This window comes from Furipterus horrens, unplaced genomic scaffold (assembly GCF_987537825.1).
Source record: "Furipterus horrens unplaced genomic scaffold, mFurHor1.1.pri manual_scaffold_3, whole genome shotgun sequence".
NCBI classification, from domain to species: domain Eukaryota; kingdom Metazoa; phylum Chordata; class Mammalia; order Chiroptera; family Furipteridae; genus Furipterus; species Furipterus horrens.
In genome coordinates this window covers 20,120,831-20,256,660 of record NW_028327173.1, presented here as the reverse complement: position 1 = coordinate 20,256,660, position 135,830 = coordinate 20,120,831, and the positions used below count along the sequence as shown (strand labels likewise).

Below are 135,830 nucleotides of genomic sequence, written 5' to 3'. Positions count from 1 at the left end.
CAGTAGGTGGGTGTGGTGGCCCTTGGATGATGGGACCTGGGGTCACGGTGCCACCAGATGTTCAATCCCTTTTTGCTGCTCTGTCAGCTCCATTGTTTTAGGCAAGCTTCCTCACCCCCTTCCACCCACCAGGCTTTCATCTCCCAGCTCTCACCACTCAACTTTACCCCCAGAGGGAAAGAAACTTTCTCTTGAGTTCCAGACAGAAAAACCCCAAGGAAGGGCTCGGATTGGCACCAGGCAGGGGTGGGGCACTGTCATTGGCAGCCCCCCTGGGAACCTCAGGTTCCCAGAAGTCAGCGATAGACTCACACAATCAAAGCCTCTGTCTCTGACCTGACAGCAGGCCCTACCCTTTTATCTGAGCCACCACCTAGCGCCTTCTGGGTACCTGTGCTCTTGTGCCCTTCCTTCCCAACCTCGGGCTCCACTGGCCACCATCAGGATCTCTCTGGGGTTGAGCTGCAAAGTGCATTTCTCCTCTTGTAGTTTCTTGCTTTGCCTCTGGTTTGAGAAGGAAGTTTGGCAGGTCCCATGTTGATTCTGCTCCGACAGCAGCCACAGCTGCAGCAGAGGCTCCTCGCGGCTCTGAGACTCTGCCGCCATGGTCAGCGGCAGAGCCTTCCTGTATTGAGGGCTGGGCTCCTCCCTGCCCCTTGGTACCCATCCCCCCAGGTGCTGACTTTCCATGTCTCCTCAGGCAAGTCACTGAACCCTTTCTGACTCAGGTTTCCTTATCTGTAGGCCAGATAGCCCTTCCATTTGGGCTAATATCTAACAACCTGTCATTTCTTTCCTGTACTTTAACTTCTCACCTCATTGTCCTTGTTCTTTCTGCCTCCAGTATCCAGTCCTTTGTCCACCTAGCCCAGGTGTGAGCTTTCCAAAGTGAAGATCTGGCCAGGCAACTGCCCTCCTTTAGAAGCTTTTCAAGGATCCTAGAATTAGCCTAGAATGCAAGGCCCTCCCTTGCCTACCTCTCCTGGTCCATCTCTCACCTCCATATCTACGCACATGCCATTTCCTCTGCCTGGAACTCCCTCCCACTTACACTGGCAAAGTCCCCTTCATTCTTCCAGATCCAGCTTGAGTGACCCCTCTATGAAGCCGTCCTGAACTCCCTGCCCCAGCAGCCAGCACTCTGGCACCCACTTTCACTATTATACTGCTCATGCATAATTGTTACATTTATAGTTTGGGTTTGTATGCTCAGCCAAGGGCTCTACAGGATGCAGGCGTCAGCTGATCTTTACTGAGTGAACAGATGGAATTCACAAATCTCCCCAAATATTAGTTACCTCATCTACAAAGTGGGGATAATGCTAACTCATACCCAGCCTTCCTTACTGGGTATCTGGAGCATGACATGAGCTTATTCATGAGAAACATTTTGCAGGTGGTATCTACCCCTCCCCTGGTTATTTCTTCCTGGACCTGGGTGCTATCCTAGGACCCCAAGTGGGAAGCCAGCTCTAGGTGCTGTCCAGGGTGCTGAAAGACACCCACTGCTCTCCCCAAAGATAAGCTTGAGAGGCTCACCCAAGCTCAGCTGCAGCCTTTCCTTGCTTTCCAGACTGTGGTAGGGTCATGGGTGAACAAACAGCCTGACCTCCATAAGCCCAGACCCAGGGAATGTCCAATAAAAATGCAAACTATGTCTGCAACATTTTCTAGTAGTCCTTTTTAAAAAGCTTAGAAAATGTAGAATTCATTTTAATAATATATGTAATGCAATATATCAAAAAATATCATTTTGACACATAAAAAATTACCAGTGAGATACTCAACATTTTTTCTTCATACAACATCTTTGAAATCTAGTGTGTGTTTTACATGTACAGCACATCTGAACTCGGTCTGGCCACTATAGCTAGTGGCTACCATATTGGACATCACAGCTCCAGGCAGAAAAAAGGCAGTGATCTTGGACAAGTCAATGCTGTGTCCTCTTCAAAAAGGAGCTACGAGTCCTACCTTGCATCACTGAGTCAAGGAGGTGAGGTAGGGAAGGTTCCCCAGCCCAGTGCCAGCACGAAGTAGGCCCTAAGCCAGTGTTCCTGGGATCTAGGGATTACGGGATATGGGGTGGGCAGGGAGGGGAAGCAGAAGAAGGTCCTGAGACCTGTGGGGCTGCACCCCCTCCCCAACCCCTACAACCACCCCTAGAACCTATCTTCCCTTCTCCCACCTGCAGCCCCAGACTCTGGGAGAAGAGGGGTAGGTTGGGACTGGCATTTGAAAAGACACATTAAAACTCACTTGGGTTTAATTTACTTCCATTAGGCACCAATTAAAGAGAAATTAGGTGGCGTAGGTGGCCAGGTGGCCCGAGGGAAAACCTGGTTGCAGCATACTGCCAACTCCTGCTTCTCTGGATTCATTCCCCTTGAGGCTTTCTCTTGCCCAACATGGCAGCACTTGGGGTTCACATTTGGGGTTTTTTTAGGGCCATTTCCCCAGTACTTCTACAAAGCTACCAATCACAGGAAGACCCTTACCCTCTCAGGTCCTAAGGCATGCTAAGTGCGCAGGGCAGGAGAGACTCCAATAAGGGACTTCAGGCTAGTGGGATGTCAGGAAGAGTGCTGAGCAGGGACTGGCATGACCAGATTTATATATTAACAGGATTGCTCTGAGTGGATGGGAAATTGATTCATGCTGGGGGGTGTAGAGTGAGGTAGATGTGGAGAGACCAGTGAGAAGACCATTCAAATGAAGGAGACTTAACTAGTAGGGGTGCCATGCAGGGGGCATAGTCAATGTGGATGGTATGGGAAGGAGCCAAGGATGACTTGTGGGCTTATGTCTTACACACCTGCATGGATGACCTTGCCATTGGATTTGGGGTACAGGTAGAGGACCAGCTTTGGCCTTGGGTGTGTTAACCTTGAAATACCTTGGAGATGGTCAAGGGAAAATTTCAAGTGGAAAGTTGGTCGTTAGACAGGACTGGAACTCAGAAGGGTTGGGCTAGAATCTCTGGCATGGCAGGAAGTGGTACTGGAGCTGGCCATAGAGTGAGTGGGAGGAAATGAAGACAGTGTAGACAATTCTTGAAGCGGGGCTATGAAAAGCTGGAGGAAAAGCTCAGGACCCACTGTAGGCTCTGAAGGTGAATTAGCTGGAGAGGATGATGGAATGTTTCCAGGAATGGAGAGGCCCTTACCCCCTCGCCAAGATCCCACGCAATGACAGACTGAAAATAACCAGCCCTGCCATCCTGGGAGGCAGGGTCCTGAGACCTAGTAATAGAAATCATCGCAGAAATTGATTCTGCTCATTTTTGGGCGGCAGGCCAGCCACCATTTCTGAAGAGGGTGAAGGGGGATGGGGTGGGCACTCAACAAAACCTCAGAGCTTCTGGGAGGAGGGAACTCTGGGCTCAATGGGGAGTCCCCAGGGTACAAGATGGAGGCATAGACAGTGCTCGGGGCTCTCTGCAGCCCTTGCCTCTGCTTCCCCTGACCAGGCAGGAGCAGAGGTAAACCCTCCCCCTGAGTCTCAGCTCCCCACTGGGTCTGCTCCTGGTTGGTATGTCCCCATCTCCTGTGGTGGCATGGCACAGCCCCAGCCATCAATCCAGGCATCCCTAAAGTCAACCAAGAAAGTCAATATTTAATTTGGACACCATGTTAATGCCATCGATTACTGACTCCCCCCCTCCACTTCCTCAGGCTCATTTGTCACTTCCCACCCCCTGGGGATGGGGGTGGTGCCTGAACTCAGTAGTGGCAGAGCTCAGCCTGAGGTTGGCTTGGGGAAACCGGCCTCCATGTGTGGGTGCTATCCTGAGCTACCCAGCCTTCCTTCTCCCTAAGAATCATGGATCTACCTTGTTTGAGTTTCCTGAGCCCTGTCTCTGGGGATGGAGGTGACAGGGAAGAGGGCGGCAGTGGCATGCTGTGAGGTGAGGAGGGAAGGCCCACTTCCTCCCAGGCAGGCTGAGTTTAATTCCCTGCACTGCCCAGAAACAGAGCAGGTGCGGGTGTGGGTTGAATGATAGAGGGAAGGATAGAACCTGTGGAGTACGCCACCACCACCGTGGGAGACAGGTAAGGGGCCGAGGGCTGTGCCGTCTCAGGTTTCTGGAACCTCTCATGGGTACCCAGTGCTGAGCCTGTGTGATGCTGTGGAACCCACATGGGGATCTTGAGGCCAAGGTCCACCTCGAGACCCCAGAGAGAACCTTGGGGTGCATTGAACTTAGAGGCTTGGAGCCCAGCTGGGCAGTGAAAGAGGTGGGGCCCATGTCAAGGCTGGACTGTGTCCAGCTCCACTGTTTTTTCTTGTCAATTCTTGGGTCCAGATATGGGCAGGTAAGCTGGGACCCTTGCCATTTCCCCCCGGCCCAGCCCATTCACCCTTGGGAAGGGTATGGCTTCTGCTTTGGGGGCCAGACTTGTGCTCAAATAGCAAATGCATCCCTGACATGCTGAGTGACCTCGGGCAAGTTAAGTAACCTCTCTGAGCTTAGATTCTTCCTCTGAGAAATCTCTTAGGACCTTGGTCATTTTGTACAGTTTTCTGAGCGTCAGGGATGGGCAGGGGTAAGCCTTCATGGCCCAAAAGGATGTTCCCCAGAGACCTCACACTGAGCAGCTGCCAAATCTGGTGCAGCATTGAGAAGCTGCCAGCAATACTGTGGGGCTGTCCACTGTCAGTCCTGACCACCTTGGCACCCTTGGTGCTCCTCATTATCTCCAGCTCACGAGCCAAGGCCATGTCACCAAGGGGACAGTTAGGCCTGGCCTGCCATGTACCACTGGGTGACCGACCCAATGGGCAGACAGTCCAGCTTGGGGCACCAGCAACACATGTAAACACACACATAAGTAGAAAAAATTCTGCTTTGATGAATTTATCCAGAATTTTGCAATTGAAAACCCCAAAAGAAGTTGTTTAATTTCAGCATACATGTACATATTGTGCTTTGTAGATTAATATCATTTCTATTATGAATTATCTATGGGGAACATCAGATTCTTTTCAATGGGTAAGGCATCTAAATGTCTTAGTTTGGCCCAGATGACTCTCATCCTGAGCTGCCCAAGGATGTCTCAGTGGCCCAGCTAACTCTCTCTGAGCCACTCAGGCAAGCTTTGAACCAGGAGGGTCTTAGCCATTCATTTATTCAGTATACATGTTCTGATCCCAAGTTGTGCCAGGCTCTGAGCTGGATACTAACAAAGTAAAGATGAGGAAGACATGGTCTCTAGGAAGGACATCAAGGAGGAGGGAAGCAGGGGGAAGGGATGGGTTTTGTTTCCTCTGCCCAAAACATCCCATTGCTCTAGAATAAAGTTAAGGCTCCACACTGTGGCCTAAGAGGTGGGGCCAGATCTGGTCCCCTACCACTCTCTTTGCTGATGGAGCTCTAGCCATGTGGCCTCCTTTCTGTTCCTCTCATACTTTTCATGTTTTTTCCCACCCCAGGGCCTTTGCATGTGCTGTGCCCTCCACTTAAAAGGCTCTTCCTTGGTTACCTACTTTGCTGGAGCCTTATATATATATATATATATATATATATATATATATATATATATATATATATTTAAAGATTTTATTTATTTATTTTTAGAGAGAGGGGAAGAGAGGGAGAAAAAGGAGAGAAACATCGATATGTGAGAGAATAATAGATCGGTTGCCTCTCACATGCGGGCCTGTAACCTAACCATGTGCCCTGACCAGGAATCAAACCAGTGACCTTTCGCTTTGTGGAATGACGCTCAACCAAGCCCCATCGGTCAGGGCTGGATTTTCATCTTTTGATTGAAGCTCTAATGTCATCTTCGCAAAAAGGCCTTCCTTGCATACCTCTTGCCCTCCGATTCATTTTTGATCACATCACTCTAATCCTTACTATGGCATCTCCTGATCTGAAATTATAGCACCTGCTTCCTCTTTTGTCTGTCTCACTCACTAGACTGTGAGCCTGAGGGCAGAATAGAGTTAGATTCACTGACATATATACCATTGCCTGGCACATGATAGGAACTTAAAGATATTGTAGAATGGATGATGAATGAATGTGGTGCTTAAGGTTCCAACAGGACATCAAGAGGGTGGGTATCCTGGAAGCAGAGCTAAATCTCTGGCCTTCGGTGCCCTGCCACAGGCCAACTGGGTCTGCGTCTAGTTCTGGGGAGTGGGTAGGGGGATGGTGTTGCATGTGCAGGCCTGGGAAGGGGAGAGCCCCATAGGACTCCGACCTCAGGGCATGCATATTGCAGAAAGCTCATTCCTTGCATATTAACTTACTGCTGGACTGACAGCTCCCGCTGCTGCTGAATTTTTCACTGCCAAGGCAAATGGTTGATCAGGGATGGGGGTTGGGAGGGCAGAGCATCCAAGTTCAGAATGCAAGTACACTTCTTGTGAGAGTATCATTTGCAGCCATCTAGAGAGGGACTTGCTCCCAGGTGGCCGTGCATGGATGCTACATGAGCAGATGCATGTCTGAGTGCGCTCTGTCCTTAGCTGGCTTGCAGTGCACACAAGTGACTTATGTTTTACACATCATCACTTCTAAACCCAGCTCAGGGTAGGAAGGGCCTTTAGAGACCCTTGAGTTTCACCTCCCTCGTTGTGCAGAGAGAAAAACTGAGGCCCACAGAGGGGAGAGGTGGTTCAAGGTCACATCATGAATCCATGGTGAGTCAGGGATAATGCTCGGAGGACAGTGAGCATTTACAGAGAACCAAATGGGCTGGGCATGGGGACTTGCCACAGAGAGAAGCCCACAGTCCAGGAAATGGGGCTGGAGGAAGAGGGAGGTAGACGTGGACCTGAGTGTGTGGGGGTGTCTTCTCTGCCTTTAGGGGGAGGCATCTTAAGGAAGAAAACACTTGTGCTGAGATTTGAGAACTAATTGAAAGCTCAGCAGGTAGAGAAAGGGGAAAGGGCACGCCAGGCAGAAGGTGCCATGTAATCAAAGGCAAGAGATATGAAAGAACCTGGCGGGTTTGGGGAATTGCAAATCGTGTGGTTTGGCTGCAGCAGAGAATGCGGGGAGGATGGCTGGGCAGCAGATATGAGGCTGTAAGGGAGGCAAGTTCTGATCAGAGTGAGCCTGGTGAGCCATGATAGGGGTCTGGATTTGATTCTGAGGACTGCTGGGGAATCACTGAAGCCAACTTGGATTTTAGAACAATTTCTGTAGTTACCAAGGAAAAGTGAATTCAACAAATACGTTTTGAGCACTTACTATGTGCCAGGCACTGTGCTGGGTCCTGAGGACTCAGTTCTGAATGAGGCTCACACATCTCAGCCCTGCAGTATGAATACAGCAGACAGGTGTAGTTTGGCACACAAACTCAGGAAATACACCCCCCTCTCTATTTTCATTAAATCAGCTCCAATCTGACCCGCTCCAAGTCCTTTCCTAGGAGTTGGCAGGAAACTCAATCTCAGCCATCACTGGGGCTCCCTGCAAAGACTTATGCAAGGATTACTGTCTCACCTGGGCCCAGGCACAGAGGAAGTGGCTTGTCTTCAGTCTATGTTGGTCACATGGAAATGCCCCACTGTCCTAGTCCACATGATCCCTTGAGGTTCAGCAACTCATCTACTCCTCTGCCACTTGGGGGCACTGAGGCTTGTACCCCAGTGCTGGGGCTCCAGCCTCCCACAGCTCCAGTCATCTGTCAGGGGAGGTGCTGCTGAGGTTCCCACTGCTCACAGAACCCCTAATTTTTCTCCCTCTTCAGCCAACTAACTGCTCTCTCTCCTTTCTCTGCCCACATAGGCGGCCCTCTACTCCGTATCCCCTGGGAACACCTAGCACAGTCACTTCCAGGAGGTCAGCTTTTTCAAAAGTCAGGCTGAGCCATCAGACTTCAAGCAGCTTCTGTGTTCAGTTTGCAGTTCCCTGAGGCTGGGAAAATCAAAAGGCTTGGCTACCAGCTTGGGACTGGGAGGAAAGCAACCCAATTTACATCTCGGTAAATTATCCTGCTGCCAGAGTGGACAGACTTGAGAGACCCAGGCAGTGATATCCTGAGAAGGGGCAGAGAGGCACTGAGGTTTGCGGGAGCTCAGATGGAGGTACCCAACTCACACCTGGGGGTCAGGAAAAGCCTCCCAAGGAGGGGAGTTTTTGCCGAACTGAGCCCTGGAGACAGTAAGAAAAAGTGTTTCAGGAAGAGGGAAGAGCAGGCATCAAGGTCTCAAGATGAGAACCAACAGGGGTGAGTGAGGAACAGTCTGCTGTCCTGTGAGAATAGCTAGGACTGAAGGAGATGGGACTGGGGGGTGGAGCCTCCTAAGTCCCAAGCCAAGGTTGGGAGTTCATCTTGACTATGAGAAGCCCTTGAAAGATTTTAATTGAGAGATAACGCAACCAGAGTTCTGGTTTAGAAACACTCGTTGGCTAATAGTTTAAAAAAAAAAAAAAAAAGGATGGAGAGAGGGTAAAATGGGAGGAATGGGGAGCCACTGGCAGGAGCTGCAGGGATCCAGGCAAGGATGCTGGCTGCCTGGACTTGGGTGGTGGTGGCAATGGAGAGAGAGGGCATTATCCGTAGGCAAGTACCAGGAAGAAGGGACAGGACTTGTGGTTGGGGAGGAAGTCGGGGACAGATCTTCAAATGACTGTGTGGGTGAATCCCGGGGATGGAGCAGACTGAGCAGGACGGTGGTGTGTAGGTGCCAATGGGACATTCAGGGAGGCAAAGGATTCAGGGTGCAGTGGATCCCTCCCACCACCCCACCTCTGCATCCCGAGATTCCTAAACGTCCCACTAGATGGAGGGCTGGTGCTGGGAGACCGGCTCCTCCTCCCGTCCTCCGCCCCTCATCCCCAGTGGGACGGGCCTCCACTTGGGCCTCCTCGCACCCCGCGTCCCAGAATTCGCCAGAAGAGCCTGTGTATTTGGGGCCATCAGCTGCCCTCACACTCCAGGACTGTGACCTTAGCCTCTAGGGTCCAGTAGTAGGGGCATCAGCCCAGACACTTCTGCCCCAGGTGCCTCTGTGTGCCGCTCTGTGCCAGCGTATGCAGGGCTGGGTCGGCGCTCGGGGGTGCCTCGGCCACCGTGCCCTGGAAGACCTGGAACACCGGGAAGATCTCCCGGCTCCCACAGATGCGTCCCCAGCCTAGAGGCCTCCCGGTCAACGGCACCACCCCCAGTCCCCCAGACGCTCTCCTCTCTCTCTCCCCGACCTCACGATGGGGGAGGAGGCTCCCTTTCCTCTCACTTCTGTCCCAGGCCCCTAGATGTCCGGTATCTCGGCCCCTCTGGGCCTTGGAATCAAGATACCGGGTTGGACAGAGCTCGGCGGAGCCAGATAAGAGGCGGGGTAGAATCAGGGAAGGCACCCTGGTCCTTGGTATGGCCCAAGGCGGGCCAGGGGCGTGGCCAGGGTCGCGATTTCCAGAACCTGGAAGCTTCCTTGGGTTTCCACCCCCAAGCTGCTTAGGTCGACCGGGAGCTCCGCCCGCTTTGGCTCACCAGTTCAATAGCCGGACAGACCGACTGTCTGGCCCTGCTTTAACAGAGGTCGTTTCTTGGGAGGCCGCGCCCAGCTCCCGAGAACTGCCAGGCCTTGAGGGGAGGCAGGGAAAGGGGGTTAGGGACGCAGTCTCTGGGCCTGTACCTCAACCCTGCTACTCCCCACTCTCACCCCCAGTGCTTCCCTCCTTTTCTAAAGATGGTCAGCTGGAGGAGCTGGTCAGGCGCCTGCGCCCCCATGAGGCCCCCCCTTCCCTGCCCCTCCGTGCTCAAGCCTAGAGCCGGCTCTAAAAATAGACCAAGGCGAGGAACATGCCCACCCAGGAGGGGGTCTGGGAGGCCTGAGTCACCGTGCAGGGAGGGCATCCTGCCCTTCTCTGGAGCCCAGGCTGCCATGACACGGCCAGGTTTCATTCTGTTGGCCCGACTCTGTGCTCTGGCTGTGTCATGTTGCCAGGGAGCAGGCCAGGGGATGGGGGCCCAGGCCGGTGAGCTGAGCAGTAGCAGCCGCAGCCGGGATGGATTAGGAGTTCCTGGCCCTGATTGATTTAGTTGTTTTTGTGTGTCTGGTGGCTGCTAACAGCAAACCCTCCCTCCACCCCTGTTCTTTGGCAGGACAGTCACGTCTGTACCTGCCTTTCTGTCCCGCCCAGGCCCAAGGGGTTGTTCTCTGGGTGGGGACCTAAGCTTGGAGGAACAAAAAGTCCCAACTTGGATCTTAGAGGTTCTGGAGCTTATGTCCCCATTCTACAGATGAGGAAATTGAGTCTCAAAGAGAAGAAGGTGTGTATCATACAGCAGAGATTTGAAGCCCAGCTCTGCTTCTTAGCAAGTCGCTTCTTAGGGCCTGTTGTCTTACTCTCGTGTGCTCAAGTTGAGGATGACACCCATGCACCTGTAAAATGGGAATAATGATGATACTTAGGATTGTCCTGATGGTTAAAATTATATTTTTAGAAACAGCATAGGCATATTGGGAGTTACAGTATATGTGGGTTTAATCCCAACTTGGTGAGTTAGTCACCATCAAACTTGGGGAATGGAAGGGACTCAAGAGTCCCCACGTTCAGCTTTCCCTTGTTGCCAAAGGGAATGGGACCCTCCTCAAGGCAAATAACGCATCAAGGCAGACCCTGGCCTTGAACCCAAGCCCAGTCCCAAGCTCTTTCCTCCTACCTTCAACTACTTGCCTCCCTTTGTCTAGGCACCAGTGTCATACCTTTTCAGAATGGCCAAGGCTGACAATACTTCAGTTAGTTTTATTTCTTTACACATTATTTGCTACTCAGATAACTGTGTGGGGAAAAAGAAAGCCCTGCTTTATATATGTCAGAAATGTCATTGACCTCTCAAAGCTGCATGAAATCAGCTATGACTATAATGAACGGGGGGCAGGGAGACTCAGATGAATGTGGGTGTGAGGTGCAGGGTAAGAGTCCCTGGTGAATTACTTACCCCTACTCAAAAATAATAATGTTAATAATGAACACTTTTGAGTGTCTACTATGAGCTGGGCCTGGTTGCATATGCTCTCATTTACTCCTCCCCCAAGTTCCACTTTACAGATATGGGAACTCAGGTGTTATCATCACCCCATTTTGCAGATATGAAAACTCAGGACTCAGAGAAGTGAAGGAATTTGCTTAAGGAAAGTAGGAGAGCCAGAATAAAAAACTCTCAGATCTTTGATTTTATTTCTGCCTTGATGAAAAAGTTGGGTTTTCACCCTGAACTTTGTCTTTCAGCCTCCCTTTCTGGCTAGGTTGTCGGGCCTCCCAGCCCAGCCTGGGGCACTACTGGGAGGAGCTGGGGCTGGGCAGCTGCCAAAGCTGAGATTCCAGGATTCGAAGAAATTACGAGTCCAACTGTCTCAGTCTCTTGCAGGCAAGGAAAGAATCTGGGAGTCCTGAATGCTCTGCTCCTCACCACTGCTCACCCAGGACACTCCTTGGTTTGCCCTCCATGGAGGGGAGTTTGTCCTTGAAAGGAGCTGAGCTCCTTTCATTTGTACACCAAATATTTATAAAGTGCCTAGTCTCTGTCGTAGGCACTGGGGATAAAATGGTAGCAAAAGCAGTTCCTTCCATGGTATGCAGTCTAGGAGGGCACAAAGACACTCAAATAAATCAGTGGCTGGCAATTGATTACACCCCTCCTTCTTCCAAGCTTCTGTTCAGATTTACCCCTTCTGGGAAACTGTTCCCAACTGTCTTTCTCACCCCCTAGTGGTAAGGAAGGTTAAGACAGTCTCAAAGCTAAAGGTTGGGATGGGGACAAGTGGAGAGGGAAGCCTGCCAACAAATTACATGTGTTGTGGTGGGGGTTACAGTTTTTCATCGTGTGTACGGAAGAGCTGGCATCTACTGAGTTCCAGGAACCGTGCTCAGCACTTTATATCCATCATCTCAGGTAACCCTCGCATCCTTGTGAGCCGTAGACAATTCTGTTTTACCAGCAAGGAAAATGAAACTCACTCCAAGAGGTGAAGTGATCTGCCAAAAGTCCCACAGCCAGTAAGTGGTTGAGGTGGGGTTTGAACTCAGTTATTCTGGGGCTGAAATCCCCACCCTTAGCCACTATGCTGAATTCTTGTTTGATTCTTAGGAAAGAAACTAAGACCCAGAGAGGCCTAGGGATTGGGTAAAGGTCCTACAACACAGCAGCACTGACTTGAGGTGTTGGTAGCCAAAGAGATGCACAGGGGGCCCCCCAACCTCCACTTCCCACCCAGCAGCCCCCAAAGGGATCACTGGGGGTGGGGCAGGGCCTTGAGGAAGGCTGGGGGCAGAGTCAGCCTGGGTGTACTCAGTGCGGCCTGTGCTCTGCCCTCACCCTGCTCCGCAGGCCCTGTGCAGTGTGGCAGAGGCCTCATGGGATGCCTAGGCAGATATGGGCTACAGCCCGCTGCCCATCCTATGCTTGTCCTGAGATGTCATCTCTGTGCCTGCTCTGTGCAGGCCTGGGGAGGTGGCTGGTAGTCAGGGGAAGGGGAAGTTTTAGTCCTTCATCCTCTGGGAGCTTTCAGTTTGTCTGCGGAAAGGGGGAGCCGCCTGTGTTGGGGATCTTCATGCAGGTGAGCATTTAGAGCATTTCCTAGGTGCCAGCTCCATGAGAAGGTCTTTCCCTTTGTCATTATCTCCTTTAATCCTGTCAGCAGACTCTAAGTGATAGATATTGCTGTCATTTCTGCTTTTCAGAGGAAGAGGTTAAGCAGTACCTCAATATTATCAAGCCAGCAAGAGCGGGAGGCAGGATTTGAACCCAGGGAAGGCAGTCTAACACCACCTTCGGGAGGGGTCTCACATGTGGTCCCTGGGTCAGCAGCATCAGCATTGCTCAGGCAGTTGTTCAAAAAGCAAACCACTGAATCAGAAGCTCTGGGGTGACACCTGACAATCTGTGTTTAAGCCCTCTGAGCTCGAGAACTTAGGCTCTACCGTTTTATAGCACTTGGGGGCTATAAGTAATCTGCTTAAGATCATGGGCTCTTGGGTCAGGCAGAGCTGAGTTCAAATCTCTGTTCCACTACTTCCCAGCCCTATGACCTTGAGACTTAAATCTCAAGTCTTTGTCTTTCTAACCTGTGAAGTGGGGGTGATAACAGAGCCTGCCCCCTAGAATTGTTGCTGGGTTAGATGAGAGAGTAGGTCCTGTTTGAAAGATGAAAAAACAAAGGCTCAGAGATGAAAAGGACTTGCCTAGACCTCTTCTGTGTGGACTCTTCCCCAGGGAGGACTCTGCCCTGTGGGTCTGTCCCCAAGGGACCAGTTCAAATCCAGTTCCATCCTTGCCAGCTGTGTGACCTTGCTTGAGTTGATGACTTGCCTTCTTATGCTTAGAATGGGTATCGAAAGAGTGCCTGGACCTCCTATGGTTAGTGTGGGACTAAAATGAGCTTCTCTGTGTATAGTGCCAGCCAGCCCTTTAGAAGGGCTCAATAGATGCTAGGGACCATTAGTCAAGGCAGAGCCAGGACCAAAGTCTGGTGCCCTCTAACGGCCCCGCCCCTGAACAAAGTATGATTAAGAGTTTAAAGGAGGTAAGAGAGCTCAGGAGTTCTGAGAAGCAGAATCTTCCCTTTGGGGTAGAGCAGGGCTTCTCCACCCGGGCACTATTGACATTTTGGGTCAGATAATTCTGTATTTTGGGGGCTCTCTTGTGCTGTGTTAGCTGTTTAGCAATATCCCTGGTCTCTACCCTCTAGACGCCAGGAGTCCCCTCCCCCAAATGGTGACAACTAAAAATGTTTCCAGACACTGCCAAGTGTCCCCTGGGGAGCAAAGCTGGCCCAGTGGAGAACTTCTGAGGAAATCAGGCAAGGGGCTTTTAGGTGCTTTTACACACCAGGTGTATTCACAGGGGGTCCTAGACTTTACCCCATGGTATGGTGGGGAGGCTGGGCTCAGGGTCACTCAGTGGGTGGAGATAGGACTGGATCCAGGGCTCTTGTCCCTGTAACTTCTTCACGGGTCCCTAAGCACAAGTGGACAGAGCCAGGAGACAACCAAGCTGATGCCCAGGATGCCTGCAGTGTTCTCCCTTCTTCCTTCAGTGTCTGCCTGCCCAGCCATTGGCACATCCACAGCAGTGCCCAACAGAGTGTGGGCTTCCCTCTCCAGGAGCACTGTGGTGATCAAACCAGGCAGGTGCCTGCCTGGTGCCATGAGCTACTGAAGTAGGACATCCTGGTTGGGCATCTAAAAATGTTGCCGAGGGCAAGGTTACCAGGGCCAAGGGTGCAGAGCTCACCATGGCCCTGCAGGGGAGGCAGGCTTTGGTGGAGTGGCATACAGACTTGAGACCATAAAGCTGCTGTCAGAGGTGACTGATGGGCCTCCTTGCCACAAAGATGCAGACAGCCATGAGACGTGGTGGCAGGGCTGATTTAGGGCCAGAAGAGGGAGGGCGGGAGAGCGAGAGACAGAGTCAGAGAGTCAGAGATACTGAGCCAGAAAGAGACGCGAGACACAAGCAGACAGAGACAGACACAGGATGGAGAGAAGCAAAGAACAGAGAAGCTCTGAGATAGGCAGAGACAGGAGACAGGGACATAAAGACCCAGGAAGTGTGAGCAAAAGACAAAGGCGAGACACACACACACACACACGCACACAGCTATAGAGTTAGAGACTCAGCTCCAAAAATGGGGAAACAAGAGTTAGAAGCAGAGAGACAAAGGCAAGAGAGTGCTGGAGAGGAGCCAGTCACAGAGCGGGAGGATGGAGAGCTGGAGGACCAGAGGGCGGACACAGACGCAGAGAGAGAAAAGAAGACAGGGATGGTGAGAGAGACATTGGTGTCAGAAGGAGACAGGCCAAAAAAGACACTCAGAGAAACCAAAGGAGGGGGAGAGACACCTGGTCCTCTGGTCTCATCTCTTCTCTGTGACCCAGAAGCTGTGTGCGTGTGTGTGTCTTTGCACATGTGTACGCTTGTGTTTGTGCTTGCATGTCACACCTCCTGTGGGTGCACATCTGTGTCTGAGCTCAGACAATGGACAGCACTCATGTACCTCCGTCCACGAATTCCCCAGTGGGTGCCTGTAGGGCAGAGTACCAGTGAACAGGGCCCCTGTGTCTTGCTTCCTAGTAGAGGACAAGACACAAACAAACACATACCAGAGCTATGCAGAGATTTAAAACAGAGTCGCATGATAGGAAGTGACTTGGGGCTCCTCTCGATCTGGTGGTCAGAGAAGGCTGCTCTGGGGAGGTGACTTATGAAGTGAAACCTGTCAAAGGCCAGCCTAGCAAGGGTCAGGGACAAATCCTTCCAGGAGAAGGGAAGAATTAGTGCAAAAGCCCTGTAGGGAAAATCAGCTTGGCAAATCCAGGACTGAGAAAGAAGCCAGTGGGGCTGCAACTTCTGGGGTGAGACGCTGGCAGGAAGAGGCCAGATCATGAAGGGACGTGGTAAGGCCAAGGGAAAGATTTTGACTTGTATTGTGGGTGAACTGAGACCTGGACAATTGAAGCAGGAGAGTGAAATCAACAGCTACAGGTTCGGAAAGGTCTTGCTGGCTGCTGGGTGGGAAGTGGAGGTTGGGGGGCTCTTGCACAATTGGGGTAAAAGAGTGTGGTGGCTTGGGTGAGGGTGGGAAGAAGTGAGTGGATGTGGTCTGTGTTTCGGGGTAGAATCGATAGAATAGTGGGGGTGGTAGAGGAAAGGAAAGAGCCAATGGTGACTAGGTTTTTAGACTGAACTTCCAAATGAATTGTTACTAGAATGAGGTAGGCAGAGAAATAATAAAGACGTCTTTTGGATGTGCAATACGCCTGTGCGTTTGTGTGTGTGTGTGTGTGTGCACATACCTTAGGGCCCAGGTGTGTACATGCGCATGTGGGGCTTTAGATAAGCTCTGCTTGGCTGCAAGGGGGCTCCCGGGCCGGTTCCGGGACCAGGCCCTGTCTTGGTCTTTCCCCCAGCCCCAGGAGCTGCCACTGCCAGATAGGGATTCCCCAGTGGCCAGCTGGGATGGTATGGTGGGTTGGCCCTTGGGCACTGCTGATATCTGGGCATACTACCCCAGGCCCAGGAGGCGCCCCACCCGGCAGCAGCAGGCAGGCTCCAGGGCAGCTGTTGGCGATTAGCAGCGTTGATTACCTCGTGGCGATGCCATCTGGGGTGAGGGCGATGAGCCAAGCCCCAGGGGATACTCTGCTTGCTGGCCAGCAGGCTTTCTGGGGCTGAATGCATATAGTGTGTCAGCTTCACCACAGGCATACATGTGAGAGCCACCTGTGTCTGTATGGCTACCTGTGTATGTGCTATAGGTCTGCAGGTTTCTCTGCTTGCTTATATGAGTAATTATGCCTGTGAGCACATGTGTGTGTTTCTGCCTGTATTTTGTGCATGCACCTGTGTATGCATGCATGTATACATATCCAAGTACCTGCAGTGCTGTGTGCATGCATTGAGAATTACACACCTGGGTTTGAGTTTGTATCTCTGTGTGTCTGTTTATGCGGAGGAGTATCATGTGTGTATATGTGTCTGTGTGAATATAAGTGCCTATGTACACATGTGGAGTCTATACACATGTATCGTGAGAGCATGTGTGCGTGCACATTGCTGGATATATGTACCTATGCGTCACAGGGAGGAAGGGGCATGAGCAAATTTCTAGACTGAGTCAATGATAGTGTGTCCAGGGTTAGCATGCACCAAGGCTTGGCTGTTTTGGTGAGCACCTTGGGGTGCTATGGGAAGGTATCTGGACTCCTCCTTCTTGGGTTCCTCCAGCTCTGCGTCCAGACATCCCCTCCTGCCTGGGAGAGTCTGGGGTATGAATGGGGGAAGGGTAGGAGTTGCCCAGGATGGCATGGTGGTTAAGAACTGGTGCTGTGAGTCCAAGCTAGCTGGGCATGGGGTCCCTGCCCAGCTACCCACTGACCATGTAATCCTGGGTGAATTGTATTTTTCCTATGTTCCAGGTTTTCTCATCTGTAAAATGGGGATAAGAATAGAATTCTCCCTGCTGGGGTGCTTGTGAGGATTAAAGGAGCCTGACCTAGCTGTGTTGCCTATTATTTCCCAAATGCCCACCATTGTGGCAGCTCCTTATGGCCAGGCGGGGCCTGTGCCTACCCACCCCTCGGGCCAGAGCACCCAGAAAGCTCTACGCCCTCCACTTCCCGCATGCTGAGCTCAGCGGTTCCCAGGCCCCACCACTGTCGTAGCCACATCTGGGCTGGCTCCATGCAGGGACCACAACGGGGGCGCCTCCGTGGCCATGGTTGGGGTTTCCGCTGACTCAGCGCCTCTGGCTCTGGAGGCGGGTTAGATGGGGCCATAGGGCCAGGCTCCACCATGTTGCTTCTACAGGAAGCAACCCCCCCAACCCAGAGCACTCGAGCTGCTGCCTCTCACCCCCCACCCATTCCTACCACTCATGGGCCTCTTGAACCTACTTTGTTGTAGCTCCTCAGCTTTGCTGCCCAGAAATTTGCTTGCCAAGGGGCAAGACCCTTGGAAGGGTCACCTGGATCAGCCCCTGACTCTGGACAGACTGGACACATTACCTGCTCTTTTCTCCTCAGAAGCCCAATCTCTCATCCAACCTCAATTCCTCTTGCTTTCTTGGATCCTGAATATAAAGCAACGCCTCTCCATTGCTGGGTGTACACTCAAATCCCAGCATCACCCCTCACCCCACCCCCACCTCCTGCCTGGTTTGCAATAATAATGATTATAACAGTGAATATTTATTGAGCTCCTCTTTTGGGCCAGACCCTGTAGTAAGCATTTTTACAGACGTTAACTCGTCTCCTGCTCACAACAACCCAGTACAGTATATAGGTCATTATTCTATGTTCCAGATGAGAAAATGGAGTCCAAGTTAAACAGTATGTTTGAAGCCACAGAGCAGAGGACAGGGATTGGAAACCTTCTAACTTCCTGGAGTAAGGAAGAATAAGGGAAAGAGGCCAGAGCAGAAGGGGTTCAGTTACAACATCCCCCAGCCCCCACCCGGGCTCCTTCCTGGGGGCCAGCACCCTCTCTCCAATTCAGACAAACCTAGAAACAGACCAACTGGAAACAGGAAAAAGCTGACCAAGAAGGCTTGGGCAACAGCCACGTCACGGGTGCCATAGAACTGGGGAGGAGGGTCTCCACCCCATACCCCAGCCATCTGGAGGCCCAGCCAGGGAAGGGAAGGGGGTGGCACAGGGGAGGCCCTTTCAGCTCCAGGCCTGGCTCTTAAAGGGCCGACCTCCCTGCTCACCCGCTTGCCCCCAAGCCCCCTTGCAGGGCAGCTCCGGGCACGCAGGGTCCCGCCTTGCTGGCTGGCTGGCTGACTGGCTCACCTGGCGGGAACTGGGAGGGCGGGCCCGGGAGGACAGCCAGGCCAGGAGTAGGGCTGCTGCGCGTCCGCCGCCTGTGCCGCTGTTGAGCCCCCTCCTGGCCCTCCCGCCCTCCTCCTGCCTGGCGGGCGGGTCCAGCTGTGTTCCATTAGCGGCCCTGGCTAGTCCCCAGCCCCCTGGAACCTCCCCCTCTTTCCCCACCCGGAGTGGCCGGTAGTCCCGGCAAGCTTGCGCGCCTCGCTGGGCAGCATTCAGCCCCAAAAGCTTAGGACCTGGGACGCTGGGGACCTGAGGACAGCCAGGAGTGATCGAGGATTCTCCAGTGGGCCTGAGGAACCCAGGCCCTGCTTCCCCTGGCTGGCTGCACTGAGCTGCCTGGATTACTAAGCGAGGTAGGGGAATCTCCAGCATGGTAAGTGGGGGTTGAAGTGGGCTGCCTCCAGGCTCTGGGCTGAAGGTCCTTTCTGCCCCTGACTTGCTGTGTGACTTTGGGTAAGTGGCTTTCCCTCTCTGGATCTCAATCACCTTCTCTATAGGGGGATGAGCTCTAAACTCTGTTCCAGTTCTGACTCTCCCTGCCCCCAAATCTGTGCCTTTGTATTGGGGTGCGATCATCTCCTTGGAAGCTTCTTCCTTCCATGCTTGTAGCCCCTTCTCTGGCTGGGGTCAGGGGAATGGAGGCCAGAGACCAGGAGCAGGAAGGGGACACAAGCACATCAATGTTCACGCCTCCACATGCATTCACATGTCTCTAACAGCTGGCAACCCTTCCACTGACTGGCAGGAGGGAGGGGCCAGGAAAGGGTTTGAGAGCTGGGATGTGCACACCACTAGAGTGGGGGGTGATGAATATGGTGGGGAACAGTTTTGCCCCAGGAAGAAGGGGATTAGGGTCCTATCTCCAAACTATTGAGGTGAGGGGTTCCTTTCTGTTCTCATTCTCTATCCAGTGCTGAGGGAGGAAAAATAGAATTCCATTACAGCTGGAAGGAATGAGGTCAGACTTGCATAAGAACTTCCCAACAGGAAAGCCATGCATTGGCTAGCTGTATGCATGTGTGTATCTGTCTGTGTATATCAGTGAACATGGATCTCTGTGAGGATGCCTGCATGCAGGTAGGCTTGTATGCATACACTGGCATATATGTGTCTCTGTGTACATGTGCTTGTATATATTTGTGTGTGTCATGCTGACACATGCATGACTCCATGTATGCGTGCGCAAGCTGCCTGTCTCAGGGGAGGCTGGATGATGTATGGCTCTGCTGGCTGCTTGCTGAATCTGCATTGATTTATCTGTTCCATCCATCCAGGGTTTAATAAAACTAAAAGATGAGCATCCATCAGCACTGGGGGTTGGTAACAAGGTCCTGAGCCCTGGTGACCTGCTGTCCCCCCAACTGTACCCATGGGGGAAGCTTCCTTGGTACACATACAACCCTGTGATGCCTGCTAGGAGACTCAGCCCAGTCGTCAGCCCCTGATCTTGTGGGTGCCTAGCAGGGCCTCCTGGCTGAGCTGGGTGCAGCTAGCCAGGTACCAGGCTAGTATATATGAATACAGCACACAGGTTGATCAAGTGTTGATAAATAGCCTCTGCCTCAGGCCCCCTCGCTATCCCAATTGACCTGGCCTTCTAGGACCCTCTAGGTCTCTCCTCATTCCAGCAACTCTCCACTGGCACAGCCAGATGCCACTTGGAATCTCAGTGCTCCAGCCAGCCTTCTGGGCTGGCTGGTTGATGTCCATGCCATACTGGTGGTTATAATTTTGAATATCACCCTGGCCCAAATTGTAACCAAAAGCCTGTGGTTGGGCCTCTAAGAGGGACTGGTGCCTGACCAGACCTCCTGCTACCCTAGTGCCAGTGCTTGGGCCCCACGGGCTGGCTGCTATTTGCCCACATATGGAATTGTGCTGTGTGAACTCAGGAACCCACCCTCCTGGTTTCTGTGATTTTCAGGTGCTGTGGCTGTGGCTGACTTCTCTGAACCAGGATGTGGGCACCTTGGGCTTCAGGCCTATGGCTGCTTGGTCTCTGGGCCACCTGCAGTCATGGGGCGAGTACAGGTGAGATGAGATGCGAAGATCAGGGTGCTGTAGGCCTGTGACTGGCTCCCTGAGGTGCCCAGTCCTGTGCACCTATGTGACCATGTTCCTGGGCCATGTGGGCATTTATAGGAGAGTCTGGGGGCTGGGCTCAGGGTGGCCTGAGGTATTTGTACATGTGAGCCTTTGTGAAGTGAGCTAGAGTGTGTATCTGTATTTCTGTCTGCATATTTGTGTCTCTCTGGGCCTATCTCTGCATCTGCACCTTTTCCTGCATCTGTGTGTGAAACAACAACCCCTCCCTAACACATAAACCATCCCGCTCACAGTGCTGGTAGGGACAGTGGGGTAGGGAGGAGCTGGCGATTAGCAATCGCTTCAAAAGGAAGCTGTATCCTGAAAGAGGCCCAGGCCCCTCCAATCCTTTTCAAGGTGGAGAATCCATCCTCCAGCTAACGTGTTCTTCCTCCGCCATGGCTGGCCCTGGATGTCAGATAAAAGGCCTGCCTTGAGGCCCAGACACTGGATGAGACAGAGGCTGCAGCTTTCCAAGGCCCAAAGCCAGAGGAAGTTGACCGGGCAACTTGCCCTGCCCTGCTGGGTGCCCTCTGGGTGCAATAGCTTAGTCTCCTAGCTGAGTAGAAATAGAACTCCTAGAACCCAAATCCAGCCAAAGAAGGCAGAAAAATCAAAGTGCTGATGCGAGAGGGATAGGAACCTGGGTGCATGTGACTGCCTGGGAGCTGTGCGTACATATGTGTTTCTGCATGTGTACACATGTGCCTTGCTCCCCTTTCCCTCATTGGATTCCCTGGGGGATGGGGCAGACAATTTCAACATCTGTAAGGAATCTGGGCCCATTGCCATGGGGTGAGTCACCCATTGCCGCTGCTGCTGCTGCAGTGATAATCTTTCTCGTCAGACCTGGGAGAGGGAGATTCCAGTGGTCACCAGGCCTAGGGATCCCAGATGCCTTCTTCCAGCCAGGCAGTCAGGGAGTCCAATGCCCTGCCTCTAGGAGCTGTATTCACGGTCTTGTCCGAGCTACCAAATCTGCACTGATGGGAAGGCCTTTGTGATTCTAGCCTCTAGCTCTCTTGTTGTAACACCTCTCCCAACACTTCTGCTCAATCAGGCCTTGGAAGGAGGCAGGCCCCTGGTGCCCACCTGTCCCTTCAGGGTTTTGATGACCTGAATTAAGCTATCCTCTTCTCCAGGAGCCTTTACTCCCTTAACAGACCCTGCCTGGAGCCCCAAGGACCTGGTGGTTTCCTCGAGTTTGTGGTCCCCTTAGGCCCTCAGTCTCTTTTCGCTGTTTTACACGGTGGTGGTTCAGGTGAAAAGTTAGTCTGTTGACTCAGACCTGTGTCTGGCCTGCTTTTCTGCTCTGGATGCAAGGGGTAGAGCCCAACCCATTGCAGAAAACACTTGTACCAGTTGCATCTGATGTCTCTGGTGGCACAAGCATCCACGACTCACACATGCTCAGGATGTGCACAAGCTCGTGTGTGACACAAATGTGCATGAACCTGATGTTTTCTTACCCCTGAAGTGAATGTCAGGAAGGGGGTACATGCATATACATATCTCCCCACTGAGCTCCAGGGCTTCCCAGACTTTCTTCCATTCTCTCTTGTTGGCCTGGCCCCTGACTTGGGATCTTGGGGGATTTGGGTTCTAGGCATTCTGATCCTGATCTACTATGTACTCACTTCATAGCCTTGGGCTAGGCCTCAGTCTCTGGGCCTCAGTCTTCCCGTCTGTATACTGGGGGTCCTCCTGGCTCCCAGGGTAGCCAGGGCCAGAAGGCAAGAGGTGATAGCTGGTCCAAAGCATGGTTTGGCTAAAGGTCCAGAGTGGGGACTATAAACTCCTTCCTGGATCCCTAAGAGCCTGGCTGTACAGCTATCTCAGCCTGAGCCCACCAATTGCCCCATTGCCAATTTTTCTTCCAGGTGACCAGTGCCCACCTTCGCAGCAAGAAGGACTCAAGTTGGAACACAGAAGTGACTTATCGACCAATGTGACTGGTGAGTGCCCATCTTGTCCCGCTGTCCCCTCTCAACCTTTTTCCTGGAGTGGCCTGTACCCCTCCTCATCTGGCCAGCTGAGCTCTTCACCTGGTGTCTCCCCCGAAGGCTTCAACCTCATCCGCCGCCTCAACCTCATGAAGACATCTGCCATCAAGAAGATCCGCAACCCCAATGGGCCTCTCATCCTGCGACTGGGGACGGCCGCACTCACCCAGCCCACACGGTAAAGGCCCCGAAGGGACTGCTGGGAGTCAATACTGACCTCAGCCACACTCACTAACAACTCTGGATGTTAAGGTGCTAAGCCTACTGGCACCTATGGGTCATTTTATTCCACCCCCTTGTCTCTGCTCCTGGGACTTGCAAGGTGGGCAAAGAGGAGATGCCTGGCAGTCCCACACTCTGTCCCTCCCCTATCTCCGGCTAACAGTGGTTGGAAACAGGTCTGCATCCTGTGGATATCATGAGGATCTCAGAATGGGGGTGGGAATCTGGCAAGAGTCTGTGTGTGTGTATGTGCCCGCACGGGTACCCTTGCGGGTTAAGTCCAAACTCCCACAAGTCTCTGGATATCCTGGCCCCTGCGTACCTCTCCAGCCTCATCTCCCAAAATATTTATCTTTCTTTCTTGTTTCTCTAAGTCCTACTGAACCCTTTTCATCTTTTTTCAGTGTCTCTTCTCCTACACCATCCCCCACCCCTCCGCACCCTGCACCCAGTTATTCTCCCCAGGGCATCCTGAATTCCTTGGAAGCACTTGTCACTATTGTTATGAGATGGTGAAATATCATTCTGGGCATTCTTTATTTATGGTTTGCTCCCCTCACCCCCCTCCCTGTCAGACTTGAAGGCTCCATGACAGCAAGCACTTTCTCTATGTTCCCTCTATTGTCATCCCCAGAAGCCAGACCCCACCTTGCACATAGTAGGCACTCAAGAAATGTCTATAGAATGAATGGATGTGTATGGTGTGTGTTGGTTTGGAGGTGTGGGCCTGCAGTTACCTTGTATAGGTTCAAGAGTCCTGAGGGCCCAGGGTGGGCAGTAGGTGGTCTCTTCCCCAGCCTCAGGGCACCTTCCCTGCTCTATCTCCAGACGAGTATTCCCTCGGGGTCTCCCCAATGAGTTTGCCCTGGTGCTGACGGTATTGCTGAAGAAACACACCCACCAGAGCACGTGGTATTTGTTTCAAGTGACCGATGGAGATGGGTACCCACAGGTGAGCCCCACTCCTACCCGCGTTGCTCTTGGTGCTGAGAGCAGTGTCTGTCCAGCCCTGCTTCTGTCCCAGCTTGGGATTTCTGGGGCCTCTCTGCTCCCACCCAGTGCCCACCCTCGAGGCCACCCCCGCCCCACCAATGTCCATCTCATTCTGTAAGGATGTGCTGCTCTGTGACCCCAGGGAGTGTTCTTTCCTTTCTGGGCCTCAGTTACCCCTCCTGTGAAATGAGCCAGAGGGCCATGCTGTGGCCCTAGGGCTCTGATTCTCTGCCTTCCATCTTTCCCGATTCCACACAGATTTCTCTGGAAGTCAACAGCCAAGAGCAGAGCCTAGAACTCCGGGCCCGGGGCCACGATGGCGACTTCGTGTCCTGCATCTTCTCTGTGCCCCAACTCTTTGACCTGCGTTGGCACAAGCTGCTGCTGAGCGTGGCAGAACGCGTGGCCTCTGTGCACGTGGACTGCACCTCGGCCTCCTCCCAGCCTCTGGGGCCCCGGCGACCCATCTGGCCTGTGGGTCACGTCTTTCTGGGCTTGGATGCTGAGCAGGCCAAGCCCGTCTCGGTGAGTGCTAGGTTGGGCTCTGGCCTCTGCTCCCACTTTCTGGGAACCTGAGTGAGCTCCCTGGAATCTGGTTCTGATTCAGTCCTTCCCTTGATCAGAATCCTCTCGTGGCTCCCCATTGCCTTCTAGATGCAGCCTAAACATATTAACCTGGCGTTCAAGGCCCTTCATTCCTATTCATGTCTGCAGCAGCATCTTCCTTTACCTCTGGTCGATTCCATTCTAGTCGTCCACCTCCCCTCGCACTTTCACGGCTCCATGCCTTTGCCTGTGCTGTTACCTCCACCTGGAATGCTTTTCCTTGCATACCCACCTGCTGAATGTCTACTGGTGTTTCGAACCCAACCTGAATGGAGCCCTCTCCTTCCCTGTTTCTCTGGGCCAAGGTGAACATTTCTCCCTCCTATCCCTCTTTCCTGCACGCGCAGTTCATTTCCGTTTGGTGACAGCGGTATTCCTGATGGTCTCCCAGGCCAGATGAGAAACTCTCTGAGGTCAGATCCTAGGGTAGGGCCATCTCTGTGCCTCACTGGGGTCCAGGACACGGAGCTATTTGCTAAAATGAAGTAAAAATAACGGGTCTGTCCCCTGCAGTTTGACCTTCAGCAGGCGCACATCTACTGTGACCCGGAACTCGTGCTTGAGGAGGGCTGCTGTGAGATTTTACCGGGAGGGGTGAGTGCCTGGTGCCTGCATAGGTGGGGAGATGGGGGTTGGGACACTACTCTGGGGCACAGTGTGCTGGAGGTAAGGGACCAGGAAGAGGATGCCCAGAGCTCTTAGGATGAGTGTGTGGGTGGGTGGGCAGTCTATCTTTGTACTGAATCTATCCCTTCCCCCACACTGGGCAGTGCCCTCCAGAGACCTCCAAGGCCCGCCGGGACACCCAGAGCAATGAGCTCATTGAGATCAATCCACAGACCGAGGGCAAGATCTACACCCGCTGCTTCTGCCTGGAGGAGCCCCAAAGCAGCAAGGTAGGTGGGCATAAGCAGGCAAGGTGAGGCTACTCCTCACCCAACCTTACTGAAGTCTGCCCCCAGGGTCACTTGTGCCTGGGGAAAGGAGGGCACTGGGAGCCCTTCCTATTTTTGTACCCATCTGATAGGGTTCATGGAGGCAGAGTGACAGCCCACTGGGTGATTCTGTGCCTGCCTGCCTGTGACATTAAGAGTTGTGCCCATCTAGCTCTGGCACTACCGAGACCCTCACTGATGCCACCGCAGACCCTTATAGTGAAGGCAGGGTGAAGCTTGTATCAAAAGGCAATTTCTTCAGGACAGGTGGATACCTGGGGCAGGAGGCTGGGCCACACTACTTCCCTTGGGGCTTGCTCACTCTCCTGGGCCCAACCCTGGCAATGCCAGACTGGTTCTGCACCCAGCACCATGGCCAGCTGCCCTGCTCATTTGCAGGTTCTTTAGGGGTAGCAGGGAAGCCCAGTTCCTCTCTTAGCCCTAACCTCTTGCTGGGCAACCTCCCTGCCCACTGGGCATCATGCCCAGGCTTTGGCTGCAGGAACACAGGATCTCATTGATTCATGGTCTTGTTTTCTCCGACATCACGTGGGTGAGGGGAAAAGGAGGAGGGGGAGTCTGTGGGATGCCAGGGGCCTGAACAGGCTCTTGATTTCCTGGGAGGTGCCAGATGTCAGGCTGGGGTCCATGCCCCTGCCTGAGTACCCCTTTCCAGTGTGGGCTCCCCTCCTCAAAAGTTCCCCTTTACTCTGTCTGCCTAGGTGGATGCCAAGCTGACGGGAAGAATCAGCCAGAATGCAGAAAGGGGAACAAAGGTAGAGATGGTGGGTGGGGGGAGGAGCCCACGGTGCCCTCAGTCTGCCCTCCATGCCCTGTGTAAGCCCCTTGCAGAACAGACTGCACTCCCATGCTCTTCCCACCTGCCCCGACTCCTGGGCAGAGCTAAGACATGTAGGTGCCTGCTCTGAGAAGGAAGGATGAATGGGAGTGAGACAGACACAGTGCCTGGCACTACTGAGGGTACCTGCTCCTGGTGGTTCTTGGGCAGGGGTGTTAGAAGCAGTACTTCATCCTCTCCATTCCCTGTCCATCTCCATGCCCTCCCTCTTCCCAGGCCCACCAGGAGATAGCCCCTGATGAGGTAAGCCTCCCATTTAGACTGGCAAAAGAAGCTCAGTTAAGGAGGTGCCAGCATGAGCCCTTTGAATAAGGCTTTGGGGCACCAGAGCCTGGGCATGGGGGTATGGAATGGCTATGCAGCTCCCAGCATTCCTCGGGGGCCCTGTCTGCCCACCGACTCTCCTTTGCAGTGGTAGGGGGGTAGAGTTTAGCCCTGAACACTCTAGCTGAGTTGGCAGCAGGTAGCCATGGGAATCATGGGGAGAGCCCAGGCCTTGGCCAAGGGACCCCAGATTATGGGTCTCGTTCTGCTCAATAGGCTGTGTGACCCAGATCCCACTGCTCTTCCTCTCTGGGCTTCAGTTTCCTCATCTGAGAAATGGCTTGGCTCTGGGTGGGTAAGAATTCAGGGTTAAGGCTTGGTGGATAGGATCCTTATCTTCATGTTCTCTCAGACTCCACCCAGAACATATACGATGTTCTGTGTGCTTGGTGTGTACAGGGAGGAGTGGGTGGAGAGGGCTCTCAGAACTGACCTCATGGCTTGTTCTTCCCTTGCAGTGCCCACCCTGTGTCCATGGCACCCGGGAAAGCAACGTGAGTGAATAGAAGATGTGTGGGGTGGGTGGGCACTGGCTGAGAGGGGGCGTTACTTAGAGGTTTGCTTGGCAGCTTCCTGGTTAAGGACAAGGGGGTCTTTGTGCACTTCTACACTCCCTCCCGGCCCATCCCCCAGAGCTGGGCTTGACCCCCACCCCCATCCTCATCAAGCCAGGGCTGCATGGAAGGAAGCCCCCTGCCCTGTGATCTGGGCAAGGTATTTGGATCCAGGGTGGGATGGGGAGAGGGCGGTGGGCAGGAGGATCAGGACCCAGCTTTGCACTCCACAGGGACTCAGGCCTGCTTTGCTTGAGGGCTTCACACATCATCTTTAGAGAGGGGAAGGCTCAGGGTGACATAGTCCAGCACTGGCCCCCCAAATGTATGCTGGCACAAGGTCTCCCCTCCTAATCCTCTCTAGCTGATCCTGGCCTATCCTCCCTCTGGGGTCCAGAAAGACAAGGGAGAGGGACTCTGTGCAAACCCAGCTGGTGCCCAACTGTGCCTCCTCCATGGGCAGCATGAGCCACCCCTTTACCAAGGCCTGACAAGTCACATTGGTCCACAAAGGCTACAACCTCAGCTGCCCTCAGCTCTAAAACCCTTGGGGGACATCTGAAGTACCCGCTCTACTGCCTGCCCCTGTTTCCATTCAGTCCCCCACCAGATCTGGTAACTGATAGTCCCCAGGCATACAGGGGTTACCATGGCAACCGAACAGCCATGTTATCCTAGCAACTGAGGGGTGGAGCTAGTCAAAGCCAGGCAGGTTTAGAGAAGGTAGGTTAGACCCCTCAGCAAGTTTGACAGCCTGAGGATAAAAAGTCAGCCTGCTGGTTGGCCTGGGAGGTGAGCAGGGGCTGGGATTCAGCCTCTTGGTCCTGCCACCATGCTGTGTGACCCTGGCTAAATAGATTGTTCTCTCTGGACCCCTGGGTTCCTTTCCCTCTCTGAGGTGTAATGCTCTCTCCTCTGTCCCCTCAGGTCACAATTGGTCCCTCTGGCCTCAAGGTCAGTCCCAGACGGATAGCAGGACATTCTTGCCCTCTCCGATGGTCTCAGCCTGTCCCGAAGCATGTGATCCTGTTGCTGTGTTGCTATCAGGGCTACCTGAGCCTGGATGTGTGTGTGGTCATTAGACATGTGTGTATTGGAAGGAGTGGGGGTTGGGTGTGTATAAGGATGTTAAGAACTGCCCCTTTCGGAGGCTCTGCTGCACATCAGGCCCAGGGCCACACATAGGCACATTGATGACCTTCGTGACCCCTCTCAAGCATCCTCTGGGGTGGGTACTACCATCTCACTTCAGGGAAAACAGAGACCCAGCTGTGCCCACGTGTGTGACTGGGTGTATCAGAGTGATTTTGTGTGCATGTGGCTACGTGCATCTCTGGACACACGTTTGCACATGTGCAGCCCACTGTAGTGGCATTGAGGGCTGAACGCATATACTTGGCAGGACCGCAGCGCTTGTGAGTGATGGGGTAGGCTGCACATGTGCAGGTGCGAGCTTGTGTGCACCCATGAGTATGTGATATAATTCTTGAGGTCACCTTTATGTGAGTGCTTACTGAGTGCCAGGCTCGGTGCCGGACACTCTACCTGCAGCATCACACCTTGAGGTATGTGCTGACATGAACCCTATTTTATTGATGAAGAGACTTAGGCTCAGAGAGTTCACATGACCTGAGTCACATACTAAAATGGTGGGAGCAGGATTTGAACTCAGGCGGCCTGATACCATCATGGGTCTCTGTGGCTCCATGTTTGTGTCCATGCATGTGTCCCTGTGCCCCTGGGTGTGCTGTGTGTGAGCTAGTGTGCTTGAGTAGGGGCGTGGGGAGAGAGATAGCCTAGGCGTGAGACTATACATTTGCCAGATATAGCCTTTGGCCTGGGAGGGGTGTGCGGTTGAATGCATATGGAATCCATGCGGTGTGTGCGTGGTGGGGCTGGGTGGGTTTGTGCTCATTTCCACACCCATGTGGAGTGGACGGGTGGAGAAGACCAGATTGGGGAGGCTCCCATGTGCCCCGTCTGGTCCTAGCATCCATTTTGGTTTCACCCACAGGGAGGGAAAGGTGAGCAGGGCCTGCCTGGTCCATCAGGCCCCAAGGGAGAGAAGGGAGCCCGGGTAAGTGCCCCAGCCATTGCCTGTGGCAGGATCCTTCCCAGCTGTGCCCTGGGGGTGGGCTGGGATGTGAACTGTCATCTCTCCATCTAGCTGGAAACCGGCAGCCTGGCCCAAAGGAAGGATGAGGGCCAGGGTCTTTCTAGGGGTTAGTGTGTGGAAACCTCTATTTTCTAAGGGCATCCAGAACTGTGGGATTCCTTGGCTCATCCTCTTCAAAGCAGGCCTAGGGAGGCTCTGCTAGGAGGTCCCACCCATGATCGCTTGCTCCCTACCCGCAGGGCAATGACTGCACCCGAATCTCTCCAGATGCCCCGCTTCGGGTAAGACCTAGAGGCGAGGCCTGCTTTAGGGCTAATATGGGGTCAGCCCTGGGGAAGAGGCTGTGCCCTTGACAGCCCACGGCGTGACCCTGGGCCCCTCTCAACACCTTATCTCCCTGCTCAGTGTTCAGAAGGCCCGAAGGGAGAGAAGGGGGAGTCAGGAGCCTTGGTGAGTGTGGGGCCAGGGATAGGGCAGGGGCAGTGGGGTCCTGGCCCCCAGCCTCCCCCTGCTTTATCACCCCTTCTTTTGTGTCTCCAACTTATCTCAGGGACCCTCAGGACTCCCAGGCTCCACTGGTCAGAAGGTAATGGGCCTGGATTTGGAGGGGGTGGTGCCAGCGAGGTCTGTGGGCCCTTCAGAGTTGAGGAGCGAGGCGACATTGAGCAGAGTTGGTAGTCCCCTCCAACACTCCCAGTCATTCCACTGTGTCCAGATTCCCCCCCGACCTACAGAGAAATGCCACAGACCCTGGAGTGAGGGGTCTAGCTGGTTTGGGAGTTCTTCCTGTTGTCTGCCCTTCTGTGGTGACTGAAGCCATTTAATGTCAGGGGAGGCAGAGGCTATGGGTCTCGAAGGGAGCTGTTCTCTCCCAGATGGAGCTGCCCTGGTTCTTCCAGGCCCTTCCCTCAGCCCAGGTCACTTTGCCTCTAACTTTTCCAGGGCCAGAAAGGAGAGAAGGGAGATGGAGGCATCAAGGGCTCTATGGGAAAACCAGGCCGAGATGTACGTATGGTGCTTGGGCCCCTCCCCACCACAACTGCACGTCCCTCAGCTGGGATTTTGGGGATGCTCTGATACCCTTGCTCAGACGGAACGGAGACCTGGGAGGGGCGGGCTGTGCCCTAGGAGTCACAGCAAGGAGGGGGCTTCCTGACTCCCAGCCTAAGAGCCCGTGACCTCTAATTTTCTAGGGTTGACATTTAATGACCTTGGGCCACTGGGTGGATGAAGTCTGGCTTTGGGGAGGGACAGTTGGGTGGGCAGTGGGTCTGTACCCCTTCCAGTGGGGGCGGCAGCCCCAGAGGAGGTGCCAAGCCTTTCCTGTTCTTACAGGGCCGGCCAGGAGAGATCTGTGTCATGGGGCCCAAAGGACAGAAGGTGAGTTGTGGGTGTCTGTGTGGGGTGCAGAGTGGGTGCAGGGCTGATGAGGCAGCTCTTCACACCCATGTCATGTTTGACCAGGGAGACCCTGGCTTTGTTGGGCCGGAGGGGCTGGCAGGAGAGCCCGGACCACCTGGCCAACCTGGGCCCCCCGGAATAGGACTTCCTGGGACCCCGGTGAGTACCCCTTGCCTCTCCTGCCATCCTTCAGAGACCCTTCTCCTGCCTGGCCAGGGGTGGGGAGACAAGGTCTAGGGTCCTGGTTGGGGGAAGGGGCTAGAGTAGATCTCTCTGTAATTTGAGGTCCCTGGGAAGCCTCTACCTGACGCTGTTTCTGCCCTCAGGGGGACCCGGGTGGCCCACCAGGCCCTAAAGGAGAGAAGGTAAGCTCAGGCTAGAGCATGGGCACATGGGGGAGTCCCTGCTTGGCAGAAAGAGAGAGAAGAATGGGGCTGGGGGCAGCCCGGGTGATGGGCTTGTGTTGGGGGAAGAGACCAGGCATCCATTTGAGGGGGCTGGGCTCCCTGCTCAGCCAGCCCCTCAGTGGGAGGTGTCCCCACCCCGGTGCTTGCTGACATGGGAGCCCTGGCCTGGAATCCAGGCCTAGGGGAGTGTAGGCCTAAGTCTAGTAATGACCAGACTGGCCCTCCAAGCTCATTTTAGGGCCTTGTGCTTTCATGAGCAGAGGGCCCTGGAAATGTTTGTCTGCTGTGGTTCCTCTGGAGTCAACCAGATCACTTTCCAACCTGCTACACTGGGGACTGGGTACACAGAGGCCTCACGTTCTCCCTGCCTTTGCAACCAAGAGGACTTGCATTAGACAACAGGAAGGGAGTCTTTGCTGAGCAAACAGACCAAGAGATGGGAGATGTGGCAGAGATTATCCTGCTGTTCAGAGAGGAGATTGGATGGGAAAGGCATGAGTGGGCTGAGGTCGCAGCCAGGTGCCTCCCCCTTAACCCTTCTTCTGACCACAGGGCAGCTCTGGGGTGCCGGGAAAGGAAGGTCCTGGCGGGAAACCTGTGAGTGACTCCAGTTCGGTGGGGGTTGGGGGGCTTCTGCCCATCATGCCCAAGTCTGCTTTACCAAGGCCTCCAGAGGTGGGGGCTAGGTCCTTGGGCCCTCTCTTGGAGCACCAGTCCCTTGCCCTGGTGCTAACGCCCACTGTTTCTCCCACAGGGGAAGCCAGGGGTGCCAGGGCTGAAGGGAGAAAAGGTGAGTCTCTGGCTGGGTTACCCCAGGTTGGGGTGGGAGTGGGGGACCCTCTCTGGAGGTGACACTAAGCATCAAGGGCCCTATGGCCAAGGGTGCTAACCTTCCTTAGGGGACCCCATCCCTTCTTTGTTACTACAGTGTGCATGTGTGATTTATGACCGTGGCAAGTTTCCACATCTGTAAACAGGACACAATGCTTTCTGTGGCTGGTGGTGAGGATGCAGTTTTGTGAGGTCTGGGAATCGGTAGCTGAGTGTATGAGTCAGTTGAACAGAAAGCCCCTGTCGTGTCCTTGCGGTTCACTTTGAGGCTGGGGCTCAGGCGCTGGCCCACCCAATGCCTGCAGCTCCTTATCTTCCCCTGGGTCTCTGCCCCACCTCGTCCATTTGTGCTCTCTTCCTTCGGCCAGGGTGACCCCTGTGAAGTGTGTCCAACGCTGCCTGAAGGGCTCCAGAACTTCGTGGGCCTCCCTGGAAGGCCAGGGCCTAAGGGGGAACCGGGTGATCCTGCACCAGCCAGGGTGAGCGCCTAGGGTAGCCATGGAAGGACCCCACAAAAAACATGGGGGCGGGGGGATGATCATGGCGAGGTGTTAGCAGAGAGGCTGGGCCATAGAGAGGTGATGGGCAGAAGGTAGGGGCCGAACCATAGAGTTTAGGGCTGGGCTAGAAGGCCACCCGGGTCTCCATGGCAACCTCCCAGCGTTCCTGAGGAACCGCTAAAATGCCTTTTGGGCAAGCTGGTGTGGATCCAGCCCTGATAGTGAGCAAAACTGTGCCTTCTTCTTGGGACTGGGTGTTGGCCGGGGGTGGTGGAAAGGGGCGGGCAGTGCTGGCTTAGGGTCTGGGCCTGGACTCCCCACCCCTCTCCCACACAGACTCTTTCTTTTAGGAGGGCCTGGGAGCTGTTGGACAAAAGGGTGATCGGGTATGTACAGGAACTCTCTGGTGGGACAGCTTAGCCTGGTTTCATGTCCTCCACCTGTCATGTGGGTTGATGAGCCCTGGCTCTGGGGTGCTCCTGACTTTGAACTACCTAGAACTCTTGGGTGTTTGAAGTGTTTGTGGTGTGTGGCATTGCTGTCCTCACACATGGCCAGGAAGTTTGGGGTGTCCCAACATGCCCAGTCTCAGCCCATACACATTTTCTCCCTGCAGGGAGACCCTGGACTCCAAGGCCCGAAAGGAGAAAAGGTGAGAGAACCCCAGTCACCTGGCTGCCCCCCTCTGACTATTGGGGACACTTTTGATCCCTTTTCTTTCTTCCCCAGGGGGAGTCCTGCTTGTCCTGCAGCTCTGCTGTGGGGGCCCAGCATCTTGGGCCTTTTCCAGGGGTCAAAGGGGACGTGGGCCCTTCTGTCTTTGGTTTGCCTGGTCTTCCGGTGAGTGACTGCTTCCTCCTGGCACAGCTCAGTCCAACCTGTCCCTGCTCCATGGTGGCATCCCTGGCTCTCTAGGCCCCTGCATCTCAAGGCAGAGACCAGGAGGGAGGCCCTGAGGCAGGTGTCCCAAGCCTGCAACTGGTCCCTCCTCCATTCCTGCACTGCCCCACCTGCCCCCAGAACTGCCTCTTAGAACCTCTGAGTGCTCAGCTGTATAACAGAAATAACTGTCCAGCTACATGCAGGGCTGTGGGATTTGTAGTTCTGAGCTGTAATTCTTTTTCTGGGTAGTCACTGGGACCCATGGAGTCTTGAAGGGATGGGAATGGGAAGATGCTTTGACTGTAACTTGATTTTTTTTTCAGGGGAAAGTTGGGGCTCCAGGGCCAGCAGGGCTGAAAGGAGAGAAGGTGAGGCCTGGGTTAGATGCCAGGGGCCTCTTAGCAGCGAGACAGGGGAGAGGGCCCTGGGTGGGCAATAGGAACAATATAGACAAGGGATCATAACTGTACATTTACAGTGAAGTAAATTCATTAATGTTTTACAAACCAGGGTTGAAGAATTTATTTTTGAGAGCCCTTGTGTTCTCCAAGAGAATTTCTTAATGTTCTATTTTTAATTTATTGGTAATTTAAAACAAGTACATTTCAGGATGACCTTAGAATAATATAATAATATTAACACTTTACTACTTATGATGTGCAGGGCACTGTGCCAAGTGCTTGTACATGTATTAACTTGTTTCCTCCTCTTAAAACCTTATGGGGTAGAGACTTCACTATTCCCATTTTACAGATGAGAATACAGAGGCACAGAAAGGCCAAGTAAATTGCACAGTCAGTGCTTGTGTGCAGAAGTGGGATTTGAGCCCAGGAAATCTGGCTCCAGAGTCTGTAATCTCCACCTCTCAGCCAGCTCCCTCAATCTCAGTGCCTGTGTTAACTTTTGTATTTATGGTTGCATTGGAGACAAATCACAGCATTGAACTTACAATGCAGCCTGACTCAGATGAGGGGTTCTGGGGGTGTACGCGTGTGTTCAAGGGTAAGAAACTCTGAAATGCATGTTCAGACTCAGCTCTACCAAGCCAATGGCACCTGTCATTTCTCAAATAGAGCTTTGCAGCCCTGCTTGACCTTATGTTCTCTGCTTTGATCTCAGGGTGATTTCGGGGAGGCAGGGCCAGCTGGCAGTTCGGTAAGTGTGTTTGGGACGGCAACAGCTCTGGGAAAGGACAAGGTGGGAGGTGCTGCCCACTGCTGGGGGGATGACAGGCCTGGACGGTGCCCCAGCATGGCCTGGGTGGATGCTGGGCATCAGACTTGGTTTTTTGTTTGTTTGTTTATTTATCACATAGGGGCCACCAGGGGCAGTGGGACCCGCAGGCATCAAAGGGGAGAAGGTGAGTATGGGGACATTCCCCATACCACAGCCTGGGGTGACTTCCCAAACACACTCAACTTGCTCTCCTTCAAACTCTCCCAGGCTCCCCAGTATCTAAGGGTCATAGCTGATCCCTTAGCAAGACCCCTGAGGACTTGGCCTTACCTTCCTTTCTTACCAATTCTTACCTCTCCTGAGGTATCTTTTGCCCAGTAGAGGTGCCATATCACAGGCCTGGGTACACTCCAGCTTCCAGTCCTGGCCTGGAGCCCCCAACCCTGTGTCCTTGCTTGGCAGGGGGAGCCTTGTGAGCCATGTTCAGCTCTGTCCAAGACTCAGGATGGGGGCAGCCATGTGGTGGCCTTGCCTGGCCCTCCTGGAGAGAAGGGAGAGCCTGGGCCTCCAGGCTTTGGCCTGCCAGGAAAACAGGTGAGTTCCAGGGCCTCTGGAGGGGCCATGCAGACAGGGCTCAAGAGAGGATAGGGACCCCACCTGGGTCTCTTGGTTCCCTGGGCAGTGGGGAGTAGCTGGGAGTGTGTGGAGTGGTTGGTGCCTTTGTCCCCAAAGAGAGCTGTCCTGATAGGCTTCTGCCCTTGATCCTGGGACACAGGATGGTAGGATGTGCAGACAGACCTGGGTTCAAATTCTAGCTTTCTGACTTCAGCAAGTTCTCTATCCTCTTAGTGCCTGTTTCCTGTGCATAGTGGTCTAAAGCCTGGGAATCATGTGCGGGAAACACTTCCCAGCACACAGTAGGCATTCAGGAAATGATAGTTATCACTGTGGCAATTATTATTGTTACTGCTTTACCAGTAACAGTGACAGTATACATAATTTCCCAGCACTGCTTCACATGTATTAGCTCATCTAATCTCACAAGAACTCTACAGTATAGAAGCCTATGCTATTTTATCATTCCTATTTGACAAATGAGGAAATTGAGGCACAGAGAGGTTAAGTAATTTGCCCAGGGTCACCCAGGCAGGAGTCTGGCTCAAATCTTTCCTTAATCTATACAGTATCCAAGGGCGGAGATTTGGGTCTGTTTTGTATATTGTAGCATTTCCTGGGTCTAGCACAATGAGAGCCCCTTAGGGATGTCTTGTATGAGTAAGGGGGTGCTGGAAATGCTTTCTCCTCAGGGCAAGGCTGGAGAGCGTGGATTGAAGGGGCAGAAGGTGAGAAACCACAGTAGGCATGGGGAGGTACCACCTCTTATCAGATGCCCTCTCTGCCTTTCTCTCTACTCATTGCCTACTCTCTACTCCCTGCCCAGTCCCAGACCCAGCGAAGGGCTCTGAGTACCTGCAGGTCCCAAGGGGCAGCCTACCCCCAGCTGGGTCACCTCTGCCCTCCTTGATCTCTACTTCTTACAGGGTGATGCTGGGAATCCTGGGGATCCTGGAACTCCAGGCACCCTAGGGCAGCCCGGACTGTCGGGAGAACCTGGAGTTCGGGGCCCCATAGGGCCAAAAGGAGAAAAGGTCAGTCAGGCAGGGGGCAGTTTGTTGCATGAACAAAAAGAAATCTAGCCAAGAGTTATGAGGGGGGAAGGCTGTGGAGTCAGGATGTGAGTCTTCTAGGATGCCAAAGCACTGGGTAGAGGCGCCTCTACTCTTCCCTGAGGCAGGTGAAAGCTAGGAATGTCAGGTGCCTGTTTTGATCTCCCAGGCTGAGGTGGGGGCAGTGGAGGGGCAGAGCTCACAGAAGGGCATAAGGACCCCTCCTGCCCCATTCATGCCTCCTGCTGGCCTGACTGCCCTCCCTGGCTCACCCACTCTGGGGTATGCTCATCTCTGACTAGGGTGATGGCTGCACTGCCTGCCCCAGCCTGCAGGGGGCGTTGACTGACGTGGTGGGACTGCCTGGGAAGCCAGGCCCCAAAGGAGAGCCAGGCCCAGAAGGCGTGGGTTGGCCTGGGAAACCGGTGAGTTCAGGCTGCCTGCCCTCTGGTCCTTTTCTGTCTGGGCTTCCCCTCTCTCCCCATCTCCCCTGTGGGACCCATGGGCCATCTGTGTCTTTTAGGGCCAACCTGGTCTACCAGGAGTTCAAGGGCCCCCAGGACTGAAGGGTATACAGGTAAGTGTGAGTATGGGGGACCTGAGCTGCAGGTATGTGTGGGTGAGGGTGGGAGTGGGGAGATACATGGGGGCAGTGGGCTGGGGCAGGGAATGGAGATCAGCTATCAATTAGGGAGGAAATGTGGAGGAGGTTAAGGAGGAGGGGCTGTGGATGCGGTCAAGTGTGAGTGGGACTCTCAAGCCAAGGATTTCCTTCTGCCTCTTCAGGGAGAGCCTGGGCCTCCAGGAATAGGAGTCCAGGGGCCCCAGGTGAGTCTCCAGCCTTACCTTTGCCTGCCTGCTGACCTCCCCCCCTCAACAACACTTCCACTAGCCAGCTGTCCAATCCCATCTACCCTGAAAATCACAAAGCTCTGCCCTCCCCCAGATGCTCCAGGGCACAGCTCTGGGACAGAGCTGTGCAGCTGCCTTAACCTCACTTCTGTCCAAGATCTTGGCTTTGATCCTTGCCTCTCTGGCCCTCAGGGTCTCCTTGGGGTGCTCCTCTGAGGGCTGGCAGACAACTCACCCCAGACCAGGTCTGCCAGTGGGGCAAGGCCAGTGGGGCAGGTTGGCTTGGACAGGTGTGGCCCAGTCTGCCTCTTCTGACTTGCAGGGGGAGCATGGAGCCCAGGGTTTGCCTGGCATTCAGGTATGTCTGCCTTGAGCCTGGAGGAGATGGCAGGGGAAGGGGCCGCTCTAGAATAAGGGATAACTAATTTTGCTTCCATCTGTAGGGGTTTCCGGGACTTCAAGGACCACCTGGCCCTGCTGGGGAGAAGGGTACCAAGGTGAGCCTCTGCCTGCTTGGGCACTAGGCCTGCCATACTTTGATGTGACCTGGCATCGGGAATAGGGGACATGGGAACTGAGTGATGCCTATCAGAGGGCTGCCCAAGACCTGGTCTGATGTGTCTCAGCTGTTGAATTGCCCCTGCAACCTTTGTACCTTCTTCTGCAGGGATCTCCAGGGGTGAAAGGAGCCATTGGACCCATGGGACTTCCTGGTGCCAGTGTCTCTGGGCCTCCGGTAAGGGTCCTCTCTGTGCTCCATGCTGAGGGTATTACTGGGACCAAGGGCGTTGCTGCCAGGAAGAGGGCAAGGGGCCGACACTGCCTATCCCAGCAGCACAGGGGATGGGAGTGGAGAGGCCTCAGTTCCGCCCAGCCTCAGAGAAGGAAGACCACACCTGCATAATGACAATACTGATCACCATCATTTTTTGTGCAGTGACTGTGCCAAGGCCCGTGCTAAGCTCTAAACAAACAGTTATTCCCTTAATCCTCACAATAGCTCTGTGAGGGAATGGCTATTATTGACTGACCCTATTTCACAGATAAGGAAACTGAAAGCCAGAGAGTGAGGAGACAGAGCCAGGACCCGAACCCAGTTCTGTCTGACTCAAAGCCCTGCTTCAAGCCGTGGAGTTGTTAGGGAATCCCCTCAATCAGTGCCACCCAGTGGAACTACCGGTGAGGATGGAAGTCTTCTGTTCCGCACTGCCGGAGGTGGCAGCCGCTACAAGCCACATGTGGCCATTGAGCACTTGCAGTATAGCTAGTGTGACTGAGGAATGAAAATTTAAATTTCATTTAATTTTAATAAATTTAGTGCTGGCTGGGTGGCTTGGTTGGAATGTCATCCTGTACACCAGAAGGTTATGGGTTTAATCCCCAGTCAGGGTGTGCACAGGAAGCAACCGATGAATGTTTCTCTCTCCCTTCCTCTCTCTCTAAAAATCAATGAATATATCCTTGAGTGAGGATTTAAAAAGGAATTAAAAATTAATTTAAATTGAAATAGCCACACGCGGCTAGTGGCTGCAATACTGGACAGCGCACATCTGTCTAGACCAGCAATACTTCAAACCCTCAAAGACCCCCCTACTTATAATTGTCCAATAAGTCCCATGTCCTAAAAGATGTGTTTATTGAACAAACTGCATTGATTTAGTAATACCAAATGCATTTCTTCTTTTCCATTCATCAAAGACCTGTGTAACAATCAGTTTCTATTTCACAAGAACCCACTAGAATTTTGCGAGATGATATAATTCTAGCCTAAATCAAAGAAATGCTACGTTTCAGCCAGTCTGGGCCATGCCAGGTTGTGGGAAAATGGTAGAAATTGTTCATGGGCTTTCAGTAATGTTGAAAATAGCCCCATGAACTGTATATTTTCTGTACTTATGGATCTCTAGAGAAATTCCAGTGCCAGTTTTGGGGATCAGTGGTGGATTCCTTCAAGGGTGCTCTGAAGCCACAGGGGCCAGGGACTAGCCCAGGTCCTTACAGCCAGTCTGTACTGCACAGCAGAGCTGACTGTCACGGTCCCTCCCTGCCTGTCCCAGGGACTCCCAGGATAAAGCAGAGGTAAAGATGGAGGAGGTCCTTGTTGTTGGGGAGCTTCCAGTCCCATGTGTGAATGTGGCATGTTCCATAGGAAGGCAGCCATCAGAATGCCAGACTGACCTCCCCAGACCTGCATGTCATCCAGGAGGTTCCCCAGTCCCGGTCCCACACTCACTAGCTATGACATTAGGCAAGTGACAACCTCTCAGAATTTCCAATTTCTTACTGATAGAACAGAAGCTACAATAAATCATCTGAGATAACCTTTGTGATCAAAAGAACGTGTGTCCAACTCTGAAAGGGCAAAGGAGAGAGCAGGGATTCCAGGCCACACAGACTTGGTGTTGGTATATTACAAAATTTCTTTCAGCCTCAGTTTCCTCACCTGTAAAACAGAGCAGTACCATCCTGCAGGGCTGGGGGTGAGGATTGCATTCACTGTTATCTGACAGGCGCTTGGCCCGGTGTCTGACACAAGGTGATCAGGGAATGCCAGGCTTCTTCCTCCTCCCTCCTCTCCTCGTCTCCTGTGCCTCAGCCTTGTCTCCTGTGCCTCAGGCTTGTCCCCTGGAACATGGGTGCTGGGATATGGGCTCCAGGGGAGCCTGGCGCTGCTTCCGTTTGTCCCGTAGCCCCCCTGCAAGCTGGCTGATGCTGGCTGCTGTGGAGCACTGACCACTGACCCTGGGCTCTCTCTCTTAAGGGACCTGTTGGGCAGCAAGGACAGACTGGACTTCCTGGAGGCAGAGGGACGCCAGTGAGTACAGTGTCTCTGGGCCGCAGGAAGCCAAGGCTGGCCCTGCCTCCGAACTCTTGCCTACTCCTCTTCCTGTGTTTCTTCCCTGCAGGGTGAAAAAGGATCTCAGGGAGAGAAGGTAAGTTCCCTCTCTCGCGGGCCATTAGCAGCTCCTATAGTCCTGCGACCCAAGGGAACCTACGTACAAGCTGGTGGCCCTGACCTGGAGAATGGGGACCATCCTGGTCTCCTTGCCTCCTACCAGCTCCCTGGTCCCAGGGAGCAGGGGCCCCAAATGCTCCCCACATTGCCTGGATGCTGACCCAGGGCTCTACCAGGATCCCAGGAAACCCAGAGAGTTCCAAGATGCCCCCTGGGGACAAGGGGCAGCTGCATTTTCAAATGGATGTGGGTGCTGAGTCAGAGGACAGGGGCGGGGACTAGGTTGGGAAGGGTGAGCATCGAAAGGGCAGAGATGAGAGGGACTGGGAGAGAAGGGCATGGAAGCCAGGCTGGGCTGAGGGGGGTGGGGCTGCGGCAAGGTGGAGCTGCGACAGCGCTGGGGACAAGCATACCTGTGCTGTAGCAGACAGAGGCGAAACTAAAAACGCAGGAATAGCAGCAGCCCTTGTTTGCTGAGTGCTTGCCATGGGGCAGGAACTCTGCATACACTAAGCTATTCCAGCCTCATGACAGTCTATGCATTTGGTATTACTACCCCCACTTAACAGATGAGGAGACTGAGGTTCAAGTGGTCGAACAGACTACCCAAGGGCACAATCCTAAGAGGCAGGTCCTAGATTTAAACCCTGGCCTCTCCATGCCAGGTACCTCCCTGTTGTCAGTTTCCAAAAGGGCCCCTCCCTTCCATTCTTGCCCTCCTGTGACAAAGCTCCTATATTTTCAGGGTGAGCCAGGGGAGTGCTCCTGTCCCTCCCGAGGAGACCCCATCTTCTCTGGCATGCCGGTAAGTGGTGCTGAGAGCCTTACCCCCAACCGGGGGGAGAGGCCCGGCTTCCTGACACAGCCCAACGTGCCGGAGCCCCGCAGGGCTTTGCGCCCTAGTCAGCTGCCTCCCCATGCAGCCCTGCGCTTGGTGTGGACGTTGTCTGTAACCTCTCCCCTTTTGCGACCCCCACTCCCACCCAGGGCGCGCCGGGACTTTGGATGGGCAGCTCCTGGCAGCCGGGCCCGCAGGTGTGTGTCGCTTGTCTCCTCTGTTTCTCCTCTTGTCCGCCAGCGCCCCTCAGCTTGCCCGCCCTCACACTGCTGCCCCCAGCAATGGGGCAGAGCTTTCTTCTGGGTCTGATTATTTCTTCTCTCCCTCAGGGTCCCCCAGGTGTTCCCGGACCACCAGGCCCCCCCGGAATGCCTGGGCTGCAGGTAAATAATGATAAGAGAATGAGTTTGGGAGGCACCCCCAGTGTGCAGCTGCCTCGCTGGGCACACACACCTGTCACTTCTCACTCATCTGTGCTCCTGCTCCCCAGAGTGCTGCAGAGGGCCCGCTGACCCTTAAGGCGGGCTGTGAGCACTGCCAGACTTTTTTCGAGGAACGTCCTGTTGTATGTTGGCCCAGGCACCCTACTGACACCCATGCCAGGCCCAGGCCTTGGCCAGCTGTCAGGAACCCAGAATCTGGGTCAGATTTAAGATTTTCTTACACTGGTACAGAACTCCACCTGTTTTTTTGCGCACCTGCTATTTTCCAGGGACTGTTTTATTTTTTAGGTGCTGGTGATAAAACAGTGGACAAAAATAAAAATCCCTGCTCTCTTGGAGCTTGCATTCTAGTAGGAGGGGGCAGATGATGAGCAAGATAAATAAATATAATACAGTATGTTAGGAGGTAATCCATACTAAGGAGAAAGATAAAGTGAGGAGTGGAGACTGGCCGCCGGGGTAAAGGGAGAAAAAATAAATAAATAAAAGATAAAGTGAGGAGTGGGATAGAAAATGGGAGGAGAACAGGAAAGAGATTTGGGGAGAATGTTGAAAAGAAGGTAACATTTGAATTAAGACTTAAAGAATATGAGGTGTGACCCTCATTATCCTTTCTCCCAGGGGAGAATATTCCTGATGGAGGTGCAAAGGCCCAGAAGAGGGAATGTGCTGCCTCTGGCGAGGAGGCCAGAGATAGTAAGGAGAGAGTAGCTGGAGCTGAGATCCCTGCCACATTGTGATTAGTGTTCATTCCAGAGCCTGGCAGCCTGACTGGATCCTAGCTGTGTGATGTTGGTCAAGTTACTTACCCTTTCTGTGTCTCCAGTCTTTCATCTGTTAAGTGGAGATAATTACAGCATGCACCTCGTTAGGCTATTGTGAATTTTAACCAAGTTAATGCATGCAAAGTGTGTAGCACTGTGCCTGGCACATAGTAGATGCTTAGAAGGCATTTGCCATCATTACGACAACTACTATTATTATTTTACATCCATTTTCTCATTCACTGAAGTCTTATATCAACTCTAGTAGGATAGTGATGGTGTCCCTGAGTCACAGCTGGGCAAACGGAGGCTCTGGGAGGTGAAGAATCTTGGCTGAGGTCATCCAGCTAGGAGGTGGTGGCACTGGACTGAGCTTCCCAGTGCAGAGCACTGTCTTCCCCCCTGGGCTGCCTTTCAGGACGGCTCCCCAGTGGTTTACACACCAGGCTACACTTTCCAAAGTTCCTAGGAGGCACTGACAGTGGCTTCTGCATGTCTGGCTCTCAGCCTCTGACAGAATGATTTTCACCTGAAGAAGGAGGGCAGAATCAGACAGAAGCTTTTTATAAACTATGTATTCCCCGCGGCTCTGGTGATTTGGCAATTTTACACAAATGCGTGCACACACGCACACACACACCCTCAACTGATGGAAGTCTCCACTCTGATCACAATTCTCTCCATTTCATCTAGAGGCAGAAGCAGAGCCAACTCTGGGTGCCCCGGGGGCAGCTACACATTTATTAAGTGTCTGGGCTTCCTGCTCCACTCCTGCTGGGAAACGGGAATCTGTCTGCAGGGAGCTTGCAGTTTGCTTGGGGAAGCATGACAGCCATTGCAAAGAGATCCATTAACCAGCTCACGCTGATGTCGTGCGAACCGTGCCAAGGCATGCTGGGGGAATGAGGCCAAAAAGAGTGACTACTGAGCCCGGTGGTCCCAGGCACCAGAGTCCTCCTCCCGTGCCAGTGCTGGAGACCAAGCCGAGGCTGCCACTACCAGGCTACCAGCTGCCCTGTGCCAGGCAGGGTGCAGGTCTTCCTCGCCAGGTCGTCTCCTGCAGCTCCTCTTTCAGGTGCAGAAACTGGCTCGGAGATACACGGTACTAACTGGTCCAAGGCCACTGCTTGGTTAGATCATGTAATCCTCACCCATTTCACAGAAGAGGAGACTGAGGCACTGAGGTTAAGAAATGTGCCCAAGGCTAGATTGCTAGTAGACAGCAAGTAAATAGCTGTTTGTATCTACAGTAGAACAATAGATGGACGTTTCAGTTCTGGGAGGGCAGGAAAAGAAAATCAAAAAGTCAGGCTTGAACAAATACACAGGCAATGGCAGTGGAGCAGGGAGTGAATAGTAAGTCAGGGCATAATTATAATTAACATGTGCTTTCCCTTTCCCGAGGTGCTGTTCTAAGCGCTTTACCCTATTAACTCATTTAGGATACAGAATGAACAGGACTGGGCGATAACACAGTGGCACAGGAGGTGGCAGGGAGGCTGCCATGGGGTGGTCTGACCCAGGGCTGGTGGAGCCTGGCCTGAAGTAGCGTGGGCTGGTGGCTGAAAGTGCATGTTCTACTGCTGGGAGCTGGGACTTGAAGGGAGGCCAGCTCAGCGCGGGCCAGGGAAATCCCAGGAGAGCGGGGTGAGCAGCGGCGCGTTCACTCAGCACATATTTAATGCATGCCTCCTACATGTTGGGCACCGGGGATTGAAAAGGGAACATACGCCCTGTGTCCACAGAGTATTTCATGTGCATATGCACTTGTGAGTCTGCAAGGGGAGCAGAGCTTGGGTGGCACACATTCCATGTGAGCATTCTGTGTGCTGGGCTCTGTACTAAGCTCCTTACAGCTATGGTCTCCTTTGAAGCCTCACTGTAAACTAACCCTGTTTTATAGATAAGGAAACTGAGGCACAGAGGTTGTTTCTTATCCCAAACACTATACAGGTAGTAGGAATTTGCACCTAGCTGGGTCCAACTCCCCAGCCTCCACCTGGTTGTGCCTCTGAGTGTTCTTGGGAGTGTCTTTTGAGAAATGATGCTGGAATAGTGGTCGAGAGGGGAGGTGAGGCCAGCAGCCCTCGTTCTGAGTCTCACCTCGGTCCCTTGTGTGTCCTATGACCTTGGGTACCCTCTCTTCTGTTTTTAAGATGGAGATAATACCTAGTTCACCAATAGAATTGTGACATTTCAATGAGAAAATATAGGAAAGGGACTTAGCACAGAAAGAGACCATAGTTACTATGTAGAAGACTCTCTGCCTAATTTCTGACTTCCTGTAACAGGTGGGGAAAAAACACCCTGTTGGACTGACTCTGGGGGTCACCCCGCTGGGCCTCCTCAGCCTTCCCTGCAAATGCATCTGGAGATTTTGAGCTGAGAATACAGGCTCAGCTTTGCCGGATGCAGGGAGGAGGCAATGGGGATGGTGGGAATGAAGCAGGGTGCCTTGTGAGCTAGAGAGAGGAGTCCACTCACTCGTGTCTCTGCTTGGCTGCAGGGAATGCCTGGAAACAATGGTTTGCCAGGACAGCCTGGGCTGCCTGCAGAAGTGGTAGGTACTGTACGGCCAGGACTCACTGCCCAGGTGCCTCCCTGCCCTTCCCAGGGCTGAGCTTGCCAGGCCAGCACCCCGAGCTGCAGTGGTGGGGGTGGGTCCCTCTTCTCTTCCTCTTCCAAGGCTGGGAGAAGCCTGGATGGCATGTGGCCATAATTCTCCTTTCCCCTTCCCCTCCCCCGCCTGAGCCCTCCTGTCTGTCTCTTGCAGGGATCCTTACCCATTGAACAGCACCTCCTTCAGGTAAGAGGGTAAGAGGGAGGGAGTAGGGACCGGCAGGGGTGGCAGGGAGAGCTGCAGATGGAGATGTTTGTGGGCACTGTGCGCTCCACGTGTGCATAAGAGGGCCTAGCATGGTGCCCGGCTCCTAATAAACCCTCAGTCAACCCCTGCTGAAGGACTGTTGGAAGGAGCCCTGAGAAGGTACCCGTGTGTCGGAAGCTGTGGGCAATTCCAACCCCAAAGCCAGTGAGGCCCTCTACCACCCCGGTCATGCCAGGTCGGGGTCCAGCAGCATCCAGAGCAGAGCACAGACTCCTGCCAAGGTTACATTCTGCAATAAGACTGGGTGGGGGCCTTGAAGAAGGCTTCAGCCATCCTCTGGGCAATCCAGAAAGAATCCAGGAAGGAGATGGGATTCAAGAAGCAATTCTAGTGGTACAAGGGGACTTGGAGCCTAGTAGCGGTCAGCCTGTGCCGGGGCCTGCAGACAGTGTCAAGATCCCACCCAAGGGCCGTGGCTTGATCTGGCCTCTCAGGCTAAGCAGAGATGTCCTTGGGAACCAAGGGTGACGCAGCCCTTCCTTGCTCAGTCACTTCTGGAGAAGGGACCTGACCTTTTCTCTCCTCCAGCTCAGCATCCTCAGGGGTCCCTCCCAAGCTTTGACCACCTGAGTCCCCTGTCCTGGCCATGTTCAAGCACTGGCCGGTCAGTGCTCTGGATGTCCCACTGCCCCACTGGGTCCCACTCAGGACAGCATGGGGAGTGCCTGCCGTGCCTCTGCTCTGGGCCAGCGATTTTCTACCTGTCTCACCTCATGGCGCATAAACTCATTACTAAAATGCTGCAGCACACCAAATATATATATATATTTTGCCAACCGGACATAAAAATAGGCATAACCTTGATTCATTCACACCGGATGGCTACTGTTGTGTTGGCTGTTGTCATTTTTTATTTGACAGTCTATGGGAAGAGGGATCAGTGCCCCTGACTAAATAGTCAGGCACTGCATGTTTTAAAAATTCTTGCGACACATCCGTTGCAAATCGCTGCTCTAGACAGCAGACGTCTCCAGAAATAGCCTGAGGCCAGGTTAGCCTCCTGGCAGCGGTTACGGGTGAGGTCACAGTGGGGTTGTGGCAACGAAACCCCAGCTCTTCTCCCCCAGGCTTCTGGCAACCTGGGGTCCCTCCAAGTCCTGCCCCTGGGCCAGTGATCGCACAGCCCATGCAGGGTTTAACATTTCTCTCTGTAACACTTCATCTCATGGTTTCCTAACCGAGTGCTCTGCAGGGGGCCCTAAGCAGCAGCTGGGAGAGGGGTCGGCGGCACCCCAGGGAGCGCTGACCAGGAGCCCCCACCGCCACACGCATGCACAGCCCGGAGGAAGCCTGGGCCTGTGGACGGAGCACCAGCTCTGGCCTCAGACAGACCAGGTTTAAGTCCAGGCTCCTGGACCTGAGAAAGCCACACTGTTTCTCTGAGTGTCGGCTTTCTTATCTCCACAGTGCTTATAAGATGCCCTGCCTCGCTGTGCTGTCAGGACTTGGTGTGATAATGTGCCCAGGCCTATTACGATGACTGGCACATGCGCGCTGAGTGAATGACAGACGTTATCACTGGGCTTTGCAGGGAACAGTGAAGCTGGGGCAGGGGCTCCTGCCTAGGGGTTCACAGACACCCCACCAGGCCATGCACGGGCTCCAGGCTCCCCAGTCCTCTGAAACTATAGTCTACTTTTCTACTAGTGGGTTTTATTTTTCTGGGAAGAGGACACATAGCTTCCATCAAACTCGCAGAGGGCTCTGTGACCCAAAGAGGTTAAAACCCCCAGGTAAGAGGAGGACCTTCTCGTCGGAAGACTGTGAGGCCCAGCGAACCAGGAGTCTGTGACAGCTGGGACCTGCTGGGGAACGGAGGGCAGGTCTCTGTCGCAGAGGTTGTCTGCAAAAGGCCTGGCTGCTGCTGCAGCTGCTTCCTCTGCTCCTGGAGGAGCTGCGCGGAGCCGGGCCTTTCAGCCTGAATCCTTGTGGCATGTCCTCGCAGTGGGTGCAGGCTGCAGGAACGACCGGGGCAGATGATCCCTCTGTGGGCCCCTCTGCCCCCTCCCACACGCCTGTCTGCAAAGTGGCTTTGGCGGGGCTCCACCAGAGCTTCTTCCTGGAGGAAACTCAAAGCCAGTGTTGGGACTGGGTTCCCTGAGGATGGAGCAAAGCTGCCTCAGGGATGTGGCTGGGGAAAAGGAGAGTGTGGGTGGAGGACTGCCTGCCAGGCAGGGCGCCCAGGCTGAGTTCAGATGGGGTTCTTCCATCTCGCCTATCCCAGCCATCGCAGACCCATGCCCCAGTGCCCTCCCCTTTCCCTCCTCAGAGCCTCTGCGGGGACTGTGTCCAGGGGCAGACGGCCCACCCAGCGACCCTCCTGCAGAAAGGAGAGAAGGGAGACCAGGGCATCCCTGGCGTGCCAGGCCTTGACAACTGTGCCCGGGTAGGAGGCTGGGCTCCGGTGCAGGGAGAGACCCTAGGGGCTGTTTCCTATCTCTGCCTCACCTGACAGAGCCTCTCGTCCCTCACAGTGCTTCACAGAGCGGGAGCGCCCCAGAGCTGAGGAGGCCCGGGTGAGTGGGCCTTCGCCTCTTCTTCACCTCCTGCCCTGAACCCCATGGGGAGGGGCCCAACTGCTCACTCCCACCGTCTGCATCCGCTCCAGGGAGACAACAGCGAGGGCGATCCAGGCTGTGCTGGCAGCCCAGGCCTGCCCGGACCTCCAGGACTGCCGGGCCAGAGAGGAGAAGAGGTAAGAACCGGGGCTGGGCCTGCATCCATGCGGTGACCCGAGGGCAGAGTCATTCCTGCCAAATGTCTTCTTGGGCCCTCTAGCGGCTCCCTGTCCCTTGGGAGTCCTTCAGGGGCCTCTGAGGACTTAGGTCAGCTGGCACCCTGACTGCTCTCCTTGCACACTGGCCTCCTCACTGCCCTTGGTCCATGGGACACTCTCCCTCCCCGGCCTAGCTGCTGCTTCTGTCTGCATCGCGCTCCTCACTGTCTGACATACTGTGTATTTCCTTCATTGAAGAACATTCCACAGGTGTCTGCTGAGCACCAGCTCTGTGCCAGCCCCTGTTCTATTTATTGCCGTCCACCTCTCCCCTAAAGTGTAAGCGCCACAAGGCTCGGATATTTGTGTTTTGTTTATTGCTGTGTCCCCAGCATGTGGACCAGTGCCTGGTACATAGCAGTTACTCAATAAAAATTTGTTGGCTGACTGAATGAACTGAGTGAAAGGTTTAACATCAGCGTTAACATCCTGCTTTGACATCAGCTGCCTGCAGACCCTGGCTGCGGTGAGCCAGGAGGAAGGCCGCTGAGACGCCGGGCTCCGTGGGGCCTGAGCCTCTTCATCCATTTCCCTTGGCTTCCTTTGCAGGGTTCACCTGGCATGAGGGGCTCCCCGGGTCCTCCGGGACCTATTGTAAGTATCCGTGGCTTCCTGGCCTGCTTGAGACGCTCTCAGAGGGGTCCTAGTGCTTGGACACCATTTTGCTGCCTTGTGTCCAGGAAGCTGTGCGGGCAGAAAGAGGAAACTTCCACTGCCCGCTCCCTTCTCTCGTCAGAGCGTCTATGGGGACTGTGGACTCCCACCACTGAACCCCTGGGAACTGGCCAGCTCTGCCTGTGGTCCTGCTTAGAGGAGGCCCTCCAGGGTGCATCTGTTTCCCCATTCCTATCCCTGCTGTATTTTGTATAAGGAACCCAGGCTGCCCTGGGCAGGGGGCTGCCTAGGCTTCTGGCTCTTGGTCTCAGCAGCCAGGAAAGCATGTGGCAACCTGGCCACATCTCTCTATGTCCCCATGACACCAGTCCCTACAGCAGCCAGGGGCTGAGATGGAGCTGCTCTGTAGGGTCATCTCTAGGACAAGTCTCCAAAGGCCCAACCAGAGGCATCCTCCCTGGAGTCCTCTGTGATGTTGATAATGGCAGGAAAATAGAAGTGTTTAGAAAAGGCTGGGAGAACTGAAAATGCTTTCTTTTGGAGAAAAAAGTGGCTGGTAGGAGCTATCTTAGAAGCAGGAGCCACCCACCTGGGGGCCTCCGGAGGTCAGGTAACAGGCACGAGGGGCTTCCACTCTGGCAAGGGGGTTCAGCTAGACTCGAGAAGACGGAGGAAGGGCTGCTTGCCTCTGGGGGCTGTTTCTCATCTCTGCTGATGGCAGAGCCATTCTTCCTGGAGCCAAGGGGAGGAGCACATGTCTCTGGGCCAAGACTTCCAAGGAGTCTCTCTTCCAGCTCCCTTGAAATATTCCCTTGACCTCTCCCACGACCCCTCCGCCCCAGACTGTGCCCCAGAGAGACTGTGCTTGTGAGATGTGACCTGCCTGTTTCTCCCACCAGGGCCCCCCAGGTTTTCCTGGTGCCGTTGGCTCCCCCGGACTGCCTGTAAGAACCTAGTGCTGCTCAACCTCCCCTCCCCCCTGCCGCCACCAGCCAGGTCTCTGTGGCTTTTGCTTGTCTCCTTTCCTGTCACGCCCTCACCTCCATCCTCCGTGTTTGTCGTTGTCCCCCTGCAGGCATGGTAGCTAACGACACAGGTCCCTGAGGTCCCGGCAGCTTGGACATCCTCCCAGCCAGTGTCTGCCTTCTTTTCATTTCCCCTTCTCCCACTTCTCCTGCTTTCTTTCTCCCATTTACTCTCCCCACCACCTCGCTTTTGTTTCCCTTTTCTCTCCACAATCGCACACCACTCCCCATAAGCCCTCTGGAGCTATTTTACCTTATTTTAAGCTAGTGCCTCTAGGGGCCCTCTTTCTCCCTCCCTTCTCGTTTCTGCCTCCCGCTTCTCCCACCTTTGGTGTTCACTGAGGATTTGCTGAGAGTCGTTCTTGGGGTCCTGCCAGGCACCTGGCACTGAGCCTGGCAGAGATGCCAACGCTTTAGGGCTTCACGTTGCAGGCTGGCACAGGTTTGCTGTCCTGCTGCTTGGCAGGGCTGTCCAGAGGCACCCCGGGGACCAAAAGGTGACTGTGCTTGCACCTTTCCCATCGTCCTGGAGGAAACTCTCAGCTTCCTCCTCTTCCTCTCCTCTTTCTTGGCTCCAGTCCCAGTCTGCTCCGAGGCTGGACGCGTGATGCCAGCCAGTTGGGTTTCTGAACGTCGTGGGGCTCTGCCCCTCTGTTCCCGGCATCTTGGGCTGCTCCTTCTGCCAGGTGTCATTAATTGCTCTGCCTTCATCATCGTCACAAGTGTGTTTAAATCATCGCCATCCCCACTGTTGCTCTGGGTGAAACTAATCCCTGTTTGTCAGATTTTGTGTTCCTGGGGCCTGGCCCCTCGCCTCCCCAGCCTGGCAATGCAGGCCAGGGAGCAGGGCCCCTCCTTGTCGCAGTTCCATCTGTCCCCATGCCCTCATCCTGGCCGGACCTTGTCTGTTTCTGCTTGCTTGGGTGAAGGGGCCATCTGTCCGTCTAGCCATTGTTTTGTGTCATGGAAAGGTTTGGGCCCCGTCTCTGGCGGGCACGAGGGAGAAGGGGCAGATACAGCCTCTTAATGGCATGGTGAACTTACGAAGGGCAGGGTGAGGAGTCGGGCGGGGGCTCTGGTCTTGATTGACATTGATATCCCTTTCCACCCTAAAAAGTGACAGGGACTGCTCTGGCGGGAGCCTTCCCATGTCTCTCCCCTGTATCCCCCAAAGCAGGTGATTTTGACTAGGGGAGGGAGGGGGACTTGGACAGGTAAGTGTTGGGTATCCAGTGATACATTTTAGTGGGAGCATCGCTCTGGGGACACCTCTCCTGACAGTTGCCATCACAGATGGAACACTCATGTGTCATCCTCCTAAAGGTACACCCCAGGCAATTACTATGGTAGAGCACACCAATGACAGTCACCTGCCTGAGAGGTACCCTCTGGGAGTCACCCACCTTGGGGGACATATCTCTGTAGTTACCTGTCTTGGGTGCTGTGCTTCTGAGAGGCACCCATATGAGAGTTACCCTTCTAGGACACATACCCTATGGACACCTTGCTGGGGACCCTAGAGGGCCACCAGCAACCCCCACCTTTGCCTGGAACAGAAACAGAGGGCTGCAGAGCAGAGGCAGGAGTCAGGGGCTGGGTGGGAATGCCCTTCCCTGCAGTTGCTCATGATTTTTCTCTCCAAGGGTCTTCAAGGAGAGCGAGGCCTCAGGGGCCTGACGGGAGAGAAGGGGGAACCGGTAAGAGGAGGCCGGCAGTAGGTGGAGATAAATGAGGAGCCCTGGGGAGACAGGTTGGGCCCCAGGGTGGCTGCTCTGTGGAAGATGGGAGGCAGCCTCCTACTTTTGAAACTCTCTGCCCCTCAGCCCTGATTCCCTCCCTATCGGGGTCTTCATACTACCTCAGGATCAAAGGAGGCCAATCCCCATGTGCCCCAACTCCCTGTAAGGGGCAAACACCCCTGTCCCCTGGTTTCCACCAATGTCCCGGAGGCTCTTCTCCCTTCCTCTTCCTGCAGCACTAGCAGGTCCCTCCTACTCCCCCTCCCTGGTCTTCATCAGCCCCTGCTCTGGGCCTTCTCCTCCGGCTCAGCTCCCAGGGTCTTGGTAGTAGTCAAGACCTCGCGACCCTGGGCTTTGGGGAAATGGCCCAGGGTGGTCTCTACTAGGTGGGTGCCTGCTGAGTGGCAGTCCAGGTATTCCAGCTTTGGTCACCCTTTTTCCCAGGAAGAGGGAACAGAAATGTTGGGGGGCTGCTCATGTCTACCTTTCTTTGCAGGGTGCTCCAGGGCAACCTGGCTACCCAGGCACCATGGGCCCACCGGGACTGCCTGTGAGTAGAGACCCTGGCTGTGGGGGTCCTGGAGCCTTGGGGTGGTGCTCAGGACAGGACAAGGCTTGGGCATCCCTCAGCAGCTCCTTCCTTTCCAAGCATTTCAGCCCATGCCTCCGCCAGGCCGTCCGTGTACACCCCCCCACTGGAACCCCCCCTTAGCAGTATGGGTTGGTGCCAACACTTCACTTTGGGGGCTCACTGCAGTCACTGGCCATCGAGGGCCAGACTCTCAGAGTTCCTTGAGAGGCTGATATCCAGCAAGCCTGAGATTTGCTTCAGTGGTGGGTGGAGGGGGGGTGTTGAGAGAGTTGGAGGGAGAGCATAGAGGTGCCACCCCACACAAGAGTCTGCTGGCTGGGCATGTCCTCTCTTTCCACGGAGGGCCACAGTGGCAGGTGAGGAGCAGCCCAGGCCGTCCATGTGCCAGCCGCAGCCTCCACCCCTCACATTAGTGCCGTGACAAGCAGGCCATGGGGACAATTCCACTCTCTCTCTGCTCACTTGTCAGGGCATCAAGGGAGAGCGTGGCTACACCGGGCCCTCGGGAGAGAAGGGAGAATCGGTGAGTCCACGTCGCAGCCCAGCGCGGAGGCGGGAGCAGGGCTTCAAACAGCCGGTCCCTGCTTGCCGCCTCCACCACCGCCACCAGAGATTTCCCCAGAAGCCTGTGCGGGGGGGGACACGACCCCTGCTTCCCTGTCCCCTGACTCACTACAGCTGCATCGCAAGCAGTCAGCGCAGGCTGGTGACCTGAGCTGTGAGGAGGATCTCAGCAGGATTCATGGGGCCAATGGCCCGGGCTGCCAAGGGGAGGGGGGCCAGGAGTCGCTGGAGGAGACACCTCTCACTCCCATGCCAGCAAAGGCAGGCCTGAGAGGCCCAGGCCTGGGATCTAGACCCAGCTCTGCTGCTTGGCCGGCCTGCATCCCCCCCCACCCCCCAGCCTGGGCCCACACTTTGCAGAGCCAGGCCGGCGCTGAGCGCAGGAACTGGGCTGTTGTCCCCTGAGGACACCGAGGCTCTCACAATGACAGGCTCACCCAGGGTCCCACAGCTCGTTAGGGAGTTAGGGTGGAGCCTGTCTGTGACGAACCTCCTAAACCTTGGTCTTGCCTTCGCCCTCACGCACGCTCGGCAGTGAGGCCCCAGCGGGTGCAGCCACCCCTGCCGTGCTTTATTCAACAAGTATTTCTCGTGGGCCTGCTGGGCACCAGGCTCTGAGGCTGCTGTGGAGAATAAATGGGGGTACTGAGTCAGCCCCCTGCCCCAATGGAGCTTACCTTCCCGTGGGGGAGGCAGACAACAGGTGAAGAAACAAACATACAAATAATGAGCGCTAAGGCTGCTGGAGAAATTAGGAGAGGGCTGGAGCGGCGTGAAGGGTGCCGTTACACGGAGGGTCGGGGGTGGTCTCTGAGGAGGCTGTTTTTGAGCTCAGTCCTGAATGAAGTGGGGGAGGGGCACATGGTCGTCTGTACTGGCGAATCCCAGAGGAAGAGACCCCAGCTGGGGCCACTGAAGGAACAGCTCTGAGCCATCATTGGGAGACCAAGAAGGGGTCAGGGAATGGAGGGCATTGCAGGTGGGGGTGCAGCTGTGCAAAGGCCCAGGGTGTGGGTGTGTAGGGTGTTCAGGAAACAGCAGGCTGACCAAGCAAGGCAGGAGATAAGAAGGAGAACGAGGGGAAGGAGGGGAATGGGGGGGGGAGGAATGGGGGGGGGGTTTAGCACCAGATCACAGAATACCTCAAACCCAGCATTGGTGGAAATTGGGCTTCTTGTTCAGTTGGCAGAGGGGAGCCATGGAAGGTTTTGAAGTAAGAGTGTTACAATCCAAGCTGTGTCAAGGAAGAGATGGCAGCCGGTTGCTGGCTGGACTGGAGGAAGCCAGGAGGGGGAGGACTAGTTAAAGAGTCCTAGTGGCTCAGACAAGAGAGGGGAAGCCTGAGCAGACGAGGGGGAGGAGCCCTGCTGGCTTAGAGGGGCCTCGCACTGTATCCTCTGCCTCTGCTCCCTGTCCGGTCCCCTGCCCCAGCCTCTCATTCCCCGCTTCCTCCAGTCAGAGTGATTGACTTTGCTCTTTTGCGTCCCCAGGGCCCACCAGGATCTGAAGGCCTCCCAGGTCCCACAGGCCCAGTGGTGAGTAAGGGGGGGTGGTGGACACGGGGACCCCTGGTCCTGGTCCTGTCCTGGGATCTAAGGGCAGGAAGATTGAGCTCCAGCTGCACTCTTCTCTGTGATGACAGGGTCCCCGAGGAGAGCGAGGACCCCAAGGGAGCTCGGGTGAGAAGGGGGACCAGGTGAGTGGCAACTAGGACATGGCTAGCCATTCTGACCGCAGTGGGTGGCTGGGGGGAGGCAAGGGAGGGGCTGGGTCCTCTCATTGATGGAGAAGGGACCAGCACTAGCCTCTTAGCCCCAATCCATCTTGAGGTGTAACCTCCCACCTCATGCCCAGAGCCTCACTTGCTGGCCATACTGGGAAAAGTGGAAGGCAAGGCCCCATGTCTAGAAGTAATATCACTCTGTTGCTCTTTCTACCTGAGCAGCCAGGTAGGACAGAAGGGGCAGCACAGTAAACTGTCCCTCCCTTCTTCCCGCAGGGGTTCCAAGGCCAGCCAGGCTTTCCAGGCCCGCCGGTGAGTGGAGACACAAAGCAGCTCTGTCTGATGTGACCCCATCCGGGAGGCAGGCAGGCCTGACCAGGCCAGACTCAGCAGGCTGGGCCTGTGGAGGGGAGGGCAGGGGCATGGGAGGAACAGGCAGGGGCCTGGGAGGAACAGCCTGGGTGGCCAGGCCTGATCCCAGGAACCGGGATCTGGAGAGCAGGGCCTCCTGGGTGCCCCCAGTGCAGCAGGCCGGCAGACTCTATGCTCCTGGGTGGTGGTTCTCAAAAGCATCAACGACAGTAAAACACATGCAGTAGGAAGAAGGAAAGGGAGCTTCTCCTCCAGTCCCACCTTCATTCCTGCTGGCTTCTTCTGTTGCTATAGGGTCCCCCTGGATTCCCAGGCAAAGCAGGAGCACCTGGCCCACCTGGCCCCCCAGCGGAAAAGGTGAGCAGGGCCCCAAGTTGGCCAGTCACAGATCTGAGCCGTTCGGCTCCCACACCCCTGCTTCACCCCCAGTAATGAGCATCTGGAAATTCAAGAACTGCCTCAGTCACATCCAGGGTGCTGAACAGGAGCCCTCCGGGATCTCCCCAACAACTCCTGTGCTAGCAGCAGGGCCCCAGGGAAAACCAGTGGGTTCCCAGGGGTGGGCCCAGCCAGACCTCTGCCTGATGGGAGAGGGAGGTAGAGGGGTGCAGTGAGAGGTGGGTGACTAGGATGTGACAGGCCGGCCTAGGCCAGCTTCATCTCAAGGGGGAAGATGGGGAGCTTAGGGAAGGAGGAAGCATTTGGATACCGGGATCCCCAGAAGCCCCACAGCAGGAGCAGCTCTGGGCATTTGCCTTCTGGGTCTGGCAATAGCAGGAAGAAACCAACCTGGAGATGTTGTCCCCATGTTGTCCCCAAGGGCCCAGAGAGTGACCTAGTGACAAGGGTGGGAAAGGGCACACTGGCTGCCCCAGCTTTGGCTTGCTAAACTGCCCTCGTCTGGGGAGGGCTAATGTCCCTATCTCAGCCCACTTTCTGGGTTTCTCAGATATGACAGCTGGGTGGTACAGTGAGGCCCCAAGGTTGACTGTGAGCACCCTCGTGGGAGCCCGCTTTCATTTGGGAGCCCACACAGCACAGCAGAAATGACTTATAGGAGGGCTTGTCTTGGTCTAAGTACTCACTGTTCAAGTAAGGAAATGAGGCCCAGAGAGGCCAGGGCACCCCAGAGGCGCATAGCAAGTTACAGGCAAAGCTGACTTCCCTCCCAGCTCAGCAGAACCCCCAGGCTGTTTCCCAGAAGCAGTGCCTCCCAGCCATGGCTGAGGCAGTGGTGGGGGCCCCCTCCCTTCCCTTCTCTGGGAGGAACCTGGGTGGCAGCTGCTGCCAAAGCCCTCTGCGCTGCCTCTGTTCTCCAGGGCTGCCTACTCGCCTTAGGCAGGTCATTGCAGACAATCCCAAACCTCTGGCCAGGGGTTCTCATTCCCAATTCCCTGTGGAGCTGACATTTTTCTGGGGCTGGGCTGACCCCTCTTGGTGGCTGGTGGCATTGCAAGGACACCCAGAGCTGTTTTCACCCCCACCCCCACCCCCCTTTGTGCGGTTTCTATCTGGATCCCTTCCCCTTGGCCATCCTATAGACACTGCTCCAGGGCCGCTCCCTCTTCCCGCTGGAGAATGCAGCACCCCTCCTCATGGACATGCCTGCCTACCCGCCTCTGCTGTAAACACTCTAATTCAAACGGTCCGCTCTCATCTCCCCCGTTCTTTGAAACTCGAATGGCTCCCCAGTGCCTGTAGCAGTGGTTTTCACTTTACTTTGTAGCCCTCAAGTCTTTTCATCACACAAAAGCTCATGTGAACCTTCAATCTATGCAACAGATACCAGTGGCACTTCTCTGGCTAAGGCAAGGGTAGGGTGTCCTTGAGTCCTCCCTCTGAGCCCCCCACTTTGTACCCTTAGCTCTGAGGCTTTCCAGGAACCCCCCCAGGACTCTGAGAAGTACAGTTTGAAAATCACAGGTCTTTTTGATAAAGTTGAGCATGGCATTCAGGGCCCACAGCCAACCAGGCTCTGACTTCTCCAGCCTCCTCTCCCACCCGTCACACGGGCTCCCTAGACACCCTTGTCTAGGCCAGGTGTGGAACCACTTCCAAATCCTCATCCTTCTCTGAAGCTCCCTCTGGCATGCCCTTTCCTCCCTCTCCACCTGCCCAAACCTCAGACATCCTTCAGTCTAGCATCCGGTGGCACTTCAGTGATACTTGCCTGACCCTGGCCAAAGTGGCCCTCTCCCCATTCTAAGCTCCGACAGCCCCTAATTTCCACAGAGCACAGGGACTCTGGCATTGCCCCTGATTGTGAGCCTGTGACTCTCAGTGGGCCGTGAGCTCCTTGAGGACAGGGCCACCCTTTTTTCATCTGGGAGAATCAGAGGTTTGGCACCTTGTTGGGATCGATGTGAATTGAATGCGTTCAGTTTGCACATGCTGCTGGTCAAGCCTGGTCAACCTTGAAGAAGATGCTGGACTTTATAGGTTCTGTCCCTTCCATCTTGGAGCAGTGAGGAATGTCTTGCAGATAAAGATAGCTCCTCTTTCGGGGAGTGGTGTGTGGAATATATCTACTTAGTCCAGAACAGAACTGGGGTTAGAAGCCAGCAGTCCCGACTTCTCGTAGTCACCGAACTTGTGGCCTTGTCACCAGCCTGGGATGAGGCCCTGCTGACTTTGTTGGGGGGCTTGTTTCCAGGGAAGTGAAGGGATTCGAGGCCCATCAGGCATGCCTGGTCCCCCTGGACCACCAGGACCTCCCGGAATTCAGGTAAGTGTGTGCCCTTAGCCTGACGGGAGTGGGTTATGTGGGCATGTACACGTGTGTGCATGCATGTGTGTGTGTGTGTGTGTGTGTGTGTGTATTTGGCAGGGCTGGGAGTGGGTGAGGGGAGGAGAGGCTGGAAGGGCCAGGTGAGGCCTCCCGCCTCTGAGGGTCGTAGCACAGGCATGTGTAAATGCCTTTTTCCTGCTTCCAGGGCCCGGTCGGCTTGGATGGTCTGGATGGGAAGGACGGCAAGCCTGGCTTGAGGGTGAGATGATGGGCAGAGAGGGCTCCCCTTCCTTCTCCAAGAGCCAAAGTCAAGGGAACCCAAATGAAGGGAACTGAAGTGGCCCCTGCCTCTGTCAGGGGTGCCCACACCTTCCCTCGGTCTGCCTCTCACCACACCCCACCTCCCTGATGGCACCAGCGCACCTTGGTGTCTCCATTCTCCCAGTGGCCTTAGTCAGCCTGGATGAGCTAGGCCTCACCAAAGGCGGGACAGTGAAGTGAGTAAATTCTTACCTAGAAACTAAAGGAACTAGTGTCCCTCAGGGCCCCGCTTGTGCTGGGCACCTGGCTTGGAGTCTGCACAGGCAGGGTAGCCTGGGTGGTCACAGTATCATGAGGGACCTGGACTCTGGTCACGTCTGCAGCTCCTACTATCTGGAACCAAGGCTCCCAGCTTGTGAGTGGATGGATTAAACCAAGGGACCCAACTAGGCTAGTGTCATAAGAAACCAGGTTGCAGACATGGAAGCACTCAAGCCAGCCTGGCTCCTTGGGTCTGATTTTGCTGGGGTATCTGAAAGGGATGGGACCCTGGCAAAGGGCAGAGCATCCAGGTCAACCCTGTTCTGTACCCAAAAGAAGGAAAACTGAAGTCCTGAGGTGGGGTGGGATTCATGCAGGGGCCACAGCCAGGCAGAGGCTGAGCCTGGTTGGGAGTCTTCTCTCTGCCCCCATAGGACCTCCCTCCATCCTGGGACAGCTGGGGAAGGGGCTGGAGAAGGGAGAAAACATTGGTGAATGAGTTGGGTACAAGCTGGACAAATCTCTTGTCTCAATGCTCCTGGTCTCTCCCTAGGGAGACCCCGGTCCCGCTGGCCCACCTGGACTTATGGGACCCCCGGTAAGTTGAACTACAGGGAGGAACTGGGAGCTGGGAGGTGCCACAGCTGAGCCAGTGCAGCTCTGCCTTGGTGCGTGGGGTAGCTCAGACCCTCCGTAGGTTGGTCTAATTTGTTTAACCTGAGAAAGAATGGGAAGGGGCGCCTGGTGGAGGCGAGGGATGTAGTAACTCCCTGCTTTTTTCCCAGGGTTTCAAGGGGAAAACGGGACATCCTGGCCTCCCAGGACCAAAGGTAAGGGCCTGGTCACCTCTGCCAAGTAGACTTTATTCGCTCTTCTCAAAGCCTGACCCCAGGTAGATGTGGCATCCCAGACAGAGTGGATGTACCACCTGATCCTTGGCTGAGATGCCATCCCAGCACCCAAGCCTCCTGAGGCTGCTGATGCCTGGCAGACTGGGTCAGGGCTTCTCCTGTCTACCAGCCTGAAGGTGTCAGGGGGCCGTGGGCCAGAGCTTGGGCAAGTGGCGAAACCCCTCTAGTGTGGGGTCACCTTGGCGTGGGAAGGAGCCAAGAGGCAGTCTGGTAGCTCCAGTTCCCTCTCTCTTTTAGGGTGACTGTGGACAGCCGGGTCCCCCTGGGAGCAGTGGCCGGCCTGGAGCTGAGGTAAGGGCTGCGGATCTATGCATGCTGCCTTTGGACGGCCTCTAGGCTCTGCAGCTCTGGATGCAGCCACTTCCTCTCACTCACTAGCAAAGTGGCTGCCTTCTCTCCTTGGCCTTCTGGGGAAGGTTTTCCCAGCACTGCCCATCTTGTCTTTCTCCTTCCTCTTACGGGTTGTAACTGCTTCCTCTCTCTATGGGTTGTTGGGTCGCTAGCCTGCAAAGGCAGGGCTTGGACGTCTCAGGCTGGGGGCTCTGCTTTGTCTCTCCAACCAGACTCCGGGCTCTGGCAGGCTTATGCCCGGAGGCCAGGGCTCAGCTGGGTTCCTTGGACCGTTGCTGTTCCACTGGTTCTGCTCAGCCCTCTCCCACTGAACAGCCTCGTGTGTGTAATTCTGTTTCTATGTTTTTTCCTTTTTTTCTGGCTCCTACAGGGTGAGCCTGGTGCCACGGGACCCCAGGGAAGACCTGGCCCCCCTGGCCACGTTGTGAGTTCCCTGTCTTTGTCTCCGCCTCTATGAGAGTTAGGATTCTGTTGGAGCTGGGTGACGGTGGGTGAGCTGGTGCTCACCTGACCATAGGAGCAGCCCCCAGCTGCGTAGAGCTAGGAGGGTTTGGGGCTCACCCAGTCCAGTGGTTCCCAGGCTTTTTGCCATTTTCTTATTTTCTGGATACATTCGAATTTACTTATCAAACAAAGATCATTCAGTTCCTCAACAAATAATTATTGTGCACCTGCTCCTCGCCAGGCCTGGTTCCAAGCAGTGGACTAAGACGGTGAGGAAGAGAGATGTGGTCCCCTGATCCCAGAGCTTCCGTGCAGGCACAACAAACAAATTAATGTGGAAGTGACGCGATGTCATAGGGAGGGACTAGAGATGACTTTAGAAGAATCCTTGACAAGAAGGAGCCGGTTGTCCAGCAGTCTGCGGGAAGAACATCTAGGTCAGGGGTGGGGTGGGTGGAGGAGAGCAGGTGATGCAAAGAGCCTGGGACAGGGTGGGGCTTGGTGTATTTGAGTAGCCCAAGATCAGCTTGGCTGGAGTGAAGTTCAAGGAGGCTGTGAATGGGAACTGGAAAGCTGAATTTGGAGAGGATATGATGCAGATGGGGTGAGGGTAGGAGATGGTGCGGAAATGGAGGTGGGCAGAGGGTGAAGCAGGGCAGCAGTGCACAGACCTGGCCTGTGTATAGAGACAGAGGACTTGCTAATGACCTGCATGCGGTGGGGATGCAGGGAGGGGTAGAAAGAGAGCAATCAAAGGTGACTCCTGTGTCTGGTAGCTGGGTAAGTGGGTGGTCTATTTACTGAGATAAGGCATCTTGGAAATTAAGCACTAATGGATTTCCCATCTACTTTACTCATCAGTAACATAGACGACTGCCAATGGGCGCCTTTGATCAGTGTGAGAGCACCGAGCTGGTGGAGTTCCAGAGAAAAGCAAATAAATACACTGGCGTTTTATTGCGGCCCTACTGTGGCTGGCTGTATAGTTGAAGCCTTTTGGAAATGTTAAAAATAGTTCATGACCGATAAATGGAACTCTCAGGCCTTCATCACTATTTTTAGAGATCCCAAAGGGCCCAGAGGCCGCCGATTAGGGATCCCAGGTCTAGTTCAGACCCCATCATATTATGATGGGAGGAGGAGTCACACACTGAATTGTGTCCCCATTGGAGACTCATTCAGGGACTGGGGACAAGAGGGGTGCAGGGTTCCTCTTGTCACCTGTCCATCCAAGCCGTCCCCGGCTGTGTGCCAGTCTCAGTGCTGGACATTCTTGTCCAGGAGACTGCAGATGAGTAGAACAGAGGCCACGCCTCCAGAATGTTCCATCTGGTAGTATGCAGGGAAGTGCTCTGAGAGAGCCTTGTGTGCCCTGCGAGCCCTGTTCAGGGAGGCGACATTGGAGCTGTGCCTCAGCTGAAGACGTGGAGAGGGGGAGGAGGGCATTTGGACAAGGGCCAGCCCAGGCAGGCAGGAGTGTTCGTTGTCCTTCCACGGTACGGGAGCTGCAGGAGACCAGGCGGCCTGGAGTTGGTGCTGAGCCCCTGCCCCTCATGCCCTGCTGTGTGGACCCCCAGCTTCTGCTCCTTGCCCCTCCCACAGTACAGAAGGGAGGTGGGGGGCTCAGAACACACTGAAGCCCGTGTAGGTAACTACCTCAGGCCTTTGCCATCTGTACTTGGTTCTGGCTCCCATAACACCCCCTCAGCACAGCCCCAGATGTACCACTGTGTGCGTGGCAGACATAAGGGACCCCCAGGCCTCAGCTCTGGCACCAATCTTCTGGCAGAAGCTCAAGTGCAAAACCCAAATGGAAGGCGGGTTTAGGATGAAGTTTAGGGCTTGTTCCTGCTGTTGGCGCTCCACGCCTCCCTGGGGCCTTGTTACTGGAGACTCTTTCAACCCACTGACTTTGTCTCTCTTTAGGGACCCCCGGGGCCTCCAGGCCAGCCAGGCCCTGCTGGAATTTCTGCAATGGTGAGTGACAGGCTCCCCCCATCCTTCCCTCCCAGGAATTTGGGCCTGTTCTGCTGGTGGTTCCTTTCAGAGGGACCTGGGGAACGGAGAACAGCTTGTCCCTCTCCCTCTCCTTTCCTGGGCATCCTCTCTTGCCTCCAGAGACCTCCCCAACCAGCATGTGGTGAAGGCCTTTGGAGAGGGCTGGAGTCCATCCCAGGGTCCTATCTCAAGTTCAGCAAGCACCAGCTACCCCCGGGGGCCCTGGGGGTTGGCGGGTATGGTCCCTGGCACACAATGTCTGCCTCTGACTTTATGGAGTTCATTTTTGTCTCTCCCTTCCCCTCTCCCCATCCTCCTTCCTTTTCTCTAGGGTATGAAAGGAGACCGGGGAGCCACTGGAGAAAGGGGCCTTTCAGGCCTTCCAGGCCAGCCTGGCCCACCTGGGCACCCTGGCCCCCCGGTAAGACCCACCTCTTAAAGCACAGCGTTGTCAGCTGAGCACAGCACTGCATGTGTGGGGTTTCCAGGGAAGAAGGGACTGTTTGTGTGGAAAAGGGCAGCATGGGCTTGTGCCTGAGGAACACATCATATTTGGAAGGGACAAGCTCAGTAGCCAATGCTACTGCACACCAGGCCACCGCCTCTGACAATGCGCCAGCACCACTTGTAGAGATCCCTCGACTAGTGTCAGGCAGGAGGCACTTGGCCCCTCCCTGGCCCCTCTCCAGGGGAGCTTCTTGGTAACCTCAGAAAATTTACAAATGTCAGAACTAGAAACACGGTGCTATTACTGAAGCTTTCTCAGCAACTCAGAAACCACTAATAATATGTTGAATGATGAACTAAATGCTTGACAGTTGTCATTTGATCTGTACCACGACCCTATTTAGTCAATCTGTTTGTCCTCGTTGTACAGATGAAGAAGCCAATGTTCACTAAGGTTAAGTAGGTTGTCCAGCACATGGCTAGTGAGTGGGAGAGCCTGTCTGATTCCAGAACTTGTGTACTTAGCCACCCTGCAATACTCCCTCTTCTAAAGCTTCCAGACAGGTGAACAACATCAGGTGGGACTGATTGTTAGTCTCAGGGATGAAAAGTCAGTAGGTAGAGCTGAGACAGGAACCCAGGTCTCCCAGCCCCCAGATCAGGGCACTTTCCACCAAAGCAGACTTTCTTCTGGGGAGTAGTAGCAATGACCCTGAATGGGGTGTATATGACTCCAGCAGAGGTGATCAGTCAGCCCATGTGCTCAGAGGGCCAAGTCTCACCTCCCACGTGCTCTGATTCCTGCCAGGGACCCTGGGCAGGCAGGTCCCTCTAGCTCTCTGCTTTCCGTGCCTGCAGGCTCAGGAGCCTCCAGGCTCCCTGGATGAATCTGCCAGGTTGCTTTGCAATCACAGATTCCTCTTTCCTAGCACCCATCAGAAGTAGGTGGGTGGGGCCTAGGAGGCAGCCTCTCCTGTTCTAGGGAGGGAACAGGCCCACCTAACCACATCTCTGGTTCACACCTTCATTCAACAAACATTTAATATAACTCAGAGCCAGAGAGTGTGCAAGATCCTGGATCTCAAGCAAAGAGCAGAGAAGTGTAGTTGGCTCTTCCTTCATAGGGTTCAGTCAGGGGGGCAGCCTGGAGCTGTCAGTATGCGGCTCTGGGACAAGGCAGGAGTGTGGGGTGGAGGTCTAAGTTTCCATGCCTGTGCCCAGAGTGTCCAGGGGTAGGGAGTGGGGGGGTTGATCATGATTCATTGGTGGAATAGGGGCTGGGCATGCCGGGCGGGCAAGGTGAAGCATGTGACGTCAAGCTGGGTTGGCACTCATCACATCATTATTGCTCTTACTTCCCAGGGTGAGCCTGGAGCGGACGGCGCAGCTGGCAAAGAGGTACTGTTTGTGCTGGACTTGTCCGTTTCCTGTGGGAGTGCTGCCTGTTGTGCTTGGCCTTGTCCTGACCCCCCTTTGTTCACTCAGTAACCGCTCTCAGTATGCACTATCTCTGGACAGACACTTAGGAAACTTGTTGCCCTTGTTGCTCTGGGGCGAGGAGGTGGGTTCTAAGGGAAGAGAATAAGAGCGAGGCTTATTTTTCACTATTTTTTAAAACCACGTATCTGGTCAAAAGAGACAATGAGAAAAATAAATTCCAAATAAACATTTCCTGGCACCAGTTCTTGCCAGGCCCCCAGTACGCCACAGATTGTCCCTTTCATTTGATATCTCACCTCTGTTTATTTTTTAATAAAATCTTTTTTAGAAAATATTTTATTTATTATTTTTTAGAGGGGAAAGTAAAGGAGAAAGAGAGGGAGAGAAACATCGATGTGCAAGAGGAACATCAATCGGTTGCCCCTGGCATGCCCCAAAATGGGGACCTGGGCTGAAATCCAGGCATGTGCCCTGACCAGGAATCAAACCAGTGACCTTAAGGTTCACAGGCAGGTGCTCAATCCACTGAGCCACAAGAACTAGGGCTTACCTCTTTTAGTCCTAACAAGGGACCCAAACAAAGTAATCACACAAAGCCATGTATCCCCTAGGGGACACCAGTTTCCTTCCCAGCTGTCTACTGTCATGTTAACAGGGATGCTGTTGCCTTTCTCAAACAGAGCCCAGCTTGACACAATGCAGGGGCCTGAGGCTGTGGAAGGTGGTCTTTTCACGGGAAGTGCCTCTCTTGGGTGGCTTGGAGATGCTGCATATACTTGACCCCTGACTTTTGCTTTCCTCTAGGGACCCCCTGGAAAACAGGGACTCTATGGGCCCTCTGGTCCAAAGGTGAGTGGCACTGGCTGGGACTGAGAGGAAAAGCTCATGAGTTGGTTAAGCCTGGCTCCCAGCTATGACTTTAGCCATGGAGGGGACACATGGGAAGGCCAGTGGTGAGGGGGGGAGTGGACAGAGCTTGGAACAGCCTCAGCTCTGAAAACTTCTCACATGGGGCTGTTCCAGCTTCTTAGCTATTATTGAGGGAATGGAAATTTCAAATTCATTCTCTGATTGATTGATTGATTGATTGATTGATTGATTCAATCATTCCGCAAGCATCTGCTTGATCTTGCTTCCATTCCAGGCCCTCTGTCCTTGCCTTGGGTAAACAGAGGTCTCTGAACAATAGATGCTCATTTAGTCCAGTCACACTTACGCTAGAGCATGGCAGGTTTTACTGAGAATTAGACACAGCACAGTGGGATCAGAGGGAGGTACACCCAACTCAGCTTGGCAGGCAAGGAAGCTGCATGAAAGGCAGGAGCATTTCAGCTGGGTAGGCGGAGTGCACTGGGTAGAGGAGGGGAAGGGCATCCAGGCAGGGAGGACTGAGACAGGATGGTTAAATCAGAGAAGTATAACCTCTGAGGTCTGGAGGGAGGTGTGAGGGCAGGGAGGCGAGGCTGCAGATGTGATTCGGACCACATCATGAATGGTCCCAAATGCCTGGCCTGGCCCAGGAGTTAGGCCTTTATTCAGGGGGCAGTTGGGAACAGTCAGAATTTCTAAGCAGAGACTAATACCAGGAGAACTGTCTTCTAGAGGGACTGTCCTGGCAGTGAAGTGGGGCAACCTGTCAGGATGATGTGCCACAGTCCAGAGGGAGATGCTGGGGGCCTGGTTGCAGGATGGAGAGAGGGGCAGATGCTGAGGCATCATGAGGTAGACTTGATAGTACTTGCCAGTGCTAGATTGTGACTTCCTGTCCTTGTAGGGTGATCCAGGACCTTCAGGACAGAAGGGCCAGGCAGGAGAGAAGGGAAGAGCTGGCATGCCTGGTGGGCCTGGCAAGAGTGGCCCCATGGGGCCTGTTGGGCCCCCAGGTCCTTCAGGAGAGAGAGGCCACCCTGGATCTCCAGGGCCTGCGGGGAGCCCTGGATTGCCCGGGGTGCCTGGCTCCATGGTAAGTGGTGGCTGGCAGCCACAGGCACAGTCTGGACATGCAGGGTGGAGCGTGTGCCATTTTAGAGCCTCCTGCTGACATTCTGCAAGAAAGAGCATGATTCCCACATGAGTGGCTCTTAGTTAACTATGTGTGGGAGGGTGTGGGATTGGGAACCCTCTCCCCAGAAAAATGCACTGATGCACAAAATGTTTTGGAGCATTTTGGGAGGGAAGGGTTAGGATTAAGTATCTGTGGTCAGCCCCTGGGACCTCTGCTTCCCTCCCCACCCTTTATTTCCATTAAATCTATTCCCAGAGGAGGCTTGGGAGTATACAGTAACTGAGGAAGGTTTTCTTCTCTTTCCTCAGGGAGACATGGTGAATTATGATGAAATCAAGAGATTCATCAGACAAGAGATCATTAAAATGTTTGATGGTAATTGACAGTTGCTGGGTGGCAGGGGCCGCAGCTTGCCTTTCCCAGCTGCTTCTCCGCCCTGCCCTGGCCTCCTTTTCCTTAAAGCTCAATATCCTACCCCCTACTCTCCCCACCCCCCACTTTCAGACATGTGCTCAGTAAGACTTCAGATGTTTCTTGTCACCTGCTCTCTTCAGAAATAAAATGATTCCCTCCTGCCTTCCTCAAGTCCCCACTGGAGCAAAGGAGACAGACAAGAAAATTGACATCAAATGAGTCTGTACAAAGTGAGCTCTAAATAGTAGAGTGAGCAGCAACTGTAAGATGGCTGGTGTGGTTTCGTTTTAAGCTTTTTTTCCTGTTCTCTGGCTCATCCAGCATTGACATGCTAGGGACTGGGGAAAACATGGAGCCCTGAAGGGGCTGGACATGGTGATTAGGGAGCAGACCTCAGATGTCAAGCCAGGAGTCTGGACCTTCATCTGAAGCCAGTGGTGAACTAATGAAAGGTGTTGGAGAAAAGAGATGATGTAATTAGATCTGTGCTTCAGAAGGATCATCGTGGAAAGCAATGTGGAGGCCAGGGCAAGGGAGGCCACTTAGACCAACCCCCACGGTCCTTGCTCTGATGTCCCTCTGAAGAAAGGCTGCTTTGGATTTCATGCTGATGGCCTGTCTGCAGCATCTGCAGTCAGTCTGAGTCCCTGGGGTGCCCTAAGACCTATCCCTGTCCGTTCTTACAGAGAGGATGGCTTACTACACTTCCAGGATTCAGTTTCCCATGGAGGTGGCAGCAGCTCCAGGGCGACCAGGACCCCCAGGGAAGGATGGTGCCCCCGGCCGGCCAGGTGCTCCAGGATCACCTGGGCTCCCCGGTCAGATTGGCAGAGAAGGTCGACAAGGCCTGCCAGGAATGAGAGGTAAATCTGCCCTCTGGTTCCCGAAGTGCACACATAGTTCCTTGGGGCACCCATGAGCTCCGTATGTCTGCTGTGAATATATTTGTGTGTATGTGTGTATTTCTAATAATCCAACTGTGTGTGTCATTTTCTCTCGGGAATAAGACTTCTTATTTTATTTCTTTTGTCCCAGGATTGCCTGGTACCAAAGGTGAAAAGGGAGATGTTGGTGTTGGCATTGCAGGAGAAAATGGTCTCCCCGGCCCTCCAGGTAGGAAAAGCCAGCATTTAAGACCATGAATCTAGAGCAGCAGAGATCTCCTTTCTTTATGCTCCTTGTATAACGCAGTTGTATAGAACCTCAAATAACACAGGCCTATCAACCAACAGTTACAGTGCTCTGACTGTGTGCAAGACAATCTGCTAGGGCATATGCGTGGGGAGTGGAAGACCCAGTCCCTGCCCTGAAGTCCTACACTGGGCTCGCATGATGCAGGGGAACGCAGCCGGATGTTGTGGGGCCAGGGAATGCGAGTTCAAGTCCTGCTTGGCATCTCACTGGCTGTATGACCTTGACCAGGTCACTTAAGCCAGTCTGTGTAGCCTGAAAGAGAAGGAGCAACGCCTGCTGACCTGGCTCTGAGACTCAGCTTTATCACTTACCACTCTGAGCCTGTGTCCTCACGTACAAAATGAGAGTGTCTTTCTCTTGGAATTGTTGCGAAGATTCAATGAATAACATGTATAAAGCACTCAGCCTTGTGCCAGACACAGGGAAGCCCTCAATAAAACTAGCCAGTAGTTTTGTTGTGATTGTTAAATTAATGTAAGGGTTCAGTCAGGTCTTCATGAGAACATGTTGTAACCTGAGAAATATTCATCACATGTAAGGTATTTTTGACCGTGGCTATTATTTCTTCTTTGCTTAAGTCTGGATCTCCTGATTTTCCTTTTCTGACTCTTCCCTCCCTAGGTCCTCAAGGTCCTCCAGGGTATGGCAAGATGGGCGCAACAGGACCGATGGGCCAACAAGGCATTCCTGGCATCCCTGGCCCCCCGGGCCTCATGGGCCCGCCGGGCAAGACTGGCCACTGTAACCCCTCTGACTGCTTTGGGGCCATGCCAATGGAGCAGCAGTACCCGCCCATGAAAAACATGAAGGGGCCTTTTGGCTGAAATCATCATCTCCGTTAGATGAAGGACTCCTTTGGGAAAAATGGCTAAAACTTATGACTCTGTGATGGGCTGTGAATGTTTTGGTTTTTTTTAACTGCTATTAATATTTTTTTATTAATAAATAAAAAACAAAACTATCCATAGTCCCACTTCCAGTGGGGTTTCTCTGGTGCTACAGCTGATCGTCCTGTCATTCTCTTTTGTCATTTGGTCCCAGGGTCAAAAAGGGCATCTCCCTCATTGTCTGTGGTCAAGCAGTGGAGCTGTGGGATGCTCCTGTATCCAGTGCCCCCTGCTCAGCTCTCCAGCTGCTTCTGAACTGCCCTTTGGTCCTCTGGACGTTGTGTTGTGTCCTTCACAGGACACTTCTCAGAGTCAGAGAAGAGGCATCGCTCAGCCTCTCCCTACAGTGAGCCAACAGCAGGTATGAAGACCCCACTCCCTGCTCATAAAGGCCCTTCCCTACTTGCTTTCCTAAAGAAAACAGTGTTTGGTACCCCACCTACTCTTTTCATTTCTTGAGTGTGACCCAAAGCTAATCCAGGCTGCACTTTGGGAAATGCCACCCAGTGCTGAAGTGTGTTCACCCGCCCGCCCGGCAGCACTTCCAAACGCTCGGTCTCTTCTTGATGCTCCAGTAATTCTGTGATTTAAAAGCCTGTGAAACAGGAGGAAAGATAGGCCCCAGCCCCTGGCCTAGGCATCCAGGGAATACTTCTCTGGGAAGTGAGCTGGAACCTCCCGCCTGGACTGATGCATGGCCCTGTCACCAGCTCTCCTGGACTGCACACGGCACCTTTTGTTATTCTTTGTTAATCTAACTGGTTTCTAGGCTTTCAGAAGCAGGTTGCATCCGTAGAAAGGGGTCACAGGCAAGTCGTGATCAGATCTAAGCATAAGGTCCACAAAGCCTACTGGGAGTCTGGTGATATATCTCCTGTCTCTTCAATATGCAAAAAGGCTAGAAAAGAGAAAAAGTAAGCTATTATAGAAATATTCTGTCCCAAGCTTCTCTTTCTCTACTTTTCAGATCCCTGCTCTGATGGGCTGCCGGCCCTGTGAGAAAGCAGCAGGGCATACCCAGAGGGAATTCCAACGAAACTCTCTTTACTGGCCCCAGCTTTTTGGAAGGTTTATCCAAGTTGGATAAACTTCAAAGGGATCCCAGAGCAAGCTTCCAAATGTACCCAGAGTCCAGATGCTTATCCAAATTTCCTGAAGCCTTCAAACTGCCTGTCAGATCTCTCCAGAGCTGGTATTTCCAGCACAGTTCCGAAAATTCCCTTCTCCAGTTTGACCCCAAATACCAGGAGACCAAGCCTGTGGGTGACTTTTCAGAACCTTTGCCCTATTTTTTCCTGCCAAGTGCATAGGAATGTCATGGCTAGGGGAATGAAATCAGGCTGACTCCTGAGCATGGCTGCGTGTCTCACATGATGTTTTTAGGTATAGGAGGAGTCAGTTCTTATTTTATCTCTCACTAGCAATTCTCAGTTATCCCTGATTCTTTGGTTTTTTTTTTTTAAGATTATTTATTTATTTTTAGAAAGGGGAAGGGAGGGAGAAAGGAGAGAAACATCAATGTGTGAGAGAAACAATCAATTGCCTCTCACATGCCCCTAACCAGGGTCCAGCCTGCAACCCAGGCATGTGCCCTGAACAGGAATCGAACCAGCAACCCTTCAGTTCACAGGCTGGCACTCAATCTACTGAGCCACACCAGACAGGGCTAACCCTGGTTCTAACATAAGACGTTAAAAAGCAAACACACCAACTTTGCATTGAAGTAGCAGCCAATTTTGGACAATGGATGAGGACAGATGTTAAAGCACTCCCTTGGACGGCCAGCTTCCCTTTCTCAGCCCATTCTGTGAAGTGCTAACTGATGATGAGCCTCATGACAAGGAGCCTGTTGGCACCAGTAAAAAGAAAGAGAAGCAAAGACTAGCTGTTGAATTGGACGGGTTGGCTTTGAAGGCCAGAGGGGAAAGTCACCATGAGAAAACATTTGAGGGCCAGTTGACCATTGATCCTTACAGAGTAAGTGATGCTTTCTTCACTTTTGTTCGAGTCAAATTCACACTGCTCTTAGGACATTCTATGACAGGCTAGGTTTAAGCTTTCATGGAATTTGAAATTGTTGTATTTTCTTGGACCATGAGGAACCAGATGGGAAGCTGAATTTATAGTCTCTTCTGTTGCCGTGGTCAGCAAAAAAAATACATAATTAAATAAAAATAAATAAATCCAGGGATTTTTGCTCCTAAGTTCAGGAACTGAGTGAGCTGAAGAGATAGGAAGGAGGGGCACATGTCTTTCATTCCTTTTAGGCAGCTTTCTCACATTCCCACCCCTGCTAGTCTTCTGTCTTCATTTCAGGCTTTTAAGGCAACACACAGATCATTAAGATTGGCAAAGTCCAACTTGATGAGTCCATTTCCTCTTTCTACTTTGTGCCAGAAACTGTCTAGGGATTCAGAAGCAAACTAGACAGAAATGGTCCCTGCCCCCGCAGTGTCTGTGGGGAGAGCAGACAGTTAAACAAGCAATTACAATAAAGTAGGATGATGGGGCAGTACCAGGCACTAGGGAGCCGAGGGACCTAAGCGTGTCTAGACAGAGATCGATGTAGGCAGAAGGAACAGCACGTGCCAAGGTCCAGAGATGACTGAGCACAGAGCGCTAAGTGATGAGCGCGGTGTGGTTGGAATGTGGAGGGTGAGCAGGGGAGACAGTGGAAGCAAGGGTTTTCTGCGTGGGTGTGTCGAGTCAGATTTGCCTGACGTAGAGTTCACTGACAGCGGTATGAAGAATGGATTGAGAAACCCTCTGCTCTGGAAGATGAAGAAAGGCTGTTGCATATTTATTCTGCAGAGAAAATTCCCAAAACGTGATGCCTTCTGGAATTTAAATCTTTCTTTTTGTCCTATTTTCTCATCACCAGAGTTCAACAGAATCGATGTTGACTCTTCACATGTGGTCTGTTAACCTCTTACCAGACTAGATATTTTTGTTGTTGTCCTGAGTAGTTTATGGGAGTAGAATGTATCAGTGCAGGCTCCATATGACTCCGTAATGGGAGTATGGCCAGATTGCCACGTCTGCTGTTCTGATTTTTCTGTCAGTTCCGTGGAAAGCTGCAAATCACCCTCTGATCCACAACATCAAATTGGAATTTAAATTTTGAACTGGTTCTGGTTGGAATCAAAGAGAATTGATTCCATAATAATTAGGTGAGTGTCAGTCTTCCTTCTCAGTGAGCAATACTGGAGCTTAGTGCTGAGCCAGGATGCCTGTGGGGAATGATGTGTCTCTAGGGGAGGAGATTATTTTCCAGTGGTCAGGCCCTTCAATACTAAGCTCTGCCTCACCTCTAATGGGTCAACCACAGGGCTTCCATGAACTCAGGAAAGTGCTCTGTGCTCTAAAAAGGGCTGAAATCCAAGTGTTCTTCTTTGGCTAGAGCTGAAACTATGACAGGAACTTCCCCACCCACCTCTGTCTACTTCTGGTAGTTGAAGTTTTGGAAATGAGTTGATTGTTTTTCAGTCTTTGGAAGATCCTGATCTCTCTTTTATCCATCCATCTCCAAAGTAAACACACCTGGGCCTGCTGCAGTTCCTCAGGGGCATAGCCCTGGACTTGGCTTTGGCTGGTCTCTGACAGCCTGAGAGATGACTTGGATGGCTTTGCACCCAAATAGCACAGGCATCCAACAGACCGTTTTCTCCTTAGAGCCTTTGCTGGGCAGAGGGAGCTCAGGTGTGAAATTCCCATAGGAGTTTAATTCTCAGCACCAAGACAGAGCTTGGCAAGTAACGGGAAGCCAGTAGGTTAACATGTTTGTGGAACAAAATAAGCATGTGTCACATTACCCCAGTTTGCAGGCCAAGTGTCACTATTCTCTCTGCCAGCAAATATCCTTGACCTTCAGCCCAGACTAACAGGACTTCCTTCTGAGATTTTGCAATTTGATTCCACCTATTTTTTGGATTGGGAGGGGGCTGGTTTACAAAGGTAAAGAAGACAAGACCTACTAAATACTAAGTGCTGAGTAGTTAAAAGATTGTGGACCTGGGTTCAAATCCCAACTTCTCCATTTATGTTTTTGGTAGTAGAAAAATTAGTTAACCCTTCTCAGCCTCATCTCCTCATTATAAATGGGTAAGAGTATCTTCTCAAAAGATTGTGGTGAAAATGAAACAATGCATTGTACTTACTACAATACCTGGTACCTAGTAAGCATTCAATAGAGAATAACAACAACTACTTTTACTAACATTTATTGAATTCATACCAGGTACTGTTCTAGGTACTGGGGATAGAAGGGTGAATAAGAAAAGGACAATCCTACTAGAGACACATAAACTTTAAAGAGGATAACTCAAATAGTGACAAGCATTATGAAAAAATGAAACATAATGCTGTGATAGAAGACGAGAAGGAGGGGAGCAGACAATGCTACTTTAGATGTGGTGTCAAGGAATGTCTTCACAAGGAGATGATATCTGAACCAGCCAGTGAAGAGTCAAGGAAAGAGCATTCCAGACAGAACAGCTAATCCAAAAATCTGGAGGTGGGAATGTCTTGGTATGTTCCAGGGGTGAAGAGGAGGCCAGCATGGCTCGAATGAACTGAAGAAAGCAGTGGCAGGATGTGGCTGCAGATGCAGACAGGTCATAGATCGTGGTCATAGAGGGCCATGAAGTTCGTAAGGATGTGCTTAAATTTTATCATGAGTTATGAGAAGCCTCTGGAGGAGTTTAATCCCAGGAATAATATTATCTGATTTACATTTAAGACAATCACTCTGGATGCTCTTGAAGTATAGAGTGTGGGGGTCCTGGGCATGTGGCTCAGTTGGTTGGAGCATCATCCCATACACCAAATGGTTGCAGGTTTGATCCCTGGTCAGGGTGCGTATGGGAGGCAACTGATTGATGTTCCTCTCACACTATTTCTCTCTCTCTCTCTCTTTCCCGCCCTCCCTTCTCTCTCTAAAATCAATAAACATATCTTCAGGTGAGAATTAAAGAAAAAAAAAAAAAAGAACAGAGAGATGAGAAAGAGTAAAAGCAGAGGAGGCTTTGCTCATGAGGCTATTGTAATGATCCAGGCCACAGATGATGCTATCTTGGACTAGGCTGATAGTTCAAACAGGGTAAAAAGAGCAGATGTGAGTCTATTTTTGAACTCAAGCAAATAGAGGTGGGACAGTGTGTGGAGAAACAGAGGCCGCACAAGAATGCTCCTAGGCTTTTTTGGCTTAAGAGATTGGGTAGATTTTCTGAGATGAAGGAGAGGAATGAATTTTGGGGAAAATACCAAACAGAACTCACACAAGGCCAACTGGAATATAGCAGTGACAGTACCAAGCGCAAAAAAATGCAGGCAAGAGAGTGGCTAACTCTGGAGCTGGAGGGAATGTGAGAGGGTTAGGTGGACAATGGGATTGGAACTGAGCAGGTTAAATAACGTGCCCAAGGTCATACAGTTAGAAAGTGGGAAGAGCAATATTCTCACTCCAAAGCAAAAGTGCTAAATGGTGAAAATGAACATAGAAATACAAGAGTGGAAGAAAGACAGGAGCTGTAAGACATAAGATAGGAAAGGTGAGATTGGGCCAAACTGTGAAGGGCTTTGAGTGGCAGAATTAAGAGTGCGGGCTTATGTTGTAGGTGTAGAGGAGGCTGTTCAGTGGGCAAGTAGCATGATCAGCAGTGTGATTTTGGAAAGGGCCTGGCTAGATAGATGGGCTGGAATGGGTAACACCTCATAACATTATTCACATGTTTATTTTTTTAAAAATACAGTGTCAGGTACTGTGTTAGGTACTCAGGATATAATGACAAGCAAACCCAGACACAATCTGTGCCCATATGGAAGAATTGAACAAATTAATCAGATAAGTGTGCAAACAAGTATAGAGCCTGAACCACCAAGTGGCAAGTTAGTACACGATTATGAAATCAATTAGTAACCAAGATCTGACCTACTTTGGGGACCAGTCAAGACTTTCCTGCTGAGAACTGGACATCCATTTATGAACCCTGAAAAAAAAAAAAGACACCTACTAAGAAGGGCTCCTGGTGACTAACGGGGCTCAAATAAAAAAGCAGAACTTAGGTCCTGGCCAGGTAGATCAGTTAGAGCATCGTCCTGATGCATCGAAGTTGAGGATTCAATCCCCAGTGAGGGCACACACAAGAATCAACCGTTAAATTCATAAATAAGTGGAACAAGGAATTGATGTTTCTATCTCACTCAAATAAAAAAATAAAATAACCAAAAAAAACCCAACAGAACCTAGCAGCCATTCCTTCACCAGGGTATCTCATGCAACCTGCACTTCCCAGAGAAGCCTGCACCGTACTTGACATACTGAGCCCAGTTCCAGGCCCCACTCTGCCCCACTCCGCTCGTATCCCCTTGTGAAATAGAATAGGGCAAGTCACTGCCTCTTTAGACCTCAAGTTTTCCCACTTAGAAAAGAAGAGGCTCCATATAACCTAATCTTCCTCTCCCCTCATGACAGTTTGGGATTTTCCTCTCCAAAGACGACAGATTCCACTCCAAAGCTACTAACTGGTACATGGTGTCTTGACATTAGAGCTAAGTACTTCAGCCATTGCCTTTGTCCTTTCCAGCAGACCTCGGTCTGTTCCCAATTGTCACTGTAACCGCCTGGGCACACCTCCGGCGGAAACTTGGAAAAACATGGTCACCTCCGCAACACCCCACCCAAACTTGTCACTAAATCCCCGAGTCTGACCACTCTGGGACCCACTCTACCGCAGGAAAGGGAGGGCCGAACAAAATTTCCGGAAACCCCCGGCCAACCCTTGGCTCCTCCCACGTTTCCGGAAGATACCGGCTACCGTCCTGTAGCGTCACTTCCGTCGACCCCTGCGTCCAGGATTGACAGACATAATATTCAATCAAAAGCGAGCCTGTCCCCAGGCCCAAGCTGGGGCGGGCCTGAGACCGGGAAGCCCGGCCCTTCCCCGATGTGTGACGTCAGAGTCGCCATGGCCAGCTATCCCTACGGGCAGGTGAGTGTGTGAGGGGCAGGCGAATCCGGGCAAGGGCCTCGCCAAGCCCAGGCCTAGCACCTCGGCTGTCCTTTCTCTTCGCTTTCTCCGTACCCCTGCAACGCTGAAGTGCGCTTCAGCGAGGTGTCGGGCCAGTGACAAGGGAAAAGGGATGGCTGGTCGCGCCGTCCACGTCACGCAGGGCTGCCCGTCTGAGAGGTCGTGTCGCACCCCCTTTGACGTCGCGCACGCAAGAATTTGGGGACCTTTGACTCCGTAGACTCTGGCTGGGCTTGGCCTGGGCCCCATGCTTTCTCAAGGGTTCCGCAGAACCCCGGGGCGGGGTCTCTACCGCCAACAGCATGTTTAGAGCACTGGTCGGTCGGTGTGATTGGGGGCGTGGGATGAAAGCACAGCCCTGACGTACTGCAATGCATCCAGATAGTCAAGAGAATCTTTGGTTTTAGCAGGCTCCCCAAGTGAGCTTGTTTGACTGCTTAGTCCAACACCTCCATCTCACACACAGGAAAAGTGAAACCCAGAGAAGACATAGAACTTGGAATCACCAGGCAGTTAGGCAGCAGACCCCACAGCTGTCAGCAAGTGCTTCTCCACTTGCCAGCCCATTTTGATCCAGCCAAGAACACCACAGCAGGGTGATTCTGTAGCCAGACTCCTTTGCTGGGTGGTGGAATGGTTGAGTGATTAAGTACTGTTTGGAGTCAGCAGGATTCACACCTTGGCTCTATCACCTAAATGGTTTTGAATCTTGAGCGAGGTATTTTGCCTTTCTGAGCCGACGTTTCCTCCTCTGTAGAACGGGGCCAGATAACAGGGGCTACCTGGTAGAGCTGTTATAAAGAATAATGAAGCGATGCTTGTAAGCCATTCGTTACTACTAAGAGGGTAACAGGTGTTACCTTGTAGTGTTTTGATTTTTACTGGACTCTGAGAAGGTCAGTGCTGGGACGACCCTCAAAATAGTCCCATCATTTTAAAAGGAGGAAACTGAGCCCAGAGAGGGCTCCTGAGTTACCCAAGACCACTCTAGTTGAGGAGATAAAACCCATGCAGGAAAAATTGTTAAACAAGATCATATGGGATATTACAAAGTGCTTAATTGAGTATAGTTAACATGCCAAAAGACGTGACAAGAATCCTCTGAGGGAGTGCAGCCCTGTAGAGTTTTTGTGCACAGTATTTGGACCTCCATTATCTCAATCATGAAAGCTTGGTAGACGTGCTAGCAAGGAGTATTACCCCCCAATTTAAGGCTGAGGAACCAGCCCAGAGAGCTTAAGTGGCTTGCCCAAGGTCATATATAGCAAGCGAGAGGATGAGGACAGGGCTGGAATTTAAACTCCTTTCATTGCATACTTAGCAGAGGTAGGAAAGAGAGAAGCCAGCACGGGCTGGAGTTAGGAGGAAGTATGACCTAACAGTTTCCCAAATTCCATTCCATTCTCTAAGTCTTGTGAGATATTAATAGGTATTGCTAATGGAGGAGGTTTCTGTGGTTGAATAAGTTTGGAGAATACTCTGTTAAATAGAGCTGAATAAGTTTACCACAGGATATTTCAGAATACAGTATTCCCTCACTTATCGCAGGTATTACGTTCTAGACCCCCCCCCCCCGCGATAGGTGAAAATCCGCGAAGTAGGAACCTTACATTTATTTTAGTATTTATATATTTTTTAAGGCTTTATAAACCCTTCACACATATTTATAAGCCATTCCCGGTCCCTTATTAACCTTTCTCACTCCCTTATTAACTTTTCCACACTTTTATAAACACTACTTATGTTCTTAAACATATTCTACACTCTTTAACCTATGTAACTTTAACAACATACGTATACAGTACCGCAAAATCCTGCGATATAGCGAAAAATCTACGATAAATAAGTATAATATTTTTTAAAATCCCGCGATACAGTGAAGCCGCAATAAACGAACCACGATATAGAGCGGGACTACTGTATTTAATTTGTTAAATATGCCAGAGAGGGATAGGATGTGCGGTATTTCTTTAACTTACTTTACTATGTCCCCCCCCCCCCCCCTTATTTTAATGTCTGGTCATTTTTTTGGTAACACTAGTATTCCTGAGAAACACAGTTTTGGGAAGCATTGCCATAGTGCATTGTTCTCAGTGGATGGTCTGCATCAGAATCACCTAGGAGCTTGTTAAAAAGGCACACTTTGGAGGTTGACCTTATACCTGTTCTGCACCTAGGAAGGGTTCTTCATTTTAATAAGCTTTTGGAAGTAATTGGTATGTGTTCTAGAAGAAGTCACATGGAAATTAAGAGCCTGAACTTCCAGGTTAAACAGACGAGGATAGAATCCTAATTCTACTACTTAATAGCTAGCTATATGCCCTTGAACAAATTATTTAAGGGCTTGGAGCCTCCGTTTCCTACTTGTAAAAAGAGAGGACTAAAACTTCATGGGGCTGAAATGAGGATAAAATATGATAAAACCTATAGGGAGTTTGGCACGCTGCTAATACATAGTGTGTGCCAGTGCATGGTGGCATAGCTTTGCTGCTGCGATTGCTGTTATCATGCAGTGCTACCTGGGCTTATGCTCAGTGAAATGTTGAAAAGGGGTACAGAGAGAAACATGTCTGGAGTAGAAGAAGTGCTTTTGTTCCCCATCATACCCTTGTCTTGCTCAGCTCCTGGTCCCTGATGTCCCAAGGAAATGGGTTGTTTTAAAGCATCCTGGGGCTTGGCATTACCTCGCCCCACCGGCCACCTAGCACGTAGCCCTGGAGAATTCCAGCTTATTGGTAGGAGTCAAAGCTGTAATTTCCCACTGCCTCTAGCCCTGGGGTTCTCAAGCATATACTGGGTATGGGAGTAGTAACTCAAGCACCCTTGGGTCCTGCGGAGGAGCCAGCCTGATATGTTTCAGTGCTTAAGAGCTTGGTCTCTGAGGCCAGAAATTTGGCTTCAAATTCCTGCTCTGCCATTTCCTTGCAGAAATTTCTTAGAAAAGTCTAAGGCTCAGTTTCCCCTTCTGTAAAGTGAGGTTAAAAGAGTACCTACCTCGCCCTGGCTGGTGTGGCTCAGTGGATTCAGTGCTGGCCTGCGAACCAAAGGGTCCCCAGTTCAATTCCCAGTCAGGGCACATGCCTGGGTTGCGGGCCAGGTCCCCAGTTGGGGCAGGGCAAAAGGCAACTACACACTGATGTTTCTCTCCCTCCCTTCCCCTCTCTCTAAAAAATAAAATCTTAAAAGAGAGAGAACCTACCTCAAGAATTACTGTAATGATTAAATCAGATAGTCCATGTGCTTGCTATGGTGTCTTGGCATATAATAAATATTCCAAGTGGAAGAGTGATATAGGTATGTGCATTGTAAAGTCTGTGTGATAAAATAAATATTAAATGGGAATAAATGTAAGGAACGTGAGTACAAGGACAGCACAGGAGGGATAACTGCCTCAGTCTCTGGGGGAGGAAGATTTCTTAAAGGAGGTGACATTTAAGCCCTAAATTGAATCTCCAGTAGGAGTCAGCTGGGGAAGAAAGGCGTGGTATTCCAGGAGAGGGAATAGTATGCACAAAGGCCAGGAGGCAAGTGAGAGTGCCCAGTATTTTGGAGGAATTTAAGGAGATTAGTCCACAGGCTGTGAAGAGGGGGAGAGGGGTAAGAAATGAGACGAGATAGTGTGGACTTCGTCCTCAGCAGTGAGGGAACTGCTGAAGAGTTTTCTCCCGTTTGTACTTTGGAGCTGTTACCACGGGGCGCTGTGAGAACGGGTTGAAGCAGGAGAGTCTGGAGGCAGGGAGGCCAGTTTCAAAGCGATTGAGCTAATTTAGGTTAGAGAGAACAGTGACCTGGTGAAAGTGGTTTGAGAAGCATTGGGGAGGTAGAGTTGCGAAAACTTGGTGCCTGAGGGAGGTGTCGGAGGGGAGGGAAGGGGAGGTGCCCAGGAGGGCGCCAGATGGGAACACAGAGAAGAACGGATTTGGAGGGAAGGTCCAGGAGGCTATTAGATATGTGGGTCTGCGGCTCGGGTGAGGTGCAGCTGCGGGGAGGGTGGCATCTTTGCAGTGTCAGCGCAGGCGTGGTCATTGAAATCTTGGGACAGTTCTTGGCTCATTGTTTATTTGCAGCAGGTTTCTGGCCTTTAAATATTTTAGGAGGCTCTACTGGTGAATGTCCAAACCACTCCTCTTGTCTTGTGATTGTTTAACCCCTTAGAATGGTCTCTAGCCTCCTCCAGCAGGCACCTGAGGGGTGGCTCTAGAGCACAGGCTTGTCTTGGCAATGCAGCCCACTCTTTTCCCCACCAGGACTCAGTGTGGACCAACCTTTGACCCCTCCAAGCCTCACAAGGGTCTTAGAGGTAGAAGGAATGCTTAGAGCCAAAAGAAAATATAGGGCTTTCTGAGTAGGTTATTTGGGATGGGGTGAGCTCCCCACCACTTGCAGGAATACAGAGATCCCAGAAGTTCCAAACTGACCGAGAGGTTAGACTGTAGAGTCTTTGGGATCTCTTACAATACTGTGGCTTTCAAATTGGGAGCTGGGCTGAAAAAAGGATAAGATTCTTCTGAATGTCCCTGATGACTAGGCCTGAAGCCTCTGAAAGAGTACTAATCCATCCAGTCCTGCCCGTTCCACCCCTCTACTGAAGAAGGCTATCATATCTGACAGATACGTTTAGGACAATTCCTGGCATCGGCACATGGTAGACGCCCACCCCTTTGTGGAGGGAGCACACAGAAGAGGGCAGTACGGTGGAGTCATGTAGACCCTGATTTGAATCCCAACTCGCCTGGTTTAGCTGCATCACCACAGGCACAGTCTTGAACTCTCTGCACCTTCACTTTCTTATCTATAAAATGGAGATAATAGCACATTGCAGGACTAAGGAGCAGTGAGAGCCAATTGAGCTGGAAGCATCTAGCAGAGCCTTAATAAAATGTTAATTGCCCTCCCCCCAACCCAATGTTTCTGTAATGCTTTGGAAAGCAGGGTTACTGAACTCTTCCTGTCTCTTTTCGTTTTTCTTCTTCCTTTTACCAACTTGTCTTTATCAGTATGAAGTGCTCTTGGGAAAAACTCAAACAGGTTGGCAGCATGGAGTAGTATAAAAGAACCTGGAGTCAGGTTTTAATTTCTGATTCAGACCTTTACTAACAACTCGGTGACCTTGGGAATCATCCCTCCCAGCCTGGATTCTGCCTCAGTGGGTGGCTCCACTTCCTTCATATTCTGGTGCAGCTAGAAACCTGCGTCATTGCAAACATTTCCCTTTCCTCCCTCCTCCTCCCTCCAGCTCTTCCCTAATCTAATTAGTTGCCAAGTCATGTCTAGTCTATCTCTGAAATAGCTTCAGAATTCATCCTGTTTTCTCTCTCTCCAAGTCCGCTGTCTGGTTCAAGCGCTGCTTGCCCGGCGCCTGCCTAGCCTACTGCCTCCTCCGCTAGCTCGTCCTCCACACCGCTGCTGGTTAATTCTCTGAAGAAGGCTCTGATCATGTTCCTCCCCTATCGGAAACCTTTCTGTGGTGCTCTGTTTCCTCCAGCATCGAGTTCAAGCTCTTTAGAGTGGTGTTCATTTGTTCAGATATTTATGGAGGCTTGCAGGTGCCAGGCACTGTGCTGGGCCCTGGGGTCCCGTGATGAATGAGCCCAGTGTCTGCCCCTGGGGAGCTCACTGCTGTGCAGAGGAGACCACGGACAGACACTGCTCTGACACCAGTCACTCGCTGGCTAACTGAAACGCAGCAGGAGAGGTGCTTGGACGAGGAGTGTGCGATGTCTGCCTTTCTGAGCTCTTGCCCCTGCCCCCTGCTTTTCAGTCTGTTCCTTGACCACTCCATGCTTATTCGTAGGTCTGTGCCTTTGTCTCTCTTCTCTCTTCTGCCTTGCTTTTAGAGAAGGCCCTTGCATCCTTTACTGCCAACTCCAGTATTACTCCTGCCTCCTCCAGGATGCCTTCCTTGACCCACGTCATATATTTGTTCATGTTATTTTGAATTCATCATTCAATAAACAGAACAAATTCCTCAGCCCAGGCCTCCTTGATAGCATTTAAGTAGATTTTTCTGATGGCACTGATCAGACTATCATGATTAGCTAGGGCTCCTCAAGGACAGACCCTGTTTAGTTTTATACGCCCAAGCCTAGCACAGAGCCTCGCACAATATTGCCACTCTGTAAATGCTTGCTGAAGGAAGTCTCTTAACAGTTGTGTACCTTGATTTTTTTCATGTGAAAATGGGCCTACTACTTTCTTACTTTCTTCTGTTCCAGGATTGTTGGCCTGATTCTGCCAGTAGTTTTATGTATGTGTGAAAGTGCTTTGTAAACTATACACGGGAAGGCTTTAATGTAGGGCCGGGAGGAAAGGGTTAAGCTGCTGCCAGGCTGCACCAGGCCTCTAAAAGGTGATAGGGAAGGTCAGTCTGGCAGTACCTTCTTTGTTGGCCTGGGGGCATTTCCCAGGGTGCCCTAGGCCAGATGCAGTTTATGGCTTTGTGCACAGCGCTTACTGTGGAGCAGCTACTTCCTGGCTTGGTGTTCAGCCTGTTCTTGGGGTGTGCCCAGACTCTGCAGAGTCCCCACCCCCTTTTCTATCCTGCCCTGGAATCCTGTTCCCTGTTGCTTAAGGAGAGAGAGAAGGCTGTAGCAGGAGGCATTGGGAGTGACTGCACTTAGGTGTGGGTGGGGAGTGGTCCTAGCTCTGCCTCTGCCTCCAGGTTATAGTGTGTGACAGGAACAAGTCCCTTCCCCTTGCTTGGCCTTAGTTTCCCCATCTGTAAGCTGAAGGGGTTAGTTAGGTGACTGGCCTGCTGGACACCTCCTATCATACCTCCAATTCCCTTGGGAATCTTTTTGATAAGTCTCAGCCCGAATGCTACTTTCTTATGGAAGCCCTCCCTGATTTTACTCTTATCTCCTTTGTGATCCATGGCGTGTGACTTATGTGTCCATTTTAAACACCTGTTTCCTTAATGCTGTTTTGTTAGGTGTTACAGAGAGGATCTCCGTGCTTCTCCTGTTAACTTGGCGCCTTCAGAACCTTTCACTCTCCTTTAAGTCCCACCCCAACCCCTGCCCCGCGTTTCCCCAGCCCAGGGCTTTTCTGATAATAATAATGCAATAACAGTAGCCACTATGATTTATTGATCATTTTTCCTTTATGCCAGACTGTTGTAAGAACTTTTTTTGCCTTATGTGAGTGGTTTTCCAACTGTCTTTTGAGTCCGTGAGCATTCCGCAGAGCTTCCTCACAGTCTAGCAAGGGGGGCTCCCTCATGTCAGGGCTCTGGAATCTCCACCTTGCTTCAGCCAGGGCAACTTCTCTTTTATCAGTTTTTAAAATCTTATTTTATCAAAAGATTCTCCAGCTCAAAATTAAACCAGCAAAATTCTGCTGCATTTATTTTTTATAATCTGCAGAACACTTTATTGAGGAAGGGATTGTTATATTTTACTTGTGAAGAAACAGGCTCAGAGAGGTTAAGCCATTGGCCCAGGGTCATGAATTCAGCTGGTGGGAGCAGAGTTTTGAATTGAGAGTTGCCTATGACTTCATTGTCTGTGAAGGAGTCTTGCTAAAATACTAGCTATGGCAGCTCCCAGGGCCAAAGAGCTCCCACGATGCTGAGTGGGGAAGGTGGAAGGGTCTGCTTCCTGTCCTCCCTCGTGCAGCCTCCCTTCCTTGAGGAAGCAGACCCTCATTAGACAAAGTGTGACTTTATCCTTAGCCTTGAAGACAACTGTCCCAGAAGCTATCAAACACAATAAAAAGAGAAAGTCTGGGCTCTCAGCGGCCAGGCCGTTGGTGTGCCTTGCAGGTTGATCTAGGACCTGTCTGGGTGTTACTGTCCTCACAGCCCTCAGAGCTGGGCCCAGCGGCTCTCTGTGCCCCTGATCTGAGCCTGTCTGCAGATGTGTCAGGCTGTGCTCTGCCAGACCTTTTGCTGCCCATTTAGGGAGCTGGAGCTGAACACTCTGAGCCTCGGGGATCCCTGCTAGAGGCATGAGAACATGGACGAGAGAGGGAATGCTCCCCTATATGCTCTGATGTACACATGGCCTGAGCTTAGCAGCAGGAGACCTGGGTCTGGCCCCAGCCCCTCCACACAGTCTGTGTGTGGATTTTTTAGACTTGAGTTTCCTGCTCCATAGAAGGGTACTATTATTAATAGTTACTGTATATTGAGTGCTTGGTCTGTGCCAAGATCTGTGTCAGAGTGCTGCATGTGACTGGTCTCATTTCATTCACATACCAACCTGGGAAGTAGGCAGGCTCAGAGGGGGCAAGTCCTTAGACCAGTTAGTAAGTGGCAGAACCTGAACTCGAATTGATCTTTTTGTCTCTTAACCATTGTACTATGTATTGCCTTAGGAATAGGGTCTTGCCTGCCTGTCTCACAGATCCATGAGTGAGGATGGGAAAGTGTTTTTCGCATCATGAGCTAGAAAAGGGTAAGGAAGGCATGCTAGGATGACTGTATACAATGGATACATCACTTGTGACTGTACTGTGAATTTGCAGATAGAGATGGGGTACCCCAGGGTGGGGATTTGGAATTCTATTTGATTCATTTGCCTTCTCATTCATACAATAAATGTTTACTGAGCATCCATTCTGCACTGGGGGCTGGGGCTAAAAGGGCAAACCAGACATGATCCCAGTCCTTGTGGAGCCGCCTTGGTGTGCCAAGAAGAGAAACCAGGAGGGTAGGATTCCAGTCATTGGTATTATGACCTTGGGTAGGTTGTATCTCTGGAAGTCTCAGGCTCCTCATCTGAGTAATGGGGTCATAGTCCCAGCCTTGCCTGTAGGAGCAATTGAAAGAATGACGGTGTTATAACTGTCATGTGCCATACTATGACTAGTTTCTGGTCTAATCATTCTGACTGAGATCTTGCTCTTCTTGCAGGGCTGCCCAGGAGCTGGAGGACAAGCACCCGGAGGCCCTCCAGGGAGCTACTACCCTGGTGGAGGACAACATGGCAGTGGGGTACCCCCTGGTGGCAGTTATGGAGGAGGTCCTGCCCCTGGAGGGCCTTATGGACACCCCAATCCTGGAGGGCTCCCTTCTGGAGCTCCAGGAGGACCATATGGTGGTGTGGCCCCCGGGGGCCCCTATGGTCAGCCACCTCCAAATTCCTATGGTGCCCAGCATCCTGGGCCTTATGGACAGGGACCTCCAGGTAAGTAAGGATTTTGGGTTGCAGGTGCCTCTGACCTTGTTCTAAGTTATTCAGGGCTCATCCTTCCATGCCCTTCCCATGGATATGCAGGCAGCCTGGTCTCCAATACCTAAGCATCTTGCTTCTATCTTCAGCTGCATCAGCAGAATGGAAGTCTGTTGGTTAGCTTTGCTGTGGTAACAACAATTCCCTAGTCTCTTTGGCTTACAACAACAAATGTTTGTTTCTGTTGCTTGCTCACACTTATTTAGTCTTGCTTACATGTCGACAGCTATGGTTTTGGCTGCTAAAGTTCTGCAGTTCTGCTCCACATGCCTTCTCTTTCCAGGATCCAGTTTGGAGGAACAGCCCCTATATTGAGATAGGCTGTTCTGTGGCAGAAAAAAAAAGAGCAGGAGAGCCAGCAGGAATACATGATGACTCTTAAAGCTTCTGCTTTCAAGTACTTTATATCTCTTCCACTCATGTTCTATTGGCCAAACCACATCCCTTGGTCCAGCCTGATGCCAGTTGGATGGGAATAGATATGCCTCTCCTGGAGGAACTCTGCAAGCTGCCAGGCAGTGGGCAGGATGTGCAGTGCCCTTACTGGGAAGGCAGTGCAGATAGGGGCATAGATTAGCAAATAACTGGAGATAATGATGCAGTCTGTCATGGGGGAAGCCCCATTTCTGTGTAAGGGAGACTGATTACTATATGTAGAAAAGCAAGATAGTGTAATTGAAAGCTTGGGCTTTGTGAGATCAGACCACATACTGAATGGACCAAATTATTTCACCTCTTTCAGTCTCAGTGTTTACATCTGTGTAAATGGATGACTGTCTCTCACAAGATTGTTAGTAAAGATAAAATCAGAACATGCAGGTAAACATGAGCACAGTGTCTGGCATTGGGGAAGGGCTTAATAAACAATATTGTTATTAAAAGACTTCCAGCCAAGATGGAGGCCTAGACAGAAACGCTGGGTCTCCCTCCACAACTAAGAAGGAATACAACTACCTCAAACCTAGAGGCAACCAGAAGTTCCAGAAAATTGAGCACCATGGAGGTCCAACAAACAAAGATATAAAGAAGAAATACTCATCCAGACAGATAGGAGGGGTGGAGCTGTGGCAGAGAGGATGCAGTGTAGTGGGGGCAGCAGTAGCAGCAGTGGCAGGCCAGCGGAAAGTACAGTCACATGTTTTAAAAGCAGGGAGGAACGCCTGGGGAGCGTCCCCAGCTTCTCACCAGACTGTGCAGCTCACGGTCCCAGTGCTGGGGAAAATCAAGCCTCATTGCTTCTGACTGTGTAGACCAGTGAGGTTTGGGGTGGAGGCAGAAATTGTCAGTCTCTCAGCAGAGTCCGCCTGTTTAAAGAGCCCCCATGGTCCTAGGACATCCGCAGACCCACCCACTCTGGGAACAATGGCCAGGGCAACAGCTAGAGAGGCGCCAGTCCCACACAGAAGTGGGAGAAATGCCTGGAAAAGGGGCAAGTGCTGAACAAGCGGCATTGTTCCCTCTCAGCCCCCTCCCCACCACACAGCTCCACAACGTGGTGAAACTGGTTACCCATACTGACAAATACCTAAGGCTCCACCCCTTACAATGTAACAGGTTCGACAGCCTTACCTAAGAGACAGAGGCAAACATACACAGGAGTCTGTCAAGATAAGGAGACAGAGAAGTATGGCCCAAAAGAGGGAAAGGATCAAAGTTCCAGTGGGAGAACTAACCAACAAGGAGATAGTCAGCCTAACAGACACAGAGTTTAAAACATTGGTGATAAAGATGTTCACAGGCTTGACAAATATGCTTAAGTATGGGAAACACATAAGGGAAGAAGTGAAGGTTATGCTAAATGAAACAAAGGAAAATCCACACAAGACCAGTGGTGAAGGGAAGGAAACAGTCAACCAGTATAGAATGAGGAAACAAGAATTGAAAAAAATGAGAGGTTTAGGAACCTCTAGGGCAACTTTAAATGTGCCAACATCCAAATCATAGCAGTGCCAGAAGGAGAAGAGGAAGAACAAGAAGTTGAAAGCTTATGTGAAAAAATAATGAAAACTCAAATTTGGTGAAGGAAATAGACATACAAGTCCAGGAAGCACAGAGATTCCCAAACAAGATAGACCCAAAGAGGACCACACTAAGACACATCATAATTAGAATGCCAGAGGTTCAAGATAAAGAGAGAATCTTAAAAGCAGCAAGAGAAAAGCAGAGAGTTAACCTACAAAGGGGTGCCTATAAGACTATCTGCTGATTTCTCAAAAGAAACTTTACAAGCAAGAAGGGACTGGCAAGAAGTATTCAATGTTATGAAAAGCAACATACAACCTAGATTACTCTATCCAGCAAAGCTATCATTTGGAATGGAAGGGGAGATGAAGTGCTTCCCAGACAAGGTAAAGCTAAAGGAGTTCATCATCACCAAGCCATTATTATGTGAAATGTTAAAAGAACTTATTTAAGAAAAAGAAGATCAAAACTATTAACATTAAAATGACAACAAACTCATAACTATCAACAACTGAATCTAAAATAAAAATTAAAAATAAATAAAAATTAAAAAAACAGTACTGTGTGAGAGGACCCGTGCTGGGGCACATTTAACAAAGAGGTGTTCAGCGTTTACTGTGATAGCAGATGCGGCAGGCAGAAGGATGGGTGAGCTGGGGGAGGGGTAAAGAGCAGTGATTCTGAAGGTGAGGTACTGGACAAGTGGGTAGGAGCTTGGTGATTCTGTGCAGGCAGAGAATCTTGGGTGAGGGCTTTGGGCTCAGTGAAGGTTTCTGAGTGGTCTCAGACAGGCGTCAGGGAAGGTGAGTGCCCAGTCCCCTGCTTTCTCCCAAGCTCATTCAGTCTGCCTCCTATACATTCTGCTGTTCCCAGACCTGGAGAAGCTGCAGCACATAAGCATACACACCCAGGCATGAGGCTCAGAGGGAGAGGTGCAGGTCTTGGGGGTTCTAGATGCTGTGAGCAGTGGCATTTATCTTGTCAGAGCTGAAAGCTTCTGGCTGTTTGCTTTCAGCTCAGCAGGTTCATGGTGGATTTCCCCATCCTTTTAAAATCTTGTCTCTGAATGAGGTCATTTCAGGGAAAGGAGCCCCTGGCTGTGAGGCTTATCCCTCCAGGGCCTGAGGCCAGAGATAATCTCCGGGGCTGCAGAGGAAAGGAAAGCTGGGCCTTAGGCCCGTAGCTGCCAGCCCTCTGTGCCTGCTCTCACCTGGCACTGTGGCCTCCTCTCCAGGGCAGCCAGTGGTCCTGGAGCAGTGCTCCTTAAAGAACGAGCCCTGTATCACCTGTATTGGTCACCTGAAGCCCCACATCAGCCCCACCGAATCCGGGACCTAAGGTTTGAGCATTTCTGCTCTGCAAGACAGGTGTGACCAATAAGGGTGCCCCACTGCCACGGGAAATACCCTAAAGGGCCTTTCCAGCCTCCTCACCGGCATCGCTTCTCCCTCCATCAACACAGGACCTCTTGGCGTCCTCTGGACACACTCTGTGCCTCTGCCACTTGCTTTCTCTGCTCCCATTCACAACTCTATTGTCCTTTCAGATCCAGTTTAAACATTCCTTCCCTTGTGGAGATGGGACTGCACAAAATCCAGGCCCTTTGCTAAAACTTCCTTTTGCTGTTATTTCATTTAATCATCAGAGCTACCCTGGGAAGGAGGTTCATTTTAGAAATGGGGGAATTAGTACTCAGAAAATGAAACAATTTGTCTGAAGTCACACAAGCTAATAAGGATCAGAGCTCTTTGCTTCCAGAGCCTGAGCTCTTCTATGTGAACTGCAGGGACCACATGTGACAGAGACTGTCCCTCTGGGGGCTGTGGCCCTCGCTCCCCCATGGCAAAGCTGCTGTTTTAGGAAAGACAGTGGGGCCCGCCTGGTTTCCCATTCAAGGAGGTCAGTGAGTCCCTCAGTCAGGCAGAGCTTCCAGCCTCACCTTTGGGACTGGGCGGTGGTGTCTGTGCACCACCACTGCCCGGGCTGTCTTTGGTGCTGCCCGTGGGAAGTAGCCCTTTCTGTGGCCAGTTAAGTAGGTTTAGCAATACTGTGTGATGGCTGTTTCCTAAGATAGTCTGCGCTTCTCTCCTTTCATCTGTCATCCTTTTCCCTCCGCTCTAGCTCACTCTGCCTGTCTTTCCAAGTGAATGAGCCTTTCCTCCATCTACTGACATATACACAAAGCTACTTCCATATTCCTGACATTCACACAGAGGCATTTGAACCACAACTACACTAATAATCAGTAGTTACACAGTGCTTAGATTGTGGCAGGTGCTGATTTAAGGGCTTTCATATATCTTCACAATTTATGAAGTAGATGCTGTCGTGTCCTCATTTTATAGACAAGAAAACTGATACACAGAGAATTTAAATTACTTAACCAGGGCTGTAACATGGGGAGGGGGCTGAGGCTTGAACCGAGGCCAGCTCTGATATGAGTGGAACACCTTCCCTTTCTATGTCTGGCTCTGTGCTGGCCCCTGGGGATTCAGAGATGAGCCAGGCTCCTGCCCACAGGTTGCTCCAAGTCTAACCTGGGAGGTGGTTTAGAAACTTGTACACAGTGGAGTGAGCAGGGCCCTAAACGAGAAGGAATAGGAAGAGGGGAAGAAGGCCTTTCCAGGGACAGAAGAATAGGAAGGCTTTATGGAAGAAACAGCATTTCATTTGCGTCTTGAAGGGTGCAAGGAAATGGATGCAGAAGAAGAGGGGGAGAAGGGGTGCCAGGCAGAGAGAATAGGGTGGGAAAGGCTCTGCGGTGGGAAGGTGCAGGTGTGGGTAAGAGCAAGAGTAGTGTTTCATCTGGGCTGGGCCAGAGGTGGGAGGCGAACAATGGGACAAAGGAGAGGTGGATAAGGAGTAGGCCCCATTTGGGGGCCCCTGGAATGCCGTTTTAAGGATGTTGGACCTTATTTTGTAGACAGTGGAGCTTTTGAAGAGTTTTGAGTTGAGGTGGGGAAAATGGGTGAGAACAGAGTTGAATTTTGCAAAGATGACTCGGTGGCAGGTGAAGGGTGGTGAGAGTAGCTGTGAGGATGGTGTGATCAGGCTTTTTGGTTTGTTACAACAGTGCAGGTGAGAGGTATCTGAACCTGGGCAGAACAGAGGGGAGGGGATACCTCTGTGTGAACTGACAGAATTGGGCAGCTATCCGGATGCGTGGGATGAGGAGGTGTCTCTAGGGGACAAATGGGAATGCACACCGCACATCAGAGTCAGGGTGTTGGCTTGATGGGAGACGGGTAGGTGGATTTGTGAGATGGTGGGTAGGGCAAACCCGTAGTCAGGGAGGCACTCAGACTGGCCCTTCCCTGCAGATTGGCCTGGAGACCTTCCTTTGACTCCCCGGGTTTGCACCCCTTCCTGCAGGTGGCGCCCCTCCCAACGTGGACCCCGAGGCTTACTCCTGGTTCCAGTCAGTAGACTCCGATCACAGTGGCTACATCTCCATCAAGGAGCTGAAGCAGGCCCTGGTCAACTCCAACTGGTCCTCCTTCAATGACGAGACGTGCCTCATGATGATAAGTGAGTGCTCGCCCCTCCCTGTGGGCTCAGGCTTGGGGCAGAGCGACCTGATGGCTGGCAGTAGGTGGGTGGGTGACCATTCCGAGGAAAAACTTTTGGCCAGGGAGGATTTCAGGCTGGAAACTGGGTTCAAGGTGAGATTAGATGGAGAGCTCTTCCCCTTAGATCCTTCCCCGAATTCTAGGCTCTGCTGAGTCACAGGCTAACTCCGTTTCCCATTCTGCAGGATGGGGCTCCGTGCTCTGGTAGGAGGTGGTGCGGGAGGAAGAGGGGTGTCATCTCCCAAGCCTGCAAAGAAAATGCAGTTCCAGAAAGCGTGGGCGTAGTCGGGGCTGGTGTGGCGCTTGAGGAGGGTGTGTCTTGGGTGTGGGCATCTGGGCTTGTGGAGTCTCGTGCTCCATCCAGCCTGGGGAGAGGGGCTGCCTGAGGACCCTTGGCCCTCAATCTTGAAGCCTTCCTTCCTTCCTTCCCCTTCTCCCCAAGACATGTTTGACAAGACCAAGTCAGGCCGCATCGACGTCTACGGTTTCTCCGCTCTGTGGAAATTCATTCAACAGTGGAAGAACCTCTTCCAGCAGTACGACCGAGACCACTCGGGCTCCATTAGCTACACGGAGCTGCAGCAAGGTGAGGACATGGTGGGGGCTCAGTGTGCAGTGTTCTCTTCACACCCTAAAATAGAGCAAGAGCTTTCCTCCAGCCTTTGCTGAGTGTCCGACTGTGCTGCACAATGCTACCCTCAGGATAGGCCACTGTCCACCCCTCCTGTGACCCTCCTGGGGCTTTGAGCCAAGATCCAGGACAAGGGAACACCTGGGTGCAGGATCAGGGCTGGGCTCCTGTGATGGGGCTCCTGGCAGTGCGAGGCAGGACATGCCCAGCCTGCAGGGAGCCTTGGGACAGAAATGTGGTTGCACAGGGTGCTGTGAGACTCCTCTTGCTCTGGTGTCTAGCATACAGAATGCAAAGAGCCATGTATAGGAGCTTGGAAAGATGGCTGCTGTTACTGGCTCTGCTAGAAGGCACTACCCTTCCCAGCTCTGGGACTCAGACCACTCTAAATATCGCAGTTGGGTGAGACGACCTGAGGCCACAGTTCTAGGTCTGGTTACAGTTCTGACTGTAGAGGATGGGTGGTCAGTGGGGTGATGAGAACCTGACAGGGAGCTTTGCCACCTTGGAGGGAGAAAGGGTTCCCCAGAGAACCCAGTTCCTTGTCCTGGCTGGATTTCAGTCATAGTAAGGAGCTCTGGAAGTGGGGGGAGAGCTCACCATATCTGCACCCTGGTACGAGGAGAAGGAGGTGACCTGTACTGATCACCCTCTTTTATAGGGTTCTGTCATGAATATTGATTGGTAAGGGTGATGTTATCACAACAAAACTAATGTTTATTGAATGAATACTGGCTATGTGCTGGGCACTGTAAGATAGGTACTATTTATTATTCACCATTCCCCCTGCCCCTCCGCCTTAGATGAAAGGTCCCTTATGAGTGTCCTTTATGGATGAGAAAACTGAGGCTTGGTATAGGTAACATGCCCTCTAGCCACATAGCAAAGGGGGAGATGAGAATAGGCTAGGCTGGTAGATTATTCGAGAGGAAGGAAGGAAGGCAACCTCTCAGGTGGAGGGACATGGGCAGTGGCACGTAGGCTGTGTCCTTGGAACTGCCCACAGCCTGGCTCGGGGAGAGGATGATTCCAAGTATTGTAGCAACACTTCCTGAGGGCCTGTTGTGTGTCAGGCACTGTGCCAAGGGCTGTACGTGATCTCCTTTCACCCTTACTGAAACCCACCAGGTAAGTATTGTTCCCATGTAGAGATGGTAAGTCAGAGGACTGGCAAGGTCAAGTAACTTGCCGAGGGGCTGTTTTGACTCCAGAGCAGGCCCTCGGAACCCCTATGCTGGGCTACCTCTGATGTCTGCCCTGGTCAGGGTGGTTTGTGGGGCTCAGGCTCCCTTTTGTAGCGCAGACGAGTCAGAGACGAGCGTGGAGAGCCTGGTGTCATTCTGGGACCCCTGACTGAACAGGTAGTAGTGGAGATTTGGGGAAAGAGGAATGAAGCCTTCCAGGTAAGGGCAGCATCCAGACAGAGCCCCTGTTGTGCTACTGCCATCCTGCCAGACCCTTGGGACTTCTGTCCTCTTTCTGCTTCGGTGCTTATTCCCTCCAAGTCCCCTGAAGTGCTGTGCTCTGTGGAGCTGATGTATGCCAGTGCTCGTGACAGGTTTTTGTGTCTGCTCTGTGTGCCCTCCTTTCCAGCTCTGTCCCAGATGGGCTACAACCTGAGCCCACAGTTCACCCAGCTCCTGGTCTCCCGCTACTGCCCGCGCTCTGCCAATCCCGCCATGCAGCTAGACCGCTTCATCCAGGTGTGCACCCAGCTGCAGGTGCTGACCGAGGCCTTCCGGGAGAAGGACACAGCTGTGCAAGGCAACATCCGGCTCAGCTTCGAGGACTTTGTTACCATGACAGCTTCTCGGCTGCTATGACCCAGCTTATCTGTAGAGAGTGGTGTGCACCGGGGGACCTTTCCTGGCCCTTTAGAGTGCGGGAAGCACGTGGGCCTCTCTTCTTTTCCTGCCCCTTATAGAACAAGATTCTCCCTTGCCTGATGCAGCACTGCTCCCCAAGAGGGCTGAGAGTTCTCTGTCATAGCCATCATAACAGTGGGGTCCTGGGCCAAGGCCACCCAGGAGCGGACTGGAAGTGAAATGTCCTGACAGCCCTGAGCATTTAAGTGGCACAGCCTTGCAGCAGGAGATGCCAGTCATTGTAATGGAGTTTGTGTCCAATTAAATTGGCTGGGCTCCAGCCTCTAGCTTTCTTTTCTGTGCCCCAACGCCAGTGGTAAGTGTTCATCAGCCTCTTACCGTTAGCCACTGTGTCCCCTCACCCATGCGGTCCTGTCAGATGAAGCCAGTTTCTTCAAAGCGGAATCTGACCAAAGCATGAAAGATATTCCCAGGGGACCAGTGGCTTGGATTCCATCACCCCCATGCCCACAGGTCCATGTGTGTTAACGTCTAACTGCCTGAGGGCTCTCCCTGCTCAGGGAGCTTGGAAGGTCTGTTCTCTGGGCACCTTGGGCCAGGCTACTGCAGTCTGCAGCTCGGATCTCTCACTTGCTCACCATTCTCTGCCTGGCTTTACTTTAGTCCCCAGGGGAATGTTGCCACCTCCCACTGCCAATGCCTTTTTTGTTGTCTTTTTTTTTTCATTTGGGGCCAAAAGTTCAATAAAACTGTAAGCTTCAATAAAAGGATAAAACTGTTCCACAGTTTCCACCATGCCTTCCCAGCTACAGGTTTATATGCTCACCTGTTCAGCCACTGATTTACTCTGTAATTCAACAGATAACTCAAGTGCATACTGTATACCACGCCATGCGGAAAGCAGCAGCTGAGAGGGACATAGTCCCCATGAGGCTGCTGTCACTTACCAGGGGGTCAGCTCAAGGATCTGACTGCATGTTTTATAACAATTTTAGGGTTGGCATTCTGGGCTGGAAGCAGCCACCCCAAAGTTTTTACAGACTGGCCTTTTCATTAACTCAGGCCCTAGTTTTACTGTCCAGACCAACTGCATAACTCTTCTCCAATTTTCATTAAGCACAGACATCTGTACCAGCCTGCTGGATCTTCAGCAGACACTGAATGTCTATAGTAAGCTGACTACATTTCAGTCAAAAGCCAAGACGCCAGATATTCCGGTTTGCCTGGGGGACCTTATCATGGGTAATGGTGTGATAATTCTTTTGCTTTGGGTGGTGAAGATAATAACTCCAGGCCCTAAGCCTTGGATGGTTAGGAAAGGAAACTGTGGCTGCTGGGCAGCTCAGTGAGGGCCAGCAGGTATGTCGGCCTCAGCTATTCAGTCCCCTTCTCTGTAGACTAGAGTCGTAGAATTACATGAAGACAGCTCCCAGAGGCCAGCCGCCATCCAGAGCTAGAATCCCCTCTGTGGCCCCCCTGTGAATCCACCCTCTGTTCAACAGTCTCCAATGATGAAGCACTCAGTGCCTTTCTAGGTGACCCATTCTGTGTGCCAGCCCTCTAGGTAGTTGGAAATCTGCCACCACATTTTCCCCACAGGACTCCTAGGCTCCTTATTAACTCACCACTGAGAATCTCTCCCCTTGTCATACTGGTCACCTCCCCTGAATTTTCTCCAGGTCATCTGAGTACCCCAAATGGAGGCCTCAGGCTCCCTGTGGCACTGGATTCAACTGCTACCATACGGGAAGCTTCTGTTGTTTCTTTGTTCCCACCGAGCCAAGTGTCTAGGAGACCCATCTATGGGACCGTAACGGTCATAGTCAGCCTTGTGGTCTGCTGGGCCTGAGGAGGCCGGGACCTGGGTTGGTCCTTGTGGGCACGGTTGGTTCTGAACTTGGGGGCCAGGCCTCACACCTCATTCTCTACAGCCCACACCTCCAAACCTGGCTACAAACCTGACAAACAGCTTTGGGTCTTCAGACCACCAGGAGTGTGAAATGGGCAGGACAGCCCAGCCCACCTGACCACACCTGCACATCTGTGGAAATGTCCATGAGAACAGGGCTGGTGAGTCATCTGGAGATAGAGTTGCAGACCATACCTTCCACCTGCCCTGGTGGTACCCAAGAGGAGGGGTGCCAGAGCATTCCTGGGCTGGGCCCCTGGCAGGACCGTGGATCTACCCCACTTACTGCGGGTGAGGTCAGAGGGAGCCCACAGCTTCATTAATCAGGTTAAGCAGACCCAGTGGTGTGCACGGCTGGGCTGGCCTCTGCCAGATGTCTCCCGCTCCTCAGCAGAGCAGCAATTCAGACTGTTCTCCCTCCTGCTCTGGCAACAGGATCAGGGCCTCTGGCAGCCCTCTGATCATCTCGGTGGCAGACGGAGCACATCCAGCCAAGTCTGTGGCTTTCTCTTTTTATTCTGAGTTCATACAGAATAAGTGCAAGCCCTGATTTCCAAGAAAGGGAAGATAATAGCAAGTCAGTCTGTTAACTCCGCTGTCTGCCCACCCTACCCCCCTTACCTTCCATAGGCCACCGGGCCCCAGAGCAGACAAATGTGTCAAAGATTGAGGTCCTGGGCATCAGAATTGGCACCACCTGAGGAAGCAGCACCACGCGTGCTGGTGCTCAGAGGCCTGGCTAAGCCCATTTGGGATCCAGTGTGTCGGGGGATGGGAGGTGGGAGTCATCAGCAGATAATAGCATTCCAGGGCTGCCTTGTCTCCCTCGCTCCACCCCCACACCGACTTCCCCACCTTCCTCGCTCCTAACCTAAGCAGCACAGATTTTGTGCAATGACAAGGAAAGGGAACATTCAGTGCCAGCCTTTTAATTACAGTTGCTTTGGGCTGCTGGCCTCCACACCAAATGGTCACATGGAGAGGGTTTTATCACACCACAAAGCCAAAAGGATCCACTCTCTGCACTCGTCACCTGTCGAGGGTGGGGCTGTGTTCCCAGAGGGGAAAGGCTGGGCCCAGATTAGATAGTGGGTAGCAGAGCGGGGCTATGAGCACAGCCTGGGCTTTAGGGAGTTACTGGGCCAGATGGAAATGCTCCAGGGGAGGCCTGTGATTGGGTAGGAGAGGGGTCTTTGGGAGGAAGGCCAAACTCTGGAAGGATGATAAGGATCAAGGTACTGTGAGGTATGGCCAAGTAAGAGGAATACAACGATAATCTAGTCCACAACACTTTACAATTACAAAGAGCTTTCCACTTTCTTGAGCAGGCTTAATCCTCCCATCAATCCTGTTTAGGGGACACAGCTCAGAGAAGGGATGTTATTTGCCCAGAGTCAAACAGGTGGAAAATCAAGCCCAGAGCCCTGGCTTCGCACTGCATTCAGCGGTCTCCACAAGGAGTCAAGGCTGGTCCCCCAGGAGCCAGAGGACCAACCCAGGCAGGGAACAGGGTTGCACCCCCAGGAGCAACTAGGGTGGCCCTGGCTCAGGGAAGCACTGTGGTGACGCTCGTCAGTACCACGTGCTCTGAGACTTTGGAGATGGAACACCGGCTCTGCAAGGACAAGGACTTGTGCCTGGAAGAGGAGCGGGGGCTGGGGGCCTTCAGAGAGCCGCAGGGACCCAGGCCAGGCAGGCAGCAGGAGAAGGCGGCTTTAAACTGCTCCCGGAATTTGCCTTGGTTGGGAGACAGAAGACACAGCCATGAGGAGACAAATACTGCAGCAAGAAGAGGCCTTGGGCCCTGGGACATCCATGCAGCTCAAGCTAAGCAGCCTGTGGGGAGCCAGGAGGGAAGGGTAGAGCTGGATGGAGAGAACCCCAAAGCCACCTCGTCACTGCCAGGGAAAGAGAACAGAGGCCCGGAGCAGGTTCCCAAGGAGAAATACAATTTTTATCTGATTCCTTGACTGTCTGTGCTCTGGCTCAGATCCCGGCTTTGAATGTGGTGTCTGGCTCAGGGGCCTCAGGTCATCTCTGCCCTTCTTGGCGTGTAGGTGGAGTGGCTCAGGGCTCACCTTGGCTTCCCCATCTCTGCTCCATGGTATGAAAATGCCAGCGGCAGCAGCCCTCACACCAGGCACTGTGCCAGGTGCCTCAGTACCCTGAGAGGCTGGGGTCCTTTATCTCACAGATGGGACACACACAGGTACAATGGCTTGCCCAAGGTCCCCCAGCTAGAAGTTCTAACCCAGCCCCGTTTCTAACGCTAAAGCCCTTAAAGAGGAAGAGAGTGGGAAGGAGGGACCACCACAGCCACCTTGTTCAGCCAAAGGACACCAGGGCAACATCTTATCTGGAACTGAAACCTTGATCATGTCTCAGCATCCCGCCAGCCTCTCCAGAGCCCAGCAGAGGGCCAAGCACACAGTAGGTGCTCAGTTACTGTAGACCAAACTGAGGAAGGCAACGCGTCCTCTGCTGCAGAGCAAATCCCCTCTGTTCTCTCCTCTGGCTGGAACCCACCTAGCCAGCCTTTGGGGAGTAATTCTGGAGTCTCTTTGAGGGTTATAATACCCCTGCTCCCTTTCAACATTTTCTTGGAGATTATTTGTGCCCAGACTTGAACAGTCATCTGCAACTGTTCTTTAGGCCTTGTCCCAGAGTCAGAGGTCTGGTGAGTCACACTTTTGCTGGGCTGCTGGGGGTGGGGTGGGGGGCAGGGGTGGCATGACCACCCTGAAATGGAGGTAAAGGGAGGGTGTGGGAACTGTGTGGGACTGGGAGGCCTGGATGTCCAAAGTGGGGAGCGGGCGGGCTGGTGCTGGAGGAGGGTGGATCTAGGGATAGACCCCAAATTCTGGCCCTCCTGCCAGTGTGTGTCTATCTGGGCATGGGGAAGCCCTGTCCCTACCCTGGACTGCCTCTGCTGGTGACTCTCCCTTAGCCCGATGCCTCGATTATGCAGTCATCTGTCAGACCCTTTCCCCACAGGCCTGGCTCCCACTGGAGCCTATGTTGACCAGACAGGCTGATTGGAGGTCCTGCTGTGCGTGTACCTGGCAGGGGTGGAGATGAGCTGGCCCATCTGCTGCCCTTCCCACCCACTCACTGGTCTGCATAAGCTGCAAAACTAGATCCTGGGTGCTGGTCAGCTTTCTTTGGGCATAGTTGGGAGTGTGGCCAGTCTCCCATTCAGACCAGGGCTCCTGGCTGGGGTTACATCTTCCCCCTGAATAGGAGTTACTAGAGCAGGTTCATGATTCCCAGGAAGGAGCAGGCATCTTGTCTGGATTGGGGATGGAGAGACTGTTGTCCTGCGGACTGTTGCTGCCCTCGGTCACTGCCTCCCCAGCCCACTCACCACTGAGGAAGTTGTAGATGATGGGGTTGGCGGCACTGTTGGCGTACACCAGCCAGTGGGAGAAGGTGAAGCAGGCATAGATGGCTTCTCTGTCGCTGGCTTGGTGGAACATCCCGAACACCCTAGGACCAGAGGGAAGACAGTCAGAAATAGGGCAGCTGTTTGGGTTTCATCCCACAAACCCAAAGGTTGCCGGTTCAATTACCAGTTAGGGCACAAGCCTGCATTTTGGGTTTAGTCTTGGTTATGAGAAACAGCCAATTGATGTTTCTCTCTAGTATCGATGTTTCTCTCCCTCTCTTTCTCCCTTCTTTCCCCTCTCTCTAAAAAGATAGATAAAATCTCGAAAGAAAGAAAGAAAGAAAGAAAGAAAGAAAGAAAGAAAGAAAGAAAGAAAGAAAGAAAGAAAGAAAAGAAAGAAGAGAAAGAAAAAGAAAAAGAAATGGGGCAGATGTGTGTATGTATTTATGTGGTGTTGCTCACTGATTTCAAGATACAGGGCTGTAAAGTGCAGGAGTTCCCACTGCCCCTTCCATCTACCCAGTGGCCCTTTCCTGGGCCTCTGGGTCTGGGATCTTGACCACAGTTTTGGGTTCTTGAGCACAGAGAGTAAGACTAGAATGGGCCTAGGGACAGGCACCAGGACACATCTGTTCAGTCACCTGCCATCTGATCCCTGGAGTCTCCCCATCCCTATTCTCGTCCATCCTCAGCAACATGATAAGTCGCAGACACCATCCACTTTTCAAATAGGAAAACTGAGGCTTGGAGAAGTCAAATGACAGGCCCAAGATCACTCATCTAGGAAGTGGCCAAGTACAAACTCACATTGAGATTGTCTTGTGTCAAATAGCCCACATTCTTCCCCTGCACCCCCGACCCCTGCTTGCTGTGCCCCTGTGCTCCTTCCACTAAGCGAGCTGTCCCTCCTGCTGGGTTGGTCCCTCCCTTCAGGTCTCTGCCAAATGTCACTTCCTCAGAGAGGCTTTTTAAAAAAAAACAAACCATTATATATTTTTCAGATTTTTTAAAAACCCACCAGCCCCCATCACTGTCACGGTCTGTCCACTTTCCTATTTTATTTTCTTTATAGCAATTATCACTGCCTGCCATCATCATGTATATTTATTTCTCTCTCCCACTGGATGTAGCCTCCATGAAGGTGGGGACTCTGCCTTGTGCACTGTTTTGTGTCCCCAGCCCTACCATCTGACAATCGAGTGACTGGATGAAAGAGTTTTCACAGTAGCCCTAGGAGGCCAGGGCTGTTGATATTCACATGTTACAGATGCGGAGACTGAGGCTCAGAGAAGAGAAATGACCCGCCTTGGGGTGGAGCCAGGTCTTTCTCCAAAGCAGAGAGCTCCTTCCTCCCACCCCACAGCTGCCCCCTCAGCCCTGACCTCTCCCTGCACGCTCTCACCTCTTAAGGACATTGAGGACACTGATGGGCAGGTAGCAGAGGGCAAAGACGAGCAGCACCACCATCAGCATCTTGGCTGTCTTCCTCCGAGCGCGCATCTGCTTCACCTCAGCCAGGAAGGCCCGGGCCCGAGGCGGGGGGTCTGCGCCCAGGGCCTGCCCCTGCTCCTCCAGCTGGTCTGAGGGCCGCTTCCAGTTCCTCACCAGGGCTGAAGTGGCACCGGGGATCTGTCCAGCACACACAGAGACAGCGGTGGTGGGAGGAGCCCCTCGGGAGGTCAGTCCCCTTTGCTGGGACCTGCTTTGGGCTGGACCCTGGAGCAGGTGGAGGTGGGTGAAAGGAACAAACCCTTGCAATAGGAAAGAACATAATATTCATATAGAGACCAACACTCTGGACCGAGGGTGAACAACCTCCCTTCATTTTCCATTAGCTCATGTGAGATCACCGCCAACATGCTTTGGGGAAGTTATCATTGGCCCTCAATTACAGGTGAGGCAACTGAAACTCAGTGAGGTAGGGGACCCTTGGCAACATGCTCCCAGTGCCCACCCACCGTCCTCAGATCACCATCGCCATCTGTGGGGGTGGAGGTGAGTTGTGCCCCTGCCTGGCCCATGCCTGCCAATGGGGAAGCCTTGGCAAGGGGAGAGCAGGTGACCAGCATGGAATGGCCTGGGCCTCAGAGCGCAGGTCCCAGCCTTAGGTCAGTGCCCATAAGCCTGTGATGGTTCCAGGCTCCTGTAACAGCCACAGATTTCCTTGAAGCCTCTCCCACCACTGGATACCTGAATCACCCCACAACAGAAGGCATGAGGCTAGAGTCCAGGAAACTTGGGGCCTAGGACCAGCTCAGCCATTCGTGAGCTATGTGACTGTGGTCAACTCACTTCCCTTTTCAGAACCTTGGTTTTTCTGTCTGTTAGATGAGGAGAGGGACTGCTGCCATTTTGACTGGGGCTGTGAGGGGCAGGTGCATATGTTGATGGACAGTGAGGCTGCTCATGTTCTGTCCTGCATGCTCTCACTGCCCAGACACTGGCCCAAGACTCACTCCTGCTGGTGCCAAGGGCCTCTGAGCACCCTGACCCCCACAAAACATCCCACAAAACCTGGTGTGGGTCAGTTTGTAACAGAGGAAAGGAGGCAGGCCTTGGAACCAGAAAGGCTCTCATTCACTGACTGTGGCAAGTTGGTTGCCATTACTCGGCGTCTGTAAAGTGGGTAACATTGCTGCTTTGGTTAGAGAGTTGTAAAAACATTGGGAGCAAAGCACATAATTTGGAGAACGACGTGGCCATTGTGGTTGTGGCACTGAACTGAGCACTCGATCCCCTCAGTCTGGGTTTGAGCCCCTGACCTACCCCTCCCTGGCTGAGGGGTTTGGGGAAGTTGCCTCACCTCTCTGAGCCTGTTTTCTTATATATTAAGTTAGGAATAATATATAGTGGTTAAGAGGATGCGAGACCAGCTGAAAGGGCGTGGTACAATCAATGGCAGCTACTGATACTAGAATGGCATTAGTTTTTGTTCAGTTCCAGGCTTGGCTCTAGTACTTTTGGCCATGAGTTTGGAAGTCCCTGGGCCTTTCCTCTCTCTGGTTGCAGCCAGGATGGCATGTTCTGAAGGCAGAAGACTGTCTACTCCCTTAGCCCAGTACCTTATCCCCTCCCAGCCCAGAGAGTGACACCAGAGGGGCCTCACCTGGCGACCCCAGAGCTTGCGGAAGATCTGGAAATACGCCATGGCCATGAGGCCCAGCGGGGCCAGGTAGGTGACAATGAAGAAGCAACTGTGGTAGATCTTGGGATAGAGGTCATCTGCAGGGGCCAAGAGATGCAAAGGTGGGGTCCCAGCCTGTCCTGCTTAGCAATGCCACCAGCCCCAGCTGGGCCCCATTCAGACACCATGGCAGAGAGACCCTGGAGTTGCCCAATCTGAGGGTGTCCATCCTGGAGGGACCCCTAGCAGATGCCTATACTAGAGGAGGTACCCACCCTGAAGGTATCCTGGGTAGATGCCTGCTTTAAAGTGTTTTCTCAGGAGACACTCACCCTGGGTGTCCTGACAGGTGCCTGCCCTAGGGGAATGTGTCCCAGAGGTGCCCACATCAGGAATGCCTGCCCAAGGCTACCGCCATTACCTGCCCAGTGTTCGTCGCAGACAGAGAAGAGCCGGGTGCGGTTGGCTAGCTCAGGCAGCACACTGCTACATTCCATGACAGCAGCCTGGGGCACCATGACAGCCAGTGACACAGCCCAGATCCCCAGGATGGAGCCACGGGCACGCCGGGCAGTGCTCTTGAACAGCAGTGGGTGGCAGATGGCATACCAGCGGTCCAGGGCGATGAAGCTGAGAGTTAGCACTGCCACTGACACGGACACGGCCTGCCCCGCAGAGACACTGTGTCAGTCCTCTTGGGGGCCACCCAAAGATGTGGAGTGAGCAAGGGGGCTCACAGCCCGGAAATAGCGGACAGCCAGGTGCAGGGCACATCCTGACTCTGCTTACTGGCTATGTAGGCTAGGGCAAATCACACACCCTCTTAAGCCTCACCTGCGGAGTGGGAACATATTGTTCACCTGGCAGGATTCTTGTGAAAATAAATGCAACCATGGATAGAAAATGTCTAGCCTGAGACCTGGCGCAGAGTAGGTGTTCCCTGCCATGAATAAAAACTTACTCTTTCAGAACTTACTACATTACCAGACACTGTTCTCATTGTCCTCACAACAATCCCGTAACAGGGGGACTCTCACCCCTTGTTACAGATGAGGAAACTAAGGCACAGAAAGGTTAAATACCCCACCCAGGGTGATTTTCCTCCCCTGCCTGTCTTTATTCTCAGAGTTGCTATAGTTAATTAGTTGAATGGAAAACCTCAGAACAGTGGGAACCCCATGAGGCATTTCTCCCTGCCTGGGATGCAATGCCTTCCCGGGGCTGTTAGGAAAGTGTCCCCATTCTGGGAGGCAGAAATGAGCTGAGGCCTGAGATATAGGTTAGCACTGCCTCTAGGATGCCCCCACCCTTGGGAGAGGGTCGAGGGATGCAATGAGGGGACCCTCAGGCCTCTGGCCAGCCCTATCTCCATCTGGACCCCAACCTCATCTGAACATCCTGATTCCCAATGTGGGGAGAGAAGGCCCTGGCAAGGGGTGGGGGCAGGGGAGGAAATGTCCCAGCAGAGCCTCTCAGATCTGCCCTCCTTGGGATCAGGAAGCAGGCCCAGCGTGCATTTGTGTCTGTCACTGTGGGCTTATGCCTGTCTCCTCCACTGTGTGCTGTGTACCTGGGGATGACTGTGCATGTGTCTGCACATGGCTATCTGTCTGTCTGTCTGTGCATGTGATTGTGGGGGGACCTCTATATGAGTATGTGGGGCTATGTCTGTGGCCTCCAGGGTAGGGCCTGAGAGCCTTCCCCTGCAGACAGTAGATGGTGACCCCACACAGGTGCTGAGCCACCGTGTCCTGTCTGAAAGGCAAGTCTGAGGGTCATTGAGATTTATGTAAGGCCAGGGTTTCTGTACTCATGTGACAGCGGGGTGATGAGGGGCACTGGGCAGAGCTCACCTGTAGATAGGGGATGACCTTGCAGAGCGTGTGGCCAAAGAGCCAGGACTCGGTGATGTCCACCAGCAGGCTGGCTGGCAGGCAGATGGCTGTCACCAGCACATCCGCCAGGGACAGGTTGACAATGAAGTAGTTGGTGACGGTCCTCATGTGGTGGTTCCGCCACACCGCTAGACAGACTGCGGGATGGAGCGGGGATGAGAGAAAGCCACGCCCCCCAGCAGCGAGCCCCGCCCCACACTACCCGGCACCCGGAGCAGAGCCTGGGGGGAGGAGGAGAGAAGCGAGGCCCAAGGCTCCTCCTAGTCCCCAGGGGAGTCCCGCAGCACCACAGGGACATAGGGACCTACCGAGCGTGTTGCCCACCAGGGCCACGAGGAATACAGCCACATAGGCTACGATGAGGACCCACTCGTATTGCTTCGGATACAGATAATCGCGCCACAAATAGCGGAGAAACTCGTCTTCGTAGTCGGGAAGCACCGAGGATGGTTCCCCGCTGCCAGTGGGGACCCCTGTCTGGGTCCCAGGGGTGGCCGAGGGCTCCATGAGCTCAGGAGCCGCTGTGGCCTAGGGGCATCCTGGGCTCCGCGGAGGGAGGGGAGCAGGGCCAGGCCTCCGCCCACTTCCCTTAGGGAGCGGAGTCTCGTACCCAGGACTTTTGGGGTCCCAGCCCCAAACCTCCTGAAGGAAGGGAGGGAGCGAGGAAGAAAGGAAACATTAGGGAGTGTGCCAGGCAATCTGCATATAAACTCCCTCTTAATTCTCGCAGTTCTGTGCTGTGGTTTATGGTGGAGAGGGAGAGACCTCACTGCGTTTAGCCTCAGTTTCCCCAGCTATTCAATGGAGTGATGACCATACCTACCTCACAGGACTGCAGTGGGTAGTAATGGGCTCTCAGGAATACCTAGTGCTTTACCCAGAAACTGGAACGGAAAGCTGGCTTCCCCATTATTAGAGAACCGTGCTTTGCAGAGGAAATGGAAGCTCAGAGAGGTTGAGTTCCTTGCTCAAGGTCACAAAGCTACTATGCCGGGTCTGTCTGAATCCACCAAACACCACAGATTTGAGAAGGGAAGGCATCTGAATCAGTTCACAGGCCTGAATTTTTGGATGAAAAAAAGGTCAAAGGAAGCTTTAGAGACCCAGGCCCACCCACCAGACCCAGACCTGCAAGATCCTCCCGATGGAAACACAGACACACACTCGTAGACACACACACACACACACAGACACACACACATGGCAGGCACAGACACACACACACACACACACACACACACGGTAGGGGAGGGGTGCAAGGAGAAACTGACGACCTCTCTGGAAGTGGGGAGAGAGCCCCAAGCCCAAAGGCCGGGCCGCTCAGCCTCGGGACTAGCCCCTCTTAAAACCCCCGCACCGCGATGCGCCCCGGATGCCGCCAGGGGTCGCTGGCGGCCGGCGTGCTGGACTCCCCTCCATTCATAAATCCGGCTTCGCTCCCCGCCCCTCCTCTCCGGCTCAGACCCCTCCTTCTCCGGGGCTGGGCAGGGACGACCCTAGACTTGTGTAGGAGGGTTGCCTGGCCCTGGAGACCCCTGGGAGAGGGGGAGGGGGCTCCTTCGTACCACGCTGAGCATCGGCGGACCCACTCCCTGAGCGGTACCTCCCTGCACCTCAGGAGCTGTGCAGGGCTGTGGGGAAGGGCGGCGGAGGGGGAGGGGTAGCGAGTGCTTTAGGGGTTTTGCAGGAGCTTGCCAGGAGGAAAGCCTCCTGGGGACACAGCTTCCCAGCTCCCAGGTTATTCCTCAAGACTCTTGGCTCCCACCGAGGGTCGTTTGAAACCCCCACCCTGGTCCTGGGGTCCCCCACACCCCGCACCTGTTGGTTCCTGGACCCCGCGTCCTCGGTTGCTGATTCCCTGGAGCGTGAACCGGGGACTTCGCCTCCCTGCCCCGATAGTCGGGCTCCTGCGGGTGCTGTGGCTCCAAAGCGGGCTGTGGCCGGCACGGGCTCCGCTGGGCTGCGCGTCGCTGGGAGGGGTGGCCGAGGCGGGAGGGACAGGGCAGGGAGGGGAGCCCCACAGCCGGTATCCTCTTCACGTCTCCCAGCTTCCTTCGAGACCCAAGACCCAGAGGGCGGAGGGAGATGCTCGTTACTCCTCGCCTTCCACTTCACGCTTCCATCCCACTTCCATTCATGCGTCCATCCGTTCATTCATGCCTTTCGCCTTCATGCAACATTTCTGTCCATGCCACTCCGCATTCTGAACGCACCTACTGTGTGCCAGCGGGCCCTGCCGGGTCAGCTTCGGAGAGTCACAGTGCAGAGGGAATCCCAGCTCCACCTCTCCTCGCGTTCTCACCTAGCTGAGGAGGAGGGTGACACAGGTGGGTCACAGGGGTGAGAGACGACGCCTGTACCGCCTCCAGCCAAGCATTGGCTGCAACTGGAGCTGCTAGCCCCCAGCAATGCCAGAGGCCCTGCGCCCATTCGCAGCCCCCATTCTATCTGCCCATCAATCCTTTTTGTTTATATCTACATTCCCCCTCCCAAGGCAGAGATGGTAGGGGGGCAGGAAGTGGGGAGTTAAAGGTTGGTTGCTTCGACATTTACTAAGCAGTGTGTCTGGCAATGAGCTACAATAATACAGCTGCCATTTGTATAGCCCAGGGCATGCATGACCTCATTTAATCAATCTGGTGAGATAGTTGTTATTGCCCCCATTTTCCTGATGAGAACACGGCACTCACATGTTTCAGTGACTTGCCCAGGGTCACACGGCAGAAGCACAGCTGGGATTCAAGCCTGTGTTTCCCTCCAGATCTACCAGCCTCCTCACCAAACAGAGGTGCCCAGGCAGGCAGGCTCTGGCAAGTCCTCTGATGTGAGGGAGCCCAGGGGGCAGTGGGGTACAGAAGAGCAGATTGATCCAGCCAGGGCATCCAGACAGGCTTCCTAGAGCAGGAACCTGTACATGCAGACCTGAAGAACGAGAAGGTAGCCCTGCAAGGGGATTGTGGCAACATCAGAGAGAATTCGAGGTAGAGAAAACAGCAGATGGAAAGGTGTGGAGGTCAGGCCTCCCGGGGAACACAGGTAGGTGAAGGATGACCTCCAGGACATCAGGCAGTCACCTTGGCCATCCTCTGCCTCAAGACAGGATCTTCCAATAACATCAGACCCACCCTCCTCTCTCATCTTTGAAGACTCACCCTTCCCTCCCAGGAGGTGATGCCTGAGATGTAACCTCCATCTTCCCTGTTGCAGCCAAAGCCCCTTCTTGAAGGATCTGGAGTGGCCCTGTTAGGCATAGTGTGTGGGAGGAGAGCTTGGGCAGCACACGGGCCAGTAACCTTCACCTCCCCAGAGCAGGAGGGAGGAGTGAAGGTAACCCTAAGGCAGGCTGTTCGGGCAGGCATGGCATCCGCACAGTGGGTAATGTGTCGTAGTGTCCCTCTGGTTGCAAAGCTCTGTTCTGCCTGCCCGAGGTGCTGGCAGAGGTAGGGGAATGGATGAGGCAACATGAGAGGAATGGCTGCCGCGTGTGTGTGTGTCCCTGTCCTTGCACTTGCGCAAATGTGTGTGTGAGTGTCTGTATTTAAGTAAGGGCTGTGAGTGTGTATCTGAGGGAGTCCTGTATGTGTGTTTGTGTCTCTGAGGGTGCGTATGGGTAGGGAAAAGGTTCTGGGTTGATGACTGGGGAGCCACCCTGGGTGGGATGTGTCTAGATGGGCCTCTGTGTGTATTGGTGTTTGTATTTATGGGGAATGTGTGTGTGGAGGTGTCTGTCTCTGTGTGTCTGGATGTGCATTTGTGGTTTGACTAACATTGGCCTCCCAGTGTATTCTCTGTAAGTGTGGGAGTGGCAGTGTGGGCGTGCCTTTGTGTCCATGAATCTGTGAGTGTGTGCCTATGTGGTCTTCATATGTCTGCCCCCACAGAGATGACTCATCTAACCTCCCCCCATTACCCAGCCCCCCCCCCAACTAGAGCTGCTCGACTGTTTGCTATGTAGGAGTTGGGGAGGGGGCTGCAGGGCTGGAGGATGGGAGGCAGATGGTGCAGGACACTCAAATGACCAGCTGCAGCACACGCGGTACCACTGTGATGGAAGGTGCAGACTGTGTGTCTGCATGGGCAGCGGGCACCAGCTGAGCCCAGCACAGCCCAGGCTTAGAACCCAGCCCGTGGCTCAGAGCTCCACAACTTATGCACCCTGGGCTGGAGTGAGCAAGGGGCTTCCCAGTCCCCCACCCCCAATCTTCATATATGGGAGTGCATATATCAGTGTGGAGATGGAGTCATGGCTGAGAATCACCCTTCTCACCTATAATATCCACTTTTACAGAAACAGTCCAATCTCCCCTTAAGAGGGGACCCATTGCCAAACTCTTTCTTCACCTCTGAGTACCCAAAGATGGCTGCTCCCCAGGACAAAGGTTCATGAATGATTCCTTCTACCCTGAGGCAGCAGATCTTTCTTCTTCCTCTATCAGACCCTGGCCAGGCTGGAGGCTCTTTGTCCCCAGGTCCCTCTGGTCCTGAGTCTGGCTCTCTCAGCCATGGCCTGATGGTGAGATAGGCCAGGTATTTGGCCTAGATCGGGATGAGGGAGAAAACCCAGGGGTATGCTCAGAGAAGACCTGGGGCCCCAGAGGGGTCAGTGATGCTATGGAAGACATACCAGGAGCTGGGGTGTTTTGGTCCTTAGACCCAACAGCACCAGCCCCTGGGAGCTCCTGGCAGGGTGCCATGTCCATGGAGGGAGCCAGGGACCTCATGTCCTCCGTTTCCAGGCCAGCACCTCCTCCACCCAGGGAGGTTTGCCTGAGCTGCCTATCACCCGGTGGCCACATGACCTCTTGTTGATCTAATCCTGAGCCTCTGAGCCACAGATCCCTGTCACATCCATCTTTGAGTGTCAGCCCCAGCACTGGCCCCAGATACGATCCCTTCTCCCTTTCAATTCCAATGTGACTTACAGTAACCTCTGTCTGGCTAGGACTAGAGTAATTGAAATGTAATTGGGTTTTCAACTTGCTAATGCTGCCACAGGCCTGGGATGTGGAGGGGAAGTCTCTGGGCAGGGCAGAGGTGCTTCTCAGAGGAACAGAGATCAAAAACAAGCAGCAGTGTGCAGTGGGGTGAGGGAGGGCCAGCAGAGACTGGGCTGCAGGCCTCGGAAGGGAGATTCTTCATTCAGCAAACACTGGCAGGTGGGCTGCAGAGATGGGGGCCCTGCTGGTTAGGCTGGGAAGACCCCAGGTAAACAGTTGGCTTGCAGTGGATATGAAATGTATTAGGATGGAAGCCTGTGGAGTCAAGGCAGGGGGCGGTGGAAGGGTGCAGGTTGGGGCTGGGGCCAACAATGATAGTACCTGTGAACCCAAAGGAAAAACAAGCCAATCACTCCTGTCTGGTAAGTCTAGTGTTGAAAGGAGGTTAGGGGCACAAGCTTTGGGGCCAGAAAGGCCTGGGTTAGTCTCCCAGCTCTGCTGCTTCTTGCTTTGTGATCTTGGACTAGGCACTTCACCTTTGTGATAGGCTGGGTAATGACCCTCAAAGATGTCTACATCCTAACCCGTGGAACCAGTGTATGTTACATGGCCAAAGGGACTTTGCAGATGTGACTGAGTTAAAAATCTTGAGATGGAGAGATTACCTTGGGTTATCCAGGTGGGCCTACTGTAATCATAAGGGCCGATACAAGAGGAAGGCAGGAGGGTCAGAAAGAGAAGATGTGAGAGTGAAGCGCAGGTTGGAGTGATGCCAGGGCTGGAAGGGGCCATGAGCCAAGGAATGTGGGTACTTCTACAAGCTGGAAAAGACAAAGAACAGATTCCCTCCCAGAGCCTCCAGAAGGAATGCAGCCCTGCTGATTCCTTGATTTTAGCCTCATAATAATTTTAGCCTCAAAGTTTAGACTTGGAACCTCCAGAAGTGTAAGAGAAAAATATTTCTGTTGTTTGAAGCCACTAAGTTTGTGGTAACCTGTTAGCAGCAGCCACAGGACTCTTGTACAACCTCTCTGTGTCTCATTTCACTGGTTATAAGACAAGACCCACTGGAGCCTTTGCCATGTCGAGTTGTGTAAGGGTTCATGCAAACAGCAGGTGTGCAGAGCAGCAGGCGCTGGGGACCAGCAAGACAGAGACTCACACATCCATATACATGCCATTGTAAAAATCACTTAATATTTTTTAAAAATCAGACACCCTTATGCTTATCTTGTTATTTGGTATTGCCTTCATTTTGAGTTTATATGATGCAGTAGGCTGCTAAAGATCTAAATCATAAAATAATTAGTAATATTAGTAATAAACGATGATGTGGTGTGAGTATTTATAAATAGGAACACTCAAGGAGAAGGAAAAGAAGGAGAGGCCTGATTTTTCTGGTGTGTGTATGTGTGTGTGTGTGTGTGTGTGTGTAGACTGATGGGTCTTTAACTATGACCAGGATCACCAGACTTTTGAGGAAAATCTTCAATAGGACAAAGACCAAGATAAACAGAATAGAATTTCCAATTTCCAGAGGCAACTTGGGTTGGGCTTTGAGGGATGAATAGGAGTTCAGAGATGGGCTTTGAGTGACTCATGCTAGGCAGGAGTAGGAGAGGAAGAAGGGCTGAGATTCTAGGTATTGAATTCTGAGGGGACAGCATGAGCAAAGGCTAGGGGTGGGCATGGCAAAAGGCTATTCTGGGACCACAGTATACGCTAGTTTGGCCTGAGGGTACTCCCATGAAGGGGAGCAATGAGAAACAGGAAGGTCGGTGAAGGTCTGGCCTTGAATCTAGGCTGAGGATCTTGGACTCAATTCCAAAGGCAGTAGGGTGCAGGGAAGATTTACACAAGTGTGTGATGTGGACAGATGGCAGTCATGCCCTCCAACTTAAACACATTTGAAATGAACAAAGAGTATGTTTTTCTTGTAAAAGATTCAAACCACTCAGAATAAAATAAAGTAAAATTATTATTTTAATTTTGTAGAGTAGCTATTGACTTCTATGTTAGAATATAGTTACTATAATAAAGACTTCCCAAATGGCAGTGGCTTAGAAAGATGGACGTTTATTTTTCTATGCAGACCATCCAGGGCTAGCAAGGTGACTCTACAATGATCAGGAAGCCAAATTCTGCCAGGATAGAAGAATATCATGGTTATGAACACAGGTTCTGGCTTAAATCATGGGTCTGCCAATTATGAGCTATATGACCCGGGGCATTCTACTTAACTTCTCTGTGGTTGAGTTTCATCATATGCAAAATGAGGATAATTTGGTACCAATCTGATAGGGAGAATACTGTTTGCCCCAAAATGTATATGTCCTAATCCCTAGAAAGTGTGAATGTTACTTTATATGGCAAAAAGGACTTTGCAGAAGTGATGAGTTCTTTTTTTTTTTTAAACTGTTTTTCCTGAAATGTTGCAGATCAGTGAAGCAAACAGAGCAGTGACCATCAAGGAAAATTGTCACTCTGGGCTCCTTTTTGACCACTGCAGCTCTGTGGAAGCAGCTGCAGCTTCGATAAGGGCCATGAAGAGTCCTGAGATGGGGATGTTATTCTGTATTTCCTGGGTGGGCCCAATATAATCACAAGGGTCCTTATAAGAAGGAGGCAGGAAGTCAAGTAGTAAACAGGATATGTAATGATGGAAGCAAGAGATTATAGGAGTATGAGGAAGGGATGATGAGCCAAGGAGGCAGGTGGCCATTGGAAGCCAAAAAGGTAAGGAAATGAATTCTTCCAAGTCTCCAGAAATAAGCAGCCTGGTTGTCACATTGATTTATGAGGGAATAAATTTGTGTTGTTTTAAGCCACTAAGTTTGTGGTAATTTATTACAATAGCAATAGGAAACTAATACACATCCTCACTAGGTTAAATGAGTTAATGTACCCAAAGCACTTAGAAAAGTGCCTGACACATAGTTAGCATATATACAAGTGTTAGCTCTTATTATTTATGGCAAAAACCCTTGCCCTGGTCACATCCATATTCCAGTTAGTGGATGGGCCAGGTCCCTGGTTATGGGCACGTGAGAGGCAACCACACATTAATGTTTCTCTCCCTCTTTTTCTACCTCCCTTCCCCTCGCTCCAAAAATAAATAAATGAATATTTTTAAAAAAAGAGTAAAAATAAAATTATAATTATGTAAACATTATTCTCTGCAGAGCTAACTAGCATTCTGAAACCCATGAAGAAGGAACTGTATCTTATGGTCCAAATGCTGCTTCCAGGGAAATGTTCCAGGTCTCAAGTTCAAATGTACTTTCCTACAGTCCCTCAAATACTCAGAGTCATGTTAAATTTTAATTTGCTTCATATTTGGAGCATGACTTTCTTATACAACTTTTTGTTCCACTGTAGTTTCTAATTGCTTTTCTCTTTTTTTCTTGAGAAAAGAAACACATGCCTTTTAAATCGGGTCATTAAAATCCTCCAGCTTCTTAATTACATTATTTGTTGAATGAAGCCTATTTTCTTAAAAACATTCTTCTCCAAACTCTCTGACTTCCTGTTCTAATTTTGACTGATGGTTTTATGAACCTCTGGTATTTCTATTCATTGCACTCCTGGGCTAATTCCACTGTTTCGTGAATCTGTTATCTCTCTCTTTCTTGGGTTTTGTCTCTGTTTTGCTGGAGTATATCTTTAAATAACATTTTTAAAAGGAGTGCATGAAGGAAAGCTTTCTGAGTCTTTGCATGCCTGAAAATGTCTTTAATTTGCCTTTACACTTCGAGATCAACCAGTAAGCTTTGCTTTAGGACGTGTGAAAGGGGTGCAGATAGGGAAGCAGATGTCCCCTGTTCCTACGCTGGGCCAATATAACGAGGGATTTACTCTAGACACAAACACTCTGAGTAGGAACCCTGGTCCTTTTGAGAAAGATCATTCGATTTCTTTAGAAAGTATTTCTCTCTCATTTTTTAATCTTTCCCCCTTTCTATGTCTTCTTCGTGTGTATATTTGCAGGGGAAAGTCGGTGGCAGATGCTGGTTTCTTATTCACTAAATAGGGCTTTATTTGAATATTTTTCAAACTTTGGTTATTCTCATGCCACAGTCTCAATTTTTGCCATATCTTCTTGTTACCTGTGTTAATATTTACTTATGGTAATACTTTTCTTTAAGTTGACTAGCCTAGTCTTACACTATACCTGTAAAGTTGCAAGTTTGATGTTATATTTATATCTCTTATTGTTTACAGCTATATAGTTATATTTGCTAATCTATATTAAAATAAACAAATAACTCTTAAAATAACAGAGGGTTTTTTATTTACCACTAAATATCATCTGCAGCAGTAGTGCCTGTACCATACTTTGGGGAATATGTCTTTAATTAATTACTGTGTTAATTACCCTCTAATCAATTGCCTGAGCTTTTTCTGTGTACCTGCCAGTATGCGCCTCCAAGAAGGTCTCCTTTAAATACAGTAGTCCTTCTCCTCCTCAGCCTGATCCTGACATGCTCAGACATAAAGTAGAAGAGTGATTATGGAAGACAAAATACCGCTTTTATTACTGATGACGTAAAGTGGGAGGCCTTAGCTCAGAGTAAGAGCTAAAGGGCCTGCGAACGGAACCTCTGTTACAGCCATCACTGACCGCTGAAGAAGGTGGTTTGGCTCATTTCACATGCAGCGGCTCACAGTCTCAGTCACGTCCCTCCCACCCACTTGTGGTAGCATGTAGCTATGACACATGTCTTAAGTTCAGGTACATATTCAGCAAGCAGACAGTTCCTAGCTTGTACAGATTGCTCCAAAACATAGAAAAAGAGGGAAAACCACACCTTGCATTTTCTATGGCTAGTTGAAGCGTAATACTCAACTGGATAAGGGTTAGTTTAAGATGGAAAGATCTTAGGTTCATTCTCAATTATAGACGTAGACTCAAATATCAATATTATCAAATGAAATACAAAAATATATTTTAAAAGTATATCATGACCATGTTGGGTTTATCCCAGGAATGCAGGAATATTTCAACATTAGAAAATTGTCATGTACTTCTGGCCAAGATGGGGGCCTAGACAGACACGCTGCATCTCCCTCCACAGCTAAGAAGGAATACAACTACCTCAAAACTAGAGACAACCAGAAGTTCCAGAAAATCAAGCTGCATGAAAGTCCAACAAACAAAGATATAAAGAAGAAATGTTCGTCCAGGCAGGTAGGAGGGGCGGAGCTGGGGCAGAGAGGATGTGGTGTGGTGGCGGCTGCAGCGGTGGTGGCTGCAGCAGTGGCAGCGGCAGGCTGGCAGAAAGTGCAGTCACACGTTTTAAAAAGTCAGGAGGGACACCTGGGGAGCGTTGCCAGCTCCTGACCAGACCGCACAGCTCATGGTCCCAGTGCCATGGAAAATCAAGCTCATTGCTTCTGACTGTGCAAACCAGTGGGGGTTGGGGCAGAGGAAGAAACTGCCCGTCTCTCAGCAGAGTCCACTTGTTTAAAGGGCCCCCAGGGTCCTACAACCTCCACAGACAGTTTATCTGCCCTTCCATTCCAAATGACAGCTTTGCTGGATAGAGTAGTCTTGGTTGTAGGTCCTTGCTTTTCAGCACCTTGAATACTTCTTGCCAGTCCCTACTTGCCTGCAAAGTTTTTTTTGAGAAATCACCTGAGAGTCTTATAGGCACCCCTTTGTAGGTAACTCTTTGCTTTTCTCTTGCTGCTTTTAAGATTCTCTCTTTATCTTGAAACTTCGGTGTTTTAATTATGATGTGTCTTGGTGTGGTCCTCTTTGGGTCTAGCTTGTTTGGGACTCTCTGTGCTTCCTGGACTTGTATATCTATTTCCTTCACCAAATTTGGGAAGTTTTCCTTCATTATTTTTCACATAATCTTTCGATTTCTTGCTCTTCCTTGTCTCCTTCTGGCACCCCTATGATTAGGATATTGGCACATTTAAGTTGTCCCAGAGGTTCCTGTGCCTCTCCTCATTTTTTTCAATTCTTATTTCCTCATTTTGTACTGGTTGACTGTTGTTTTATTCCTTATATTCCAAATAATTGATTTGAACCTGGTTTCCTTCTCTTCATTGGTTTTGTGTGGATTTTCCTTCATTTCATTTAGCATAGCCTTCACTTCTTTTCTTATGTGTTTGCCATACTTAAGGATATCTGTCAAGTCTGTGAGCATCTTTATCACTGGTGTTTTGAACTCTGCATCTATTAGATTGGCTATCTCCTCATTGCTTAGTTCTCCCACCGGAACCTTGATCTGTTCCCCCTTTTGGGCCATACTTTTCTGTCTTCTCACCTTGACAGGTTCCTGTGTGTGTTTGCCTCTGTGTCTTAGATAGAGCTGTCACACCTGTTACATTGTAAGGGGTGGAGCCTTAGGTATTTGTCAGTACAGGGTGGCCCGTTTCACCACGTTGTGGCACTGTATGTGGGGGAGGTTTCTGAGAGGGAACAATGCCACTTGCTCAGCACTCACCCTTTTTCCAGGCACTTCTTCCACTTCCGTATGGGACTGGCGCCTCTCTAGCTGTTGGCCTGGCCGTTGTTCCCAGAGTGGGTGGGTCTGCGGATGTTCTAGGACCATGGGAGCCCTTTAAACAGGTGGACTCTGCTGAGAGACTGGTGGTGTCTGCCTCTGCCCCAACCCCCACTGGTTTGCACAGTCAGAAGCAATGAGGCTTGATTTTCCCAGGCGCTGGGACCGTGAGCTGTGCAGTCTGGTCTGGTGCTGGGAGTGCTCCCCGGGTGTGACACTCCCTGCTTTTTCAAATGTGTGACAGCTCTTTCCACTGGCCTGCTGCTGCTGCCGCCACCACACTGCCCCGGCTCTACACCTCCTACCTGTCCGGATGAGTATTTCTTCTTTATATCTTTGTTGGACTTCCACAAAGCTCGATATTCTAGAACTTCTGGTTGCCTCTAGTTTTGAGGTAGTTGTATTCCTTCTTAGTTGTGGAGGGAGACGCAGTGTGTCTGTCTAAGCCTCCATCTTGGCCAGAAGTCTCATATAAAGTTTTGAAACTGGAGAACAATACTACTAACTGCTCAAGAATACATACAAGAGGAACAAAATTATACAAACTTGCATAGAAAGGATATCCACTTCTGGCAGTATGGTGGATAGGTACCTGGAAAGGCCCTCCCACTCCAAAAGAACCAGATGCTGCAAAAAACAAAACAAACGAACAAAAACAAACAAAAAAACCCATGATATAAAATTTTTATTGCTGGTTTTTCTGGAAGTAAAATGTCTTAGGAAATGAAATAAAACAAAAGGAAACCATGAGCTGAACCCAGGGCTAGGAATGGCGTGCATTAGGAGAGGCGGGTTCTCTAAGGTAAATTCTCACTCAACACAGCAATCAGGAGCACTGATGGGGACAACAGCAAGTTGTGGGACCTGAGTCTGAGATTCCTAGATTGAATAGAGACCTTGGAAGTATGTTAAAGTGGTTCCAGGTCAGTGGGTCTCCCTAGCTCTCAGATGCAATGAGCACAAAATTAAAAAAAAAAAAATTTAAATCACCACCCATCTACCTAAAATAAAAGAACTTCTAAGTATGTACTTTCAAAAGAAGGAAAATGATCAAAGAAGACAAGTCTGAGATGCGAGGATTGTCGAAAAAAGAAAATGGTAAACTTGTGGATAAATCTAAACCAATAATGTATAATATAATGATCATAATGGCAAATTTGTGGGCTACAAGGACAGACTAAAATGAAACCTGAGTGCAAGGTGAAAGCGGGGGCAGCCACTGGAGTGAGAGCGTTCCAAGGTTCTTGGACTGTTTGGAAGGAGGGTTGGACATAAAGGCCGGCTTGGTTGAGTGTGCAGTGCAAAATCTTAAGGATAGCCACCCTGAGAATAGAGCCAATACAGTAGAATCAATGACTTCTAACTCAGTAGACAGAAAGAGTGAAATAAGAAATGGAAACTCAGTCTACTTTTAAGAAAAGACAACAAAAAGCAGAGCAAAAGTGGGGCAAATAGGAAGCAGAAGGTAAAATGGTAGAAAAAAGCCAAATCGTTAGTAATAATAAGTCAGCAATACCCAGTTCTAAGTGAGATAGACCAAAACACCTCTCTTTATTATTAATTGATGTTTTTAATCAGAAAAAATAAAAGAAGGATATAGAAAATTTGAACAACACAATTAACAAGCTTGATTTATTAACACAAAGGGAGGCCAACACCCAAAACACTCTTCCCAAGCACACATGGACTGTCAAGAATCAGTCATATATACCACAGATTCTCTAAGCAAAAAGCAACTAAGGACTGGTAACAATAAACAATTTGTACACGTGTGGAAATTTAATAACACACTTCTGGAAACAACCCAAATGTTCATCCATAGTTGAATGGATAAATTAGTTGTTGTATAGTCATACAATGGGTTACTACACATCAAAATAAATCACACACAACTGCTATAACAGGCAACAAGATGGGAGAAACTCACACATGGAATGTTGAGTGAAAGAGTCAGAAAGAGTAAATGTTCTATAATTCCATTCGCACAAAATTCAAAAGTGGGCAAAATCAATCTGTGGTGATAAAAGTTAGAATTATGGTTACCTCTGAGGTGATTTTTAACTGGGATGCTGAAAAATTCTGTATCTTACTCTAACTTAGACAATAAAAGAGAACAATGAAATAAACCCAGTGAATGTAGGACAAAGAAATGATGAAGATAAGAACAAAACTTTTTAAAAAAGAAAACAAAGACACAATTGAGAGAATTAATGAAACAAAAAAATTTTAGAACAAAATTTATAAAATAGTCAACCCCCTAATACTGATTTATATAAAAATAGAAAAGGCACAAGTAAATAAATATTAAGAATGAAAAGGAGCCCTGGCCGGGTGGTTCAGTTGATTGGAACATTGTCCCATACATCATATCCTCAGGTGAGGATTAAAAAAAAAAAAAAAAAGAATGTAAAGGATACAATAACTATAGATCCAGGAGCAATTTAAAAAATAAAAACAGAACAATCTGAACAACTAGTTCTTTAATGTTATCATTTATTTCTCATTTCCATTTCTTCAGTCAATTTTGATGTTATATTTCATAGACACTTAACCATTACACCTATGTATTCCAATTTGTTTCCATAAAGTTGTTTCTCATGGTTTATTTTTTGGGGCCTTCTCTCTTTTTTCTTAGTCTTGCTAGAAATGTATCTATTTTCTTAGTCATGGAAAGCTGCAGGTCTTCTCTAATAAGGTTGACAGAAAAAGCTGGTAAAAATACAGGATACCCAGTTGAATCTAGATTTCAGATATTTTAATATTTGCAGGGGACATACTATTTATCATTTATTCAAAATTCAAATTTAACTGGGCTTCCAGTGTTTTATCTGGCAACCATATTTTATAACCTAATCTTGGAAGCAAACTGGCTACATGGTTTGTGGGGCTCCTTACTAAAAATTATTAGTAATTTCGTCACTGAGAGCAGAGCATTAAACCAACATGGAGCCTTTCGGAGAGCAGCATTGTACGGGAGAGCATGGGCCGCCCTCCCAGACAGCCAACCCTGCTCAGAAGTAACATACCCTCCCTTCTACCATATTCAATTGGGAGAAGCAAGTCACATAATGGGAGGGGACTACTCACACTGGCCTAGGCACCAAGATTTTCTTTGCTTCTTTTGTCATTTTCTGCCTGGAGGTAGCCTGATTGGACTGTGTTTATTCCTTTTGTTTCCTCTCTACTGGTTTAGATTACATTCTATTTCTGTTCTGTCATTAGTCCTCCTTAAATTTTTAACATACTCCAGTTAACAAAGTCTAAAGTTAATCAATATCCTTCTCTAGAACAACCAAGGAGCTTAGAATACCTTTGAACCTGATCATAAATTTCTGCCTATTATTTGATTGTTTTTCAGTTTTTAGTCATCCTTGTTTGTTTTATTCACCCAAATCAGTCTTTAAATTTTTAAAACTAATGTCCATGCTTCTCTGAATTTCCTTTGCTTAAATTTTTATCTCTCCTCTTCTTTATGAAAGTTACTTCTTTCTTCTGGGTTTATTTCCTGAGTTTTTCAGTTTCTTAACCTGATACGTTGCCAGAACCAAAGATCCCTACGGTGTTTATTAGTGATTAAAAAAATTATTTTTGATTGCCTCTCTAGTCATATCTTTCTTTTTGTTCCCAATATTGTGTATTTTTGCTAGTGATTTGTTTATTTTATTAAGGCTTAAAAAAAATTAATTTGACCTTCTGTTGCTTTTTGTATCGTTACTTTCTGCTTTATCTTTATTACTTGCTTTCTTCTACTCTCTTTGCGTTTTCTGATGGTCTCGTTCTCAAGTCTTGAACTGGATGCTTAATTCATTTGTTGCCAATCCTTCCTATTTCTAATAAATGCATTTCAGGCTATAATTTTCCCTTCAAGTTCCACTTTAGCTTGTTGTTATTCAGTTTTAAATATCTTAGTATTTCCATAATAATGTTCTCCTTGGCCCATGAATTATTTAGAAATGTTAACAAGCATTGAATTTCCTTGGCCAACATTTTATTGTTTCTAATTTTATTATATTGGGATTAGAGAATGTGACTGAATGATACTGATTCTGTGAGAAATTTTTAGTCTTTCTTAATGGCCACATATGTGGTATTTTAAAAAATGTTCTACATGAACTTGAAAACAATGGGTAACTTGATTGATTGATTTGCTACTTGGTTTTAAGAAAGTTTAATTAAAACTTCCCACTTTGGTTATATGTTCGTGACTTTCTCTCTGCAATTCTGCCAGATTTGCTTTATATGTTTCACCAAAATAAGTATAAGTTCATGATACATGTAAGTTCACATGTATTGGGAAGGGTTAGACTGCTGTTACACAAGAGCCTCAGAAAGAGTGGTTTAAATAAGAAGTTTATTTCTTGTTCATTAAAAAGTCTACAGCCACAGTTCATGTGAGGTTTGGTAAATGGGGAGCCCAGCAGGAGATGAGAGTGAGGGAAGAGCGAAGTTGGCGTATTTAATCCCCGGACCCTTCACTGTGAGGTCACTTCTGCTCTGCAGGACCCTCTCCATCCCAGTTTTGGCCCCCTCTCCCCACCTTGGCCTTGCAGGCCTAGGGGAGTGCTAGTTGCGCTTTTGCTGACCCCAGCTGCTGCACTCTCTCTGGCAACTCCCCTACTGCCTGTTTTGTTATTAATCCTTTTGAAAACAAACTCTGCCCCAACTCTCATTAGAGCAGCCATCTGTTTCCTGTTGGGATCCTGTGTGATCCTGGCTAGCTGGCATCGTGTTTTTAAAAGTCATTGATTCTGCATGCCTTTAGGCAAACGTGCACTCTCCCATACATGCTGGACTCGGAGCCCCACCGCTTCCCATTCTGACCCTCCTGGCTCACTCTTGTGTCCGCTTAGTCTCAAAGACAACTGAAGCAGAGATGGCAGAGACCCTGCGTAAATGGTCCCAGGCTAAGACAGCCAACCCATCCAGGTCTCCAGAGAACCATCCTGCCATGACGAAAGGAACTACTCCATCCACCAGTGACACCCCCTTGTCCCTCTCCACACAGGCTCAGCTTGGTCACTGGTCTGATGGCCAGAGCTGCCTCTCTCTGGACAAACAGCAGCTTGGGGTCACGGGGAGTCACCTTTATCTGAAGATGCTTTACTACTTCAGGGGAGTTAATACCTTCACCTGATGCCATCACCTTCTGCAAGACCCAGAGTTAGCCTTTAAGGTGACTTCGCACCTCTCTTCTCTGGTTCATTAGGTACCAGTTTTTTCCGCCTAACTCTCCGTGGGCCTGGCTTGTTTCCCTTAGTTCCTCATTCTTAGGGAAAGCCTCAATCTAGGGCACACAGTGGTAGCAGAGATCATTGTTCTCATTTTACAGACTGGGAAACTGAGGTCCAGAGTGGCAAGTGAGCTTCAGGGAGGTCAGTGGAGCTGGAATTTGAGCCTGGCTCTGTCTGGCTCTGAGTTGGAGGATTGTCAGGGGATGTGTGTGCATGCTGAGGGACAAGAGTAGAGCCCCGTAGAGGCATGAATGAGGACAGTGCCACAGGTGAGGGAAACCTCAAAGCCAGACTGGGACCCTCTCCTGGCCAGGCTGGGGCACAACATCTGGGTGAAGAGTGCAGAGTGGGGGCCACAGCAACCAGTTGGTCTCTGGGTTCAACAGACCGAGATCTACTCCCAGTTCTGCCCCTTCCTGCTTAGTCCCCTTGGGCCAGTGTCCAGGCCTCACACAGCAGTTACAAATGTAGGTAAAACATCCAGGCCACCTTGGCTGGTGTGGCTCTGTAGATTGAGCTCCGGCCTGAGAACTAAAAGATTGCTGGTTCAATTCCCTGTCAGGGCACATGCCTGGGTTGCGGGCCAGGTCCCCAGCTGGGGGCATGTGAGAGGTAATCCATCGATGTTTCTCTCCATCTCTTTTTCCTTACCTTTCCCTCTCACTAAAACGTGTAAATAAAATCATTGAAACCCCCCCCCCCCCCAGCCCAGTCCATAGTAGGTGCTCAGAGCTGGGACTGTACGGGTGCCTTCTCTTCACTACTTCTCTAGGCTATGGCAGGTGAGGATTCAGCCACCAGGGGGCCCTGACGCCAAGGTTGATGGCACCTCTGAGCCCAGCGTGTGTGCACCCATTCATTCACTTGTTCCTCCATTCTCCCGACAAACAGCTCCTTTGTCTCATCCAGGCCCAGCAGCACCTTGGGCAGTACTGAGCAGAGGCGGTGAGGCACAGCACTGTTCTCAGAGAGCCTGCCGTCAGCCAGGGCTACTGTGGTGGAAAAAGTGGGCTGGGGCTGGGGCTGGGGCTGGGGCTCAGGAGATGGATAATGACTGTACAGAGAGGTCAGGAAGGCTTCTCAAGGAGGAGGCCTTTGAACTTGATTTTGCAGGATGAGTAATTTTGGGGTCCCACTCTGCAGACTCTGACACCTCCCTGAAGCCCAAGCCCACCTGAGTGTTCATAAGTCCCCCTCCAACCCAGGTCACCAGCTTCTGTGAGGCCCAAATTTCAGGTCCCAGCCATCTGTGCACAGAGTTGGAGGCCAAAGAGCCTGCTTTGGGTACAAGATGAGGAGGGAATGTGAGTTCACCTGGATGAAGTTTGTGGAAAGCCCAGGCTTTGGGGCCTGACAACTGAGGGTCCCTACCACGGTTCAGCAATGTGTGCTTGAGCAAGTCACTTCACTTTCCCTCACCTCTACCCCGAGATGCAGTTTCCTCCTTGTGAAATGCTGGTAGTAATAGTCCTTAGCTAGAGTGCATATCTTCAGTATGGCTCCCTTGGCACCCATCTCTCTGATCTACAAACAACATATCCTCTTAACCACCTCCTGGCACCCTCTGGTGGGGACCATGCTGTGTGCAGAGAGCGCGATACTCCCCTGGAAGGCCTGCTCAGACTCGGCTTTGCTTTACTTTGGGAAGACTGACCGCAGAACACAAAGTGGGTGGAATCCTAGAAAAGTTATCTCCCAAGGCTCAGAAGGGAATCATCAGGGAGAAGCTGAGAGGGAATCCCTCACTCTTTTTTTAAAAAATTTATTTTTAGAGAGAGGGAAGGGGGGGCGGTGGAGAGAAACATCAACATCAAGCAGCTGCCTCTCACATGCCCCCAACTTGGCCCTGACCAGGAATCAAACCAGCAACCTTTCAATTTGCAGGCTGATGCTCAGTCCACTGAGCCACTGCAGCCAGGGCAGGAATCCCTCACTCTTTGACCTGCAAGTGGTATCTCTCTGGCTTGGCCCACAAATTCAGCAGAAGGCAGTGTGGGCTGTGTCTAACTCAAACACTTACTAGCTGTGCCACCTGACCAGTTACACCGTTCTCTGAGCCGTGGTCTCCTTAGCTGTTGTACGGAGCAGTGTCTAGCTGCTGTGGACTTGTTTCTATCATCTGCTCAGCGTTCCTCCTGCCCCTGAAATAGCAGCCCTCTCTTTCCCTGGGGATCTCTTCGTTCTCCAAACACCAATTCAGCAACGGCTGTCATGGCTTCCACGAACTTGTCCCTTGGCCCCCAGGTGGACACCTAATTAGAACAAGGCCAATCAGAAGATTTCCCTTTTGAGTTCAGTTTTGTTTTGAATCAGAACTGAGAAAATGGCTGTGGGCTGAGAAGCTTAGAAGGCCACATGTCATTGGCCACATGTCCTTCCTCATGGCAGGGTTAGTGTGTAGAAAGAACGGCAGGAGAGAGAACCATAATTTGTGTCTCTGATGCCAGCTGTGTCTGGGTGTACCAGCCCTGCTCACCATCTAGACGTTCAGCCTCTCTTAGATTCTCAGAGTCACCACACTGGTCGGCATTGGTTTCTAATGATGTATTTTCTCGCAGGGATGCATGTAGGATCAAATGAGCTAAAGTGTATGAAGAGCTCAGCCCAGGGCCTTGCCCACTGCAGGCTCAGTAGGCATGAATTCCTTTCCCTTAATGGGCACCAGGCAAGGACGGGAGTTGGCAAGATACCAGGAAGATGTGAGGCATCAGCACTCGTGAAGTGATGTAACTTAGCAGCTCATGGGAAACTGGAATCGGGTGCCTTGGGACCCTGCAGAGCCACACAGGAGACCAGAGTGAATGCCCAAGCAGAACATTTGGTGGATGGAAAGGATGGGGCTAAGAAAAAAGCTCCTGCTCCATCACTTTGTGGGAGGAAGTGCTGTCAACAGAGACACCCTCTGTGCCAGGGATATATGGTGAAGTCGCTGAAGGTCCAGAAGATGGACATCAGGAAAGGCTTAGAGAAGGGACATTTGAGCTGGGTTTTGAAAGATAAGCAAGAGTTTGGCTAAACAGGGAAAGGACCCGGAAAGGGACATTGAACAATTACTACCAATGAACCACTGTACAGAACCGATTAATATAAGGATTGAGATGGTCTGGGTTTGATTCCTGCCTCAAACACACTTTAGACTCATATACTTCTGTTCCTTATCTGCAAAATAAGGAGAGAGTTTGTTTTTAATATTAAAGGAGACAATATATGTAAAGCAGTCAGAGCAATGTGGTGGCATTGTGGTTAAACACTTAATACATGTTTAGCTTATTTGGAAAAGCCTTTACATTAAGTCAGTCTAATTCCCTTAAAATGTTGTAACTGTTATCATTTATTGAGCCCCCTAAGTTCCAAGCATGGTGCTAAATGCTTAGCATGCTTTACCTCACGTAATCCTCCCAGCAACTCCAGGAGGTGAATGCACCACATAGCGATGTCCCGGTCAACAATGACTGCATATACTTGGTAATGATAATAAACAACTATGTTGCTGCTTCATGTGTTTACCATACTTTTCATCCTTATTTTAAAGTGTACTCTTTCTACTTATAAAAAAGTTTGCTATTGCCCTGGCTGGTGTGGCTCAGTGGACTGAGTGCTGGCCTATGAACTGAAAGGTCACCAGTTCAATTCCTGCGTCACAGACCAGGTTCCTGATTGGGGTGTGAGAAAGGCAACCAATCGATGTTTCTCTCATACACAGATGTTCCTCTCCCTCTCTTTCTCCCTCCCTACTCTCCTCTCTCTCTAAAATAAATAAAAATAAAAAGAGAGAGAGAGAGAATAAAATCTTTTTAAAAAGTTTGCTGTCAAACAGTGTGCTGTGTTACGCAGGTAGCAGCCTCATCTCTTGTTTACCAGGTCTCTTGATTTTGCCATTTTCTCTTGTGCTTGATTTAATCTCGTGTTGTTTTGTGCTGCAACACACTGCACAGGTTTGTAGCCTAGGAGCAAGAGGCTATACCACCTAGCCTAGGTGTGCAGTGCGCTATACCATGGAGGTTTGTGTATGTACACTCTATGACGTTCGCGCAATGACGAGCTCACCTAACAAATTTCTCAGAACATTGCCCCCTTCTTAAGTGTCCAGGACTATGCTGTTATCCCGATGAAAGATAGGAAAACAGGCCCCGAGCGGCAAGATTCCATAGCCCGCATGGAACGGACAGAACAGGGTTCAAACCCAGGTTTGTCTGGTGAGCCCCGCCCTCGGCCCAGAGAGGGAAGACGCTGGCCTCAGGACACACCACCGCACGCGGGCTGGGGAACTTGGATTTCCCAGGGACCACTCAAGGGGAGTAATTTGGGGGGTGGGGGAACGGGGCTTGATGTTTGCTGGCTCTTTATAACAACACATCGCTGCTAACATCAGAGAACCAAGGGTGGCTGACGGAGGTTTCTTAGGCACGGCCAAGCCCTCCGCAGTCCCACCGGAACCCTCTCCCACTCCGGGGCCGGGCGGGCCTGGGCCTCCATGACCCGGGAACACGGCGAAGGAAGGGCTGGGCTGACTCCCTCAAGGTCTGCAGGCCTGGCGGAGCTGGAGCCTCAAGACCCGGCTGCGCCCCACCCCTTCCCAACAGCCTGGAGCTTCCGCCGAAGGTCCTTGTAGAAAATTCCAGCCTCGCCCCGCCCGGGGACGGGGTTTTCCCAGCCGGGTGGGAGCAGCGGGGTGCGTCCAGGCGGCTGCAGCCGGAGGGAATGGTGCGCCGCAGTCCCCGCGTTCCCTGGTGGGCGTCCCCGGTGCCCCTGGCTGGCCTTGGCTCCTTGGAGGGGGGCGGGCGCGCCAGGGCAGCCGGGCTCGGGACGTCCTGGCAAACAGGAAATGAGACAAAGGCGGCCCCTTATCGGCCCCGCATTCCTTTCAGGTGATTCCCGCCAGGCCACGGGACTCCGCGGGTCCCGAGGGGCTGCCCACCCGGGAGGCGGGCCTCCCTGACCAGTAACGCGGGTTTGGGCGAGGAGGAGCGCTGCTGTGGGGAGCCTCCTCCCCAGTAACAGCCTCCCCAGGCCCCTGCAAAGGCAGGGCTCCCTACTGACATGGCTGCTCAGAGAGGCAGGCTGGAGTCCAGGTCTCGGAGGCAAGTGGAGGGGAAAGAATGGGCCATAGCCACTGAACCATTTCACAAACCCTAATGCCACCTTATGCTGGGGGACCCGCGGGGGGACCAGGGCCCACTGAGAAACCGGACCCAGTCCCTGCCCACACTCCTGCCAGCATAAGGGAGGAGGTAGGAAGACACCCAGATAAGTGAAATCCTGGGTGAAAGGGCAGGGTGCAGTTGAGTTCAGGGAGGGGGTGTGTCTAAGCCATACTAGGTGGGGTTGAGGTGCTTTGAGGTGGTTTGCCCTCCACAGGTTCTGTCTGAAAGAAGGAACCCTGGACTCGGCTTTGAAATGGGAGTGGACCGGGGGTCAGGGGTGGGTAGAATGGAAGGTATCTGGACTGGGGGAATAGCATGTGCAAATGCCTAATGCTCTGCACGTGTCCTGGACACCTTAGGAACAGTGAGGACTCGGAAGTTGCCTGGATGGAGGGAGAAGAAGCTGGTGAGGATGCTGGTCAGGCAGGGCCTGATCGCCTTGAAACCCAGGCGGAGACCTAGGCTTATTTTGTTGGCACTGGGAGCCTGGGAAGGTGGGGTAAGGAGAAGGCTTGGAGAGGCAGGCTCCGCTTAGCCTGGGGGCAGGGGAAGGAGAGGGGCCCCCTCTCCTGGGTGGCTTGGAGAGGCTGATCTGCAGAGACAGAGGCTCGCCTTCTGTGGGGCTGTGCCCCCCCTTGCCTGCTGGGCACTGGCGCCAGTTCTGCTGATCGGTGGGCTGCCCTCCCTTCTCAGGCGGTGCTGACTCAGTGTCTGAAAGGGGGTATCCATGAGCTCACGTCTCTCTGGGGGCCAAAAGTCATGCCGTCCATGCTTCACCTCCAAGGGGTCAGTGTCCAGGGCCACTGACAAGTAGGGTTGAGTGAAGACTAAGATGTCTAGTCCACCCACACCTGTCAACCAGCAAGACCTCAGAAGTCCTTTTTGCTTTCTAAACATATCCTGCCCTGCCCTGGCTGGTGTGGCTCGGTGGATTGAGTGCCGGCCTGCGAACCCAAGTGTTGCTGGTTTGATTCCCAGTCAGGCACATGCCCAGGTTGCAGGCCAGGTCCCCAGTTGGGGGGACACGCAAGAGGCAACCACACATCGATGTTTCTCTCCCTCTCTTTCTCCCTCCGTTCCCCTCTCTCTAAAAATAACTAAAAAATAAAATCTTAAACATATGCCACCCTAATTCTGGCTTGGCTCTTTACTCCCAGAAGTTCCAAGTTACTAGAGTTATCAATATTGTTTTTATTTTAAAACAGTGAAAAGAAAAATAAATATCTTTGGAGAACAAGAGTATAGGGGTGGGGTGGGGTAGTGGGGCTGAAGACTTGGGGATATCCTGGCTTCAGTGGTCTTACATTGGGGTGCGGGGTCCTGGGATCTGCAGACTGCTTTCTCCCAGGCCAGGCTCTGTCCCGTACCCTCTGGGAGGTCGGGGGGCTCCACCAGTCTCGCCAGCCCGCGTCTCCCAGGCTGGGCGCTGTGTCAGTGGAACCCTCGTGAGGATTAGGCCCCTGGCAGCTGCTGGTGTCCGGAGCATGATTGGGCAGGCAGATGGGGCAGGGGGCACCACCCCAGAGGGGGCTCTTCTGCCCACTGGTCTGGCATGGTGGCCACAGTCTCAGTGGTGACCCATGTCCTCCATGCCCACACGGCCCCAGACACCCAACACGAAGCTCTCGATGTCACACTCGTTGGTTCCGCGCATGATGCGAAAGTGGCCCCTCTCGCCCCAGGCTGGGCCCCAGGAGTTGGCAGCGGTCTGGGAATGAGGAGAGGCATGAGCAGGGGCATGGAGAGGCCAGGGAAGTGGGGCTGGGGGTGGGGAGGGGACAGCTGCTACAGGGCCCGCAGTGCAGAGACTCACCCAGTATTTGAGTGTCTTCCCATCAGGTAGTAACTCCTCTCCCCACCTACGGGCCAGAAACAGGCAGGGGTAAGGGCACTGATTCTACCTGCTTTCAGGGGGCTCCACCCCCAGGCCTTCCCTATCAGGGCCCCTGTTGCCTTTGGTCCCGTGGATTCACCCTTAGGACTGGGGCAGGTCTCTCTGTCCCTGTGCACCTCCCTCAGTGTCCACATCTCTAAGTCTGTGTGCTCACACCCCATATGGGGAAGGGCACTGGACGGGATAACTGAGAGTGTGAAGGAAAGGGGGAATGATGGGGGCCTTCATCCCCTGGGGACCCCCATCCTGTGGACCATTTCTCTGGAACCTCACACTTCTGCCTGCCCTCCCTCCTCACTTGGGGAGCCAAGGAGGGGTAGATGCCAGGGATCAGAAGGAAGAGACTCAGAGAATGTGGGGAACTTGCCCCAGACTCCTGCTGCAAAGTACATTTCATTGGTAGGACAACGGAAATCAGTGACTCTGACATCTCCTGTTATCTCAGGTGGGGAAACTGAAAGCTGGGAAACCGAGTCACTGAGGCAGGCAGAGTTGAGAACAGGTGCTGAGATGGGGAGAGGTTGATCAACTTCTGAATCCTTATCTACGTTTCATTGGAATTATTTTATCTCTGTGTGTAAGAAAGGAACAGTCTCTCAAAAACCTTAAAAGGCACCCAACTCTTGGTGTGACTAGGGCAACTCCCTCCTCTTTTTGAGTCTCAGTTTCCTCGTCTTTGAAAGGGTGCTTTACAGGAAGATGGTCTGGATTCAAGGCAGGCTTAGAGCCCCCAGTGTAAGCTCAGCAGGCTCTACCCCCTCCGCCCTGCCCCACAAAGCCCCTCACCCTGTGATCTTGACAGAATGGGTCCCATGCCGGCGGTATTGCTCTGGCCTCCCACGGCTCACTGGTGTGTGGCTGTAGATGCCGCTCTGGTACAGGAAGAAGTCCTCATGCACCTCCATGAGGGCTGCGGACAGAGGTCAAAGTAGGACCGGCTCAGCCCATTAGCACCGGCGCTGTAGCCCTAGTGGAGATTCATGCCCAGGCTCCAGGGCCTCTCCTACCAAGAATCTAAGTGCCCCTCCAGGTGCTCCCCGTGGGGAGGGGACATGGTCCCTCCACTCCCAGCCCTAATGGACTTGCTGCTCAATGCTGTACAGACCACTTGTGCTGCTGTGTGCAGCCTGAAGTGGGCACAAGCTTCTGGAATTGGGGAGCAGGATGAGGGGTGCTTACCTTGGACAGGGCCATTCTCCATCAGCTCCTTCATGATCTCCTTCTCCTGGAGGGTAGGGGGTAAGGAAGAGAGTCTCCCTTAGGGGTGAGGCTCCAGCCTTTGGCCAGGCTTCCAGCTCTCCTCTGCGGCCTCACCCAAGTGCACACTTACACTGGAGCCAAGGCGGTAGGCAGGTGTGACCTGGTAGATGTCATTGGCGTGGGCATTCTGATTGGGGCAGCGGGCCGTGGCCTGGCGCTTGCCCCGACCCATGGCCCGGCTATGCATCATGCAGCGGGGCGCAGGGCCCGGTTCATTTCCCTCCTGGCCCGAGAACGGGTAGCAGTAGTCAGACACAACCCTGGAGGGGCAGCAGGGGGAAGCACGGGCAGAGTGAGCATGGCCTTCCCTAAGGCCCCCACCATGCCCGCTCCCTGCCCGCACCCCTGCTGCTCACCCTCGACGTCGCAGAAACCACCAGGCACCATCAAGATGCCCACCTTGGCAGCCCTGCTGGTTACGCTTGTCACAAGACAGCAGGTTCTGGGGTGACAGGACAGGTGTCATGTGCCCCAGAGAATGGATTGAGACGCGATCAGATGCCACGGCTGGTGGAGGGGAGTGGAAGAGCTGTCAGAGGGCGCAGACCTTGGCCCTCCTTCCCCGCCGAGCCAGCCCCTGCCCTCGGACGTACCTGCTGTGGAGAAGGCCCAGGAGCCTGCACAGTTGCCCTGGTCAAGAGGCTCGTGAATTAGATTGGGCCACTTCTCGGAGGCCTCAAAGGCTGTGGGCAGTACCTCCCCTGGGACCAGCACTGTCTGCAAGGCAAAAGTCACTCCATCTGCCTCCTGCCGGTCTGCCCCTCAAGAGGCCTGTTGGCACTGGAGGGCCACAAGGAAGAGTCCAGGGCCTTCTGCAGGTTGATCTTGAACCCTCCTGCAGCGGAAGGACTCCAGCAACCTCCATGTTGACTCGAGTGGAAGACCCAAGCACTGTTTAGTGCCTCCCTAGTGTCCGGTGCAGGGTGACTAGTCCTGATTTACAGGTGAGACAACTGAGGCCAGAAACAAGGACGTGGTCAGGCCAGAGTCACCCTGCTTTTCATCCTTAATACCTGCCTTGTTCCCCTTCTGCACCTTCCAATCTGTCAAATCCTCCTTTCTACCAGGACCTTGGGCTTCAGGCCTCAAAGGGCAGGGGAGGGAAGAAGCAGTCTGGTCCCGTGACCTGGCAAGCTGCCAAGGCAAACAGCAGGAGGCAAATAGCAGAGGCCCCAGGGAGTAAGGACAGGGGCAGCTTGAGCTGAAGTCCCTCTTCAGGGAGGGCCACTCCCACCAGCCTCTGCCTCCTGCCTGCCCACCGCTGAGAGATGGAGCCTCCAGCATGTGCCCAGCCCTGTCCTACTAAAGTAACCCTTCCTTACCCTTTGACTATTGTGGGTCTGGTCCCCATTTCTCCCCCGAGAGGGTCCCACTAGTGGGAAGGGAGAAGCCCCCTCTTCCCTTGGGGTTCCTCTGAGCTATTTCCAAGAATTGCTGCTCTCTGGCCAAAGCTGGAGGAGTTTCTGTTTTTCCCTTCCCAAAATACCAAGGTGACCTCCTGGCCCCCTGGGCCCTGACCAAGCTGTACTGGGACCAACAACATTTTTCCCAGTCTGAGGAGGTCAAGAAGGGGCTTGGGCTGGAACCACGACACTCAGAACCTGAGCATCAGTTTTTCTAGTTCAGCACATCTTGTTATGGGCAAGAACTGAAGGCCCAGAGAAGACCGACTTGTCCAGGATCACACAGTGTTGGAGAGGGACACACCCAGGCCCTTGGATGAACAGGGCACAGGGTGCCAGGATTCCTGGGATCCTAGGCCATGAGATGGCAGGACTGTGGGCAAGAATGGACATACGTGAATCTCATTCATGCTGGTCACGGAGGAAGATGGACGGATGGTGCCCAGGCGGTAGCGAATGCCCTCATCCAGGGTCATGCCCCAGAAGGCGCTATGGTTCCCAGCCCGCCACCTGAAAGAGAGGGGATGGAAGTGACAGACCTGCTAAGGCTCAGGGTCCTGGAGGTATGTGCATGTGGGTGGGAGAGACATATACTGGCTAAGTGTACACATAAAGAAGATCCGAGTGTGGGTGTGTCTGGCAGGACATGCTTCTTGGGCAGAATGTACATGTGTTGTGTGTGTGTATGTGTGTGTGTATGCACATGGGCCCACCAGGACATTTCCAAGGCCTCTCACCCATAGTTGCCATGGTTGATGGCGTTGATCATGTCTTGGTCCACCAGGCATGGCTTCTGATCACACTCCCACTGCCCTTTCTCCTGGCAGGTGCTAGGAGAACAAAAGGGAAGGAAGATGAGGCATTTGATTGCTGGGCAGCCTCTGAAGGGAAGAGGCCTCAGAGGTCAACATGGGCCTGAGATTCTGTACCAGTGTCTATGGCAAGACCCTTAGACGATCCTATTTATTTATTTTTAGAGGGAGGGGAAGGAAGGGAGAGAAACATCAGTGTGTGGTTGCCTCTTGTGAGCTCCCAAGTGGAGAGCCGCCCACAACCCAGGCATGTGCACTGACTGGGACTCACATTGGCCACCCTTTGGTTTGCAGGCCGGCGCTCAATCCATTGAGCCACACCAGTCAGGGCCAGCCTGGTGGTTTTAAATGTCAACTTCAAGTTCACAATTCTCAAGTTTATATCTGCCTGGATCTCTCCCAAAACTGCAGATTCAAGAACCTTGCTGCTACTAAGCATCCCCACTGGGCTGTCTAACAACAGGTCAAACTTAACACATCTCAAACTGAATTTCTGGTCTCCCCTACTCCCACAGCCCCCAGAAAACGGCCACTCCGTCCTTCCTGGAGCTCATGCCAGAAGCCTGATTCTTTCTCTCATTTGCTGATCCAATTCATTGGCAAATCCTGTTGGCTCTACCTTAAAAACACATCCACAATCCAAACCATGCCTCATTCTTTCCAGTACACCTCGTGGTTCAAGCACCTTTCACTTGGGTTATGCTGTAGTCTCCTCATTCTTCTCCCCACTTCTGCCCTGCACCTCCCTCCAGTATATTTTTAACACAGCTGCCAGGGATCCTGTTAAACCAAATCATATCATGTCATTCCTCTGCCCCAAACCCTCTACTGGCTTCACATCACAGAATAAGAGCCAAAGTCCCCATGGTGCCAGCAAGGCCCTGCACAATCTGTCCTCCTGGCCCCTGTCTGACCTCTTCCCCTTAGTCCTGGTTTCTGAGGCCCCAGCCAGCTGGCCCTCTGACTCTTCACACCAGCCGCTCCTGCCCCAGGGCCTTTGAGCTGCTCTTCCTTCAACATCCCATGGCTTACTCATTTCTTCCAAGTTTTCATTCGGATATCACCTTCCCCGGGAGGCCTGCCCTGGCCACCCTATCTTACAATTCAACATCCTCTGCTCTTCCTATCCCACTTGTCTGTTTTATGTCTCCCCTTAGCCTGCTGTCACTATCGGGCATACTGTATATTTAAATATTTATATTGCTTATACCTGTTTCCTCATATCCTCTAAGGTCCTTGAGGACAGGTATTATTTGATATTTCAGTGCCTACAAAATAAAATCTAGCACGTTGTAGGCACCCAATAAGCATTTGTTGAATGAACGAATGAAGCAGTATAGCAAACTAAGAGCATGGATTCTGAAATTCAAATCTGGGTTCTTAGCTGACAAAGCACGTGACCTCTGATAAGTTATTTAAACTATTGTCTATAAAATGAGGACAATAATGGTACCACCTTTCAGGGATGCAATGGCAGGCGTGCAAGGCTAGGCCCATCTGAAGTGCTCCAGAATTGTTATCGACCATTATTGTTCTCCTGACAGGAACCCTGGCCCCGCCCCCCTGGAGTCTCAGACTCAGATCCAGCTGGCCTCCTGACAGCTCCTCTGGGTGTGTAAAAGTCATCTCAGACTTAAAATGGCCAAGCTGACTTTCCCCAGACCTGCTCCTCTCCTAACACTCTCAGCTCAGATAATGGCACCTATCCACAGGTGTTTAAGCCAGAACTCTGTGTGGTCTGTGGTGTCACAGCACCCCCCCACCCCCACGCCTCCTCAATCAACAGGTCCAGGAAGCCACACCAGGAAAGGCTCCGAGTCCATCTGCCTGTCACCCTTCCACTGCCACCGAGTACTCCGGTCCTTCCTCACCTCTCACGTGGGCGATGGCAGTGGCTTCCTAACCAGGCTCCCTACCTTTTTATTATCCCCCTCACACCCCTTTCTGAAGCCAGAGAGATCTTTGAAGAATGTAAACCAGATTGTGTGCTAAATGGCTTCCCACAACACTTAGAATAAGAGACAAGCCCTCGCCTCAGCTTATGAGGCCCACGGGAAGTGACCTGCACCCTGTACTCCCTGGGGCGTCTCCCCATCTCACAGTCCCAGCAGCAGTGAGCTGGGTCCCACCTCCTGGCCTTCCACATGCTCTTCCTCCTGTGTTCCCTCCTGGGCCTCTCATCTCCCTGCATCAGCATAAACGGCCTTTCCTGAGTGGCCTTTCCCCACCCCCACCCCACTCTAAACTAGAATCCCTTATTAGTCTCTGTTTTCCCATCACACCTGTAAGAGGTTAAAGTGATACATTTGTTTGTGTGTCTGGTTCTTCACCACTAGACTGGAAGCTCCAGTACAAAGGACAAGGACCCATCATGCATTCTGGCTGCACATAGGTCTGTAAAAAATAGGTGTGCCCTGACTAGTGGTGGCTCATTGGTTAGATGTTGTTCCGCGAAGCAAAATGTTGTTGGTTCAATTCTTGGCCAGGGCACGTGCCTGGGTTGTGGATTTGGTCCCCTGTTGGGGCACCTGTGAGAAGCAACGGATCAGATGGATGTTTCCTTCCCACATCAATGTTTCTCTCCCTCTTTCTCCTTCTTTCCCCTCTCTCTAAAAATAAATAAATGAAATCTTTTTTAAAAAATAGGTGTTCACTGAACAATTGAATTCTATGAATTCTTCGATGCTTTTACAAGCTCATAACTCTATTGCAGGATGCTAAATTGCCTCCTTCCAAGCCCGCCTGAGGCTCCCGCCTCCAATGTTGCCTTTTAAGGAGCCTCAAGAGGAAACAAGACCCAGTATGGCTGGACTCTCCAGTTCCAGGAGTAGGCGGGGCACTTTCAGGGAGAGCCGGAGGAGACTGCAGGGAAGGGAGGCTCCCCTCCTTTTCTTTGCCCTGGGGCTCTCTGGAAGCATCCTTCATCCCTGGAGGGCTCACACAGCCTGAAAGGCCCATGGGCGCTGCCCCTTATTCCTCTCAGGTGCTAAGCACAGGGGACACTGCTGTCCAGAGCTGGCCTGGAAGGTAGGTAGTAGGCTGGTCAGTCCCCAGGGTTGCTCAAACAGGTCTAAACTGTACTGCTGACAGCAGGTCCCAGTATTCCAGAGGGGATTTGGGGTGGCCAGGCCCCAGGGACAGGTGAGGAGAGCATGTTAACCCCTCAGTGTCCAGAGGCATCCTGTTGGGACTGGCAGAATCATGCAGGCGTCTTTCTGAACACACACAGACACACTCTCACCCAGACACATTCTCACCCAGCACCCCTCACACCAGTGAGGCAATGGAAACAGCTCATGCGTAATGCATTCCAAAAAGTCTCCTTCTCCCTGGGGCCTCCCAGGCAGAGGACAGGGGTGGGGTGGGTGCAGGGCCTTCTCCTCTAAGTCGCAGGGTCCCCATTATTTCCATTATTATTCAAAGCTTCCCACCCAACCCTTCACCACTTCCCATCTCAGGCCTCAAATTAAAGGGGGGGGGGGCACTTCTGACCCCTTCATCCTCCTGTCCAGAATGGTGGGGGTGAAGGAGGGAGAGGGGCCACATTCCAGGGAAGGCCCTGTTACAGGCTGGCTGACCTCTAGTTCAGCCATCCCTGACCCTCATCCGGTCCAGGGCAGCGGATGCTGCAGTCAGAGGTTTCCTTCCTGGCGCCCCCTTCTCGGACTCTCTGGTGACTCGGAGAAAGGTTGGGAGGGGCAGTAGCCCAGCCCAAGCCAGGAGGGACCAGGAATGACTCCCAGCTCAGGGCTGCACCTGGAGTCCGGTATCCATGGTTGGTCACCCTTGGGGAATGTTGTTTATGTAAGATGACATAGTGTAAAAATTCCATGTCTCACAGGAGGAAACTGAGGCAGGGAAGGGAAAGTACTTGCCCCCAGCAGGTGAGTGACAGGAACAGGGTTTGAACCAAGTCTGTCAGCCACAAAGCCCCACAGGGCATGCCTTCTCCAAGCCCCAAACACTCACCAGCGGTTGCAGTTGTCCCAGTAGGTTCCCAAGACTGGATAGATTCTACCCTCATGCATACATCCTGGTGAGAGGGAAGGGAAGTAGTTGAGATGGCCAAGTCCTCAAAGGTCAGGTGTCTAGAAACATGCACACCCACACGCGCCTCCCAGCCCTCATTGAAACTAAAGTCAAACTATGACTTTAGAAACCACCTGCTACTTAGGAAGTTCATCAGTGACTCCAACTTAGATCCTTCTTGCTTCACTTACTGCCAGCCACAACACTCCCTGGATCCTTTGCATTTAAATGAGCTGAAGCTTGGAGATGGGTGCATGGGGAATCTGAGGCTCAGAGAAGGCCAGTGACTCCACTAAATTAATATAGCACCCTGGGATGATCACCCAGGGATGCAACCTCACACCCAGTCCCAAGTATTCTGTTGAACAAATGCATGGTGAAGAAAGGTGGAAAGGGCCGAAGGCAGGAAGAGATTTGCCCCATCTCCCAGGTGCGACCAGCCATCTCAGGGGTAGAAAATGCCGGGCAAAGGCAGAGGAATGGCTAAGATGACCCTGACCAACCCCTGCATGCTTTATCAGCCTGAGGGTGAGTCAGCGGGCGGGGCCGGCACCTTCCATCTCTGGAATATAGAAACGGGACTGGGAGAAAGGGCAGGAAGCTGCCCTTCTTCTGGGCCAACTTAAAATCCCACTGACTAAGGATCTTTTTTCTTGCAGTCTTGCTGGAGAGATTCAAGTTAGACCAGAGTAGGGACTTCCCTGGAGGTGCAGAGAGTGAGGCGTGGTCTCTTTCCCAGATTCTACAAAGCCTCTCCTGGAAATGTCAATGTATCAGCCTTGCTCCTGAGCCTCACTGAGTTTGAGGCTGAAAAACCAACCCACCCCTAGATGTCTGGTGCCCACCTTGGATGGGGGGGAAAGGGGGTGGCACGCCGAGGCAGAAGTCCCAGAAGTCCGGGCAGCAGTCGGAGATGGTTCGGTTGCAGAAGAGGTCACAGTAACAGGTAGAACCCAGGTAGGGCAGGGCGCAGTGGTCAGCGCGGCCTTGGCAGCACAGGTCCTGCTTCTGGCAGTACCTGCCGCCCGCATCCCGGATGCCCCGCAGGTGCAGAGCAGGTGCTAGCTCCCGGCGCCCACGACCCCGCCGGACACCCGGGGCCAACTCAGCCAACAGCAGCAACAGCAGCAGCCCCTGTGGACATCTCCACATGGTGCCTCTTGGGCCCCAGGGAGGGTAAAGGTCAGAGGTCTACGGTGGTGGGCAGCAGAGACTCCCTGGCACCCCAGGGACTGATATCCCAGATTCCTGGGACTGCAAGTATAAGGGGGTTATGCAAGATCAGATGCCGATTCTTGAGTCCTTAGGCAGGTCGTGGGCAGAGGAGCCACAGTTTATGTGCCTCGGCTTATAGAGGGGAGTGGACTGGACAAGAAAGGAAGCCCCTCTCTGGCCTGCCTCGGTAACTTCAAGGACAGGAGGTGGGGATTGTAGCATTCTTGGTGCCCCCACCCCCAACAGCCCTAGATGAGACCGGAGGTTTCTCCTGTCCTGGGTCCCTCCTCTCCTGCCTCAGCCTCCATCCCTGATGTGAGTCCCCGTCTCTTCGGTTCTCCTCTGTGTCCCTCCGACCGCTCCACACTCCCTCTCTGCCATCTGTCCTGTCCCCCTGCCTGCCCCTCTACTCCTCTCTATTCCTTCTGTCTACACCCTCTTGCTTCGGAGCAGGGGAGCGTCCCTACCTGATGAGGGGTGTGGGCTGGCCCAGGCTCCCCCACGCGGCGCCTCCGGACTCCTGCGACCGACTCCTGTGACCGCTGGACACTCAAAGTCAAGTGAGGAGCGCGGGGCGGGATCGCTTTTTTGTACCGCCCCACCCGCGGGGCCGCCCCGGCCCGGCGGCAGGAGGGAGGAGCTCCCGCACCTGGGGCAGCCCCGTAACTCCCCGTAACTCCGTAGCTGGGACTTGTGAGGGGCACGGTGAGCGGGTGATTTTCTCGCGTGGCCGCCTTAGGGGCCGGAGCTCCAACCGAAAGAGAGCGGATTGAGGTCTGACACCGGTAAGGACTTCCCCGTGGGCTTCACCGTGGGGCTCAGGGGCTCGCGCGGAGAAGGAGAGGTGGGGCGCAGCGGAGCTCCAAGTTTGGGACCTAAATTTGGGAAATGGTGGGGCGGGAGCCGGCGGCAAACATCTCTAAGTCCCCTCCTGAACTCTCGGTAATAAAACAGCCATGCACGCCCCTCTCCCAGTGCCCCCTAGGCTTGGAGCCGCCCCAAGCTAAGTTCCTAGGAATGATTGGAATCCCGACGAGGGTGGTTTAGGACCGGAACCTGCAGGTTCCTTGAGCAGCTCACCGTCCTGAGGGGGTGGGGTGGGCGTGATGTAGAGGCTGCCTCCCTGCCCTGCAACCCCTCTTCGGGTCTGCGGAGGCATCTCGCCAAGCACTGCCCCGTCTGTCTGTTAACCCTGAGGGCATCCTGCTTTGGCACCTGTCCTCCTCCAGGGCCCAATGGCAGGAGTCCTGCCAGCTGGTGCCCCCTCACCACCCCCCCGCAGAGCCCCCCTTCCTTCCCGGGACATAAACCCTTCCTTTGCCCCGGCTGTCCTGGGCCTCAAACAATGGGGCTTCTGTCCCACCAGCCTGCCGTCACCTTTTACCTCCTCGTTTCGCAATCTCCTCTCTCCCGACAGGTTGGGTTCAGGCCTGAGGACTCTAACGCAGAGAGGATGAAAGAGACTGCACCTGGACAGATCTTCCGCGCCCCATGCGGGGGGTCTCCAAGCTGCCTCTAGGGTGGGGAGCAGACCGAACATCAAGCTTA

At 52.2% G+C, this 135,830-nt stretch overlaps 4 protein-coding genes and 1 non-coding gene across 5 annotated transcripts; 2 read left to right on the top strand and 3 right to left on the bottom strand.

Annotated features, from left to right (window-relative positions):
* Positions 1-18,296: 18,296 nt before the first annotated feature.
* COL16A1 (collagen type XVI alpha 1 chain) lies at positions 18,297-67,420 on the top strand. The gene is made up of 72 exons (XM_090268988.1): positions 18,297-18,645; positions 20,217-20,323; positions 22,258-22,332; positions 22,441-22,558; positions 23,431-23,554; positions 23,854-24,120; positions 24,715-24,795; positions 24,972-25,097; positions 25,859-25,912; positions 26,212-26,238; positions 26,778-26,813; positions 27,801-27,827; positions 28,888-28,950; positions 29,229-29,270; positions 29,395-29,439; positions 29,540-29,575; positions 29,932-29,994; positions 30,325-30,369; positions 30,454-30,549; positions 30,717-30,755; positions 31,350-31,394; positions 31,552-31,587; positions 31,997-32,107; positions 32,479-32,514; positions 32,745-32,780; positions 32,858-32,968; positions 33,334-33,378; positions 34,130-34,165; positions 34,326-34,370; positions 34,649-34,780; positions 35,494-35,529; positions 35,728-35,835; positions 36,156-36,278; positions 36,377-36,430; positions 36,640-36,681; positions 37,028-37,063; positions 37,149-37,202; positions 37,373-37,441; positions 39,467-39,520; positions 39,612-39,638; positions 40,407-40,466; positions 40,649-40,696; positions 40,829-40,882; positions 44,213-44,266; positions 44,480-44,512; positions 46,863-46,979; positions 47,068-47,109; positions 47,202-47,288; positions 47,919-47,963; positions 48,884-48,928; positions 50,653-50,706; positions 51,245-51,298; positions 51,810-51,863; positions 53,395-53,439; positions 53,547-53,600; positions 53,904-53,939; positions 54,294-54,356; positions 56,653-56,724; positions 56,933-56,986; positions 57,803-57,847; positions 58,035-58,079; positions 58,398-58,451; positions 58,882-58,935; positions 60,882-60,932; positions 61,285-61,374; positions 62,763-62,798; positions 63,645-63,689; positions 64,615-64,803; positions 65,154-65,220; positions 65,946-66,122; positions 66,295-66,372; positions 67,075-67,420. Exons 2-72 carry the CDS (start codon positions 20,251-20,253, stop codon positions 67,275-67,277), a joined length of 4,878 nt encoding a protein of 1,625 aa, XP_090125114.1. The 5' UTR covers positions 18,297-18,645; positions 20,217-20,250; the 3' UTR covers positions 67,278-67,420.
* Positions 67,421-74,247: 6,827 nt separating this feature from the next.
* On the top strand, positions 74,248-92,309 carry PEF1 (penta-EF-hand domain containing 1). The gene is made up of 5 exons (XM_090268986.1): positions 74,248-74,329; positions 83,223-83,496; positions 88,876-89,031; positions 89,515-89,658; positions 91,297-92,309. Exons 1-5 carry the CDS (start codon positions 74,285-74,287, stop codon positions 91,524-91,526), a joined length of 849 nt encoding a protein of 282 aa, XP_090125112.1. The 5' UTR covers positions 74,248-74,284; the 3' UTR covers positions 91,527-92,309.
* Positions 92,310-93,936: 1,627 nt separating this feature from the next.
* On the bottom strand, positions 93,937-102,481 carry HCRTR1 (hypocretin receptor 1). The gene is made up of 7 exons (XM_090271527.1): positions 102,151-102,481; positions 101,801-101,979; positions 100,369-100,612; positions 99,930-100,045; positions 98,226-98,452; positions 96,803-96,924; positions 93,937-95,175 (listed from the first exon to the last, which is right to left on the bottom strand). The coding sequence occupies exons 1-7, from the start codon at positions 102,347-102,349 to the stop codon at positions 94,985-94,987; spliced, it is 1,278 nt and encodes a 425-aa protein (XP_090127653.1). The 5' UTR covers positions 102,350-102,481; the 3' UTR covers positions 93,937-94,984.
* Positions 102,482-109,192: 6,711 nt separating this feature from the next.
* LOC150014515 (small nucleolar RNA SNORA16B/SNORA16A family) lies at positions 109,193-109,325 on the bottom strand. The gene has a single exon (XR_016510276.1). It is a non-coding gene; the product is annotated as a small nucleolar RNA SNORA16B/SNORA16A family (small nucleolar RNA).
* Positions 109,326-125,160: 15,835 nt separating this feature from the next.
* On the bottom strand, positions 125,161-134,857 carry TINAGL1 (tubulointerstitial nephritis antigen like 1). The gene is made up of 12 exons (XM_090268985.1): positions 134,750-134,857; positions 133,913-134,224; positions 133,008-133,071; positions 128,964-129,056; positions 128,622-128,736; positions 127,417-127,540; positions 127,180-127,330; positions 126,894-127,083; positions 126,743-126,788; positions 126,350-126,473; positions 125,483-125,528; positions 125,161-125,377 (listed from the first exon to the last, which is right to left on the bottom strand). The coding sequence occupies exons 2-12, from the start codon at positions 134,217-134,219 to the stop codon at positions 125,237-125,239; spliced, it is 1,401 nt and encodes a 466-aa protein (XP_090125111.1). The 5' UTR covers positions 134,220-134,224; positions 134,750-134,857; the 3' UTR covers positions 125,161-125,236.
* Between the last annotated feature and the right edge of the window lie 973 nt (positions 134,858-135,830).

Coding starts and splice junctions, on each gene's coding strand:
- COL16A1 (XM_090268988.1), top strand. CDS start 20,251: ATGTGGGCACCTTGGGCTTCAGGCCTATGGCTGCTTGGTCTCTGGGCC. Junction 32,781..32,857: donor AAGGCCCGAAAGGAGAAAAG/GTGAGAGAACCC, acceptor TTTCTTCCCCAG/GGGGAGTCCTGCTTGTCCTG. Junction 34,371..34,648: donor CAGGCATCAAAGGGGAGAAG/GTGAGTATGGGG, acceptor CTTGCTTGGCAG/GGGGAGCCTTGTGAGCCATG.
- PEF1 (XM_090268986.1), top strand. CDS start 74,285: ATGTGTGACGTCAGAGTCGCCATGGCCAGCTATCCCTACGGGCAG. Junction 74,330..83,222: donor CCAGCTATCCCTACGGGCAG/GTGAGTGTGTGA, acceptor CTCTTCTTGCAG/GGCTGCCCAGGAGCTGGAGG. Junction 83,497..88,875: donor TTATGGACAGGGACCTCCAG/GTAAGTAAGGAT, acceptor CCCTTCCTGCAG/GTGGCGCCCCTCCCAACGTG.
- TINAGL1 (XM_090268985.1), bottom strand. CDS start 134,219: ATGTGGAGATGTCCACAGGGGCTGCTGCTGTTGCTGCTGTTGGCTGAG. Junction 133,072..133,912: donor CCCTTTCCCCCCCATCCAAG/GTGGGCACCAGA, acceptor CCCTCTCACCAG/GATGTATGCATGAGGGTAGA. Junction 126,789..126,893: donor CCTACCGCCTTGGCTCCAGT/GTAAGTGTGCAC, acceptor CCTACCCTCCAG/GAGAAGGAGATCATGAAGGA.
- HCRTR1 (XM_090271527.1), bottom strand. CDS start 102,349: ATGGAGCCCTCGGCCACCCCTGGGACCCAGACAGGGGTCCCCACTGGC. Junction 101,980..102,150: donor CCTGGTGGGCAACACGCTCG/GTAGGTCCCTAT, acceptor TCCATCCCGCAG/TCTGTCTAGCGGTGTGGCGG. Junction 98,453..99,929: donor GCAAGCTCTGGGGTCGCCAG/GTGAGGCCCCTC, acceptor TGTGCTGGACAG/ATCCCCGGTGCCACTTCAGC.